Raw genomic sequence first — 144179 nt, forward strand, 5'->3', positions numbered from 1 at the left:
CCCAGGTTCAAGCTATTCTCCTGCCTCAGCTTCCTGAGTAGCTGGGATTACAGGCACGTACCACTAATTTTGTGATTTTTTAGTAGAGATGGGGTTTCCATGTTGTCCAAGTTGGTCTCAAACTCCTGACCTCAGGTGATAGACCTGCCTCAGCCTCCCAAAGTGCTGGGATCACAGGCATGAGCCACCGTGCCCAGCCCACATTTTCTTTATCCAATCTGTCATTGATGGGCATTTAGGTTGATTCCATGTCTTTGTTATTATGAACAGTGCTGCAATGAACTTATGTGTGTATATGTCTTTATGATACAGGAATTTATGTTTCTTTGGGTATATACCCAGTAATGGGATTCCTGAGTTGAATGATGGTTCTGTTTTTAGGTCTTTGAAAAATAGTCACCTGGGTTTCCACACTGGTGGAAACTAATTTACACTCCCACCAACAGTGTATACGCATTCCTTTTTCTCTGCAACCTCATCAGCACTTGTTACTTTTTGACATTTTAGTATTAGCCATTCCGACTGGTGTGAGATGGTATCTCATTGTGGTTTTGATTTGCATTTCTCTAATGATCAGTGATACAATATTCTTGTAAATGGTTGCTGAATCTTTATTCGACTACTCAGAATCTTTTTCTTTTTTTTTTTGAGACGGAGTCTCGCTCTGTCGCCCAGGCTGGAGTGCAGTGGCCAGATCTCAGCTCACTGCAAGCTCCGCCTCCCGGGTTCACACCATTCTCCTGCCTCAGCCTCCCGAGTAGCTGGGACCACAGGCGCCGCCACCTCGCCCGGCTAATTTTTTTGTGTTTTTAGTAGAGACGGGGTTTCGTCGTGTTAGCCAGGATGGTCTCGATCTCCTGACCTTGTGATCCGCCCGTCTCGGCCTCCCAAAGTGCTGGGATTACAGGCTTGAGCCACCGCGCCCGGCCTCAGAATCTTTATTTGATTCACGTTGATGGCACATGAGACTTAGATTATTTGCAATTTTATGATATTAACGCTAGTCTTATATTCATTTTTAAGAAATTTATTTTACCTCCACCTACTTCTAAACCATATTTTTGCATTTTGAGATGATCATTTGATTTTAAGATCTGCTATTCTTTAAAAGTGTAACATTGGTTTCTTTCCCAGGTACCCTAGAGATGTTGGGGAAGAAATTGGACCTGGTGCGTAGATGGAGAAATGAATTTCATCTAAGTGAAGAAATATGTCTGTTATGCAAGATACTCAGGTGCTGGATTTTGCATGTTTTCTCAAGTATATTTTTTTATCTGAATATGAAAAAAAACTCTCTTAGCCCACAAAAGAGGAAGTTTGAGTAAAACTTTGGTAGAAAAGTGTCTGAAAGGACAAGCTTCCTTTAGCAATACAACTCCAGAAGTTTCATTTCTCCCTCTTCCTCTTCTCTTTTCAAACTAGGAAACACTTAAAATACATGGACCCAGTTGAAAAGAGCTTCAATATTAGAGTGGGGGGTTGGGGGGTGGTAGAACTGATGAGCTGATGACAGGGAAAGAGCCAGTTCAGGAACTAGCCAAAATGACAATGGTGAAAATAATTCCTCTCCAAAAATATCCATTCCTGAATTGTATCTGTGCACTTATGTAGACTAAACTCACTCCCCTCAAGTTCCCTTAAAAATAACTGTTCTTGGCCGGGCGCGGTGGCTCAAGCCTGTAATCCCGGCACTTTGGGAGGCCGAGACGGGCGGATCACGAGGTCAGGAGATCGAGACCATGCTGGCTAACACGGTGAAACCCCGTCTCTACTAAAAAAAATACAAAAAACTAGCCGGGCGCGGTGGCGGGCGCCTGTAGTCCCAGCTACTTGGGAGGCTGAGGCCGGAGAATGGCGTGAACCTGGGAGGCGGAGCTTGCAGTGAGCTGAGATCCGGCCACTGCACTACAGCCTGGGTGACAGAGCGAGACTCCGTCTCAAAAAAAAAAAAAAAAAAAAAAAAAAATAACTGTTCTTGGCCAGGTGTAGTGGTTCATGCCTATAATCTCAGCACTTTGGGAGGCTGAGGTGCACAGATCTCTTGAGCCCAGGAGTTCAAGACAGCGTGGGCAACATAGTGAGACCTTGTCTCTACAAAAAATTTAAAAATTAGCCAGGCCTGGTGTTATATGTCTGTAGTCCCAGCTGCTTGGAAGGCTGAGATGGGAAGATTGCTTGAGCCTGAGAGGCTGAGGCTGCCGTGAGCTGTGATCAGGCCACTGCACTCCAGCCTGGGCAACAGAGCAAAACCCTGTCTCGAAAAAGAAAAAAAAAAAAAAGAAAGAAAAAAAGAAGAAAAATTGTTCTCAAAGTCTTTTTGACAAAGAAAATGATAGAAAAGTCAATGGTGGAGATGAATTTACACAAAATTATTTTCCACACCCACTTGTTCATTTTCTAAAAAGACTATTTTCAGAGATTTGAGACAAAAGGAAGTTTAGGTATCATTTAGTACAGACTTTTTTCTACATGAGGGAGTAGGTGGTGAATATGTTGTTTGGATTTCATTCTGATCTTTGTTTTGTTTTTGCTGTAAAGGCTTGGCTCCTCAATTCTTGGTTTATATAACCATTTTTTAATTTTGTTTTATTTCTTGTAGAGACAGAGTCTCACTATGTTGCCCAGGCTAGTCTTGAACTCTTGGGGGCTCAAGTGATCCTCCCAGCATGTTGGGATCCCAGGTGTGAGCCACTGCACCTGGCCTTTGTAACCATTTTTGAAAAGGGTTGTTTCCCTAGTAAATAGTAGCTGCCTAATTCATAATGACTGAACTGAGTTTTCTAACAGGAAAGTATTTTCCCTTTCAAGAGATGAGGTTTAAACCCCTCAGGACTACTTCAACTTAAGGAGTGAACTGTTCAACTTTCTCCACTTAATCGACTACATTTTTCTGTATCTTTACCCTTTCTTATTTCACTCCTTCTTATTTTATTATTATTATTATTATTATTATTATTTTTTTTTTTTTTTTTTTTTTTTTGAGACGGAGTCTCGCTCTGTCGCCCAGGCTGGAGTGCAGTGGCCGGATCTCAGCTCACTGCAAGCTCCGCCTCCCGGGTTCACGCCATTCTCCTGCCTCAGCCTCCCCAGTAGCTGGGACTACAGGCGCCCGCCACCTCGCCCGGCTAGTTTTTTGTATTTTTTAGTAGAGACGGGGTTTCACCGTGTTAGCCAGGATGGTCTCGATCTCCTGACATTGTGATCCGCCCGTCTCGGCCTCTCAAAGTGCTGGGATTACAGGCTTGAGCCACCGCGCCCGGCCGTCCTTCTTATTTTAAAGGAAGAAATAGCCTTGTTCCTTTGCAAAGGCAAACTTTTCATCTGTGTTTTCTTTTTTCCATTTGTTTCATAAAATCTTTTTGGAAAAGCAATCCATGCTGATTAAATACAAAGTAGAAAATAGTTAAGAAGTCAATATATAGCATTTCTTTATCTCATCAATAATTTTCTAGAAAATGTAAAAATAACATACAAATCGCATTGGCAATAAAATGCCTAAAGTATTAGTAATTAACCTTATCAAGAATGCAGAGAACCTTTATGGCAAGAAATCTAAAACTTCATTAAGAATCATAAGAAAACATGAATATGCTGAGTTTATGGATGGCATGATTTAACATTTGTAAAGATGTCATTTCTTCTTGGGTCAATTGGGTCAGTCAAGAAAACTCCAATAAGAAAAGCTAATAGGATTTTTTGGGGTACTCAACAGATGACTCTGGAATTTTCATGGAAGTATAATGTATAAAATAGCTTTAAAAATTGTTTAAAAAGACCAAAGGCAGTGGGAGGGATTGGACTCACTCTTTGTTAATACTGAAGTTTGTTACAAAGCCTTCATAATAAATAATGAGATACTGGTGCAAGAACAAAGTCCAATGCCTTAGAATAAACAGCATAGGACACGCATACAGCACATACCTTTGTCCACCTATCCAATATCCTTCATCGCATATGATCGACATAGCATCATATATCAATGAGGAAAAAATGGATTTTTAGCAGAAAGTAGTGGGAAAACTATATTATTATATAGAAAAAATAAAGTTAGATTCTTACCTCTTACTATATACAAAGGTGGACTCCAGAGGGATTAATGACTAATTGGGAAAGCAAAACTAAGAAGTTAATAGAAAAACTATTGGCAAATATTATGGTAATCTTGCAGTGCGAAAGGATTTTTTTTTCTTTCTTCTTTTTTAAAAGAGAAGACACAAGTTCTTCTCTGTTGCCCAGGCTGGAGTACAGTAGCGTGATCGTGGCTCACTGCAGCTTTGACCTCCTGGGCTCAAGCAATCCTCCCACCTCAGTGTCCTGATTGGCTAGAAATACAGGTACTTGCCACCACACCTAGGTAATATTTTTTTAAAATTTTGTACAGAGAGGGTATCGCTATGTTGCCCAGGCTGGTCTTGAACTTTTGAGCTCAAGTGGTCCTCCTAGCTTGACCTCTCAAAGTGCTGATAACATGGGTGAGCCACTGCACCCAGCCAAGATTTCTTAAACAAGATCCCCAAAGCAGAGGCCATGGGAAAAAGATGGATGATTTCTAACATTAATATATCAGTATTTAGGATTTCAGTTAAGTGAATTATTCAACAGACAAATTTGACAGAGGGATGATGGAGTAGAAGAAATTACTTTTAATGTTCAGAGAAGACATTATACAGATACCCATGCAGAAATAGAGAGAAAGAGAAAGGAAATGAAGAAAAGAAAAGAAGGAGGAAGAAGAGGAGGAGAAGAGGAAGAAAAATAGAAATATGGGCAAAAGTGTGAGAAGTCAATTTACTGAAGGGGAAACATAAACAGTTCACAAATATGTGAATAAATCATTAAACCCCCAAAATCATAAAAAAAGAGAGAGAACAACAACAAAGCAATGCATTACATCCATCAGCTGGGCAAAAATTATAAAGAGATATACTAATGCTAGCCAACACCTGGGTTATCAGAATTCTCATGTGCAGGGAGTTGGAGTCAAGCTGGCCAGTTTGCTCTGGAGAGAGATTTGATGGTATTTAGTGAAATCAAGTGTGTGGCTAGCCTATGATGTAAGAGTTCCCTTTCTGGATGCCTACTCTAATAAACTCTTTCTCAGGTCCATGCAAGGACATGTATGAGGTTATTTAATGAAACCTTTTTTGTGTTAGTAGAAGGTTGGAGGTAACTTAGGTATTCCTCATTAAGAGAATGGACGAATATAGGTAGGGTGTGGTGGCTCACACCTGTAATCCCAGCACTCTGGGAGACCGAGGTGGGCAGATTGCTTGAGGTCAGGAGTTTGAGACCAGCCTGACCATCATGGTGAAACCCCATCTCCGATAAAAATACAAAAATTAGCTGGGTACGGTGTCATGTACCTGAAATCCCAGCTACTCGGGGGGCTGAGGCAAGATAATCACTTAAACCTGGGAGGTAGAGGTTGCAGTGAGCCGACATTGCACCACTGCACTCCAGCCTGGGTGACAGAGCAAGACTCTATCTAAAAAAAAAAAAAAAAAAAAAGAATGGGTGAATAAAATAGGGGATATGTCCAAAGTGGTATTATATATTATGCAGCAATTAGGAGCTATAAGCTAAATATACATATGGTAACACAGTTAGATTTTACGATCAAAGAGTTGGGTGGAAAAGGAAGCAGAAGGATAGCAAAATATTTTGTAATTTGAAAACATAATATGCAAATCAACACTGTGCATGTTTCAAGGACGCTTACATATCTAATGACATTGATTTAATACTTTAGCAAAAATTTGGAGTATGTATTGCGATATCAGGGAAAATCTGAGGAGGCTTAACAGACCCACGGTGACGTTGTGCCTTAAGACGTATGATGAACTTAGTTCTACACCTGTGAAGAAAATACATGCATTAACTCACTCAAGGAAGATCTATTTATCTATTACTTAGCAACTGCTGGAGTGAAAAAAACACACCACCCAAATCCTACCACATAAAAATAACCATATTTGACATTTTGTACACCTGTGCTCTTTTCTCCACCTCCGTCTCCCATTTTGAATCCTAAAATAATTTTACTTTTCTGCTGAAACGCACCTGTTGACAGTTTCTGATCTTATCTTTTATTTACTTTTATTTTTTCACAGGTGCGCGCCACCATGCCCAGCTAATTATTGTATTTTTAGTAGAGATGGGGTTTCTCCACATTGGTCAGGCTAGTCTTGAACTCCTGACCCCATGATCTGCCTGCCTCGGCCTCCTAAAGTGCTGGGATTACAAGCGTGAGCCACCGCGCCCGGCCAACAATGGTCATTTCTTCCACCCATCCCTTAAAGCTATTTTCTCAAAGGTCATCAATGGTTTCTTAATTTTTAATCAAGTGGTCTTTTCTCTGTTGAGATCAATAAGTATTTATTGGATATATACCTTGATATATGATGGCAGGGTCTATGTTAAGTGCTGGGGCTATGAGATGATTCCAGTCCAGTTCCTGTGCTCCAGGAGATCACACTGTGGTGAGAAAATAGGTATGAAGGCCGGGCATGGTGGTTCACGCCTGTAATCCCAGCACTTTGGGAAGCCAAAGTGGGTGGATCACAAGGTCAGAAGCTCTAGACCAGCCTGGCCAATATAGCGAAACCCTGTCTCTACTAAATATGCAAAAATTAGCCAGGAGTGGTAGTGCACACCTGTAATCCCAGCTACTCGGGGAGAGTGAGGCAGAAGAATCATTTGAACCTGGGAGGTAGAGGTTGCAGTGAGCCGAGATTGCACCACTGCACTCCAGCCTGGGCAACAGAGCAAGACTCCATCTAAAAAAAAAAAAAAAGTGAAAATGGATAATCTTAATACGATGTTCTAATTATAGAGATAAAGTGTGCCCAGGAGCTCCCACTGGAGTCCCAGTAGGAACTTGCATTTAAGAAGATATGTTGGAGAAGATTCAGTCCAAGTTTTGAAGGGTGAACCAATTAAATAAGAGTAGGGAATTTTAGGCAAGTGGTTCTCAGGCCTAGCTATACATTTAAGCTTAAAAAATTACTAATGCCTAAGCCCCAGCCCAGACCAATGAAGTCATGTCTGGGGGTAGAATCTGCACCCCTCTTGTGATTTTAAGATGTAACCAGATCTGAGAACCACAGCTCTGGACTGAGAGAGGTATGGGAGCCAGGCAGAAGGGTGCAGAATGGTTGAAGATGTAGCTAATGTCAGAACCTTTTAATTTTTTTTTAAATAATGAGATGGGTCTTCGCTATGCTGCCTAGGCTGGCCTTGAACTCCTGAGCTCAAGCAATCTGCCTGCCTTGATCTCCCAAAGTTCTGGGATTACAGGCGTGGGCCACCACAGCCGGCCTAGTGTCAGTCTTTGATCCCAGACTGTCTCACTGCAAAGAATGTTCTTAACCACTTCTCATTACTGGTTCCACGTGACTGAGGTATCAGGATACGTAAGATTATGCTGTGGTTAAACAAACAATAATTTAGTGGTTTAGAATAACAAAGTTTGGGCCAGGCTCAGTGGCTCACGCCTGTAATCCCAGCACTATGGGAGGCCGAGGCTGGTGGATCATGAGATCATGAGATCGAGACTATCCTGGCCAACATGATGAAACCCCATCTCTACTAAAAATACAAAAATTAGCTGGGCGTGGTGGCGTGTACCTGTAGTCCCAGCTACAGGCTGAGGCAGGAGAATCACTTGAACCCGGGAAGCAGAGGTTGCAGTGAGCTGAAATAGCGCCACTGCACTTCAGCCTGGCAACAGAGCGAGACTCCATCTCAGGAAAAAAAAAAAAAGAATAACAAAGTTTGCTTTTTATTTTTACATGTTTCCATTGAGGATCATAGGGATGGAGGGTGGGGCTCTACTTAACATCATTCATAATCAAAGACCCAGGCTTGGGGTCTTTCACTATTTGAAGCCAGGCTAAGGAAACATGTACACCAATTCTTTTAGGCTTCCACCTGCAGTGGTCCATGACACTTTTGCTTACACGCACTTGGCAAATCCAGTCATGTGTCCATAATGAACATCATGGCGATGGGGCATGTTACTCTTTTATGTGCCTAGAAGATAACTAGAATATTTGTAAAAATAACTCTTACTAAGGCTATGTGAAATCCAGTTAAACTCAATTGCCAATGGCAGTCATTTATATTTGTCTGAGGTTCCACACTGTGGCACCTGGAAGAAGTGACTTCACTATATTTGCACCAACCAGGATATTTCCAGGGGAGTTTAATGCTGTGCTTTTTCATTCTTACATCCAATTCTTCCACTTTCAATTGCTTCCTTCCTTCCTTCCTTCCTTCCTTCCTTCCTTCCTTCCTTCCTCCCTCCCTCCCTCCCTCCCTTTCTTCCTCTCCCTCCCTCTTTCTCTTTCTTTCTCCTTTCTTTTTCTCTTTCTTTCTTTCTTTCTTTCTTTCTTTCTTTCTTTCTTTCTTTCTTTCTTTCTTTCTTTTTCTTTCTTTCTTTCTTTCTTTCTTTCTTTCTTTCTTTCTTTCTTTCCTTCTTTCTTCCTTCCTTCCTTCCTTCCTTCCTTTCTTCCTTTCTTCCTTCCTTCCTTCCTTCCTTCCTTCCTTCCTTCCTTCCTTCCTTCCTTCCTTCCTTCCTTCCTTCCTTCCTTCCTTCCTTCCTTCCTTCCTTCTTTCTTTCTTTCCTTTTTTCTTCTCACTCTCTGTTTCTTTTTCTTTTTTTGAATGGGTCTTGCTCTGTCACCCAGGCTGGATAGCAGTGGTGCAATCATAGCTTGCTGCAGCCTCAACCTCCGAGACTCAAGCGATCCTCCCACCTCAGCCTCCATAAGTTGCTGAGATTATGGGCATAAGCCACCATGTACGGTCCACTTTCTATTTCTTAACAAAGGTCTGACTTTCCCCAGAAATAAAAGTTGGATTTCCAAGATTTCAGTACTTTCTGTATTTCTTCAGATGGAAACTCTTTCCTCTTCCGAGAGCAAAACTAATGTAATAATGACTTTTTGACCCAATTGCAACAAGTATCCACCCAAGCTCCATTTCTCCTTTTCTATTTGTGGATCCTCCCTATGTCAGGTTGATTTATGAGGCCAATTGACTCATGCCAGCTTCTTCCCATCTTTTTTCCTTTGCTTATAAATTGAAAACTTTTTCCTATGTCTTTATGACCTCAAAGAACTTGCCCATAAGTAATCTCGTTTAATTCTCAAATAGACTCTACACTGAAGGCATTATTCAATCCCTTTTTACAAATAAAGAAAATAAATTTCAGAGGTGAAACAGGGTCTCATAAAGATTTCTGAAATATTTACCTCTTCTAACAGCTACCCTTACCTTCTTTCCACTTTGTATTATTTTCTCCTTTTAATGAGTCAAAATGTTCACTCATTCATTCACTCATCAGGTTTCCATTATCTATTAGAAGCCTGGCATTGAATCAGCCACAGGGTTGTAAGTACTTGGTCTCTGTGCTCTGCCATCCATTGCTCAGGCAATAGCCTTTTCTTCTGCTAATAGAACTCTAATTTTCTTCAGGGAACCAGCATGTTTCATCTCCTGATCTGAAGATCCCTGCCCCAGGCTGAAGGCATAGGCCTGATTGGTCTAAATCAGTCATACCAAGAACCCAAAAGCAAATGCAATAAAAACAAAGATAAATAGCTGGGACTTAATTAAACTAAAGAGCTTTTGCATGGCAAAAAGAACAGTCAGCAGCATAAACAGACAACCCACAGAGCGTGAGAAGATCTTCACAATCTATACATCTGACAAAGGACTAGATCCAGAAGGTACAATGAACTCAAACAAATCAGTAAGAAAAAAACAATCCCATCAAAAAAAGTGGGCTAAGGACATAAATAGACAATTCTCAAAAGAAGATACACAAATAAATGGCCAATAATCATATAAAAGATGCTCAGTGTCACTAATGATCAGGGAAATGCAAATCAAAACCACAATGTGATACCACCTTACTGCTGTGAGAATGGCCATAATAAAAAAATCAAAAAACAGTAGATGTTGACATGGATGTGGTCAACAGGGAACACTTCTACACTGCTGGCGGGAATGTAAACTACTACAGTCAGTATGGAAAATAGTGTGGAGATTCCTTAAAGAACTAAGAGTAGATCTACCATTTGATCCAGCAATCTTACTACTGGGTAGAATTTTACCCAGAGGAAAATAAGTCTTTACTTGAAAAGTACACTTGCACATGCATGTTTATAGCAACACAATTCGCAATTGCAAAATCGTGGAACCAACCCAAATGCCCGTCAATCAATGAGTGGATAAAGAAACTGTGTGTGTGTGTGTGTGTGTGTGTGTGTGTGTGTGTGTGTGTATATATATAAAATATGTATATATATACACACACACACCTCTCATCCAGTGACCTCTCATCCAGTGACCTCTCATCCATGTCACTGAAAATGCTGTTAATTCATTCCTTTTTATGGCTGCATAGTATTCCTTTTTTTTTTTTTTTTTGAGACGGAGTCTTGCTCTGTCGCCCAGGCTGGGGTGCAGTGGCCGGATCTCAGCTCACTGCAAGCTCCACCTCCCGGGTTTACGCCATTCTCCTGCCTCAGCCTCCTGAGTAGCTGGGACTACAGGCGCCCGCCACCTCGCCCGGCTAGTTTTTTGTATTTTTTAGTAGAGATGGGGTTTCACCGTGTTAGCCAGGATGGTCTCGATCTCCTGACCTCGTGATCCACCCGTCTCGGCCTCCCAAAGTGCTGGGATTACAGGCTTGAGCCACCGCGCCCGGCCAGCTGCATAGTATTCCATACACACACACACACACACACACACACACACACACACACACACACATATATACACACACTCTCACACATATATATGGTATGGTATATATACATATATGGTGTGTATATATAGACATATATCTATATATGTGTGTGTATATATATGGTGTATATTTGTGGTGTATATGTATATATATATAAAACTGCAAATGCTGTTAATTCATTCCTTTTTATGGCTGCATACAATAGATTTGAGGGTAAGCTGGTGGCTTAGTTCTGGATAAGTCAAGTCTGCTGAGAAGGGCTTCTCTTCCCAAATAAAAAGTCAAAGACTAACATTGTGAAAGCCTTTCTGTCTCCCCTTTGCCCTTCCCAAACACGAACTTGATGTCCAGAAGTACCTCAGCCCTCCTGTGACCAGGGTGTGACAAAGCAGCACGGAGGAACAGAAAGAGTCTGGGTGCTTGATGATATTTTTGATTCCCTGGGCTGTCTACATCCAGGCTTCTTTTTATGAGAGAAAAAACAAACCCCGTATATGTTTAGGCTTCTGTGAATTGGACTTTCTGTTCCTTCCAGCTGACTGGATTCCTAAGTGACTTAAAGGATTGTTTTGGCGACAGACTCATAAAAAATGTCTATCTGTATTAGATTTGTTAGTCATTGCCTACCAAACCCAGCCGCTTCTGAGCAACCATACTCCATCCACAGCCCAATTGCTGAAACTGCAAATGGAATGGTGGCATTCTGCACGGTGGGCTCTTTCTTCTCCAGGGTAAGGCTGATCTCAGGGTAGCCAGTCGCAGAGAGCAGCCAGTGGAAAACAATCTGAGGCCTACCTTGGAAAATGTGAACCAGAGTGGCTCAAGTTCTCCCTCAGGAATCCGACATTTAGAATTGAAAGAAAGAGTGAGTGAGCTCAGAGAGCTGGGTTGAGGGTTACTTAGAGGATTTGGGGCTAGGGTGTATAGTAAGGACCATGAGAAAGCTGACCTCATGAGAAAGCTAGTCAGGGGAGAGGTTCGGAGAGGGACAGAAGGAGATACCCCAGAAAAGAGCAGAGGAAGTAACACCTTGATGTTTCCTAATGACGCGCTGATTCCAGACTGCATGTGCCCTTGTCATGGGTAACCTCCTCCTTGGGGCAATTTGCGTGAACCTCTATTCTTGTCCTGAAATCAGCTCAAATATAGGCAAGAAAAGCTGTATTTCGAGTTAAGTTTTCAATGATTTCCAGTCCCTCTTTCAGCGTACATATAGTGACAATATAATACCTCCTTTGTGGGTTTGTTGCTGGGATTACATGTGAGTAAGACCTAGCACAGTGCTTAGCACATAGCCACAGCTTAGTGAATGTTCATTCCTTTTCTATTTCCCTAGCGCCTAGGTTGTGAGCTTATTGAAGGCAAGAATGGCTCATCTGATATGACAGTCTCAGGCGTTAGCACAGTGCCCGCACATAGCATGAACTCAATGGGTTGGCAAATGTTTTCTGTTAGGACTAGATAGCAAATATTGTTGGATTTGTGGACCATATGGTATCTGTTGCAATCGTTCAACTCTATTATTGTAGCGTGAAAGAAGCCATATGCTAAAAAATGGACGTGACCATGTTGCAATAAGTTTCTTAACAAAAATGGGTGTTGGGCTGTATATTTGGTCCATGGGCCATAGTTTGCTGACCCTTGCTACAGATGATGAACAAATGAATGAATAAAAATGAATGAATGGGATTTTATTTAACAATGCCATTCACCAGAAGCAACGTATTGGTACTATAAAGGACTCTTTATCCAGAAAACCTGGATTCTATTTTCAGCCTATTACATAATAGTCTTTTATCTTCTCCGGCGTCTTGCCTTTATTTGTAATGGGGCCTGATAATCCCTTCTTTGTTTAAAGATTTGGAACTGTCAGGTCTGTAAAGGTAAAATCTATGCTTATTTGTCTTTATTCTCAGGGCCTAACAGAATTCTCACAACTAAGCATAATAGGTTGACAAGCACTTGCTGAATGATTAAAAGGTTGAGGTGAGTCAGGTGTTGGTGAAGCACGTAGCTGGACCAGATAATAGTATAAACTCTTTTATTACTTATTCATTTATTTATTTTTTGAGACAGGGTCTTGCTCTGTTGCCTAGGCTGGAGTGCAGTGACATTATGTCGCCTCACTGCAACCTTTGCCTCCCGGGTTCAAGTGATTCTCATGCCTCAGCCTCCCAAGTAGCTTGGACTACAGGCACATGCCACCGCGCCTGGCTAATTGTTGTATTTTTTGTGGAAAGGAGGTTTCGCCATTTTCCCAGGCTTGCCTGAAGCTCATGAGCTCAAGCAATTCTCCTACCTTGGCCTCTCTAAGTGCTGGCATTACAGGTGAGAGCCATGGTACCCAGTCCTAAACTCTTAAAATAGGAAAAACTTTAAAATCATCCAGCCAAATTCTCACTTTGCAGAGGGTTTTTTTTTTTTTTTTTTTTTCCAGATTTAAGATTCCAAATGACTGCAAACCCAATGAAAATTGACTTAAACCCAAAAGGAAATGTATTGCCTCATTTAAGTGCCTTGTTTCAGGGATTCCACTCATGTCATAGACCTAGACTTGCTTTATTTCCCTGCTTGCCTTCTGCTTGATTGATTCTTTTATGAGGTAGGCTTTCCTCGTTGGTGGCAAGACTGTTGCCATTAGCTTCCAGCTCAGTTCCTCACAGCTCAGACCAGAGGAAAATAGAGAGGGTCCTTATCTCTTAAAAGTCACAATAAACATCTCAAGATTGTGTATCCTTGACTTCCTTTGAGTCAATTGCCTGTCCTTGGCCAATTTCACCCAAGAATGAAATCCACGCCACCTGAACCGCGTTGACTGAGAATGAGGGAAGTCTGGTTCTCCAGAGGCAAATCTCCAAATGCAGAGAATGAAGGTGGCAAAGACATGAAATACCCAGCACTGCTTTGGACTCTCTCAATAATATGCTTTAATAAAAACTGAGCGTCAAATATTAGGATGTTTGTGAATATTCTGAAGCTTGATCTTGGACTCTAACTTAGGAAGAGACAACCACGTTCAGTCTCTTTTTCCAGTGTTTGACTCCTCCAGAGACTAGATTACTTTTAACATTTACATTCCTAAAACAAAGGAATATGTGCATTTTTAAAAATGAATTTTATTTTAAAGTAGTTTTAGATTTACAGAAAAATCAAAGATAATACAACAGAGTTCTCATGTACCATACACCTGTTTCCCCTATTATTAACATCTTATATTAGTGTGATATATTTATTAAAATTAATGAACTGGCCCAGCGAGGTGGCTCATGCCTGTAATTCTAGCACTTTGAGAGGCCAAGATAGGTGGATCGCTTGAGGTCAGGAGTTCAAGACCAGCCTGGCCAATATGGTGAAACCCCGTCTCTACTAAAAATACAATTAGCTGGGCGTGGTGGTAGGTGCCTGTAATCCTAGCTACTCAGGAGGCTGAGGCAGAAGAATTGCTTAAACCCAGGAGGCAGAGGTTGCAGTGAGCCGAGATCATGTCACTGCACTCCAGCCTGGGCAACAGAGTGAGACTCTGTCTCAAAAAATAATGATAATGATCAAATCAAATCAAATAAATGAATCAAGATTGGTACACTGTTATTAACTAAAATCAATACTTTATTTATATTTTCTTGCTTCTTAGCTAATGGCCTTTATCTGTTCCAAGATCCCACCTGGGATACTACATTACGTTTATTATTTATTTATTTAATTTAACTTTTAAAAATAGAGACAGTGTCTCACTATGTTGGCCAAGCTGGTCTTGAACTCCTGAGCTCAAGTGATCCTCCCACCTCAGCCTCCCAAAGTGCTGGGATTACAGGTGTGAGCCACCTCACTTTGCCTGTTTTCTTCATGATTCAATGTCATGGGTTTTGAGGAGGAAGTCCACAGAGGTAAAGTGACCCTTATATTACATCATGTCAAGGGTACATATTATCAACTCAACTTATCGTTGATGTTGACCTTGATCGCCTGCCTGAGGTAGTATTTGTCAGTTTTCTCTACTGTAAAGCTACTCCTGCCCTGCCATTCCCCACTGTATTTTTTTTGAAAGAAGTCACTAGGTCAAACCCACACTGAAAGAGTGGGGAGTTAGGCTTTATCTCCTTGAGTAGGGAGTATCTACATAAATTATGTATAATGCTTCTGGGCAGAAGATTTGTCTATTCTCCCCTACTTATTTATGAATTCAATAATTTACTTCCATCAGTATGGACTCAGATACTTATATTATACTTTGGATTATAACCCAGTATTCTTTTATTTATTTTGTTGCTCAGTTTGTTCCAGCTTTGAGATGGAGCCAAAGCTTTTTGGAAACTCTTTTAATAATCTCCTTTGCCCTTTAAAATAATCCCATCAATGTGGGATTTTCTTTTATTTTTTAAAATTTTATTTATTTATTTATTTATTATTATTTTTAGCACTTTCTTGTTTTTACTTACTGACATTGCAGGATGCTCCAGGCTCATTCTGTATGTTTTTTGCCTCAGTATTAGAATCAGCCATTTCTCCAAGATGCCCTGGTTCTTTTCATGGGAGGATGGAATTAGGAATTAAGATGTGGGTGCTGGGTATGCTCAGTATAACCATTTTATTTTATTATATTATTTATTTATTTATTTGATTTTGAGATGGTCTCCCTCTGTTGCCCAGGCTGGAGTGCAGTGGTGTGATCTCAGCTCACTGCAACCTCTACCTCCCAGGTTCAAGAGGTCCTCCTGTCTCAGTTTCCCAAGTAGCTGGGACTACAGGCTCACACCACCACACCCAGCTAATTTTTGTATTTTTAATAGAGACAGGGTTTTGCCATGTTGGCCAGGCTGGTCTTGAACTCCTGGCCCCAAGTGATATGCCCACCTCGGCCTCCCAAAGTACTGGGATTACAGGTGTGAGCCACCACACCCGGCCTCAATATATGCGTTTTTAATAGTCAAGTTGTAAAAGGTTTATAACTAAAAAAATAGTGAATTTATTTCCCACTTCTTTGCATTAAACTCTTTTGAGCTTGTTCTTCTGTTTTTTTACCTTCATATGACTCATAGTGTGTTTATGCTGGTATTGTCTGACTGACCAATTTGAGACACTATTTGTTGACTCCCTGTCAAGATGAATAGACTTTAGCTTTCTTACACCCCAACCCCACTTCCTCTCTACTAATTTTTCCAGTGTAGTCAAATCAAAATTATGTGTTAAGTCGGGGCAATGCCTGTAATCCCAGCACTTTGGGAGGCTGAGGCAGGCAGACCACTTGAGGCCAGGAATTCAAGACCTGCCTGGCCAACATGGCGAAATCTCATCTCTACTAAAAATACAAAAATTAGCCCGGTGCTGTGGTGCGTGCCTGTAATCCCAGGTACTTGGGAGGCTGGGGCATGAATTGCTTGCACCCTGGAGGCAGAGGTTCGTCCCAAGTATTCCATGAAGTGAGCCAAGATTGCACCACTGCACTCCAGCCTGGGCGACAGAGCGAGACCCTGTGTCAAAAAAAATAAATAAATAAGAATAAAAATTGTGTATTAAGCCAGTAGCCAGATTTTACATTATTATCAGTATGTAACTGTTAATATCTTTCACACTTAGCAAGTGCACCATAATTACATTTCTTTTCTCGTACAAAATTTTATCTTTCCTGGTTGTAATAATTATCGCATTTTTTGTTTGTTTGTTTGTTATTTTGAGATGAAGTCTTGCTCTGTCGCCCAAGTTGGAGTGCAGTAGTGCGATCTTGGTTCACTGCAACCACCACCTTCTCGGTTCAAGGGATTCTCCCACCTCAGCCTCCCGAGTAGCTGGGATTACAGGCATGCGCCACTGCACTCAGCAACTTTTTGTATTTTTAGTAGAGATGGGGTTTCTCCACGTTGGCCAGGCTGGTCTGGAATGCCTGACCTCACGTGATCCATCTGCCTCGGCCTCCCAAAGTGCTGGGATTACAGGCGTGAGCCACCACGTCCGGCCTTCATTGTCTTTTTTTCTTAATTTCCCAAGTATCCATCAAAAATTCATCCCACGGCTGTGAGCAGTGGCTCATGCCTGTAATCCCGGCACTTTGGGAGACTGAGATGGGAGGATCACTTGAGACCAGGAGTTTGAGACCAGTCTGGGCAACGTGGCAAAACAAAAATTTAAACAAATTAGCTGGGTGTGGAGGCATACACCTGTGGTTCCAGCTACTTGGGAGGCTGGGGCAACAGGATTGCTTGAGCCCAGAGGTTGAGGCTTTACTAAGCCATGTTCATACCAGTGCACTCCAGTCTGGGCAACAGAGCAAGACCCTGTCTAAAAAAAAAAAAAAAAAATCATCCCAAGTATTCCATCATATCTGCCAAACACCTATCAAATTTATTTTCAAAATACCTAAGTACATGAGCTCATTCGTAACACTCACTACCACCACCCCAAGGCTTATTCCTCTGCTCTTCTGCCCCAGCCTGAGTTGGTTATTAAAGTAATTATTCTCCAAAGATGCTTCCCCTACCACCCCAATGAACCACATGTCCTCGTATTCACATCCTTGTATTGCTCCTTCCTCTTGAATTCTCTGGGATGGCTTTATAATTTGCCTTTTGACCAATAGAGTACGGTAAAAATGATACTGAATGTCACCTAAGGCTGGGTCATGAGAACCTTTGTGGATTATTCCTGAGCATGTTGGAATACTAATTTTTGAGAAAGCCAGATGCTATGTAAAACATCCAACTACTCTGAGACTGCCATACTATAAGGAAGCCCAAGTTCCCATGTAGAAAGGTCATGTGGAGAGAGAGAGTTGTCATTCCAGCCCCTACCTCTTCTAGCCATTCTATTAATTTGCTAGACATGTGAGTCTAGCTAAAAATGTCATTTTGGATGATCAGTCATGTGAGTGAGAAAGTTATCTTGGACAAATAGTCCAATCTAGTTTTGAGATAGCTGCAGCTCTAGCCACTGTCACCAAGTGAGAGCTACCCAGCTGAACACTGTCATCCCAGGGAATTATGAAAAGTATATTGTTCAGGCACTAGGTTTTGGGGTGGTTTGTGATGCAGTGAAACAGTTCCCCTCTAGGACTGTTCTGCAGTTTTCTTTGTGAAATTTTTCTTCCCTGGAGTTAGATGTGTTTTCTGGACCTCATTACTTTCTCTTTCCTGGTTATTTCTCCTGTTTTGCTACAGATTTCCCTTCCATAACTTCCTAGGAAAGGAAGTATGGTAAGTAAATTTTGAATCTGTGTCCAAAAAGGCCTTTATTATGCTCTTACATTTGAGAAATAGATTGTCTGGGGGTAGGATTCTAGGTTGAAAATAAATTTCTCCTCTGGATTTTTTTTTTTTTTTTTTTTCGGACACAGGGTCTCTGTCTGTTTCCCAGGCTGGAGTGCAGTGGCACAATCTCAGCTCACTATAACCTCCACCTCCCGGGCTCAGGCAATCCTCCCACCTCAGCCTCTGGAGTAGTTGGGACCACAGGTGCGCATTGCCACACCCGGCCAATTTTTTATATTTTTGGCAGATACAGATTTTCTTTTCTTTTTCTTTTTTTCTTTTTTTTCTTTTTTTTTTTTTCTTTTTTTTTTTTGAGACAGAGTCTGGCTCTGTCGCCCAGGCTGGAGTGCAGTGGCCGGATCTCAGCTCACTGCAAGCTCCGCCTCCCGGGTTCACGCCATTCTCCTGGCTCAGCCTCCCGAGTAGCTGGGACTACAGGCGCCCGCCACCTCGCCCGGCTAGTTTTTTTTTTTTTTGTATTTTAGTAGAGATGGGGTTTCACCGTGTTAGCCAGGATGGTCTCGATCTCCTGACCTCGTGATCTGCCCGTCTTGGCCTCCCAAAGTGCTGGGATTACAGGCTTGAGCCACCGCGCCCGGCCTTCTTTCTTTTTTTTTTTGGATGGAGTCTCATTCTGTCACCCAGGCTGGAGTGCAGTAGCGCGATCTCAGCTCACTGCAACATCTGCCTCCTGGGTTCAAGTGATTCTCCTGCCTCAGCCTCCCAAGTAGCTAGGATTACAGGCGTGTACCACCATACCCAGCTAATTTTTGTATTTTTAGTAGAGACTGGGTTTTGCCATGTTGCCTGGGCTTGTCTTGAACTCCTGACCCAAATGATCTGCCTGTCTTGGTCTCCCAAAGTGCTGGGATTACAGGTGTGAGCCGCCGTGCCCAGCTGATACAGGTTTTTACCATGTTGTCCAGGCTAACCTGGAGCTCCTGGACTCAAGTGATCCACTTACCTTGGCCTCTCAAAGTGCTGAGATTACAGATGTGAGCCACCACACTTGGCCTCCCCTCTGAATTTTGAAGGCATTCATGCATTATTTTCTAGCTTTATTGTTTGGAACACCAATGCCATTCTAATTCCGAATCCATTCAGTGCAATGTGTTGTTCTTTATCTCTAGAGTCTTTTCGTATCTTTTCTTTACGTCTGATGTTCTCATATTACATGATAATGTCTTGCTTTGTGGGGATATTTCTATTCATTGAGTTTAGCATTTGATTGACCCTCTCAATACTGAGAGTCATGTCCTTTAGTTGCGAGAGTCTTTCTTTTATTATTTCTTTAGAAATTTCCTCTCCTCTGTTTTCTTTTTTAATGTTCTGAAACAATTCTAGTGCTTTGATTTTGTAGATGATTATACTTTCTAACAAATTTTCTTAACTTTATTTTTCAAACCTTCCATAAAATTCAGGGGTAGGTATAATATTTTTAATTTCTGAGAGTTCTTTTCTATTCTCTAATTTTTCATTTTTATAATGTCTGTGTTCTTTTTCATGAATGTAAAATCTTTCTGAGAAAATATTAGCTCTTTAAATTTTTTTTGAAGTTCTCTTTAGTGCTCCCTGCTATTTTTGTCTCTTTTTTATGTTAAATGCTTTCCTCAAATGTCTGATGATCCCTGGTTATCTGTTCATATCTGAAAGTGACACTAAAAACTAATTAAAAGTTCTGCATGCAGGGCTGAAGCTTATGCACTGATGAACTTATTGAAGGAGGGTTGAGTGGTTTTGTTGGGGAACACTCAAAAATATAAATATCTGAAAATGTTTTATTGGGACCATTTAGTTTATCCAGAGATTAAATCCTCCAGTTTCCTGGGGATAGAATGGGGAAAGGATCCCTTGGTTCTGTGGGCATTCAGTGGGAAGATTCACTCTGAATCCCCCTTATTTTCATCCCTTCCCATGTTAGTCTGGCTTCTCTGGGTCTAGAACCTCACCTGATATTTAGATTTTTCACTGATACCTTCAGTAGAAGCAATGTTGAATGTTTGAGGTTTGTTGGCTGGTTACAATCAATTGAGGATTTTAAAAAATCTAGAATATTTGTGCATTCTTATATTTTCTCTCTGGTACTAAGTAGGAGCTAGCCACAGGTAGGCTTGGTCATATGGACACAGTACCCAAAGGGTCACAGGTTGAAGGACAATGTAGTGATTAACCATAATCTTTGGAATCAGGAAGTTCTGGGCTTCAGTGTCTTCCTAAAACTTAAAAAAAAATAAAATAAATTTTTTATTAAACATTTTAAAAATAAAATATTAAGATGAGGTTTCACTATGTTGATCAGGCTGGTCTCAAACTTCTGGCCTCAAGCAATCCTCCCATCTTGGCCTCCCTAAGTGCTAGGATTACAGATGTGCACCACTGTGCCTGTCCTCAATTTTCTTTCTCCATTATTAGGGCAAGGAGGCCAGGGGACAGGGTGAGGGAGAACCTAGAATGGGAATGGAGGTAACTTTCGGTCTAACTGTGCTTTGGCCCCACGAGGAATCTACATGTAACACTTGCCAGTGTGGAGAGTCAATTGCATTTTGTGACAGGCTGTACAGCAGTTGGGACATCTGTGGCACGTGCACAGGTTATACAGGCATATTTGCACCAGCACATGCACGGATGCTCGTGCACATATAGGAAATCCACTATACACGTGGACAAAGAAGCACAAGTATGTCCACGCCATCCCTCCACACACACACTAGTCACCAGGAGAAAAGGGCTCAGCACATTTCATCATGCATCGCCAACTGGGGGAAGCCATGTAGGACAGGAGAAAGGGAAGATTATGAGGCAAAAAGAGAAATGAAACTAAAGAGTCCCACCCTGTCAGCATTAACTGGGATATAAGAGGTTGGGCTTTGGATAGATAGACAGACTCCAGGGTCCGGTCAACCATCAAAATGTCCAAAGAACCTCTCATTCTCTGGCTGGTGTTGGAGTTTTCGTGGCTTTATCTGAGTAAGTGTTCTGAAACCTTCTATGTAGAAGTTATTGGAGGACTTGCTATTGTGTGATGGATTTCCATGCACTGGTTTGGGCCTCAGTAAAGCGGAAGCTCACTTCATTTCTGCATCCCTCCCCTCTCCCTACCAGGCTTCCTTCTGTGGAGGGTCTCTGTCCTGCCTTGTTATGCAGAGGTTTATATCCAGAGACTGGTCTGGGGGTTTTAGGCTGGGGTAATTTGGGCTTGTATTAGAAATGGCAACTGAAGAAGAGACACTAAAATAAGTGGTTAGATAAATTGGGGAAAAGAGATTTCCTCTATGGGTGTTATTCATATAATCAATAAGCCAGGAGAATTTGTTCTGGTGAGAGCTGTGATAATTCTTACCATTCCCTCTGTTTTTAGAAGTGTTTGTTTGCTTTCGTTTTGTTTTGCTGGAGTGAGGCTTTATGGTAAGGTTTCTTTTCTGCACGTTGTTTTTGGGTTTTGGATGATACAAATGTACACACTCAGTTTTGGCCAGTGAAGTTCTTTGCATCCTGGTGGTATAGGGCCACGTGTTCTGGCCTGCACTGCAGCTGCGTTTTGGGCACTAACTGTTGACACTGGGAATATGTCTAAATTGCTCTGGCTCTCCCATATTTGAAATGAGAGACCTGGCTTTTTAAATGACCAGTTGTCACAATCTATGCTTCTAGGACAAGATAGTATTGAACGGCCCTTGCAGTTTTACAAAAGTCCATGTTTTTCTTTTTTTAAATGGATACATAATAACTATACATGTTTATGGGCTACATGTGTGTTACTTTGATATATACATACAATGTACAATGATCAAATCAGGGTAATTGGGATATTCGTTTCTTGAAACACTTAAATTTCTTTGTGCTGAGAACATTTCAAATGTTCTCTTCCAGTTATTTTGAAATACACGAGAAATTATTAATAACGATAGGCACTCCACTATGCTATCAAACACTAGGACTTATTCCTTCTATTTAATTGTATTTTTTCCCTTTTTCCACATGTTCTAACTGTATTTTTGTACCCATTAACCTGCCTTTCTTCATACCCCTTCTCCCCTATCCTTTGTAGACTCCAGTGACTATCATTCTATTCTCCACTTCCATGAGATCAACTTTTTTAGCTCTCATGTATGAGTGGGAACATGCAATATTTATCTTTCTGTGCCTAGCTTATTTCACTTAATATTAATAAACTCTGTTTCCATTCATGTTGTTGCAAAAGACAGAATTTCATTCCTTTTTTGTGGCTGAATATTCTACTGTGTTTATATACCACATTTTCTTTCTTTCTTTTTTTTTTCTTTCTTTTTTTGAGTCTGAGTCTTGCTCTGTTGCCAGGCTGGAGTGCAGTGGCGCGATCTCAGCTTTATGTCAACCTCCACCTCCCAGGTTCAAGCATCTCCTGCCTCAGCCTCCCGAGTAGCTGAGACTACAGATGCCAGCCACCATGGCTGGCTAATTTTTGTATTTTTAGTAAAGACGGGGTTTCACCATATTGGTCAGGCTGGTCTTGAACTCCTGACCTCAGGCGATCACCCGCCTTGGCCTCCCAAAGTGCTGGGATTACAGGCATGAGTAACTGCACCCAGCCGTATACCACATTTTCTTTATCTACTGATGGACACTTAGGTCGATTCTTTATCTTGGCTATCGTGAATAGTGCTATAATAGACATGGGAGTGCAAATATCTCTTTAATTGATTCCCTTTCTTTGGGATATATCCCCAGTAGTGGGATTATTGGATCATATGGTAGTTCTATTTTTGGTATTTTAAGGAATCACCATACTGTTTCCCATAATGGCTGTAGTAATTTACAGTCCCACCAACAGTGTACGACAGTTCCTCTTTCTTTGTGTCCTCACCAGCAATGGTTACTTTTTGTCTTTTTGATAGTAGCCATTTTATGAAGTGTTATCTCATTGTGGTTTGGATTTGCATTTCCCCAGTGATTAGCGATGTGAAACACTTTTTCTTCTACGTTTTGACTCTTTGTATGTGCAGAAACCTTTCCAACATGGTGCATGAGAAAACACCCACATTTTAAGGAAAACAAACGTATTTCCTCATCTCTAAACACTTATTATACTATTGTCTCTGCCTTTTTTTCCTCCATAGTGCCATGCATCCTCAGGTCCCTACCTAAGTCAGGCTTTTCCTGGCTACCCTGTAGCTTCTGGACTAGTTTAGGTGTTTCTGCTGTGAGTTCTCATCCTCCTTGGAGTTCCCGCATCTGCAAACTTGTCACTGTATAGCAAATGCTCACTCACTTGCCTCTCTTCCCAGGTACTCTGCAGGCCCCATGAGCGGAGGCCAGGTCTGCTTTGTGGCTTGTTATATTCCAGCACCTAGTTACACGCCTGATACATTATAGACACTGAAGAAGCAATCTACAGGCCGGGTGTGGTGGCTCATGCCTATAATCCTGGCATTTTGGGAGGCTGAGGTGGGTGGATCACCTGAGGTCAGGAATTTGTGACTAGCCTGGCCAACATGGTGAAACCCTGTCTCTACTAAAAATACAAAAATTAACCGGGTGTGTTGACATGTGCCTGTAATCCCAGCTACTCGGGAGGCTGAGGCAGGAGAATCGCTTGAATTTGAGAGGCAGGGGTTGCAGTGAGCCAAGATCGCACCACTGCACTCCAGCCTGGGTGACAGAGTGAGACTCTATCTCAAAAAGAAAAAAAAAAAAAAAGGAAGAAAAAAACAATCTACAGAATGAAAGCAGTCCCTGTCACTTTCACTCTTTTATTTTGGGTTTGTTATGGGTTTGTTTGGATGTAAGAAAACTACCATTCGCCTTTTCATCAATTTTTTTTTTTTTTTTTTTTTACTGTCTTTGTCTTATCCTGGAAACTTGAGGTTTGGAGGGTTTTGTTAGGTTGAAAGTTGCAGGGGTCTATGTCTACATGTCCTGCTACTGGCAGGACACTGGTTGAGGGAGATTTTCTAATCCTGCTTGAAGGAGGCAGCACCTGGTGAGCTGTTTTTTTTTTTTAATTTTGTTTTTTCATATGTGCCTTTTCTTTTTTCTTTTGTTTTTCAAAATTTATTTATTTATTTATTTATTTTTTTGAGACAGAGTCTCACTCCAGTGCCCAAGTTGGAGTGCAGTGGTGCAATCTTGGCTCATGGCAACTTCTGCCTCCCAGGCTCAAGCAATTCTCCTGCCTCAGCCTCCTAAGTAGCTGGGATTACAGGCACCTGCCACCACACCCAGTTAATTTTTTGTATTTTTTTTAGTAGAGACAGGATTTCACCATATTTGGCCAGACTGGTCTTGAACTCCTGAACTCAAGTGATCCACCTGTATCAGCCTCCCAAAGTGCTGGGATTTCAGGTGTGAGCTACCACACTGGGCCTATATGTGCCTTTTCTAAGATAACCAACTTAAAACAGAGTGACTGCTCAGAATCACCAAGGATTGGAGCTGGATGTACTCTTAAAAGATGCCCTTCACTCTGTAGATGGTGATTTTGAGACAGACTGGGGAAGGGCCAGCGTTGTTTAAGCTCACCAGCTAAGGAAGGAACCAAGCTGGCATAAAGACCTAACCACCATTCCAGGTAGCTCCACAGAAGTGAAACTGATTTGATATCAACAATTGCTTTACTCAGGGATACTTTTATAACAGACAGGAACCATTTTTTTGTCTTATTTCTACATTCTAATGTCCTTGGTTACACATATTAATACTTTGTTAATTTCACATGGCATTTGATACTCCTCTTTATGTGGACTTCAGAACTATTTCTGAGGTGAGTATTATCCCCTTTGCCTTGCGATAATAATGAGGTCAGGATTATCGTGGCTTTCCTCCAACAACACAAAAGCAGTAACTGGCAGAATGGGGTTTACAATGTGAGCTTAATGGCTGTTTTTCCTGCCATACTCAGTGTCTGCTTCCTTTTCTTATGTGAATTTTTAATAAGATGAGTAACACAGAAATACTCCTGGTGAAAAAATTAAAATGTTATAAAGCCGAATGCCCTTTGGACTGCTATCCCCAATTCCAATCCCTTTTCTCTGATCCTGGGGGTAATTGACACACTGAGTTTGGTGTCTATCCCATCAGACACTTTTCTGTGCATTTACTTTCAAATGTCTGAGCCCACAAAAACAAAGAAATTGGTTTATTTATTTATTTTATAAGAAGGGTTTTATATTTTATGTCTTGTTTTGAAATTTGCCCTCTTCATCATTAAATAGCTTGGAGTCTTCATGCCAATTCATGTAGGTCTATCTCTAATGCTATTAATCTACATAGAATTCCATGGAATAAATATGCCCCAGTTTAGCCATTCCCCATATATACATTGTCCATTTCATTCACATATACATGGAGGCTGCAATAAACATTTGCAAATAAGCATCTTTGTCAACATGTGTTTTTCTAGGGTGGATAACAAACGTGAAATTGCTAAGGCATACTAGGACTCATGTATAGTGAATACTTAACAGAAACCATCAAATTTCCTCACAGTGTGGCTGTACCAATTTATACCCCCATTTCACTCTGGTTTGTCTCAGGAGGCTAAGTCCTTTCCTAAGTCCCTTCCCACAAGTGTCTTGGAACCCTGTTTACTCACACCTTGACCAATATTCAATATTATCAGTGTTCTAAGTTTTTGCCAGTCTAATGGGCAAAATTTATTGGCTGCTCCTATTTCCTTATCTATGAATTGTCTATTATGTCCTCTGCTAGTTTCTCTATTGGATCTTTTCTTTTTTCTTTCTTTCTTTTTCTCTTTTTTTCTTTTTTCTTTCTTTTTTTTTTTTTTTTTTTTGAGATGGAGTCTTGCCCTGTTCCCCAGGCTGGAGTGAAATGGCGTGATCTCGGCTCACTGCAACCTCTGCCTCCCGGGTCCAAACGATTCTCCTGCCTCAGCCTCCTGAGTAGCTGGGATTACAGGTGCCCACCACCACACCCAGCTAATTTTTGTATTTTTAGTAGAGACGGGGTTTCACTATGTTGGCTAGGTTGGTCTTGAACTCCTGACTTCATGATCTGCCCACCTCTGCCTCCCAAAGTGCTGGGATTACAGGCGTGAGCCACCGCGCCCAGCCACATCTTTTCTTATTATCAATTAGGATGCCTCCTTTTATACTAAGGTACTTGGGAAAATAAAATGTTGACTCTCCAGTGGAATACTTCTTATACATGTTTTATTAGTTTACCAAATATTTATAGGAACAAGATCATCTATTTTTTCTTTTTACTTTCTTGAATTTGAGGCAGTCTTGCTTTGTGGCCCAGGCTGGAGTCCAGTGATACGATCATAGCTCACTGCAGCCTCAAACTCGCGGGTTCAAGCCATCCTCCTGCCTCAGCCTCTTGAGTAGCTGGGACTGTAGGCATGTGTCACCACACTTGGCTAAGTTCATATTTTAGTAGTTATTAATTTTAGGTGCATGTGTTCTATGTTGTTAACACAGCTGAGGGTGATGACAATGAACTTCTTATTTTTCTCCTGGATTCATGGGAGGCAAAACGGACTTCCCACTGCATTGACTTTTTTATTTTTATTTTTTCATTTTTTTTTTTTAAGACAGAGTCTCGCTCTGTCACCTAGACTAGAGTGCAATGGTGCAATCTCACCTCACTGCAACCTCTGCCTCCTGAGTTCCAGCGATTCTCCTGCCTCAGCCTCCCGAGTAGCTGGGTTTACAGGCACCCACCATCATATCCAGCTAATTTTTATATTTTTGTAGATATGGGGTTTCACCATGTTGGCCAGGCCAGTCTTGAACTCCTGACCTCAGGTGATCTGCCAGACTCTGCCTCCTAAAGTGCTGGGATTACGGGCATGAGCCACTGTGCCCAGCCTCCCACTTCAGTTATAATCTGTGAAACATTTCCACTGTGCAAAGTGAAGAGACTAAATTCGGGGAAGGCTGCAGGCTGGTCTGAACTGGGAATGATCTTTTATCACAAGAAAAACCGGAGGTTGCAGAGAGCCGAGATTGCACCACTATGCTTCAGCCTAGGTGACAGAATGAGACTGTCTTAAAAAAAAAAAAAAAAAAGCCAGCTGTGAAAAAACCCAGAAGCACATGGTCTTGCTTACCATATGGGTGACTCTTAGGGCTCAGGGCCACCTTCTCCTAGAGAGAGGAATCCCTGGATGTTACTGCCAGCAGAGTCAGGGAGGAGCACAGCACTGCTGGCCGGCCGTGCCTTCTGTAACTTAGCCAACTAAGTCAGCAAAGTTCGTGAATGGAGAATCTCACAGGAAGGTGCCTCAGAGAAAACAATGAGCAGGGACCCAGGTACCCAAGGGGCAGCAGGGTGTGGTCTCAACAATCTGAGATCTACAGGCTGCCTGGCTTTCACTTCAATCGCATTTTAGGGGAAGGAAATGGTTTAGAATAATCTCTGATGCACAATTAAACCAACGGGCTTAACATTTTTTTTTTTTTTTTTTTTGAGACGGAGTCTCGCTCTGTCGCCCAGGCTGGAGTGCAGTGGCCGGATCTCAGCTAACTGCAAGCTCCGCCTCCCAGGTTCACGCCATTCTCCTGCCTCAGCCTCCCGAGCAGCTGGGACTACAGGCGCCCGCCACCTCGCCCAGCTAGTTTTTTTGTATTTTTTAGTAGAGACAGGGTTTCACCGTGTTAGCCAGGATGGTCTCGATCTCCTGACGTCGTGATCCGCCCACCTCGGCCTCCCAAAGTGCTGGGATTACAGGCTTGAGCCACCGCGCCCGGCCGGGCTTAACATTTTTAACAGTGAAAATGTTTTGCAGATTATCAGAGGTGAAAGTAATCTTAGAGGAGCTTGTCTAGTGGTTCTCAAACACTGGATGAGTAGTCAACTACATCAGAGTGGCCTGGAGAACTTGATTCAAGTACATATGCACCAGCCTTCGCCTCAGGGATTCAGGCTCAGGTTTGGGCAATAAACTATGTATTTTTTTAACAAGCTCCCTAGGTCATGCTAATGAGTAGCAGTGGTTAGGACACAATCATGCTTCATTTTAGAAAGGGAGAAACATTCCATCTCAAATAGCTGATGCAGTAAAACCCTCCAGAATTTTTTTTTATGGCACAGCTGCCATTTTAGATAATTCCTGTGGTTCCTTCTAGCTCTAAAATTAACAAAAAAATACATGATGCAAAGTGAAATAAGCAAGGCATAGAAAGACAAATGCAAGATCTCACTTATGTGCAGAATCTAAAAAAGTTAATCCCATAGATACAATAGAAAGGTGGTTACCAGAGGCTGGGGGGTGGGTGAGTGGGTGATAGGGAAAAGGAAGATATTGATTAAAAGGTACACAGTTTCAGTTAGACTGAAGGACTAAGTTTTAGTGATCTATTGCACTGCATGGTGACCACAGTAATTAATGTGTTGTATATTTCAAAACTGCTAATAGATTTTTAATGTTCTTGCCACAAAAATTTGTTAAGTTGGTAAGGTGATGGATATGTTAATTAGCTTGATTGAATCTTTCTACGATGTATATCTATATTAGAACATCACATTGTACCCTATAAATATACACAATTATTGGCTGGATGCTGTGGCTCACGCCTGTAATCCCAGCACTTTGAGAGGCCAAGGCGGGTGGATCACGAGGTCAGGAGATCGAGACCATCCTGACTAACACGGTGAAACCCCGTCTCTACTAAAAATCAAAAAATCAGCTGAGCGTGGTGGCGGGCACCTGTAGTCTCAGCTACTCGGGAGGCTGAGGCAGGAGAACAGTGTGAACCCGGGAGGCGGAGCTTGCAGTGAGCTGAGATTGTGCCACTGCACTCCAGCCTGGGTGACAGAGCGAGACTCTATCTCAAAAAAAAAAAAAAAAAAAAAAAAATATATATATATATAGAGAGAGAGAGACACACACACACACACACACGCACACACAATTATTATTTGTCCATTAAAAATAAATAAATAGTCCATGAACTCCACCTAACTTCATATTATCTAACAGCAAACAAATAGTCCAAAGCAAGTAATTTCCAATTCTAGTTATTTCCACTGAAAGGAGAGAAGGAAATGGAATACAGTTTTACAGCCTATCTTTTTCTCATAGCACTCTCTGGATTAGGAGACCCATTTGAAGCTTTTAAGTCTGATGTCCACAATATCTACTTGTGGAAAACAGCCCACCTGATTATATGAATAAGTGAAATTGAGTTACAAGGTCAGGATTTTTCATGTGAGAGTTTACTGGTTAGTGAATGGAACTCAAATTGGAGTATTTAAATTAGCAAAAAGGTCTTGCCGGCCGGGCGCGGTGGCTCAAGCCTGTAATCCCAGCACTTTGGGAGGCCGAGACGGGCGGATCACGAGGTCAGGAGATCGAGACCATCCTGGCTAACACAATGAAACCCCGTCTCCACTAAAAATACAAAAAAAATTAGCCGGGCGTGGTGGCGGCGCCTGTAGTCCCAGCTACTCGGGAGGCTGAGGCAGGAGAATGGCGGGAACCCGGGAGGCGGAGCTTGCAGTGAGCCGAGATCGCGCCACTGCACTCCAGCCTGGGCGACAGAGCGAGACTCCGCCTCAAAAAAAAAAAAAAAGGTCTTGCCATGGTTAGAGATTGAAGTGGTCACCTGGCACCACTTGGGGGATAGAATCATGTGGAGTTAGGAGCACAGGAGAACAGCAAGACACATCAAAACTTATGCTAAAGAACCACATAAGCCGGGCAACATGGGAAACCCTGTCTGTACAAAAAACACAAAAATTAGCCAGGAATGCTGCCATGCACCTGTGGTCCCAGCTACTCAGAAGGCTGAGGTGGGAGGATGGATTGAGTCTGGGAGGTCGAGGCTGTAGTAAGCCATGATTGCACCACTGAACTCCAGCCTGGGTGACGAAGCAAGATCCTGTATCACAAAAAAAAAAGAAAGAAAAAGAGAAAAAGAAAAGAAAAGAAACATAGACTATAGGTCTCTTCATCTTCCCGGAAGCATCTATTAGCACAAAAACTGTGTAGTATATTTGAGAGATTTCAGTACTGCACGACCTAATTTTCACATGTTTCCTTTGCAGCACCAGTCACTTCAGAGACTGTTGTGACAGAAGTTTTGGGTCACCGGGTGACTTTGCCCTGTCTGTACTCCTCCTGGTCTCAGAACAGCAACAGCATGTGCTGGGGGAAAGACAAGTGCCCCTACTCTGGTTGCAACGAGGCGCTCATCCGCACTGATGGAACGAGGGTGACCTCAAGAAAGTCAGCAAAATATAGACTTCCGGGGACTATCCAGAGAGGCAATGTCTCCTTGACCATCTTGAACCCCAGGGAAGGTGACAGCGGTGTGTACTGCTGCCGCATAGAGGTGCCTGGCTGGTTCAACGATGTAAAGATAAACGTGCGCCTGAATCTGCAGAGAGGTAAGCACATGAAGGGCCTCATGTCTGCGGAAGGAGAGATTCAGTGGTTAATGGATAATGGGATCAGTGGCTGGTGGTGAAGAGGCTGGAGTTGCTTTCACGGTGAGTGGGAAGATTGAATTTGAAATAAGGTGCCGTGGCATGAAGTAGGCAAGTAAGCACAAAAGCCGCCACAGAAATGAGTGGAAGGTGGAAAGGGAACTAGTGAATTACTGGGTCAATTTGAAGAGGCAGCTGCTACGTATCTAGGGCATTACCACCTTGCAGATATTTGGGTCCAGTGTTTTCAGATCTATCAATTTTTATGTGAACTCTGTTGAATTTTGCATGTTGCCAGATTTTAAAATAATAAAAAAACTGCATGAACTAAGTAAAATGTATTCAGGGGTCATCTTCAAGCAGTAAACCAACAGCGTGCCACTTTTGGCTGGGGGGGAAAGGGCGTGAGATTTGGACACAGAGCAGTTTTCAGGAGCTCTTTCTTCTGTTACAATCAGTTGCTTTGGATGAAATTTGGAATATGGTGTGACTTCAAAAATTTGAGCTGCATTGAGCCTATGGTTGAAAAATGCTAACAATAATTACCTTTAGTGCTTGTCCGGAATGGAGCTTCCCAAAGTGAGCTCTGTATTCCACCTGCATCAATGTCACCTGGAGGATCCTTGGGCTCTATTCCTAACTGGATGGGCACCTTGGAAGACAGGAGTCTAGACATCTATATTCTTTTTTTTTTTTTTTTTGAGACAGAGTTTTGCTCTTGTCACCCAGGATGGAGTGCAGTGGCACGATTTCAGCTCACTGCAAACTCTACTTCCTGGTTCAAGCGATTCTCCTGCCTCAGCCTCCTGAGTAGCTGGGATTACAGGCACCTGGCACCACACCCAGCTAATTTTGTATTTTTAGTAGAGATGAAGTTTCACCATGTTGGTCAGGCTGGTCTCGAACTCCTGACCTCAAGTGATCCACCTCCTCGGCCTCCCAAAGTGCTGGGATTACAAGCGTGAGCCACCATGCCCGGCCTATATTCTTAAGTTTTCAGGTGACTCTAATGCACTCTAAAATTTGAGACCAACTGATGTAGATGCTTCTAATTTAAGAACTTACATACATATTATTATGTCTTTCTCTTAAGGCAACATTGTGAGATAAAAGGTATTCCAATTTTGCAGAAGAGAGAAATGAGGTTTATTGAAGTTAGATGACTCCTACTCAAGTCTTCTCTTTTCAAGTTGGGTATAACCAGCTATTATTTTATAAAATACTTGACCTTAACATATTATGAGGTCATTTCCAAGTTCACTTGGAACAAATGGTGTCTTTCTGGTCCATTAGAGTCATGGAAATTTGGCATATTCTAGGGAGGATGAGATTTGTAGCATAAACGGTGGCTAATGAAGCTCAAATCAGATGTTTAGGGAGTGAGTGGTGTCAGTTTGAATGCATCTTTATTGCCTGAAAGAGACTATGTTCTCACTCTAGATTGCATACTTTGAGCTCACTTTTGATGAACTCGTTTACACATTCATGCAATGTTTTTGGAGCACCTACTATATGCAAGACACTGTGATAGTTATCGGATTTGTAGCATAGAACAAAAGAAATGTCAGATTTTCCCTCATGGTGCTTAAAGTTTAATGGGATAAATAGACTTTAAACAATAGCAATGAAATAAATGTGCAGTTATGAAATGCAATAAAGGCTGTGGAGGTAAACTATGAGAGCATGTAATAAAAAAGCCTAATAATTATTGGAGAATCTACATGGCCTCCTTGCAGAAGTAACCTTTTAGCTGAGACATGAGAGTGAAGTAGGAGTCAGCCTCGTGAAGAATAAGAATAGGAAGCAGCAGGTACAAAGGTTCGTGCAGCGGGAAAGTTGCTGATGCATTCAAAGAGCTAAAGAAACACCAGTTGGGTGGGAAGAAGTGATAGCAGGGGGTGGAGATATGAGATTGGAAAGAAAGGCAAGATGGGGTCAAATGGAGGCTTGCAGCTTGCAGGCCAAGGTGCAGGACTGGGTTCTTTACCTTAAGGGCAAGGAGGACCCAGTAAAAGATTTAGGCAGGGGATGGACATAATTACATTTGACTTTTTTTTTTTTTTGAGATGGATTGTTACTCTGTTGCCCAGGCTGGAGTGCAGTGGCACTATCTCAGCTCACTGCAACCTCTGCCTCCTGGGTTCAAGTGATTCTCCTGCCTCAGCCTCCTGAGTAGCTGGGATTACAGGTGCACGCCACCACGCCCAGCTAATTTTTGTATTTTCAGTAGAGACAGGATTTCACCATGTTGACTAGGCTGGTCTCAAACTCCTGACCTCAAGTGAGCTGCCTGCCTCGGACTCCCAAAGTGCTGGGATTACAGGTGTGAGCCACCACGCCTGGCCAACATTTTAAATTATTACTGTAGCCAATGTGTGAAGAACAGATTGGAAGGAACGGGTCAGGGTGGGGGCAGGAAACACAATTTTATTGGGGATTACAATGGTCCAGGCCAGTGGACCAGGTGAGGGCAACAGAAATGGATGGGTCCCAGATGTACTTGCATTATATTCTTTTTCCTCCATCTCCTCTTGGTGCCAGACATGTCTGTTGTTGGTTACAGCCTCGACAACCACACGCAGAACAAGAACAACGAGCCCCCCCACCACACCACACGTGACAACAACCAGAGCTGCACTTCCAACAACAGTCATGACCACACCAGATCTCACAACCGAAACACCACTTCAGACGACAACCACTGCCGTCTTCACAACAGCAAACACGTGCCCTTCACCAACCCCAAGCACCCTTCCAGAGGCAGCCACAGGTCTTCTGACTCCTGAGCCTTCTAAGGAAGGGCCCATCCTCACTGCAGGTACGCAGATGTATCTTGGGTTTCTTAGAACAGAGCTGTCTCACTGAATGAGGCAGCCCAGTGACTTGCTTTCTCTCAGTGTGTGTACATGCGTATATTAGTTTGCTAGGCCTATCAAACAAACACTGCAGACTGGGTGGCTTAAACAACAGAAATTTATTTTCCCACTGCTCTGGGTTCTACAAGTCCGGGGTCAAGGTGTCAGCAGGGTTGGTTTCTTCTAAGTCCTCTCTCCTTGGCTTGCAGGTGGCTGTCTTCCTTCTGTCTGTCCTTCTGTGTCCTAATCTCTTGTAAGAATACCAGTCGTATTGGTTTAGGGTCCATTTTTATGACCTCATTTTACCTTAACTATCTCTTTGAAGGCGCTATCTCACTATACATTTGCATCCGAGGTACTGAAGGTTAGCACTTCAACATATGAATTTTGAGGGGACACAATGTACTCCTTAACAGTAGGCGTGTGTGTGTGTGTGTGTGTGTGTGTGCATGTGTGTGCATGTGTGTGTGTGTGCACGCGCATGTGTGTGCATGTGTGTGTGTGTGTGCATGTGTGTGTGTGTGCATGTGTGTGCGTGTGTGTGTGTGTGTGTGTGTGTGTGTGTGTGTGTGCATGTGTGTGTGTGTGCATGTGTGCGTGTGTGTGTGTGTGTGTGCATGTGTGTAAGGAGGCGTTTTCACCAAACTGTTCCTTTTCTTTTTTCATGGTTTCTCTTTTCTTCTGCCTTTTCCTTTGTGTTTTTGAAAAGTCAGCATTTTGGGTTCTCCAGTTGACCTCTAAGGAGTCTTGCAAGAGACGTTTATTGAAGAACCAGGAAAGGTCACTCCTGGTCAGACTCCAGTTCCATTCTTTCAGGGGTTAAGTCGCTGCCTGAGCATTAGATATTGGTTGAGGAAAGACCTCCAGACGCTTTAAAATATCCCCTGATGGTGAGCTAGTTCTAGCCTTGTTTCTTTTTTTTTTTCCCCTGGAATTCTTGACCCTGCAACTTGTACCTCTCACTGAGTGACTTGCTCCATTGCTCAGGGGGGCTTGTCAGGGCTGTCACTGTGTGTCAGACTCTGATTCTTCAGTAAGAATTAGGAAAGCAATCATGAGATAGCTTGAAGGCTTTCTTAGACATTTCAGCTGCCTCAAGAAGTCTTGGATAATTCAAATAGCTTTACAAAATTGAATTGGCTAATTCTATTATACTCTGAATAGTCACCTAAAATCCATGAACCCTGAACCAATCAATTCTTGTATGTATTTTTTTATTCCTTTGGGCTTTAAAATAAATAACTACTGTAAAACACAACATTTGTAGTTTCTATTCCTTGATTCTAAAAATTACTTGCAATCCTTGAAGAAAACTTGAAATATATAAAGAAGCACCAAGACAGCCATAAAAATACCCTGGAACATGGTGATGCGAGCCTGTAATCCCAACTACTTGGGAGGTTGAGGCAGGAGGATCCTTTGAGCCCAAGAGGTCAATTCTAGCCCGGACAACATAGTGAGACTGTCTTTAAAAAATTAGATAAATTAGGAAAAAAAAAAAGTGGCCGGATGCAGGGGCTCATGCCTGTAACCCCAGCACTTTTGGAGACCAAGGCAGGTGGATCACTTAAGGTCAGGGGTTCAAACCATCCCAGTCAACATGGTGAAACCCCATCCCTTACTAAAAATACAAAATTAGCCAGGTGTGGTGGCGGGTACCTGTAATCCCAGCTACTCGGGAGGCTGAAGTAGGAGAATCGCTTGAATCTCAGAGGTGGAGACTGCAGTGAGCCAAGATTGTGCCACTGCACTCCAGCCTGGGTGACAGAGCAAGATTTTGTTTCAAAAAATTAATTAATTAATTAAAAAATTAAAAAAGATACTCTCAAATCCCACCACCCACCACAAACACAGTAACACTGGTATTTTTTAGCTGCCTTTTATCCAACCTTTTTCTCTTCCAGAATCAGAACCTGTCCTCCCCAGTGACTCCTGGAGTAGCGCCGAGTCTCCTGCAGACGCTGTCCTGCTGACATCCAGAGGTGTGCAGACACTCACCCTCTCTGTCCTCCCTCACCCCTTGGACTGAGGAGTAGGAAATTACTAAAAGTCTTACTGAATCAGATGACTGACAACTTCTTTGGGTCTTTTGTGCCATAAAATCCCCCTGCGGCAAATTGGCCTCAGGGCAGCCTTTGTAGTTTGTTCCTTCTTGTGGCTAAGACAGACAGACAGACAGAGAGAGAGAGAGAGAGAAAAGAAGGAGGAGGAGGAGGAAGAGGAGGAGGAGGAGGAAGAGGAGGAGGAGGAGGAGGAGGAGGAGGAGGAGGAAGAGGAGGAGGAGGAAGAGGAGGAGGAGGAAGAGGAGGAGGAGGAAGAGGAGGAAGAGGAGGAGGAGGAGAGGAGGAGGAGGAGGGAGGGAAAAGGAAGGCCCTTCTTGATTGGTGCAGTTCTCCGCAGTAGCTCATGGTACATCTCTAGGATGTTTGCTTTTAGACTCTAGGCTAAGTAGCACTTAGATGTCTCATTCTAATTTCCCACATCTCTAGGATGTTTGCTTTTCGACTCTAGGCTAAGTAGCACTTAGATGTCTCATTCTAATTTCATGCACACAAATCTTCTTTGTTGAGACTGCTGAGGGGTTTACTCATTCAACGCATTGGCTTTTTAGAGTGGAGGGAGAATCAGTCACTCTTTCATTATTTATCTTGTCATCTACCCATCAGAACTTCTTTAGGTAGTTACTGGGGCCTGGGACGGGGTATACCCTGAAATAAGACACGATTGGCATCCTTGGGGGTGCTAGAGAGGACCACTTGGGGTTGATTCCCCAGTTCTATTACTTTTTCCTGGGATCCCTGGCCTCAGTTTATTCCTAGGTTTGTTGTAGAGTTGTGTAACTTCATGCATGTAAGGACTTAGAACAGTGCCTGGCACGTTTGTAAGCACTCACATGGGAGGTGTTACCGTAATGGAGCTAATATTCTAGCAAAGGAAACCACACATCTGTAAGGTAAGTAAATCAGTGTTTGTCATAGTACAACACAGGGATATGATAGAGTGATTTATGTGGGCGCTCTTGCTTCAGTCTGCCTAAGTACAAATCCTGCATTTTTCCTGCTTGTGTGATTTTGGCTATCTACCTTATCTCTCTGGGTCTTAGTTTCCTCATTGGTAGAATGGGAATAACACCTATCCTGTGGCTCTTTCTAAGGATTAAATGACAGAATCCATGTAGGTCACTTAGGACAGTGTCTAGCACATCCTTTTTTTTTTTTTTTTCCAATGACAGAAGTCAGTATAGGGACAGTTGAGTACCAAAAGCAGGAAGACAAGCATTTACTTAAGTCTGTTTTCTGTTTTCCTTTGTTTTTCCAAAGAGTCCAAAGTTTGGGGTCTCCCACCAACATCCCACGTGTTGATGTGGAAAACGAGTGATTCAGTGTCTTCTCCTCAGCCTGGAGGTAAGGGGGCTGTGATTTTTTATTTTATTTTATTTTACTTCATTAATTTCTCTTTCTTTCTTTGTTTCCTTTTTTTTTTTCTTTTTTGTAGAGAGGAGGTCTCACCATGTTGCTCAGGCTGGTCTCAAACCTCTTGGCCTCAAGTGATCCTCCGGCCTTGGCCTCCCAAAGTGCTAGAGCCACCTGCCTGGCCTGGGGCTCTGTCTTATGAGTGGCTTGTCTTTGGATGTGGAAACAATCTGTCTGTCTGGTTGTCTTGGGATTCAACTATTCTGGCTCCTTTGTGGCCACGTACCACATCCTCCTGCCACCTGGGGTGAAAGCAAAACATGCTGCAAGCATCAGTTCTGGCCTCTCCTCTCCTCTGCTCATCTCCGAAGCCCGTCTGTTGAAATCTTCTTTCTTCCTTAGCAACTGCGGACCTGACACCAGGAATGATAGTAGGAAAACCACCTATTCATTTTTCAAATTTTTATTTTAAATTACACAAATATCACACTAATGCATTTTTGTTAGGGGTGCATAAAAACAGATAGAAATAAAATTCTCTTTCACTCCTTGTCCTCAATCCCAGACGCCTGCCATGAGATAATAACTGTTATTAGTTGAAGATGACCATTCTAGGTCTTTCTTCCATTTCCTTATGTGTCTACATAGATATAGAAATGTATAGTTCAGTTTTGTGCATGTTTTTAAACAGTGTTATCATACTATATGCAGCATTCTGCATTTTGTTTTATTCACTTATTGTTATAAGTCCACTTTCTTCTTTAATCTATGTAGGTATGTATCATTATGTCAAATTGCTGTGTAGTATTTCATATTATGAGTACTCACAGTATTTATTTTCTATTGAGGGGCATTTAGATTGTTTCAATGTTTCCTTTTTATAAACAGTGCGGCAGTGAACATCCTAGGACATGCGTGCCTCCCTAACCATTCATGCAAGTGTTTCTGTAGTTAGGATGGGGATCAAAAAGTAAAAATTACTGGTTAAAAGAAATGTGCACCTTTAAATCTAATAGCTTGTAGAAAAATGTTCTCAGAAAAGGCTGTGCTAATTTATTTTTCCACCCACAGAGTATCTGCTTTCCCATATCCTCCCTACACTTGATATGACCATTTGTGTAACTTTTTCAATCTTATGAGAAGAAAATGTCATCTTGTTCTTTTTTTTTTTTTTGAGACAGAGCCTCACTCTGTAGCCCAAGTTAGAGTGCAGTGGCACGATCTCCGCTCATTGCAACCTCCGCCTCCTGGGCTCAAGCGATTCTCGTGCCTCAGCCTCCCGAGTAGCTGGGACTACAGGTGCATGCCACCATGCCTGACTAATTTTTTGTATTTTAGTAGAGATGGGGTTTCACCACGTTGTCCTGGGTGGTCTTGAACTTCTAAGCTCAGGCGATCCACCTGCCTCGGCCTCCCAAAGTGCTGGGGTTACAGGCATGAGCCACCTTGCCCGGCCCATCTTGTTCATTTCTTATCCTGATTAATGGAGAGTTTGAGTTCCTTTCTATATTTCTATTAGCCAGGAAACAGGCATCCTTTAATTCTGTGAAGGAAACAATGTAACATCACTCTCAAAAGTTCAGAAGAGTTCAGGCATGGTGACTCACGCCTGTAATCCCATCTCTTTGGGAGGCTGAGGCAGGCGGATCATGAGGTCAGGAGATCGAGACCATTCTATCTAACAGGGTGAAACCCGTCTCCACTAAAAAAAAAAAAAAAAAAAAAAAAAAAGCCGGACGTGATGGCGGGCACCTGTAGTCCCAGCTACTCTACTCGGGAGGCTGAGGCAGGAGAATGGCGTGAACCTGGGAGGCGGAGCTTGCAGTGAGCTGAGATAGCGCCACTACACACCAGCCTGGGTGACAGAGTGACACTCTGTCTAAAAAAAAAGAAAAAGCTCAGAAGACAGAATTGGAGGAAATAGACAAGAGTGAATGGAAGGGGACAGGTTTTGAAGTAAGACTGTAACTCAGGATGAAATGCCAGGGGGACCTGACATTAAGACGCTTTGGCCTGCACTAACTCATACAGTGGGAAAACAGAAAATCTGGACTAGGAGTTGATAATTTAAGGGAAATGGGGTGCCAAAGATCCAAACCCTCTTTGTTTATGGGATGGGGTAAGGATAGGGGACTATTTTCTGACAAAGAAAGAGAAGGCAGTGACTAGAAAGGTGATGGAAAGTAGGGAGAGCATTCTAACACCATCATCCTTTATTCCATTTAAATCTTGAACTATTTTACATTGAATTACAAGGGAACAAGAGGTCGTGTGATTTTTACCTTCCATAAGCTTCTTGATAGTTTTCATTTCTCTCCTCCTTGACCAAATGCCAGAAGAGAGAACCCTTGCTGCTGGCCTGAAGAGGAGGTTGGTGTGAGAAGGCCAGTCAGTCTCCATGGAACATTTAGTCATTAGGGATGAAAAGCAGGGTTTATTGAGCACGTATTAGGTGCTAGGTCAGTGTCAAGTTGTCTTCCTGGGCCACTTCATTTAATCCCTCTTTAGCAAATGCTCATATTTTTGTTTTATCTAAATCTCCCAAGGCCACTCAGCTCTCAGGTGTCCGGTCCGGGATGTCTAGCTCTGATTCTACACTCTTTAGATATCATTTTATTTTATCTGGCTTTCTAATCTGAAATTAAAAGTCATATTCTTTTAACCACTATTCATTTATTTTAAATCACACAAACATTACACTCTTGCTTTTTTGTTAGGGGTATATAAAAACAGATAGAAATAAAATTCTTTCACTCCTTACTTCCTCTCTTCCCACTGTTCTTTTGGTAATGAAACATTCATAGTGATAATTGTGGTTAACATCCCCCGAGGACTTATCTATGCATTAGGTACTGTGATCAGCGTTTTTGCATTAATTTTCTTATTTGAATCTCACAACAACCTCCTAGGCAATTATAGATATTATCCTCATTTTATAGGTAAAGAAATGGAGGGTCAGATACTTTATTAGGGAAGCTAACACCTACCATTGTAGGTCTGCCATTGTTTTAACACCATACACGTTACATGTATTATCTCTTTTGATTGTCCACAAATTCCTAAGAAATGGGTACCAGTATCACCTCCATTTTAGAGCCCTTGAAGATTAAAAACTTGCCCAGTAAATGGCCGACCTGGATCTAACCCATGTCTTTTCAACTCTAAATCACTCTAGCACCATGCTGCTCTGCTTCCTCCTGGTCTCCCCTCTGGTGCCTCTTACAGAATAAGACTACATCTTCATGCACGTGAAAACCCTTTCAACCCACTTCAGAGGGCCTGCAGGCTTCTATGGGTTTTTCTTTCTCTGGCTAACAGTCCTCAATTCCCTCTCCATTTTTTCATGTAATTTTCGGATGGCAAAACTTCCGTGGTTGCGGGCTGATTTAAATCCTTAATGAGGGTCTTGTCAATCATTGTTCTCTAAAATTAGCATGACCCAGGGTAGCAATTTCTTGCCTCCACTTTAAGGCTGCCTAGAATGCAGCTCAGAGATGTAGAGTGACTTGTCTTAAGATCACACAGCTGAACAGCGGGAGAGCTGGGAGTCATACCCAGTTTTTAGAGATTTTAAACTGTGCCTATGGATTCCTGGATGGGGGATATCTGTAGATGAGCTTCTTGTGGGAAGGGCATGACCCTCCTGAAATTATATGCATAATTGTATGTATGTATGCACACATATTTTTTCTGGGGCAAAGTCCAGGACTTTCATTCAATTCTCTAAATACTCTACAAAGCCCTAAATGGCTAGGAACTATAATTCAGTAAAAAATACAAGCACAAACAGACAAAACAACAGTAACAACTCACGTGAAAATATGACATAGGTCCCACTCCCCGCAAATCTGTTAGAGTAATACAAACTCACACCTCGATACCTAGGAACTCTGATCATACTTTTTTGCCTATGGGATTAATTTTATTTCTTTTTTTTTTCTTTTTTTTTTTTTTTTGAGGCAGAGCCTCACCTCTGTCACCCAGGCTGGAGTGCAGTGGCCATCCACTACCACCTCTGGCTAATTTGTGTGTGTGTGTATTTTTAGTAGAGATGGGGTTTCACCATATTGACCAGACTATACATGAACTCCTGACCTTGTGATCCACCCACCTCGGCCTCCCAAAGTGCTGGGATTACAGGTGTGAGCCACTGCGCCCAGCTGGGATTCATTTTATTTCTTGCTTGGTAGCAGGAATGTGTGAAATGGCCCCCAGTTGCTCCCAAAAGGCCCCATCTCTACTGGGTAGGGACTCCGAAGCCAGGACATAAAAAGCCACACACCTATGCCATTTCCTAAATAAAATCAGATGGCCTGGGATTAAGTTCCCTACTGATTGTATCTCAGGCTTATGTTCACTGCCTCTATAACATCTCAAATTCCTATCCTTTCTTTTTTGTACTTTCTTCTCATAGCCTGTTGGGTAGCATTAGGTGGGAGTTGAAAGAGTTGAGTCAGGGAGCCCAAAGGCTCCTGATTATATCCTACCTCTGCCATTTTGTGAGATTTTTGTTTTTCTTGTAGAATCTCAGGTGAGTTATTTCTTCTATCCTTTTCTGAATCTCAGTTTCCTCAAAATGTAAAATGGGGATAACAGTAGTGCTTATTGTGTAGGGCTGTTAAGTGACAATATGCATGAGAAAAATGCCTAGTACATAATTATTGGCTTGTAAATAATAGTCATTAGGAGGGACTTCTATTTTTTTTCTTTTCTTTACATCTCTGCTGCTATTCCAGATCACAAACCTTCATTTTCAGGCAGTCCAGCAGGGTAACAAGAGGCCACCTCTGCCAGCTCCCAACTGACTGGCTGTTCCTGATAAGTACATAGATACTTTTTGGTTTTACGATTTTTTTTAACTACTAATCACACTAGGGAAACAGCTGAGGAGTAACAAAATCACAAACCCTGAGAAGTTACAAAAGCTTTTACAATCTCATAGTTGTAATTCTCAGTATTAGAACAGATCTGAGATTCTGAAAGCTTTTCACTGAGCTCTGTTTAGATGGTTCTGTAGAACTCTCAATTACTGGTTTTATTCCTGTGGGTGAACATCTTTAATTTTCAACTGCCTCTCAGTTGTTTTGTTCTCACATTGCTCAATCTATTGAGGCTCCAGTCTATAATTTAGGCTTGAGAATCAAGTTACAGCTGAAAAAGAGCTGCGGTCCAGTTTGCCATCCAAATGCTTCCAGGTTTGTGTTATTTATTTTACAGAGCAACTCCATGTACATACCTTCTAGCTCAATGCTCTCCTCCAATTTTTAGGTGGCTGGTCTGCAGATATCAACCAAAGAAGACCTACTTAGTGTGGCAAATTCTAACGTCCACTCTCTGGATGCCAGATATAGGGCTCAGAGATGTAGAATGATTTACCCAAGGTCACACAGCTAGACAGAGGGAGAACTGGGACTCACACTCACATTTCAGGGATTTTAAACTTGTGTCTACGAACTTCTGGGGGATGTGGGGGGTGGGGGGCGGGGCGGAAGTCTTGTCTGTGGAATACTAGGAAACTAAGAAGATGGGAAATTGAGACCTAGAGAAGGCCAAGGAATTGAGAGAAGCCTTGTAGTGAGTTAGGAAGAGAGCTAAGGCAAGAGGCCAGTGGTCCTGATCCCGTATAGAACTGGTCTTTGCTCCCAGACTGGCAGTTACTGTTTCTCAGCAGAGCTTTCTTGAAGGCAGGGTTCCTTACTTACTCCTAAAATATGAGGTTTCACTTTTTCTTGTGCCCCAAATGAATCATTGTATCTATAATCAGCAGGAAGTCAAAACTGTAGGGCAAATTCAAATTGAAAGCACCAAAAAACACATGAGGACTTTGCTGTCAATATTCAAATTGGGAAAAATGAAGATTGCTCTGACAATAACAACATTTTTCTTTCCTTGTGATACTTAACGGTAGTTATTTCTTGGTTCCGGGGACAAGAATATGGGGGAGTGGGTTAGGGATGAGTTGAGAAACAGTTTTTTTCTATTACTATATATTTTTATTTTGCAAAGCCAGTCAAAGCTTCGAGGTCCAAAACAAGCTGGCCTTTCCATGGAAGCATGTTCAGAGGGAAATGTGGTTGGACATGGAATTTTAAATCTGTACCGTGTAACTCTGGCATTTGGTTTGGATATATGACAATAGGTAATATATTTGCCTGCTACTTCATGTGGCATAGGGCATGTAAAAATGAGTAAGTCATGGCCTTCGTCTTTAAAGTGATCACACTTCAGTGGGATGGACAGGCTTGTGCATAACAAACCATCCTTTAGTGAGCTCTGCTTTGAGATAGAGGTAAGAAAAGGTTCACTGGGGCCCAAGATGGAAGAGGTGAAAATGAAAATGAGGGCCAGGGTCGGGGCTGATTTTACTCATTGACCTTTGAATTGGTTCTTTAAGGAGAAAATGCTATTAAGGAGGGAAGAGCCAACAGGATGGAAGAACAGCATGAGCAAAGACAGGCAAATGTAATACAAGCATGATGTCTTTGGTGATTATTTAACAGTCTGGTTTAATCCAAAAATAGGGATAGGAAGCTGGTAATGGTCTAGGTTCTTGAGGGACTTGTATGATCGACTAAAGAATTTATCTTTTATTTCAGAGTCATGAGGAATCGTTCACGTTTTTTGAGTAGGGAGTGACATTTTCAGTTGTTTTAGGAAAAATTGCTCTGGCAAGGATATGGAAGATGGATTAGATGGGAGCAAGGCTGGAGGCTCCGACAATACTTCAGGTGAAGCACGAGTGTCTAGATTAGAATGATAGCAGCAGTAACAATAGAGAGGGGACAGGGTAACAGCCATTTAGCAATTAGGAGTCAGAGGACTTGGTGGCCCGAGTGGAGAATGAAGGACGGCTAATTCTCTGCAGCTGGGAGAATGGGTCAATGTGTGGGTTAACTGGTAAAGGAGCTCCGTGAGGAAGAGTTAAGTTTGTGTGTGAGATCTTGAGTTTGAAATGCCTCTGAGAAGTGTCTAACAGGCAGTTGGAAGTGTGGGTCTGGGCTGACTCATGGATTCCTGGGTGGGTGTCTTTGCTAATTGGCACTTATATCTGATCAAAATAATTACTACAATGATTCACATTATAAGTGCTAAATAAAGACTTGCCAGTATACCAATACTTTCATGCATATTCTCTCAAAAGGGATAGTACAAGACTAAGGATATAATTTGGGAGGTCATTGTTCATAAATGGCACTTATTGAGTACTTATTATATGCCAAGGCTTGGCTCAATGTGTCCAGTGCATTGTCTCATTGTGAGCAATTGTCTGAATCTGCGAGGAAGATTCTATTATAAGGTCCACGATAAATGAGAAAAACTAAGGTTTGAAGAGGTTTAAAAATTGGCCAGAATTTGAATCCCAGGTCTCTTTGGTGCTTGAACCTGAGCTCTTACACATTTTATTATCTTGCCCCATTAGCAGAGGAGGGATAATGGAACTTCCTGTATAATCACCTAAAGATATTGTGTGAGATGAAGAGAGAAATGAAGAGGTGCAAAGGAAGACTCTCTCCCCACAAAGAAGCAGTACGCTGGGGGAGCTTGTGGTGGAGGAAGGAAAGCCAGCTAAGGAGCTACTCCTAAGTCAGCTAAGGAGCTAGGGAGATACCAAAAGTAGAATGGGATGCATAAGCGCACAAGGGCAGAGGAAGCTGGGCTGTCAAAGCCTAGGGAGGGTGTAGTTAAAGATTAGGAAATTCTAGGAGGAGGCATTTAGAGAGGTGACTGCGTACTGCAGCAGGGTCACCATGAAGTGGACAGAGAGTGTGAGCTCTGTGGGTGGACTTCATGAAATCCCGAAATGAGCAATTGCTAGAGGATGAATGTTTGATGTTCTTTCAAGAAATTTAGAGGGAAGGCAGGGTAGAGAAGGAAGGAGCTGTTGAATGAGCAAGGTGTATTCTGGCATGGCATAGGAGGATGCAGTCAAATGTGGCAGAGGTAGGTTGATCTAGACCTGGAGATAAGAGAGAAGAGGGTGAGGAGAGAATAAATGAAGGTGTGAGAACAATCAGATCTCATGTTGACCTCAAGGAGGTAGGAGAAGATTGGGGAACCAGGACCTTGAACTTGGAGGTCATCTAATCCATGAATACCAGACCTGATCATGCGTTGGAATCACAGGGAACTCAGTAAAAATATAGGTCTCCTTAGTGTACCCAAGACTTGCAGATGAGAACCTCTGGCAGTGGGGTCAAGAAATCGTATGTTTAACAAACCTCAGATGAGTCTTTTGAAGCCACAGCCCTGGTCCCAAGAAGGCAGTTAGGAATTACTAGTATAGTACACTCTCCTTATTTTACAAATAAGGAAATTGAGGCATAGAGACATTTAAAAAGTTTAAAGAGGAGTGAGCACTCATCCTTAGGTAGGAGTCTCTTCTGGCTCCCAAATTAGAGCTCATTGCCCTACGTTGCACTATTTTAATAAAGTAAAGATAAAATTGAGCCCTGTCAGAACCTGACACTTTTCTGAGCCTTTCGCTGATCAAGGGCATGGAAAAGTTGTAGGAGGAACTGCCATTCTCAGTGCAAGTTCAGCAGAAGGAACAGAGAAAGGCAGAGGAATGAAGCAAAGGACATTTGTACTCATCAATACCATTGTTAGGGAGAAATAAATTGGATGCACTTGATTTCAAAGTCAACATCTTTCATGAGGTATTAACAGATTTGTTTTATCCCTCATGCCCAGTGCTGTTCACAGGCTTGAATCAGTTGGTAACCCGGCTGGGGGATAAAGGAAAAGGACAAAAGTGGATTCTTATTATTTTTTCTCACAATAGCATTTTAGTCTACCAACTGTACAATTTTTTTATTAATAACACTGGAATTGAACCCATGTAATTCTAGCATCTAATAGCTCACCTTCAGAAATGTCAACCAAATAAGATCAAATAAAATTGCCAAGTTTTAAAAGAGGTATATCCATGTAAGAGAAACAAAGAGTGAAAAAGAAATAAGGGGTGAGCTGTTGAAACACAACACAAAGCCAGCCCCAAGATAGGTCCTCATTGACGGCTAAACTGAGCTGGGTGGACCCCCTCTGTAGGTCAAAACGTCTCTGGGACGCAGAGCCGGAGAGGGGTTTCTAGGCACTGGAGAGGTCTCTGGTTTCACAGCGGGTAGAATAAATGAGTAAACCTCAGTGAGTTCTGCAGTGTGGTCTCTCTGTTTTCTGCCCTGTAAACAAGTCAACAAATAAAGGTACAAATGCCCTTTGGCAAGATCTACCATCTGTAATTGGGGACTGTTGAACCCTGTGATACTCAACAGTACAATGGAGGGGAAAAGAAGTGGAACCTGGAATCAGATGTCATTGCACTACCATTCACTGGCTCTCATTATTACTAATGCAGCCTTGGGCAAGACATGGACCCCTCAGAGCTTTCATTCCTCCTCTTTCTTTCTTTCTTTCTTTTTTTTTTTTTGAGACAGAGTCTTGCTCTGTCGCCCAGGCTGGAGTGCAGTTGCATGATCTCGGCTCACTGCAAGCTCCGCCTCCTGGGTTCACGCCATTCTCCTGCCTCAGCCTCCTGAGTAGCTGGGACTACAGGCGCCTGCCACCACGCCCGGCTAGTTTTTTGTATTTTTGGTAGAGATGGGGTTTCACCGTGTTAGCCAGGATCTCCTGACCTCGTGAGCCGCCTCAGCCTCCCAAAGTGCTGGGATTACAGGCGTGAGCCACCGCGCCTGGCCTTTCCTCCTCTTTCAATAAGTCTGCCCAAGTTTGCTTAGCTCATAGACTCATATTAAAGCTCCAATAAGATAATGTATGTGAAAGTGCTTTGTGCACTTTCAGATGCTTACGTTGTACTCGCAATAATAATCATCGATAATAATGATTATTATAATCTCTTTTCCAAAAACTGTACTCATCCAGGTGGCGGAGGACTGGGGTTTCATTTCTTTTCTATTCTTTTTTTTTTTTTTTGAGATGGAGTCTCACTCTCTCACCCAGGCTGGAGGGCAATGGCGCCATCTCAGCTCACTGAAACCTCTGCCTCCTGTGTTCAAGTGATTCCCCTGCCTCAGCCTCCTGAGTAGCTGGGATTACAGGCACACACCATCATGCCCGGCTAATGTTTTTTTCTTTTTCTTTTTTTGTATATTTGTAGAGACAGGGTTTCGCCATGTGGCCAGGCTGGTTTTGAACTTTTGACCTCAGGTGATCTGACCACCTCGGCCTCCCAAAGTGCTGGGATTATAGGCGTGAACCACTGTTCCCATTGTATTCAGTCTCCAGCACTCATCTTGCCACGTTTTCCAAAGTCCGTAGAGCCCAGAGGATAAGAGCCTGGGCTCCGAAGGTAGATGATCCTGGCTCCGAGATTTGCTCTGTCCCTTGCTACTATGCAACTTGAGCAAGTTGCCTGACTTCTCTAGGCCACAAGTTTCCCACTGTGAGATGAGGACAATAATGGTAACTACTGCCGAGCATCTTCTGAGAATCAACTAAGAACACGAGAAGTACTTCACATTGCACTTGGCATGCAGTAAGTGCTCAGTATATAGTAGCCATTTATTATTATTGTTGTTGTTATCAATAATTCTGAGACTTTTAGGTCAAATGCAGATCTTCCTACCTCCCTCAATCAAGATTTATTTACTTTTGTTTTCGAGATAGGGTCTCGTTCTGCAGCTCAGGCTGGAGTGCAGTGGTGCGATCATGGCTCATTGCAGCCTTGATCTCTTGGGCTCAAGGGATCCTCCTGCCACAGCCTCCTGAGTAGCTGGAACTACAGGCATGTGCCACCACGCCCAGCTAATTTTTTTTATTTTGTAGAGGTGGTGTCTCCCTATGTTGCCCAGGCTGGTCTTGAACTCCTGCGTTCAAGCGATCTGGCCACCTAGGCCTCCCAAAGCGCTGGATTATGAGCATGAGCTACTGCGCTTGGCCTCAGTGAAGATTTATTGATCAGCTAGTGTGGGCAAAGCACAGTGCTAGACATTGCCCTCCAGAGGAGAGTCCAGTGATGAAGGATTAGGAATGAGGTCTTATCTGTGCTCTACTGAGACCCTCGGCTATTGTCACACGAGAACAGAAGACTAAGGAGGTGACTCTAGGCTCTCACAGGGTTGACAAGATTTTGTTGCTAGGGTGTCTCAAGAGCAGTGGAAGGTTGAGGCCAAGGTTCAGAACCAAGGTGCCTCTGGAACAATGGTGTTCTAGAATCTCTGGTTTTCTTCTATCTACCTAATCTGCGTGAAATGTGACAGTATCTCACCATTTCTTCCTCTTTCTGAAACACATTGGGTGCGAACACAACTTGCTCTCTGTTCTCTTTCATAATTACCAACATGGACCCCACCCAATTCTTCCCTTTGACCTAAGGAACGCCTGGATGTATGTAATGCTCTGTTGATTTATTCATTTAAGTGTATATATTTATTTAAGTGTATAAAAACATGTAGAGGCCTTCAGAATTTAAAGCAAGTATGCGAATTCAATAAATGTGTGCTTCCACTTTCAACAGGGGTTTTGAAATTCTAGATCTGTGTTAGTGCTGCTGAGAAAGGTCAGAAAATATGAATTCTGAGTAGAGGTCAGCAAAATAGGTAGTCCCTTCCTTTGTTATTTATGTAAAATCTTGTGCAAATGAACATTTCTCTCTAGATTTCAGCTTCCCTCTTGACAAATTAAAAAAAAAAAAGAAATTGGAAGAGACAATTTCAAATCCTTCCCAACTCTTAAACATTCAGATTGTGATTTTTGGATTCTTTTGCTGTCTTTTGGATATATTAAGACCATATCGCCCATGATCCACAGAGGGCAGCGTAAGCCCGAGGCTACCCATGAAAGAAAAGAAACTGTTCTCTGAAGGCTTGCACTTGTCACTTCTAAAATTCCAGGATTGCGTTAAAATTGTATCTTTGAGTTGACTTATTTCAGAACTAATTTTGTTTTAAACATAGGACAGATGAGTCCCAGCATCTATGAATTCAATGATGAGTCAACATATGTGATATCTGTTTTAAAATGCACCCACTGGGAAGACAGAGTGCTCTTCTTTTCAGTTGATTTCTGGCTTGAAGCTCACTCATTAGAGAATTTGTGTTTTCAAGTAGGATTATAATCTGCTTTTTTTCTTTTCTGTCAGACTCGTTGAAAACATTTTTTTTTTTTGAGTCATTCAGAGTTGGTTTCAAATATCCTTTAATTGTTTGTGTCACCTTGGGCAATCAATGTAACTTCTTTTAGCCTCAGTTTACCATCTGTAAAATGGGTTTATGAGCATTAAATGTGATAATTTGGCCGGGAGTGGTAGCTCACGCTTGTAATCTCAGCACGTTGGGAAAACGAGGTGGGAGGATCACTTGAGTCCAGGAGTTTGAGACCAGCCTGGACAACATAGCAAAACTCCATCTCTACCAAAAAAACCAAAACCAAAACCAAAAACAACAACAACAAAAAAACCACTAGCTAGGTGTGGTGGCATACACCTGTAGTCCCAGCTATTTGGGAAGCAGAGGTGAGGTGGGAGCATACCCTGAGCCTGGGAGGTTGAGGCTGCAGTGAGCCCTGATTGAACACTGCACTCAAGCCTAGGCAACAGAGCAAGACCCTGTCTCAAGTTTTTTAAAAAATGATGATTTATATGAAGTGCTTATAACTGTACATGACACATAGTAAGCACTCAATAAATGTATTCAAAGAGAAAGTCTCTGCTAATTTTAAAGCAAGTTTCTATGAATAGGATGGGAATGGGGATATTAAAAGTGGATTCTTAAAATATCTTCTTGTCTAAAAAGTGTAATGCCACTTCAGAACTGCACATAGCACAGTTCTAATTGAGTGACAGAGCAGGTTCTGGTGTACCACGGTAAGCACAGCCATGTTGAAAAGGAAGTCTATCATCACCCTAAGTTCTGAAGGCTCTTACAATTAAATTTAATTCCTTGAAACCATGGGGGTTGTTTTTGCACCAGTAGACCAGTAGGGATCTGCAAACTTTTTCTGTAAAGGGCCAGAAAGGGCCGGGCGCGGTGGCTCACACCTGTAATCCCAGCACTTTGGGAGGCCAAGGTGGGCGGATCACAGCTCCTCAAGGTCAGGGGTTCAAGACTAGCCTGGCCAACATGATGAAATCCTATCTCTACTAAAAATACAAAAATTAGCCAGGCCTGTAATCCCAGGTACTCGGGAGACTGAGGCAGAATAATCGCTTGAACCTGGAGTGCCACTGTAGTGCCAACAGATAAAGAGATTACCACTGTTACAGGTTGGACTATATCCTTTTACTTTTCAGATTTTTTTTTGGAGGGGGGAGGGGACAAGATCTCGCTCTGTTGCCCAAGCTGTAGTACAGTGGCCCAATCATAGCTCACTGCAGCCTAGAATGCCTGGCTAATCTGTTAAAACAATTTTTTGTAGAAAGAGCATCTTGCTATGTTTCCCAGGCTCGCCTCAAAGTTGTGGCCTCAAATGATCCTTCCACCTTGGCCTCCCAAAGTGCTAGAATTACAGGCATGATCCTTGCCCAGTCTTTTTAATTTTCCTCATAACAATAGATTATTGTTTTTCATAAAAACTTTCAATTTTTTCTTTTCAAAATCATTCTATGTTCTTTTAAACTCACTTTAAATTTCATTAAACAGTTTCATTCAAGAAATCTTTCCCACAAAGCTGCTATATACCATTCATATATTCGATAGAATACTGTGAAATGGCTGATATTTAAACCATTTTCTTTTCTTTCTTTTTTTTTTTTTTTTTTTTGAGACAGAGTCTCACTCAGTTGCCCAGGCTGGAGTGCAGTGGCACGATATTGGCTCACTGCAACCTTTGCCTCTCAGGCTCAAGCCATTCTCCTGCCTCAACCTCCGGAGTAGCTGGGATTACAGGCACCCGCCACCACACTCAACTAATTTTTGCATTTTTAGTAGAGACAGGGTTTCACCATGTTGGCCAGGCGGGTCGTGAACTGACCTCAGGTGATCCATCTTCCTCGGCCTCCCAAAGTGCTGGGATTACAGGTTTGAGCCACTGCAGCCGGCCCTTAAACGATTTTCTTTAAAGCTTGTTTTCAAATAATTTTAGGCTCACGAGAACTTGCAAAAATAGTACAGTGAGGTTCTCCTATATTCCTCCAGTGTCCCCCAGTGATCACATCTTACATAACGATAGCACATTGTCCAAACCAGGAAACTGACACTGGCACAATACAATTAACTAGTGTATTAATCCTAGCAGGCCTTTGTTGGGTTTTATATGTACTTACTGTTAAAAATTCTTTGGACATAAAAAAACAAGCAGTATATATCTATTGGGCAGTTTGCTTTCCATGTCAGTACTTTTAGATCTGGAGGGTGTCCCTTTTTAATAGCATCATTCTAACCGTTTTTTGGCTGTGGGTTACTGGGTTTCTAACACCTGTCTTCAAGGTTTCACATAGAAGGTCGCTTTGACGCTGCTTTGGGGAAATGACACACACCCCAAGAATTTGCTCTTGCCTCAAGCATCGTGGAGTTTCCAGTGATTAACACATGATACAAAGAAAATTTACCATTAAAAAATCACACTTGAGAAAATTTAGAAATTAGACAAAATTAAAATGGTACTGGGAAGAATAATTATAATTCTCTTGGTATTTCTACTTGAAAGCAGATGTATTCAGTCTTTATGTTTCTTTTTAGTTTTCTTTGGGGAATGAGTATACAAATATTTAAAAATACACAATTGTATTTCTGTATGTATTTTAAGTATTTGCATACTCATTTCCTATACTAAGTGTAGTTTTATATCCTTTTAAAAGAGTATTGTGTAATGATAATTTTTCTCAGTAAAATTCTTTGTAAAAAGATATCCAGAATTAGAAAGGTTAAAAAGGACATATGAGATCAGTTGGTGAAATATTAATATTTTCAGATGAATAAACTATGGCTCAGAGAAGGAAAGTATCTTAGCCAAGTTCACACAGCCAGAAAAGTTGAGATAAATACTTAGTGATGGCAGAGAGTCCCAGGATGCCACAGTGAAGACGGTTGAGGTGCAAGCACTTGGCAATACTCCAAGATCTAAAGTTAAATGTTACAGGAATTTCATTTTACCAAAGTGCCCATGCCTACCAAGAACACAAGAGACCAAAATACAAGCTAGAAAGCCAATATACTAACAGTTAGAATTCTAGCTGCCAAGAGACCTAACCTGTAATCCTCCTGAAAACACATTTTCATCCTGTAGAAAAATCTAATATTAACCAGAAGGTTTGGTGAATCCATGTACCTAGGAAAAGTGGAGTTAATGTTAAGATTGTTTTGTTATTGCTTAAATTTTAATTAATTTAAGATACATCATACACACACATGGAAAAAGTACAAAGCATACAAAAAATGTTAATGTGAAAAGTCAATCTTCCTTTCATCTCTTGTGCCTGTCCCAGAGCCACTGTTCTTTTGGAAGGTCTTAGGGACCACTGTCTCTGTGTTAGTTTCTTGTTGCTGCTGTAACAAATGACCTCACAGTTACTGGCTTAACGCACAAATTTATTATCTCACAGTTGTGAGGGTAGAAGCTCTAAAATCAAGGTGTTGGCAGGGCTATATTCATACTGGATTTGTTAGGGGATAATTTGTTTCTTTGCTTTTTCTAGCTCCTAGAGGCATTCCTTGGCTTGTGACCCCTTCCTTCATCTTGAAAGTCAGCAGCATAGCATCTTCAAATATCTCTGTGAGCTCTTCTTCCTTTATCACACATCCTCTGACTTCTCTAATGTTCTTGCCGCCTCCTCATAAGGACCCTTGTAATTACATTAGACCCACCAGATAATCCAGGATAATCTTCTCATTGCAAGATCCTTAACTTAATGACATTGCAAAATCTCTTTTGCCATGTAAGAGAACATATTCACAGTTTCTGAAAATTAGGATATGGACATATTTGGGTGTCATTATTTTGCTGACCACAGTCTCCAAACTACATTTGAGAGACGAATGACTCCTTCTTCTCTAGACCAGACTAATAATGTGTTCTGATGAAAAATAATGTATTCTTATTATTAAGATGCTTATTTATATTTGTTTACCAATTTGTTCTGTACACTATGAAATATATCCTTCTGGAAAATGTTTAAAAGATAAAGTATACATAAATGTAAATAGAAGATGTCATTTTCCCCACAGCCAGTGGATTGCCTACTACACTCATGGTAAGTACAAAGCCCTCTTTAGAGAATACTGTCCTAAACTATCCTTTTGCTACATTCAGTGCAAATCACTGTCCTGAACATTCCTTTCTTCTGTCAGTAGGACATGCTATTTACATGGTACAAGGCACTTGAGCTCCAGCATAATTAGGTTGTTAACAGTATAGGTATTTATGTCAGTCAGACAGTTCAAATACCAGCTCTACAGCTACCACCTGTCCAACCGCCATCACATTGCTCAACCCCATGGGCCTTGGTTTATTCACTGGCAATATGGCAGAATGTCTGCCTCATAGGGTTGCTTGTGAGGATTAAATATTCAGTGTGAGGCCGGGTGCAGTGGTTCACGCCTGTTATCCCAGCACTTTGGAGGCCCAGACGTGCGGATCATTTGAGGTCAGGAGTTTGAGACTGGTCTGGCCAACATAGCAAGACCCCATCTCTACTAAAAATACAAGAAATTGGCGGTGCACACCTGTAATCCCAGCTACTTGGGAGGCTGAGGCATGAGAATCGCTTGAACCTGGGAGGTGGAGGTTGCAGCGAGCCAAGATCGTGCCACTGCACTCCAGCCTGGGCGACTGAGCGAGACTCTGTCTCCACAATAAATAAATAAATAAATAAATAAAGTTCAATGGAATTTTAATAATAATATGATATTAGAGTTATACTCTTTGTCGTTTAATACTAGGATCTTTCATTGGATTTAGTCTTCTTACCTGTGCTCAGCACCCACTTCCTGACTTTTTTTTAGGTTAGTCACCCCGTTTAAGGTTGCTTTCAATCTTTGTGTGTTGATTCTTTTGAATTTATTTCCTGGGGCTTCTGTAACACCAAGTACCACAAACTTAAAACAACAGAACTTTTTATTCTCTCTCGGTTCTGGAGGGCAGAAGTCTGAAATCAAGAGGTTGGCACGGCCATGCTCTTCTTGGAGGCTCTAAAGGAGAACCGTTCCTTGCCTCTTCCTAGCTTCTGGTACTCCGGGGATTCCCTGGCTTATGACAGCATCACTCCAATCTCTCCCGTCTTCACATGACCTTCTCTGTGTGTGTCTCTCTGTGACCCCTTCTCTTGAGGACACCAATCATTGGATTTAGGGCCTACCCTAAATGTAGAATGATTTCCTCTCAAGAGCTTAACTAATTACATCTGCAAAGACACTATTTCTAAACAATGTCACAGTCTGAGTTCCTGGGTGGATGTGATTTGGTGGGGAGAGGGAGTAGTGATACTGTGCTACTCATTATACTTCCGTCTTGCAGAATTGCTTTACTACCAAGTTCTGGGAGGCTCCTGCCTTTGTCTCAGTGCACACGTGTCAGAGCTCAAGGACTTGAGAATCTAAGGGCTGGGGGAACACAGACAACCTGGAAATCAGTAGTGTTGCCGTTTCTAACCCCCATCCCCTCGCCACTGGCATGGCTACTTTTCACAAGGAAGAAAAAGCACCATCAACTTGTCCTCAGTGTTACCATTCTGTGTATGACACTGTAGCCCTTGGAGTGCTTCCCATTTGGGCTTTTAGCATCTTCAGAAGAAGAAGAAGAAGGAAAAAAGTGCTGTTTGGTATCATGCAGCAGCATTTGTGTTTGCAAAATGTCTCTCCCATTGGACGATTCCAATTTAAAATACAGATTAGCTCTGATAAAACTGACCCAGGCTGGCTTTTCCCTTTGATGGTTTCAATTTCAGGCTTATTCATCACAAATGATTGTAATACAACAGGATTTTGACAGAACAGGGGTAGGAGTTTTGAATTCTTACCTGCAATTTTCAGCTGTAGGGGATAATTGTAGAGAGAAAAACAACAATAACTTAGTTCTAGGATATGAAAACGGGCTGAATTTCTCCTTTGTTCCTAGGCATTTAACAAGTCACTTTCCTGATGAACAGATCAGCTCTCTGATACCAAATTCTGAGCCTTACAAAATCTCCCACATTTATCCTTTTGCCTTAAGTACAAAGGAAGCTCTGGGGAAACAAGATCAATTTCATTAATTATTAGCTTAGGTATTTATTATATCCAGGACCTCTCCCTGTGTGTTTTATTGAAGTTCTGTTTCTATTTTAAGATTTTATTGTACATATGACTTTACATCCCTCCTGGATGTTTTCCTCCTGGCCCCGGCTTCTGATACTGCTCTTACTTTCTGATCTCTCTGACCATTTCTTCTCTTTTTTTTTCTCCTCCACCTCCTCTGCCTACTTTTTAATGCTGATGTTTTCCAGGATCCCTGCTCTTCTGTTTGAACATGCAGCCCATGGATTTCTTTCTTTCTTTTTTCTTTTCTTTTTTTTTTTTTTTTTTTTGGAGTCTCTCTCTGTTGCCAGGCTGGAGTGCAGTGGGGCAGTCTCGGCTCACTGCAATCTCCCCCTCCTGGGTTCAAGTGATTCTCCTGCTTCAGCCTCCCGATTATCTGGGACTACAGGCACACGCCACCACGCCCAGCTACTTTTTGTATTTTTAGTAGAGACGGGGTTTCACCATATTGGCCAGGGTGATCTCGATCTCTTGACTTCTTGATCCCCTCACCTCAGCCTCCCAAAGTGCTGGGATTACAGGCGTAAGCCACTGTGCCCAGGCCGGATTTCTTATATACTCTGAGGAGGTCAACTGCTCCCTGGATATTGATGACTCCCAAATCAATATTTCCAGCTGCACCCTTTTCCTGAGTTTGATTTAGATTCAAATACATCAGAGGCTTGTTAGGTGACTTCTGCTTGCATGTGCCCCACAGTCACTCAGTGACTGTAAATGTGAACTCATCACCTTTCTCCCCTAGACTTACCCTTCTCTACTCCTGCCCCTGTTCCCAGTCTTAGTGGACAGCTCAGGCCATGGCCAGGTGTCTCAAGTAGGAACTGGTGAGGTAACAAAGACTTTTCTCTCTTTCTCACTCCCACATTCAACATCCATATCCTGTTGTTCTCCCTTCTAAGCATTTCTGAAATCTCTCTCTCTCTTCAGTTTTTTTTCTTTTTTTTTTTTTTGAGACGGAGTCTCTGCCGCCCGGGCTGGAGTGCAGTGGCCGGATCTCAGCTCACTGCAAGCTCCGCCTCCCGGGTTCACGCCATTCTCCTGCCTCAGCCTCCCGAGTAGCTGGGACTACAGGCGCCCGCCACCTCGCCCGGCTAGGTTTTTTTGTATTTTTTAGTAGAGACGGGGTTTCACTGTGTTAGCCAGGATGGTCTCGATCTCCTGACCTCGTGATCCGCCCGTCTCGGCCTCCCAAAGTGCAGGGATTACAGGCTTGAGCCACCGCGCCCGGCTTCTCTCTTCAGTTTTACTAGCTCAGAATTTCAGACCTGGAATTAGATGATAACTGTCATCTTGGCTGTTCCCTTATCCTCCTAACTGGACCATATCATGCTTAAACATTTCTGTGGTTTTCCATTGCCTACGGAATCCAATGGAGGCTCACCATCAGGAAACAAAGGCCCTCCCTGATTGACTCTTGCTCACCTGTCTCATGTCCTGCAGCTACCACCCCTCATTTCACCTCTTCATGGCCGCTTGCCGTCTGACGTGGGCGCCACGCTCTTTCTTGTTTCCACAGCTTTGCTGATGCTGTTCTGTCCACCTGAAACACCGTTGCCACCATTCTTTGCCTGGCTAATTCTTACACGACCTTAACTCAGAAGTGTTATTCAACAAACATTTATTGAGCACCAAGTATATGCCAGGTGGTATCAGAGTCCCATTGGTGAACAAGCAGACAGGGACTCTGTCCTCATGAACCTTTATTCTAATAAAACTTTCAATGAACTGCAATGTTGAGCTGAATGCCTCTCCCTCTACCTGCCCTTCCAGCAGCCTGTGTGTGCTCCATCACTACCTTTGGCCTGTTAGGCTGAAATCATCTTTCGGTCTCTCTTCTCTAATGGACTGTAAATTTCTTGAGGGTAGGGGCCTTGCCGCAGTCTCACAGTATTCTTAGCGCCTGGAACAGTGCTTAGCATTTGGTAGATTCTCAGTATTGTTCCCTTGTAACTCAACTATAGATTATGAAAACATGACTCCACCTCTCAGCATAAACTCCCATTCTCAAGGAAGTTTTCCTCGACCCTCCAGAACAAGTCTGGCAACCTCATGATATGTCCCTATAACAACTCATACTGTTTTCTTTCCCCCAGAATTTTGCACTTGTAACTAATTATGTTTTCAACTATTTACATTACATTTTTACATTAGGTTTTCTGCACTAAGTTGTAAATTCTGTGAGGTCCAAGGTATAGCTATCACACTGCATGGCCTATAGTAGGTGCTCAGTAAATATTTGTTATAGAAAACTGACACATTTTCTTGCTGGATAAAAATCTTGAGTGAATTGCTGAGGCCTACAGAAAAATTAGAGCCAATCGCCTGCTGGCCCAATGCCTGACTCTACCCATCTGTAAAATGGAGATGTTCCTGGGGGATAATGTTGTATAGCAGATAAACTTTACATTAAAACCATATCAAAACAAATATGCATAAATAGATTATACAAAAAACACGGGATTAAATAATTAAACATAGCAGCTGCAGTTCCAGATGGGCTCTTAATTACCTATTTCAGGATGTGATGCTTTATTCCCCCACCAGACATATAACCATTTTCTTCTCTTTTCCTTCCCAGCATCCGATACTGCAGTTCCTGAGCAAAACAAAACAACAAAAACAGGACAGGTAAACAATCTGTGAAGTATTTGAAGTATATCACTTAAATCGTAAAAATCCACAGCAGTGGCCAGGCACAGTGGCTCATGCCTATAATCCCAGCACTTTGGGAGGCCAAGGTAGGCGGATCACTCTCTGCCAGAAATTCGAGATTACCCTGGCCGGCATGGCAAAACCCCATCTCTATCAAAAATGCAAAAATTAGCCGGGCTTGGTGGCACATGCCTGTAGTCCCAGCCACACAGAAGGCTGAGGCATGAGAATTGTTTGAACCCAGGAGGCAGAGGTTGCAGTGAGCCGAGATGGCGCCATTGCACTCCAGCCTGGTGACAGAGGGAGACTCTGTCTCTTAAAACAAAACAATAAACAAACAAACAAACAAAAAATCCACAGAGTTTTGCAGAGGTGAACTAGGAAAAGCAGGATATTGATAACTAGAAAAATTCATTGCAACGATTATGAAACAGCCCAAGAATTTATAGACTTGTACTCTTGGCAGAAATAACCTTGATTGTTACTTCTGTATGTGCCAATGCTTTGAAAAGCAAAAACAAAAACCAAAAAACATGCAAGATCATTGTGTGTTCCTTCTGTGTGACCCAGAATTCATGACATACTGCAGAATCAACACCTGCCATCAATATTTCTCTTATTTTCTGAGGGTACTATTTTTATTATTACAAAAGTGATTCAAGCCATTTTAAGTGAAAGCTTTCAGGCAGTACAGAAGTCTGTAAAGGATAAATAAAGTTTCCCTATCCCCTCTTTCTTCTTCCCCATCTCTCTGTCAGACCCTGTCTGTTGTCCTGTCCTGGTTGCTGTGCCCACTGTCTCTGGGATTCTGTGTGTTAGAGAATGTAACAGGAAGAGAGGGAGAGAGCATAGCTTGGTCAATGGAGATGGCATAGCCCCAGCAAGATGCCTCAATGCCTGCCTACAGAGCAGCACCTCTCAATTTTTTTGATATCAGGGTCCCTTTATGCTCCTTTTTTTTTTTTTGAGACAAAGTCTCAGTCTTTTGCCCAAGCTAGAGTGCAGTGGTGCCATCTTGACTCAGTGCACCCTCTGCCTCCTGGGTTCAAGTGACTGTCCTGCCTCAGCCTCCTGAGTAGCTGGGATTACAGGCACATGCCACCATGCCCAGTTAATTTTTTGTATTTTTAATAGAGATGGGGTTTCAACACGTTGGCTGGTCTTGAGTTCCTAGCCTCAAGTGATCCACCCACCTTGGCCTCCCAAAGTGCCAGGATTACAGGTGTGAGCCAACACGCCTGGACTATACTCTTTTTTTTTTTTTTAACTTGGATTTTAATCATGTATGTGAATAGCAACATGAGTACAGGGAGTTCCAAGGCTTGTGCCTTATCTCTAAGTGAAAGGATTTCAGATTCATTTGCTTGTAGGATGGCATCACCCAAGATAACAGAGGCCTAGTATAGTTTTTCCTGAAGAAGAATGCCAGTTTAATATATTCGATACTGACTTTTCTGCCATTTTTCTGTAAAATTACTGATTGACCATATGAAGTTTCTGTTGCTTACCTATAACTGATTAAAATGCGTAGAGCATGGAATTTTCTACTTATTTTCGGATGAATTCCTCACATTTCCTGGCTTTAGAAAGTTCTCCTTCCAGGCCGGGTGCGGTGGCTCAAGCCTGTAATCCCAGCACTTTGGGAGGCCGAGACGGGCGGATCATAAGGTCAGGAGATCGAGACCATCCTGGCTAATACGGTGAAACCCCGTCTCTACTAAAAAATACAAAAAACTAGCCGGGCGAGGTAGTGGGCGCCTGTAGTCCCAGCTACTCGGGAGGCTGAGGCAGGAGAATGGCGTAAACCCGGGAGGCAGAGCTTGCAGTGAGCTGAGATCCGGCCACTGCACTCCAGCCTGGGTGACAGCGAGACTCCGTCTCAAAAAAAAAAAAAAAAAAAGAAAGTTCTCCTTCCAAAAATCTTCCCCAGCTATGTATCCTTGTAAACCCCGTTCATATAATCTCTCCTTTCTGACTTGTACAAACTCGATGGCTTGTTGTGGATAATGGATAGAGGCTGCTAATCCCATGAAACCAGATAGAAATACCTGCTTCTTTATTTTTGAACCTCTAGCCAAAAGAAGTCCGACAAGGCCAGCAAAACCAATCACACCTAGTCGTGGAAAAAATCCAGCAGGTGCATTTTGGAGATATTCATAGCTGTCTCACCCCCATTGAACCAAACTCTACATCTTGGGCTTCGTTTAGGAGTACCTTTCCTGACACCAACTTGTATATAGCTCATGATAATGTCAAAGCTGAGAGATGCTTTCCTAAGCTGGGTCCTTGACTCCTCCGCATGTTTAGGTTGGCCCTCGAGAATTTAGTAGAGTAAAAGCTCATAAACCTTCATGGGATTTTGGGGAGGGGAGTCCTTTCTTGGTGCCACATAGACTTTGAAGGTGAGTAGGCTCAGGCTGGCCAGCCCCATGGACCTCTAAATCACCTTGAACATGTTACTGGCAGTGAGGACTCTCACAGGGTCTTTTTATACTCTTGAAACTCAGTTTCTAGCCTGGGCAACATTAAAAAAAAAAATAGCCGGGTAAGGTATCAAGTACTTGTAATCCCAGCTACTTTGGGAGGCTGAGGTGGGAGGATCACTTGAGTCCAGGAGGCTGAGGCTACAGTGAGTCTTGTTTGTGCCACTGCACTATAGCCTAGGCAACAGAGAGAGGCCCTGTCTCTAAATAAATAAATAAATAAATAAATGCCTGGGTCTTGTGACACACTCCTGTAATCCCACATTGGGAAGCTGAGGCAGGAGGATTGTTTGAGCCCAGGAGTTCAAGACCAGCCTGGGCAAAATAGTGAGACTCTGTCTCTACAAAATATTTAAAAAATAAAAATAAAAAAATGCCAGGCATTGTGATGCATGCCTATAGTCCCAGCTACTCAGGAGGCTGAGGTGGGAGGATTGCTTGAACCCAGGAATTCAAGATTGCAGTGAGCTGTAATCATTGCCACTGCACTCTAGCCTGGGCAAGAGCGAGACTTTGTCTCTACAAAAGAAAAAAAATCAGTTTCTTAAAACTGAGACTTCATTTTGTTTTTTATTCTCTAGACTGCTCAGCAGAAAAAACTGAGACATTTCTACAATTAAAAAAAATGTTTTAGGCCAGGTGCAGTGGCTCACGCCTGTAATTCCAGCACTTTGGGAGGCTGAGTAGTCAGATTACTTGAGGTCAGGAGTTCGAGACCAGCCTAGCCAACATGGTGGAAACCCATCTCTACTAGAAACACAAAAATTATCCGGGCTTGGATGTGTGTGCCTGTAACCCCAGCTACGTGGGAGGTTGAGGCAGGAGAATTGCTTGAACTCGGGAGGCAGAGGTTGCAATGAGCTGAGATCGCACCACTGCACTCCAGCCTGGCTAACAGACTGAGATTCTGTCTCAAAAAAAAAAAAGAAAAAAGAAAAAAAAATTTAATCCCAGCACTTTGGAAGGCCATGGTAGGAGCTTGAGCCCAGCCTGGGCAATATAGCGAGATATCATCTCATTTTTAAAATTAAAAAAAAAAAGTTTAAACTTTTCCTTTAGATTCAGGGGTACATATGCAAGTTTGTCATACAGGTGTCCGTATTTTAAACATTTTAAAAAATCAATTTATTTAAAATAACAGCAAACCCGCTTTGTGCTAACATAGTATGTTTTATGTCAACTAACTCTATTTTGAAAAAACATGAGTGAGAAAAACGAATGAGAAAATTAGTGGGAAAAATGGCATTGTTTTACATTTTTTGCAAGTCTCATTAATATCTGGCTTAATAGGAGACAGAGGGTTTCTCATATCTGTTTCCACATTCTGTATAAGTGAGAGCAATGACGCCACACATCACATAGCCTCTGGGAAAGTACACTGTACATCTCATGACAGAATGATAGTGAAAATGGCAAAAAATGTCCCATGGAAATCATTTTGATCTCATGGGCTTCCCATCTAGACTTTGAGAACCACTGCTGTAGAAAATGTGAAATTAAGTTTCATTTTCTCTTTAATCCTGTTTTCTCTAGTAGCCTAAGTCAGCCATGAAAAGAGTGGCACAGGGCTAGGGAGAGCTCAAAGGATTTGAGCAGTGGCCAGGAAAGAGATTTGACTGTGGAAAACATAGCTCACAACAGTTATTTTTTATCCTCAGACCCCTAAGCCCCACAGTTCCTTATGTCTGATGTCTAACACTTTGGAAAATTTTGGGATATGGATCACGTGTTTTAGGTTTTCAGAGATTTTTGGCAAAAGGTGGTGAAATGTAGTGAAAATGGGCCGGGGGGCGCGGTGGCTCAAGCCTGTAATCCCAGCACTTTGGGAGGCCGAGGCGGGTGGATCACGAGGTCAGGAGATCGAGACTATCCTGGCTAACATGGTGAAACCCCGTCTCTACTAAAAATACAAAAAAAGGTGGCGGGCGCCTGTAGTCTCAGCTACTTGGGAGGCTATGGCGTGAACCCGGGAGGCGGAGCTTGCAGTGAGCCGAGATCACGCCACTGCACTCTAGCCTGGGAGACACAGCGAGACTCCGTCTCAAAAAAAAAAAAAAAAAAAAAAAAAAAAAAAAAAGAAATGTAGTGAAAATGTAGTGAAACTGCTGGTGGTTATAAGGTACTATTAGGCCAGGATGTCATCCTGTGAGAGTGATGTGTAGCAGTGACTGGGCCCATCTCCTTGCTTGTGTCCCATCAGATGGATGGAATGCCCATGCCCATGAAGAATGAAATGCCCATCTCCCAACTACTGATGATCCTCGCCCCCTCCTTGGGATTTGTGCTCTTGGCATTGCTCATGGCGTTTCTCCTGAGAGGTAAGGAGGGAGGGCCAGGTGATGGAGCACTTCAGAACCCTGGCGACTGCAGGAGGATCTGGAGTTGTCTCCACTTCCTTCCCCTTTATCCCTCCCCAAAGAGACTCAGTTCTGTCATTGTTCCCGTCCCGGTCAGGGATGTAACAGGTAAGCTCATTCTCCACAAGTTGCTAATGGCTCTGTGTATTAACCTCCTGGTAGAGTTCACATTTTGGAAAAGGGAAAAAAGCGGAAGAAGAGCACCGTCATTTATTGGACATTTTTGTGCCAGTCCTGATGGTATACTTTTGACGTGCCTAATTCATTTTATCCCTATTACTGCCTTAAGAGGAAAGTACTATTCTTTGTTCACTTTCTTCACTTCCTTTGTTCTTTGATTGAGAAAACCCTAGCTTGTCGCTTCTTTTGGCTAGGATTGTTGCAGGACAAAGACCATGAACAGTCCTCTTCTCCTTCTCCTTCTTCTTTTTTTTTTTTTTTTTTTTTTTTGAGACGGAGAGTCACTCTGTTGCCCAGGCTGGAGTGCAGTGGTGCAATCTCAGCTCACTGCAACCTCTGCCTCCTGGGTTCAAGTAATTCTCCTGCCTCAGCCTCCCGAGTAGCTGAGACTACAGGTTTGTGCCATCACGGGGGCTAATTTTAGTATTTTTAGTAGAGAGGGGGTTTCGCCATGTGGGCTAGGCTGGTCTCAAACTCCTGGCCTCAGGTGATCCACCCACTTTGGCCTGCCAAATCTCTGGGATTACAGGCACGAGCCACCACTCCTGGCCTGATTCTGATTTTCTTGCGTGTTCCCTGAAAGCAAGCTTTCTTAACCTAGAGGCCACAGATGGACTTCAAGGGTAATGTGAATCCTTTGAAATCACGTGCAAAAGTGTTTATGTGTTCATGCCTGCATTTTTCAGGGGACAAGGTCTATAGTTTTTATTAAATTCGCAAGCTGCTCCATGACCTTGCACCTCCATCCCACCCCCACCCTACCCCTAGAAGTTTTAGAACACTACAAAAACGAGCCATGAAACAGAGCTTATGGTTTTCATACAAATTATAGGCACATGGCACCTGGTACCGTTGTAAAATGCGGATAAATTGTTCTGTACTCATTAACAAAAGCTGTGTCAGGGCAGTATGGCAGGAGATGAGACTAGTAACCATCTCAGCTGATTTGAATAATAGTGAAACTTGTATATTTCAACACCTGCCCCAGGTGCAAAAAGAAATTTGAAATTTACTGGAATCCTGCTGTTAGTCTTCCTACAAAGGCATGGTTACAGTTTCGGAAAATTCTGAGTATGTCTCATAAAGAAGTATTTTAAAACCCAAGTGAGTACTTGAATTCTGGATAGACAGATGACTCAAAATGAAATAGCTTAACACCATTGCCCAGAATGTTGGAACAACTGTGTAATTGATGAGCACTGACTGTGGTCTAAAATAGCAAGTGTTTGACCTGGGAAAGGGAATGGCTTTTTCTGCCACAGCCAGCCACTGGTTCTCACCTTTGGCCTATGTCTGCTCTTTGGGAGGCAGTACTGGAATTCCCCCAGCATTTTGCGTATTCTATGCACTGCAGCCCCTCGGCTCACACTGTGGCCTTGTCTTTTCAGGGAAACTCATGGAAACCAATTGTTTGCAGAAACACACAAGGTAATTGATCTTGCATGAATGGGTGTTGTAATGATTGTACAAGCTGTTACAAATGATTAGCTACTACTCAGTGGTTTAATGACTTGAGCTTGTGCTCCGATTAAACATAGAGTTGGAAAAATGTGACATTAGAAGTGAAAAACTTGTGCAGATTTAGCTCACATTAACCTGTGTCTTGGTTAACACTGTGTCTGAACAAAATGCCAGTACCAAGGCAGGTGGGATTAATAGAAGTATAGCATGCAAAAGAAAGAAGGTGCTATGGCCCTCTACTCTGTTTGAAATTTTTTGTTCACCTATGGGTAAATTAGTTTAAGAGGCCATTGTTAAACTGGAGTTTATTGAGGAGAGTTGGCAATATGGAAAGTGAAAAAAGCATGTAGAATATTATTCTTGGGAGTTAGTTCCTCTGCCCCATTAGACCATGGGAGCAGCTTCTTTTGGGGCCTTTTTAAAAATGGTATTTGAAAATTCTCTAGTAAGGGATTTTAGCTATCTGCCCATATTCTTTAACTTTTGGAAAAGAAATGTAAAAACTTGATGTAAATTATTAATGAAGGCCTTGCCTTCATTAATTAATTGCATTAATACCACAATATGTATTAACAAGTAGGAAAATTGATGCCCAGCAAGGTGACCTTTCAAGGTCATACTTAGAGACACCTTTTGGTAAATAAATGTATTGAAATCATGATTTTATATTTTGCTAAGAATTTTTTTTATCTCCTTATTATAATGGGTTGGCAGAAACTCTTTTTCCCCTGCAGCCTCAGTTTTCCCATCTATAAAATGTGGAGCTTAGACTGAATGAACTGTGAGCCCTTTGAACTTTAAGGGGAACTGCATTGTAACTTAGCAGCATCTGTCTTTTGTTTTGTTTTCTAGTCTTGTGTTTCCCATTATCAGCCCCTCTTTTCTGTTTACAGGCTAGACTGCATTGGAGATAGTAAAAATGTCCTCAATGACATGCGGCATGGAAGGGAAGATGAAGATGGACTTTTTACCCTCTAACAATGCAGTAGCATGTTAGATTGAGGATGGCGGCATGACAATCAAGCGTCAAAATAAGTCTTAGGAGGTTTCTTTGTTTCATAAAAAGGATTCACTTATTCCACGTCTTGCTTTAGTTTCATGAATGAAAGGTACTTTAGAGACCACACCTTCTCTGTCCGTGCTCTAATCATCTCTGTAGAATCACTGCTAAGTGATCTTGCACACTACACTTGAACACTTTCAGTGAGGGTGAACTCCTTACCACACCCAAGGGAGTCCATTCAATCTCAGAGCGGTTCTGAGATTAAGAAATACTTAAAGCAAAATCTGTCTCCGGATGACATTAGCCTATAGGTCCTAGTTGAGCTCCTCGTGCCTATACAGAACATCTCTTCTTTATTAACTGCTGGATCAGTGTTGTGTGAACTAACAGGACAAAAAAATCTATAGGCTCCATCAGTCAATAAGACCGCCTTTTTTTTTTCTCTCTTAAAGGTAATGTCAAGAGAGTAGAAATCCAAAAGATGGTTACCTTTGGAGAAACATGTGCTTATTCCATTAACATTGCTATTGCTCTAAGCATGCTGGGAAGTACTGGAGAGCTGTTAACTCTTCAGGTGTTGGAAGGAAAATCTCATGTTTCTCCAAATTTCCTTGCTTCTGGGATACAATTTCTGGCTCTTTTATTACCCTAATTGCCTTCATCTCGTATGTATTTGTATCTCTCCTTTTATGCCTAGCTTTAAGAGTTCATTGTCTCGCTGCAGGTATGATATGAGCAGCACAGAGCCTATGGTTCATTAACATTGCAGGAAATGACACGGAATCACACCATAGCTGTGACTCACTTCTTTATTTTTTTTTTTCTTGAGACGGAGTCTCACTCTATTGCCTAGGCTGGAGTGCAATGGACAATCTCGGCTCACTGAAACCTCCGCCTCCCGCGTTCAAGCGGTTCTCCTGCCTCAGCCTCCTGAGTAGTTGGGCCTACAGGTGCGTGCCACCATGCCCAGCTAATTTTTGTATTTTTAGTAGAGATGGAGTTTCACTGTATTGGTCAGGTGGGTCTCCAGCTCCTGACCTCAGGTAACCTGCCCGCCTTGGCCTCCCAAATTGCTGGGATTACAGGCTTGAGCCACTGCACTTGGCCAACATTGACTCACTTGTAAAACTCCTAAATTTTCTATAATTTTATTTTCACATTTGAGTGTCTTTAAAGATGACCATAGTGTCACATGCTAATTCTTGCCTGGGGAATTTAATTTTGGAAACAGAAAAGAGTCCGTGGGAGTAAAATGTGGTGAATGACAGGGATATTCACCCGGGGCAGTGCTTGGATGCGAAAGCAAGGCAATCCAAATAAGTTTCTCTAAATATAATTCATGGAAATATGCTCCTCAGTAACAACAGGTTTATTTTAAAACTTTAATAACTACTAACACGAGGAGCCCTGGGAGAGAGATTAAAGCAAACAGTTGTTGAATGAATGAATAAAAAACATGTGTGCCTCAGTGAGAGGGGCTTCTGGCTGGGTAGAAGTGTGGAAAGTAAACCAGATCTGAAAGACATTTCTGTGAAGGACTTCCCAGCATGTTTAGAGCAATAGCAACATTAATGGAATAAGTACGTGGTTCTCTGAAGGTAGCCATCTTTTGGATTTCAACTCTCTTGACATTACATTTTTTTTTTCTTTTTTTTGAGACGGAGTCTCGCTCTGTCGCCCAGGCTGGAGTGCAGTGGCCGGATCTCAGCTCACTGCAAGCTCCGCCTCCCGGGTTCACGCCATTCTCCTGCCTCAGCCTCCCAAGTAGCTGGGACTACACCTCGCCCAGCTAGTTTTGTGTATTTTTTTAGTAGAGACGGGGTTTCACCGGGTTAGCCAGGATGGTCTAGATCTTCTGACCTCGTGATCCGCCCATCTCGGCCTCCCAAAGTGCTGGGATTACAGGCTTGAGCCACCGCGCGCGGCTGACATTACATTTAAGAGAGAAAAAAGTCAGTCTTTTTACTTGACTGGTGAAGCCTATAGATGTTTTTGTCCTATTAGTTCACACAACACTGATCCAGCAGTTAGTAAAAATCCCCCTCACCTGGGCACTTGGAAAAACTGGCCCAGGGCAGCCTGACTTCTGACTTGTTCAGTTACAGTTGGGCAGAATGATTGGCCCCAATGATGAAAACAATGAGCAACAGATTGACAGCTGTTTCTTTTCTTTTTTTTTTTTTTTTTTTTTTTTTGGATGGAGTTTTGCTCTTCTTGCCCAGGCTAGAGTGCAATGGCACGATCTTGGCTCACTGCAACCTCTGCCTGGTGGGTTCAAACGATGCTCCTGCCTCAACCTCCCAAGCAGCTGGGATTACAGGTGCCCACCACCACACCTGGCTGATTTTTTGTATTTTTAGTAGAGATGGGGTTTCGCCATGTTGGCCAGGCTGGTCTCAAACTCCTGACCTTAGGTGATCTGCCTGCCTCGGCTTCCCAAAGTGCTGGGATTACAGGTATGAACCTCCATGGCTGGCCTTTTTTTTTGTTTTGTTTTTGTTTAGGTCAACGTGGCTTTGATGTTAGCTTAAGGTACTTGAAATGACTTTGTCTAGTGTGCTAAACTCAAACATTTATTTAAAAATGTGGGGGAAGTGGGTCTAGAGTCAGGTTCAGGGCCTGAATTTCCCCATCTGGAAAATAGAGTGGGTCTAGATGGCTTTGTGTATATAGTCAGGTTATAGTATCTTATGAGTTAATGATACACCCAACCCTAACTTAGCTCATGCTCCCTATCCACCTTCCAAAACCACCACCATTATCAATGTCACTACCAACTTGGGTCTAACTAGAAAAAGAAGACAGCAGATACTTCCTCAACACAACATTTAAACTCAATGAATATTATTTTTCTGTTTTGCAAAGGGCTATTTTCAATCGATTCCCAAATATAATTCTGAAACTCCTTGTAAGGACTAAGAAACATTGACATGAACAAATCATAGTATTTTAGAGCTGGTAATGGCCTCTAGGAGCCTCTGTCCTAGTAGTTCTCGATGTTAGCTGAACAATCAACTGGGGAGATTTTTCAATGCCAATTCCTGAGTCCTACCCTTTAAGAGATTCTTTTTGTAATTGGTCCAGAGTATGACTTGGGCATCTGAATTTTTGAAAAATGTCCCAAAGTGGTTCTAATGTGGAACCAAGGTCTAAAAACACTGGTCTAGCCTGGTGGCTCTCAAACTATGCACTTCAGACCAGCAGCCTCAGCATCACTGGTACTTGATAGAAACGCAAATTCATGTCCTTCACCCCACACCTCCAGGATCAGAAACGGGGGGTAGAGCTCAGCAAACTGTGTTTTCACAAAGCATCCAGATGATTCTGATGTGCATTAGAGTTTGAGAGGTGTTGCACTGTAGTAATTTCTAACAGATGGATTGAGAGTTCCAGAAAAGAATCTCTCTTTACCAGGGCTGTGTGGTGGTGGGCTTGGCCAGACAGAGGGTCAGGAGCTTCCAGCACTGGGGGCAAAGGTCCTGCTGCTTCACCTCCTTTAAGCTGACATCACTTTCTGCCTGCATTCCTGCAGTATCTTCCTAATTATAATCTCCGACTGTACTCATTTTCCTCTCTGTTCTCCATGCTTTGGCAGAGATACCCTCTTTCAATACAGGTATGGGATTCCTGTCTCCTGACTTCTAGCCCTTTTCATCCTTGGCCTCTAGACCTACCTAGAAGCAGTACACTTAGCTCTGCCTGGGGCAGGGGTGGCAAACTCTGATGACTTCAGAGGCCAGGCAGCTGATACAGTTGAGGGAGTCAATGGGAGATGACGTGGCCCATGATAAATTGGAGTGTGTGTATGTCTACTTAAGGGCATTAACATTTAAAATTAGTTAAAATAATTTCCTGGGCAAGCGAAGCATGGCTGTGGGCTAAAACAAGGTAGCCAGTTTGAGATTGGGGGTAAGGGTGGATTTTAGTAAAACATGAATTAAAATAAATATGTAATTCTTATACTGAGACTCCTTGATCAGAGAAGGCTGTGGACGTAGTTGTTCCTCTCATGCCCTCTTTGTGTAATCAGGATGAATTGTTAGCATCTATAAATAACTTTTTGGTATCTATTGTATGTGGGGCCCAGGAGAGAGAACTGCTTCTTTTAAGGAGCTTCACATCTGAAGGAGACAAAACACACATGGGAATTGCAATAGAATAGGCCGGGTGCGGTGGCTCACACCTGTAATCCCAGCACTTTGGGAGGCCGAGGTGGCACATCACTTGAGGCCAGGAGTTTGAGACCAGCCTGGCCAACATGGTGAAACCCTGTCTCTACCCAAAATACAAAAATTAGCTAACCCTGGTGGCGGGTGCCTGTAATTCGAGCTACTCGGGAGGCTGAGGCTGGAGAATCGGTTGAACCTGGGAGGAGGAGGTTGCAGGGAGCCGAGATCGCGCCATTGCACTCCAGCCTGAGAAATGGATTAAGACTCTGTCTGTCTCAAAAACAAACAACAACAACAAAAGGTAATGCAATAGAATGGCATCAATGTTGTTTTTCCATTTCCATGAGGAAGGAATTTGATGCAGTATGTGGTTCTTACAGCTAATGATTATATGGTGGATCCACGATCAAACCTCACAATTTAAAGCGGGGGTTTCCAATCTGTTGGCTTCCCTGGGTCACACTGGAAGAAAAAGAATTATCTTGGGCCACACATAAAATACACTAACACTAATTATAACTAATGAGCTAAAAAAATCGCAAAAAAGTCTCATAATGTTTAAGAAAGTTTACCAATTTGTGTCGGGCCGCATTCAAAGCCATCCTGGGCTGCATGCAAGCTCAATTTAAAGCAACGGAATTCCTTACCATGGCTTTTCTAGGCTAAATAAAAGAGACACTATCAATTTGTAATGAGCACCTACTATATTCTAACTCTGTTAACTGTTTCAACGCAATTATCTCATTGACTCCTGACAGCAGCTCAACAAAGCAAGTATATTATTTTGGCTTTGGAGCTAAGAAAACAGAATCAGACGCAGGTGAAGGAACTTGCTCAAGGTCACGTCGTCCAATCTCCTGTAGCAGAGCAGGGTTTTGAACCAGGCTTGAAGGACTCCACACTCTAACCACTACCCTGTACTTCACGGTGAGGGCTCCAATTCCAGACTGCATGCATATGGCTCTGTAACACTGACCTGCATTGGACTCAAATGGATTTCAGTGTCCTCAGATCCACAGCAACCTGAGTATATCAATGGCTTTCCAATTCCAACCCCATTATAGCTCAATCTTCCCTTGTCCCCATATTATTTACTCAGAATCTGATTTGCATTTGCAGAGGAAGCTATAAAGGGAGAACCTGGGAGGAACCTTAATGAAGCCAGGTGGGACACATTTAAATGGGAATGTGTTGAACTAACTCATGAAGAGCCAAAGCCAGCTGTCAGCAGGCTTAATGAAAGGTTAACAGGAATTCAGCAATGGGTGGCTGGGGAGACTCTTTGTCTCTCTAAAGAAAACACGAAGTTGAGAAGTGGGCTGCCTGAGTGGAGGTGAGAACAGAAGGAGGAAGCCACTCAAAACCAAAAGACTGGGTCTGGAAATAGAGCTTCATTTAGATTTGTAAATATGTTACAGCCTTAAAAAAAAAAAAAAGCACCGCGAGTTCTCAGCTCTGTGAGCATCAAAGAACAGTGAAGGGAAGTGTTCCCGAACAAGATGAATGCTAATGCTATCCAGAGGGAGTTTGGGGAGCACTGGAAATGGCTGCTCACAAAACAGAAGGTGGATTTGCTGCTTGTGCTGAGAAGGTGCTGTTGTGCAGTTATATGCATTATCCGTATTGTACGTGAAATAATGGGGTGGGAGCACAGGAAAGACCTGCACACATCTGTCAGTTTCACTCCCATTTTCAGCCAAGGAAACTGAGGCTCAGAAAGGGGGCATGAGTTGCCCAGTCCCCACAATAAACCAGTGCTAGAGCAAAGCACTAACTTGTGTTTTCTAAACTTGTCTCTGTGGCTAAGATTCTGGGGTTTTCACAGAATCTGCCCTGTTATTGCCCGTCTGGAGTCATGTAATTAAGTTCTTGTTGGTATGGCCATGCATTTCAGCGTTTCTTTTCCGTGAGCCATCTCTCTTAGCACACCCCTGGCTTTATAGTGGGCTGCTGCCCCCAGGAAGAGGAATCCGAATGCAAAAAGCACACAGCTTGGCTGCTCTGTTGCTATCCTAGCAGCACCATAACTATGGTGACCAACTTGTCTCAGTTTGCTCTGGGCTTTTCTGGTTTTAAAACTCAAAGTCCCACATGCCAGGAACCCTCAGTCCTGGGCAAACTAGTGTAATCACCCAATAGGTTCCTCTTGTGCCCTTTGCACAGACAAAACCAGTTCACTGAGACCACGGCATTGCAGTAGAGAAAGAGTTTAATGGACATGACGCCAGCCATATGGAAAATAGAGTTATTATTCAAATCAATCTCCCCAAAGACTTGAAGGTTAGGGTTTTTTATGGACAGCTTGGAGAGCAGGAGGCTAGGGAAAGGGTGCTGCTGATGAGCTGGGGATGAAATCATAGGGGTGTGGGAAAATTTCTTTGTGTGCTGAGTCCACCTCTGGGTGGGGCCACAGGACCAGGTGAATCATGAGTCACAAGTCTGGGTGGGATCAGTCTGAAAAAATATTTCAAAAAATCCAATCTTAGGTTCTACAATAGTGATATTACCTATATGAGCAACTGAGGAAGTCACAAATCTTGTGATCTCTGGCCATGTAACTCCTGAGCAGTAAGGGACTATAGAAACTATGGGGTCAAAATATGTCAACTATACAAAATGGGGTCAACTCTGTCAGATTCTCTCGCCGTTAGAATTTTGCAAAGATGGCTTCATTGGGATGGTTGGTCAACCTAAGTCCATAAACTAGAGATCAAAAACAACCATCCTCTCGGTTCTCTCACAGCCCCTGCTCTTGACTTTATTGCAGTGATCACTTTTCCTGTGACTTCGCAGTTGGACGCAAATGGAATTTAGTTTGTTCAGATCCGTTGTTAGAGTAGACTACTACTAGATCTACATTATATATCTGGACCCTTGCTATTCAAAGTGTGGGATTCAGGCCAGCAGTTCTGTCATCACTTGGGAACATGTTAGAAATGCAGAATCTCAGGCCCCACCCTAGACCCTCCGAATCAAAATTCACCTTGTAAAATCTAGGATCTCTAGGTCACTCATGTGCACATTAAAGTTTGAGAAGTCCTGGTCTAAAGCATTGATTTTCAAATTCAGCTGTACAGTGGAATCGCATGGGGAAACTTAAAAAATACTTATGCCTGATCCATAGATCAAAACATCACCTTGTACCCCATAAATACACACAATTATTGTCAACTAAAAATAAATTTAGGCAAAGTGCGATGGCCCACGCCTGTAATCCCAGCACTTTGGGAGGCTGAGGCAGGCAGATCACCTGAGGTCAGGAGTTCAAGACCAGCCTGGCCAACATGGTGAAACCCCGTCTCTACTAAACATACAAAGATTAGCTGCGCATGGTGGTAGGCATCTGGAATCCCAGGTACTTGGGAGGATGTGGAGGTTGCAGTGAGCCGGGATCACGCCATTGCACTGCAGCCTAGGTGACAAGAGTGAAACTCCATCTCAAAAAATAAAATAATAAAATAAATAAATAAATAATTTTTTTAAAATACTGATGCCTGGCTTCCATCTGAGGTCCTGATTTGATTCACAATGAGGAAACATGGGTATCAGTTTTTAAAGCACTTCAGGTGATTTGAATATACAGCAAACTTCAGCCCTAAAGAGGCGGTAGCTTTGCACCAGAAAGTAATGTTTCTAATTGATCAGAACAAAGCTTGGCCTAAGTTTATGTGGTTCTACTACCGCCACGTGATTTTGCATACAGAAATCATCAATATTGCTCAAGAAGATCTGAGGCATAAAGATAATGACCAGTTACTATGGAAGAGGCCCATTAAAGTAATTACAAACCAAGATATAATATTTAGTCTATGGAAAGTGATAATAAGAAAAGACAAAAGATAATCAGAAGGAATGTCCTAGGGTCAGGGTGGCACTATGAATCTCTTCAGAAGACATCGGAAAGATGGCTTGACACCAAGATTGTAAGAGAAATGTGGGAGATTGGTTAAGTGGTAATCTTTGTTGCACAATAAGGAACTTGGTAAAAAGGCAACTATGTTTTCTTTTGTACGTAGATATAATGGGAGATCTTCTGTAGGGAACAAGCAGTCATTCATTGTCTCAGTAAGACTGTATTCTTTTACAAGTAAGAGAATACAAAAAATAATGATTTAATTACCAAAGACTTTGAATCATCTCTCGTAACTGGAGTTGGGACTTAGGACTGTTGTAGGGTTGGTTCAGCAGCTTCATGAAAATGAGGTATTAGTCAGGTCTCTGTGTCTTCATTGGTGCTTCCCTCATGGTTGCAGGATGGCTGCCACAGCTCTGATATGCCCTCCCACAAAAGCATCCCAAGTAGAAAGAAAGAGCCCTGGTAACATAGCAAGATCCCATCTCTACAAAAAAATTAAAAAATAAAATTAGCTTTGGGTGGTGGCATGTGTCTGCTCACTTAGCTACTCAGGAGGCCAAGGCAGAAGGATTCCTTGAGCCCAGGATTTCAAGGCTGCATTGAGCTGATTGCACCACTGCACTCCAGCCTGGGAAATAGAGCAAGATCCTGTGAAGAAGAAAAAAAATAAGCCAAGTAGGAAGAAAGGAAGTAGGTGAAGTAGGTGGCAAATGGGACTTTTCCTCTAATATGATGCTTTATCAAAAAGGGACATCTTTCACAGACATTACTAGAAGACTTTCCTATGTTTGATTGTCCAAACTGGGTCACATACCCAGACTTTGGCAAAGGGGAATGCAATTGCTAAGATGATTGATACTAATCAATCATTATTCATTCTCTAGGCTATGCATATTGACTAGCATCTGTTAGCATGGGTGAAACTGGAAATGGCTGTGGGGTGGATAGTCTTGATTTCTGCTGTAGTTACTCATCCACCAGAAGGTTACTGGTTGTCTCCTATGTGCCAAAAGGCCCAGTGGGGAGCTGGGGCATTGTGAGGGACAAGAGGGTCCCAGTCCCTGATCCTAGGCAGCTTACAGTCTACAAAGCCATTTCTATCTTTATTGTCTATTTCATGATTCCAAATATTTGGATCGTATCTTATGTGTCTGAGAAACAAAAAGAGTGAAGGGATAATATGCTTAGAAATTCTGTGTATATATAGATATGTTCTTGAACTTGTGGACCTGTACCTTTGCTGTAAGGGTCACCAGTCAATGGAGGAAGGGGCTGAAACATTGAGACCTAGGTGGTGAAGGCAAATTAGAGCGAGAATTCTTAGCTATGGCAGAACTTTCTTAGCTTTGCAGAAGATAGCTGGCTTTATCACAGATGTGAGAGTAATAGAAATAAATCTCACCTTATATTTCTATGCTGCTTCATAGTTTTCTAGGCATTTTCAAACATTGGTGCTCTGTGTCATAGGGACAGTGTATCCCCATTTCATAGAGGAGCAAAATGGAGGCACAGAGAAGCAAAGTGACTGTGCTCCCACCGTGGTTAGTGAGACAGGATTAGAGTCAAGTGTCCTGATTCCTCCTCAAATCAACGAATCCATGCCATCTTCATGGGATGCTCACCATGTGCCCCTGGCTTTGTGCTTGGAATTCGTAACAGGGCCAATCATCATCACTAATATTATTAGAGCACGTGCAGTAAGCCAGACACTGCCCTAAGCACTTTAAATACGCTTTTAAATTTAATCATGACAATCACCCTTTGAGGTAGTTGTCAGTTTTATCTGTTTGAGAGATGAGAAACGGAAGCTCAGTCAGATAAAGAGGTTAGTCGGCTGGGATTCTAACTAAGAAGAACCTCCACGGTCCAGGGCCTTAACCCATGCGCCCTGGCCCTTCCAGGTATATAAAAGCACTTTTTTGATCTCTTAATGATTACATACATGTGGAAGGTGGAAAGAACTATTCAGCTGTGACTTTTAGGTTGTCCCCATTTTCCCTCTAATCACCGTAGTAAGATGATGCTGGAGCGGCTACGTTGCCTGGGGTATATACCCTGGGGTTGCTTGCAGAGAACCAGGAAAATTTACAACACAGAGACACACTGGGAGTTTAGGAGCAGAGGTTTAATAGGTAGAGGAGAAGAGAAAGAGAAACAGCTTCCTCTATACAGGAAGGGGTCTCCTAGTGGAAAAGACTCGCTGGTGGTGAATGTGCGGAAGTTTATAGTCCGGTTTGAGGAGGCGGTGTCTGTTTTACATAGGGCTCATAGATTGGTTTGATGAGGTATGACGTTTACATGGCGCACGAGGAAGGCTGGTTGCCCCACCCTAATCTTCTTATGCAAATGGACTTTCCATTTGATTGTGACCATCTTGTCTGCTTCTTACTGTACATGTGGCTGGCAGAGAAGGGACGATGGAGCCGCCATCTTGAACATGTCTAGTCCCTGGTTCTGCCGGCATTCACCCGTGCAAGCTCCCAGCTTGCAGGCTGCTCTTTGGTAGAAAATGATTTGGGACTGCTCTTCATTAAAAAGAAAAGCCTCACTGAGGAGTTCCATACCCTTGCTATCTGCCTGAGTGATTTCTTCTTAACACCTGTATCAACGTGTTCTCCATCCCTAGCCTCTCTTAATGCCACCAATATGGAGATGGGTGGGGAGTGAAGAGCATGGAGCTAGAAAGTTCTTTGGATCTGGGTCTTACATTGTTTGTTTCTTTTGAGACAGGGTCTCACTCTGTCACCCAGGCTGGAGTGCAGTGGCGTGATCCTCCCAGGCTCAAGTGATCCTCCCACCTCAGCCTCCTGAGTAGCTGGGACTACAGGCACAAGCCACCATGCCTGGCTAATTTTTGTGTTTCTTTTTTTTTTTTTCTTTGGTAAAGATAGAGTTTTGCCATGTTGCCCAGGCTGGTCTCGAACTTCTGGCCTCAAGTGATTCTCTGGCCTCAGCCTCCCAAAGAGCTGGGATTACAGGCATGAGCCAACCACACCTGGCTGGGTCTCACCTTCTTGAAGAGACTCAAATTTAGACCCAGATCTCCGAATGAGGTCATATATTAAAGCACAGAGATTAAATGATCAGGTTCAAACATAATTATACTAGAAATTTTGCCACCTGTCATTTTTTAAAGAATACACGAAAAGACTTAAAAAAGAGAGAGAAAGAAAGAAAAAAGGAAGTGGCCTGGGTTCCACTCTCCTTTAGAGAAGCCTGGTCTCACCATCCTCCTCCCTTGCCTTGCCCTTGTTCCACCTCTTATATCCATTCTCCACCTTGTTTATCCTGTTCCCTCTGTTCTAGTTCTTTCTTTCCCCTTCTCTCCTCCCTCTGAGATGAGGTTGGTGTCTTATCTCCCTTCAGCAGCTCCACCAACACAGTGCTATCATTTTTTCCCTCCAGATTCAGAACGTCTCTGCATCATTTTAATCTGTTCCCATGAGCTTTGATTTTCAATCTCCCAAACTGAATCTCAGACCCTTCTTCCCTGAGATGAAAAAAAGGCCTGAACGACATTACAAATGCTGACAATACCTTTTGCTCAGGGATCAAGATGATTAGAAAAGACAGCACAGGCTTGCTTCACCATAATGTCCTGGGTATCCCGGGGTAAATAAAGTTTCTTAATTAGCCAAGGCCTTATCATCAGCGGATGATGCTGTGACCTCCACCACCCTTTGTTACCTATTGTTGAAAAACGTTGCCACCTGTCGGCAAATGGAAAGGGCACAGGTCTGGGAGTCACATTGGCCTAGAACATGAAGCTGCTATAGCCCAGCTGGGTGGCCCAGGACAAGTTGCTCAGTTTCTCTCAGTCTCAGTTTTGTAATCTATAAATTGAGAAAACTAATGGTAGCCTCCTCATAGCATTAAATGTGTTAATGTCAGTAAAACAGTCAGCACAGCACTTGGCACAGACAGGTGCCCCATGATTAGCAGGTGCTGCTGCTGCTGCTCTTCACTCTCTGGGCCCAGCAAGTTTAGAGTTATAAGTGTGTGTTTATGGATATTTGCTGGCAGGACCTGCACAGTTTCCCAGTGAGGATGCATTTGGTATACTTGCAAAACCAGAATGTCAAACCTGGGGGTTCCTGCTCTGTTTCAAAAGCTGAGTGTGTGTCTCCTGGCCTGCAGTTCTCATCCTTTAAAGAGCATAAGAATGATCCAGGGACATGCTAAAATGCACATATCTGGGCCCGACCCTCAGAGATGCTGATTCTGTGATGCTGGACGGGGCCCTGTAATTCCACCTTGCCCACTGGGATTCTGAAGCAGGTGGACAAAGGATCATGCTCTGAGAGTGTGGTTCAGAGGCTCACATTCAAACAGGGCTGATATCAGCCATCTCAATTCCTAGCCACTTTGGTCTTGCCATGCTTTTCTGAACTCTCACTCAGCTTTATTTATCTTTGTCTTTCGACCCTGTGCATAGGTCTTATTTTATTCTCTTTCTCAGTCCACTGCAGTTAACCCCAGGACAGTGCCCATTTTTTCTCTAGTTCTAGTACCCTCAGCCATTGCTCCTGTTTCACAGCTGAGTTTCTTGAACACTCCTACCTGACTGAGGCTGTCATGGCCTCTCTGTTTCCATTGCTTGGCAGTATCTGGCCTGCACTCTTTTTTTTTCTTTTACTTTGTCTGTGTGTGTGTGTGTGTGTGTGTGTATGTGAGATGGGGTCTCACTGTGTCACCCAGGCTGGATTGCAGTGGTGCAATTTTGGCTCACTGCAGCCAGCCTCTGCCTCCAGGGTTCAGGTGATTCTCCTGCCTCAGCCTCTTGAGTAGCTGGGATTACAGGCACCCTCCACCACACCTGGCTAATTTTTGTATTTTTAGTAGAGACAGCAGTTTCATCCTGTTGGCCAGTCAGGTCTTGAACTCCTCGCCTCATGCAATCCACCTGCCTCGGCCTCCCAGAGTGCTGGGATTACAGGCATGAGCCACTGCGCCCGGCCTCACTGTTTTCAAATATTTTTTGAATGAATGAAGGTAGATCTATTTCTCTTCCCATGTGTTCGTCTGTTTTACAACACCTCTGACAAATAGGTAGCCAGGTTTTCTTGAATCCCTCCAGGGACTAGAAACTCACTGTCTCCTGTTTAATTTTTATGTGGCTCTAACTGGTAAAAAAAACATATTTTCATAAGTAAGGAAAAATATGCCTCTCCGTGGCTTCTGCCTCATGATCCCTCTTCCCATCTAGAATAAAATAGAAGGCTTTTGTTCTCTCTTTCACATGACAGCCCTTCAGACCCTTGAAGACAATGGTCATGCTTCTCTCTGCCTCCACGTACTCTTCTGGTTCCTAACAACACTTTTACTTTCGTCTTAGTCTTTGTCTGAATGTGCTCTGCTTTATCACTGTTCCCTCTTAAGATGGGGTTACTAATAAGAAAATGAATAAACCAATTTCAAAAGGGGCCTACAATTTGAATAGAAATTTCTCCGGCCAGATAATATGAATGGCTGTTAAGGACATGAGATGCTCAACATCAATAGTCACTTGGGAAAATACAAACCAAAACCACAATGAGATACCACTTCACACCCACTAGGATGGCTGTAATAATTTAAAAAAAGACAATAACAAGTGCTAAGAAGGATGTGGAGAAATTGGAACCTTCATGCGTTGTTGATGAGCATGTAAAATGGTGCTGCCGCTTTGGATAATAGTTGGCAGTTTCACTAAATGTTAGACGTAGTTACTATATGATACAGCAAAGACTTGTAGATAAATGCTCATAATAGTATTACTTATAATAGCCCCAAAGTAGAAACAACCCAAATACTTATAAACTGATAAACAAAATGTGGAACGTACAATGGAATTCTATTTGGCAATGAAAATATACGGGCCAGGTGCGGTGGCTGACACCTGTAATCCCAGCACTTTGGGAGGCCGAGGTAGGCAGATGACCTGAGGTCAGGAGTTTGACACCAGCCTGACCAACATGGTGAAACCCCCGTCTCTACTAAAAATACAAAAATTAGCTGGGCGTGGTGGAAGGTACCTGTAATCCCAGCTACTTGGGAGGCTGAGGCAGGAGAATTGCTGGAACCCAGGCAGCAGAGGTTGCAGTGAGCCAAGATTGCACCACTGCACTATAGCTTGGGTGACCGAGTGAGACTCTGTCTCAAAAAAAAAAAAAAAAAAAAAAACCACACAAAAAAACAGAAGTACTGATTCATGCAACATGGATAAACCTCAAAAACATTATGATAAAGAAGCCAGATACAAAAGACTGCATATTGTATGATTTCACTTACGTAAAATTTCTAGAATAGGTGAATCTGTAGAGACGTAGAGATTAGTGCTTATGGCCAGGCGAGACGACTCACTCCTGTAATCCCAGTAGTTAGGGAGGCTGAGGGAAGAGGATCGTTTGAGCCCAAGAGATCAAGGCTGCAGTGAGCTATGATCATGCCCACTGCACTCCGTCCTAGGCGACAGAGTGAAACCCTATCTCAAAAAAAAAAAAAAAAAAAGAAAAGAAAAAATGTTCGGTTACGTGTGGCTGAGGATGCAAAAATGAGGAGTGACCCTAACGGGTGCTAGATTTCTTTTAGGGGCGATGAAAATCTTCTAAAATTAAATTATAGCTATAGTAGCATACCTCTGTAAATATGTTAAAAACCATTGAATTGTACACTTAAGACAGGTGAATTTATGGTATTTAATTTATATTTTAATAAGGCTCTTAAAAGTGATGTTGCTTGTTTTAATTTTTTTTTTTTCAATTGAGATGGGGCATTGCTATGTTGCCCAGGCTGGTCTCAAATTCCTGGACTCAAGTGATCCCCCTACCTCGGTATCCCACAGTGCTGGGATTATAGGCATGAATCATCAAGCCTGGCCAAGTGTTGCTTGAAATGAATGCAGGGACCTGGCCACCATAGAAGAGAATAGAGCCATCACATTATTCTACAATGCAACCTAAGACCACATCATTTTTAAAACATCAGTATCTCACCTAGTTACTTCATACTGAATTTGTGGTGAGTAAAGTTTCCCTGGCAGCTGGGCATGGTGGTTCACACCTGTAATCTCAGCACTTTAGGAGGCCGAGGCAGGAGAATAGCTTGAGCCCCAGGGTTTAAGACCAACTTGGGCAACTTAGCGAGACCTCGTCTCTACTGAAGGAAAAAAAAAAAATTAGCAGGGCACGATGGTGAACATTGGTAGTCTCAGCTGTTTGGGAAGCTAAGGTGGGAGGGTCACTTGAGTCCAGGAAGCAGAGGTTGCAGTGAGCCAAGGTCATGCCACTGCACTCCAGACCTTGTCTCCAAAAAAAAAAAAAAAAAAAGAAAAAGAAAAAGAAAGTTTCTCTGGCCTATGTTGTTATAAGTATGAACACTACCTAAGTGTTCAGGGTGATTCTCCTGCCTCAGCCTCCCGAGTAGCTGGGATTCTGGCATGGTCTGGAGGAAGAAGACTTTTGTGGATGATGTGTATGTGAGAGAGAGAGAGAGAGAGAAAGAGAGAGAGAGAGAGAGTGTGTGTGTGTGTGTGTGTGTGTGTGTTATAGGCAGAAAGGGAAAATGAAAAGGCAAAGGTGATGCTCCAGCCAAATAGGAGACACCTTTATTTATTTATTATTATTTTTTTGAGACAGAGCCTTGCTTTGTTGCCCAGGCTAGAGTGCAGTGGTGTGATCTCAGCAGCCTCCACCTTCTGGTTTCAAGTGATTCTCCTGCCTCAGCCTCCTGAATACTTGGGACTACAGGTATGCACCACCACGTCTGGCTAATTTTTCTTTTGTATTTTTAGTAGAGACAGGGTTTTGCCATGTTGGCCAGGCTGGTCTTGAACTCCTGACCTCAAGTGATCTGCCTGCCTCGGCCTCCCAAAGTGCTGGGATTACAGGCCTGAGCCACCGTGCCTAGCCAGGAGACAGCTTTCAATTGCAAAACTCCTTACTGTGACAAAAGAAAAATTTTAAATCATTTTTGTATTAGTTATTTTATTATATAAAAGTTGTACATACAATTTAAATATTTTATCTCTTTCCCTTCCTCCTGCCATCTGCAGTCTCCTTCTCTGGGAAAACCACCATTGCCTGTTTTGGGCATGTGTTTGTGTGTTCTTCCTAAATGCTTTATTCATGAACAAGCAACATATATATACTAATATATTCTATTATACAGAAAGGATTATACCCTACAGATTGCTTGACATCTTATTCTTTTCTACTTTGTAATAGAGCTTGGATATCGTTTTCTATCAGCACATAAAAATATACTTCATTCTTTTTTTATTGTTGAAGAATGTGCCATTATATAGATTATTATGATGTAACTAGGTTCCTGTTGGTAAGTAGTTACAAGAAGACCAGTACTCTGCTGTTATAGACTACACTGCAATAACAGTCTCACATGTTCATCTTTGTGCAATAAGAGCAAAACTGGATGGTAAATTGAAATAAGTGCAATTGCTGGCTCGAACGGTACTTTAAGGTCTTGGTAGTTCGTTCATTGAAAATATCTTTGAAGCTTCCAAAGTACTATCCTGATTTATACTTCTATTAATTTTATTATGAAATGCCTGTTTTCCTCATAAACAACACACAATTAGATGTGCTTTTCAGTTTGACAATCTTTACCTTTTAATGGAACAATTTATTTATATTTAAGTGAATTACTGATAAAATTTAGGTTTAAATCTACGATGTTATTTTGTGTTATTTGTGCTACTTTGGATTGATTTTTTAAAAAATTTCCCATTATTTTTCTCCATTAGGTTGAAAATTATACACTGTATTTCTATTTGTTAGTGTTTGCTCTACAACTGATAACATACATCTTTATCTTATCAAAGTCTAATGTCAATCAACACCATTAACTTCCTGGACCATTGAGGACCTTAAAATATTTTCTTTTCACTTAATCCTCTCTTGATATATGCTATTGTCTTGCATTTTAAGTATACGTAAATTTATTAATTCAACATGATATTATTGTTGTGGTTTTATATAGTCAACATTTACTTTGTTTTTACCACTTTCTGTGATCTTTATTCCTTTCTGAATATCTGACTTTCCATCTGATATTCTTTTTCTTTTTCTTCTCCCTAAAATAAAGTCTTTAGTATTTCTTTTTTTTTGAGACAGCATCTTGCGCTGTCATCTAGGCTGGAGTGCAGTGGCATGATCTTGGTTCACTTTAACTGCTGCCTCCCAGACTCAAGCAATCCTCCCACCTCAGCCTCCTGAGTAGCTGGGACTACAAGCGTGCACCTGTTCACCACCATGCCCAGCTGATTTTTAATTTTTTTGTAGAAATGGGGTCTCCCTATATTGCCCAGGCTGGTCTTGAACTCCTAGGCTCAAGTCATCCTCCCACCTTGGCTTCCCAAAGTACTAGGAGTGCAGGTATGAGCCATTGCACCCATGCTAGCATTTTCTTTATGCAAATTAATTTGTAGTCATCTCTGATAGTTTTGTTTATCTTAAAATGTCTTTATTTGACTTTCATTCTAGAAAGAATATTTTCCCTGGGTTTAGAATCCTAGTTTGGCAGTTAATTTCTTTCAGACTTTTGATGATAACGCAGTACTCTTCTGGTTTGATTATCTCTGGAGAGAAGACAACGTCAGTCTAACACTTGCTCTCTTGAAGTTAATTCATCTTTTTATTTTGGACTGTTTAAACACTTTTTCCTGTCATTGATTTTCTGCAATTTTATATGTATTTGATTGCTTTTAAAGTCTGCTCCATCATTTTTATAGTTCCCAGCTCCCTGTCAACATTTTTAAATTTTTCATAGAATTTGCCATTTTAACCATTTTAGTGCATGATGCAATGGCACTAATTATATTCATAATATTGCACAACCGTCATCACTACCTATGTTCAAAACATTTTTATCACCCCAAACAGAAACTCTGTAAGCATTAAACAATAACTCTCCATTCCTCTCTTTCTTTCAGGTCCTGGCAACCATCCTTCTACTTTCTGTCTCTATGGATTTGCCTATTCTAGCTATTTTATGTAAGTGGAGTCATGCAATGTTTGTCCTTTTGTATATGACTTATTTCACACAACAAAATGATTTCAAGGTTCATCTCTATTTTAGCATGTATAAGAATTTTATCCCTTTTTAATAACATTCCTGAATAATATTCCATTGTGTATATGTACCACATTTTGTTTATTCGTCCCTCTGTCGATAGATACTTTGGTTGTTTTCACCCTTTGGCTATTGTGAATAATAGTGCAATACACTGGCATACAAGTATCTGTTTGAGTCTGTGTTTTGAATTTTTTTGGATATATACATAAGAATGGAACCATGGGGTCATATGGCAATTCTATGCTTAGCTTTTTGAGGAACCACCATACTGTTTTCCATAGTGGCTGCACCATTTTACTGTCTCACCGGCAATGTATGAATGTTCCAATTTTTCTACATACTTGCCAACACTTGGTATTTTTCCTTTTTTTTTTTTTTTTTTTTTTTTTTTTTTTTACAGACACTGTTGCTCTGTTGCCCAGGCTGGAGTGCAGTGGCATGATCTCAGCTCATTGCAACATCTGCCTCCCAAGTTCAAGCAATTCTTCTACCTCAGCACCCCGAGTAGCTGGGATTACAGACGTCTGCCACCACGCCTGGCTAGTTTTTATATCTTTGGAAGAGATGAGGTTTCACCATGTTGGCCAGGCTGGTCTTGAACTCCTGGCTTCAAATGATCCACCTGCCTTGGCCTCCCAAAGTGCTGGGATTACGGGTGTGATCCATCGCACCCAGGACAGTATTTTCCTTTAAAAAAAAAAATCATAGTCCTTCTAATAGGTGTGAAGTGGTATCTCATGGCTTTGATTTGCATTTGTCAAATGAGTAATGATGTTCACCATCTTTTTGTACCCTTATTGGCCATTCGTATATCTTCTTTGGAGAAGGATCTATTCACATCCCTTTTCCATTTTATTTTGTGTATTTATTTTTTCCTGCCTCCCTCCAACTGCTTGCCCAATTTTAAAATCAGGTTGTTTATCTGTTTGCTGTTGAGTTGCAGGAGTTCTCCATGTATTCTAAATCTTAATCTCCTATCAGATACATTATTTGCAAATAAGTTTTCCCATTCTGTAGGTTATCTTTTCACTTTCTTGATAATGTCCTTCAATGCACAAAGGACATTATCAAGAAATGTTAATTGTCATTGCTCATGCCCTCATTATCCTATCAAAGAATTCACTGCCAAATCCAAGGTCATGAAGATTTACCCAATGTTTCCTTTTAAGAGTGCTTTGGTTTAGTCTTAAATTTAGATCCTTGATTCATTTTGAGGTTTTAAAAATATGTTGACCAGGCATGGTGGCTCATGCCTGTAATCCCAGCACTTTGGGAGGCCAAGGTGGGCAGATCACCTGAGGTCAGGAGTTCAAGACCAGCCTTGCCAACATGGTGGAACCCGGTCTCTATTAAAAATACAAAAATTAGCCAGGCATGCCTGTAATCCCAGCTACTCCGGAGGCTGAGGCAGGAGAATTGCTTGAACCCGAGAGGCAGAGGTTGCAGTGAGCCAAGATTGCACCACTGAACTCCAGCCTGGGTGACAGAGCGAGATTTGTCTCAAAAAATTTTTTAAAAAATTACACACACACACACACACACACACACACACACACACACACAAGTAGGAGTCCAACTGCCTTCGTTTGCAGGTAGAAATCCACATGTTCCAGCACCATTTGTAACCTGGTTCTAGGTCATCTAAGTAATTCATGAAACTTAAAGCCTTGAACTTGGATTAAGATGTGGGGCAATAAGATGCCTGACAGAAGCAAATGCAAGTTTTTCGAAGAACACATTATTCCAAGCCTCAAATTATTCCTGTAAAAAAAATTTCCCTCCACTAAATGGACTTGGACCCCAAAGTTAGCTTTATTTATTTGAAGATACTAAGGATACTTGTCTGGTAATTTCACCATTTGAGGTCATTGTCTTTGCCGACTCTTACTCGTGTGTCTTAATTTCTTGTGTGCCTGGTCTTTGATTGTATGGAGCTTATTGCAATGGAAATCTTTTTGTAGGAATAATTTGAGGCTGATAATAATGTGATCTTCTGCAGAAACTTACATTTGCTTCTATCAGGCACCTTTTTGTGTCACACCTTAATTCAAGTTCAAGGCTTTAAGTTCAATTAATTACTTAGATGACCTGGAACCAGGTTACAAGCCCATCTGAGAATAGAGTTACTACTGGTTCACCCTCACTCTAAGGGTGTGGACTTTTTGTCTTAGCTTATAATGAGTAGTGGTTTATCAAGGTCCCTAACTTTGGTGAGTCCTCTGCCTGGACACTTTTCTCTAGCTACATGAGGCAGCCAGAACCTCAGCTCAATTTTGCTGATATTCATTCCAGATTGGAGAATGATTCCAAGACAAAAGCAACTTTGAGCTCACGTGGATTAGCACATTCTTCAGTTTGAATTTTATTCATTTTGAATTTATTAACTTTTTGATATTTAAAAAATATTTTCATATATTTTGTTCATCTTTTGTGTGTCTAATGTAGGATGGTTGGTCCAAATTACCAAATCAGCATTACCAGAACTGATTCTCCTTGATAATGTTTATTTCCCCAATAGCCTTGCCAATGCTTATCATTATCACATTTATTATTATTATATTATTATTTTCTTCAAGATGAAGATAAAAATAATACAAACTAACATTATATTTCATTTCCACATAAAGACTCTGATGTCAGGCTAGACACAGCAGCTCATGCCTGTAATCCCAACACTTTGGGAGGCTGAGGAGGGTGGATTGCTTGAGCCCAGGAGTTGACAACCGGCCTGGGCAACATGGTGAAGCCTCATCTCTACAGAATATACAAAAATTAGCTGGGTGCAGTGGCATGTGCCTGTAGGAGGCTGAGGTGGGAGGATCTCTTGAGCCCAGGAGGCAGAGGTGGCAGTAAATTGAGATTGTGCCACTGCAGTTCAGCCTGGGTGACAGAGTGAGACCCTGTTTCCAAATAAAATTAAATAAATAAAAATTTAAAAAATAATTTAAAAAATCAACTCTGGTGTCTACCCAATAGGATGCATTGATTTATTTTCAGTCCAAAAAGTCTACCGCCTTGTATGCAATATATTTAACTGGGAGGACAGTAGACTGAGTTAGATCTGATGTCTGTCTACAAAGAGTTGAAGGACTGTCATCAGGAAGAGGAAGTAGCCTTGTTCAATGTGATTCCAGAAGATAAATTTAGGACTGGGAATTGAAATACCAGAAAATAATTTCTATTTCACTAAAATACATTACTAGAATAATTTACAGTGATGAATGTTGTTGTGAAGAGGAGGATTTTGATAATAACGTAGGATTCACTTGTTCAATTTTTCCATTTGGCTTTTCTTTTGAGACAGAGTCTGGCTCTGTCACCCAGGCTGGAGTGCAGTGGCGTAATCGTGGCTTGCTGTAACCTCCATCTCCTGGGTTCAAGTAATTCTCCTGCCTCAACCTCCAGAGTAGCTGGGATGACAGGCATGCACCACCAAGCCCGGCTAATTTTTGTATTTTTAGTGGAGATGGGGTTTTACCGTGTTGGCCAGGCTGGTCTTGAACTCCTGACCTCAAGTGATCCACCCGCCTCAGCCTCCCAAAGTGCTGGGATAACAAGACTGAGCCCCATGCTTGTTCATTTGGATTTCTTTGATATCTCCTTTCTGACCTTTTATTATTCGTAGTTCCCTTGAAACTGACTTATCCCCATCCATCTGACAGCTGAGCCTGGCAAGTCAGAGCATTGTATAATGCACCATAACCCTGACAATAGTGACTGGGTACTGTAAGACCCAAGTTAGGCCGATTAGGACCAAAAGATACAATCCTAAGACTTTTGTTTGAGTTATTTATGATGCTGATCTTTTCCTGCTGACCCTGAAGAAGAGAATGGGAAGCTACAGCTGCCGTTTTGCTATCACGCAGAGAAAGCCTATTTGAGAAGTGGAGCTCACATATGGGAATGCAAACCAGACCCTGGTGATGTTGGCTGAGTCTTGATCATGCCAAGACTGAAATTATGATCCTAGAAGATTCATGGTCTGTGATATGAGGAAATACATTTCCATTTTGGTTAATCCAGTTTGGACTGGGTTTTCTGCCATTTGAAGTGACAAGAGTTTTAACTAAAATGGGTAGTGAACACTGCATTCACAGTAGTTTCCACACAGAGGAGATGACCAGCCTTCACAGTAGGGATGGAAGGGATGCCCAGATTATGTGAAAGGTTGGCTTTGAAGACTTCCAACTCTAAATTCTTGGCTCCTCCAAAACTTGATTTTGCTTGTGTTCTGCCCAGTGGACTTGGTAACTTCAAAGAGACTCTAAGAACACTGGATTGGCCATCACTTAGGGCCAAGCGATATAGGCTCTTGTTGCCCAGACTGGAGTGCAATGGAGCAATCTCGGCTCACTGCAAACTCTGCTTCCTGGGTTCAAGCGATTCTCCTGCCTCAGCTTCCCGAGTAGCTGGGATTATAGGCATGTACCACCATGCCTGGCTAATTTAATATTTTTAATAGAGACGGGTTTTCTCCATGTTGGTCAGGCTGGTCTCAAACTCCTAACTTCAGGCTATCCACCTGCCTCAGCTTCCCAAAGTGTTGGGATTATAGGCATGAGCCACCTTGCCCGACCGATGTAGTGGTTAATACACGTCCAAGTCTGGGATGCATATTAAATGAAGGAATCTATAATGTTTAATTCTGGAATAAATGATTTTTTAGAGAGCTGGATTATTCACTTTGTACTAAATTATCTTTTTTTTTTTTTTAGCCAAAACAAGGCTTCTTGATGGGATTTGCATTATAACCTTGGCTGAGTAATGAGTTTATTTGCTGGGATGAATAATTAATTAGACCTTTTTATCTTCGGTCCAGGAGATGAAGGAAAACTGTTTAATTTTAAAGATGTCATATCCAGGCCAGGCACAGTGGCTCACACCTGTAAACCCAGCACTTTGGGAGGCTGAGGCAGGTGGATCACTTGCGGCCAGGAGTTTGAGACCAGTCTGGCCATCATAGCAAAAACCTTGTCTTTACTAAACATATAAAAATTAACCAGGCATGGTGGCACATGTCTGTAATCCCAGCTACTCATGAGGCTGAAGCATGAGAATCGCTTGAACCCGGGAGGCGGAGGTTGCAGTGAGCTGAGATCATGCTGCTGCATTCTAGCCTGGGCGATAGCATGTCTCAAAAAAAAAAAAAAAAAGAAAGATGTTCACATTCAGACATACATGCACAAAAAAAGTTTTGAGTACTATACTTTATCATTTAATCATCCCATTAATATTTATGGAAATCAGATCTGAGTTATATCACAGTGTTGGGTCATTTTTAGGCCAATATAAGTAACATTACCCATCTGTGGATTTAAATATTTTCTCTCCTTTTGTTGTTATAATTATATATGTTTTAGGTCCAGATGTTTAATTTATTTTGAAAAATGAGAAAATTTCAAATCAACTGGAATAGTAAGTGCTTAACAATGATGACTTACATTTGTGTGATGTGCTTAATTTTGCAAAACGTTTTCACCTTAATTTCCTCGATGTATAATAGTTAATTATTACTTAGTGCGTAGCAAGTACTTTGCTAAGAACATTATATGGATATTATTTAATTCTCACAAAACCCTGCAAACTAGCTACTGATATTATCCCCATTTTATAGATGAAGGAGCTGAAGTGTTGCGAGGGTAACTGGCCTTCCCAGAGCCACACAGAGACTCACAGAGCCGAGTTTAAACACAGGTGCTCTGGCCTGGAGTCTAAGCTTTGAACCCATATCCTAAACAAATCCTATGGTTAGTGAAAATTTAACATGTCCATTTGCATGGGAATGCAGAATTCTACCAGTAATTTTATGTATTGCATTTTTACTTCTGTTTATTAGAGGAGGGAAATAAGATAAAGAGATTTAAAATGACATGACAAGGGGTCACATTGCTTTATATTAGGTTACAATTCCTGTCATCACCAAGAAAAATCAAAGTACTAACTATCTCCAGATTAGACAGTGCTTTCATTGAGAAAGGAAGCCTTTCCTTTGACTCCCTTCACAATACTTTACACAGTTATAATGGAAATACAATTTAAACGCTAAGTGCAAGTATAAAAAAATTAAAGTATTTCATTTCCTCTAAATCGGACCTTAAACCTACAGAAGGGCTGTAAGAAAAGTAGCCTTCAGTGATTTTTGAAGGCTTCCCTCCCCTTTCCAGGGGTCACATCCAAGTTTTGGAGATGTAAGTTGTGGCCAGAAAATGGTGGAAAGACTCTTTCGTTTTCAATCCATCATGGCCTCTTCATTACCATGCCGGAGGTGGGGTAGGTGGGGTCTCTTGGAGAGAAATGTTTCAGTTGCTTTTTTTTGCCAAGCTTGGGTGGAATCTCCAATGACTACAGTCCGGCCTCCCTAGTTTCCCCTGAGAGCCATTCTCCTATCCAACATCATTCACATCTCTTAATTACCACACTTGCAAAGGTTTCCAGTACCCTGTGGATCACCCTCATCTCCTTCCATTCTTGGGGCATCGGTTCTTTCTTCTCTTGCTTCAAAGGCATTGCTGTCTCTCCTTGCCATCCCTCAAGTTTGCCAAGGTGTAGAAGATCCTGGGAAACCAAAGTCAAGTATGCTAGTGTTGGGAGCACAGCATAGCTCTTGATTTTGCAACACCTCCCCTGAGGTATGGGAGCACAAAGGTCTCAGTAATTGGTCTAGGTGGCATGGTATGATGAACAGGAAGAACAAAACATTAACTAGTATCTCTGTAAATCATCCTGCCACATAATAGTTTCAGTTCCTTTTCAAAGAAGAGAATGAGCAAAACACTCATGATTGAGTTCTGCTCTTTTCTATCCCTGAAATACTGATTTCAAGTCCAGCTGCTACTCTTTAAAAGTGATGTGAATCTACTAAAGAGAGTTTAAACAATGATGGAAGAACTGGGATGCTTAACAGGAGAACAATAATTGGAGAACAATAACTGGATGGCTCCTCTGAAGAAGAGGGGTGTGCTGAGGCTTTGTGAGGAAGAACCAGTCCCAGTGAGTAGACGGGACCAGAGGGAAGATTTGTGGTTCATAAACTAAACAAGGGGAGCAAGGGGAATAGTACTGGTTGCCTCTATGGGGTGGTCAAATGGATACTGAAAGATAATGTGTCAGGGTAATGTAAAGGGGATAATTAAATAAAATTTGGGGTACTTGATCTTTAAGGAGAACTTTTTAACCCTAGGATTCTATGTAAAGAATAATCAGCTGTGTTATAGCCCCTGTGGGTTGTGGAAAACTAAGATGATTAACAATGCGACAAATACCAAACAATATAAACTACTCATCTTCACAAATGTGTATTTGTGTGTGTGATCTTTCTTTTTGGGAGTCTGTTCTCCTGATAAAAGCTTAGACTTCCAGGCATTCATGTCTAACACGACTCACTGAAGAAAAGAGTCCAGGAAACAGACCAGTTGGCCTCAAAGTAAAAGGGAGGTCCTCTGGCAGAGTAAAGGGTGCTAAACACAACCAAGAAAGCCAAAAAGATCAAAGGAGGGCTCCAGCAAGAAAGGGCTTGTCTAATTCAAGGGTCAATGAAAAGGAGAGGTTGAGGATGTTTTTATCTGGAATCTAGAGACCTCACAGCAGAGACAGTTCTTCTCATGAGTAGACTGGAGACTGTCACTGCCTAGGGGGTGCTTAGAAGATGGCCTAGTTATGAAATCTTCACGTTGCATGTTGGGGAAATGAGTTCTCTGGAAAGGGCAAAGAACTTGCCTGCTTTATAGCAATGAAAACAGACATTAAAAAGAAAAGAACTTGCCTGCCATCAGATGGAGACAGCGAGGAAGGTAGGAATAGAGCCTTTGTTGCAGCTCCCCTCCCTTTGACCTGGAGTAAACTGGGGATGCCATGCTTCTCTGCAGAAGTATATTTCCAAAGCATCTGCATCATGCCATGATTTGAGAAAGTAAGTTTTGAACATTTTACATGGCTAGATTGAAAAGGGCGGGACTCTTCATTCTTGCTTATTTGTGTTCAACACGGCAAGCATTTATCATTAGTGCTACTCAACATTAGGGCTACCCAAATTCATTATGCATATGAATCCCTTGAAGTCTGGTTAAAATGCAGATTCTGGTCCTTCAGGGCTTAGATAGGACCCATGATTCTGCTTTTCTAATAAGTTCTCAGATGCTATTACAGCACTGAAATGGCTTACTAATCCCTACTGCCGTCAGGACCCAGGCTCAGCTTTTAGCCCTTATCAGCCACTCCCGGGACTTGGTGCATGCCTTCTGCCTCTCAATGACCTGCACCTGATGGACTCATCAGGGCCTCTGGGATGCAGGGCCTCCCAGATCCCTCGTGAACTCATCATAGGCAGAATGAGGCTGGAGCAGCTATTTATAGCCCTATTTCCACTCTGCACAGGGAGAGTTGCCCAGGTCAGAGTTTGCTAACAAGTCCCTGTTTGTGTGAAAGTTCCACAGAGGCTCCAGGTAAGGTAATTTGGCAGCAAGCATCATTGCCAATGATTCCTTTTTTTTTTTTTTTTTTTTTTTTTAGATGGACAGAGTTTCACTCAATTGCTCAGGCTGGAGTGCTATGGCATGATCTGAGCTTACTGCAACCTCCACCTCCTGGGTTCAAGTGATTCTCCTATCTTAGCCTTCTGAGTAGCTGGGATTGCAGGTGTCTGCCACCATGCCTGGCTAATGTTTTTAAATGTTTTTAGTAGAGATGGGTTTTCACCGTGTTGGTCAGGCTGGTCTTAAATTACTGACCTCAAGTGATCTGCCAGCCTCGGCCTTTCAAAGTGCTTGGGATTACAGGTGTGAGCCACTGCGCCTGGCCAAACATTGCAAATGATTCCTACTGCATTTAATTCTAAACTCTCCTAGGCACTGGGGCTCAACAGTATTTGTTGAATGGAATTAGGCTAAATTCTGAGATTGAGGTTTTTGGGGGCTTCCATTGCTCTATAAAATCAAATTGAGTACATGAGACATTTCCACCGTGAATGCTTGCCTTGCCTCTCGGCATCCTCCATGCTGCCAGGAAAACCTATTTTGGAACTTAGAGAAATTCATTCTGAGAATTTCATTATGATTGTGGCATTTATAACTCATTATTTAACTTCTGTGGATGGTGGAAGCACAATGTTGAACAGCCCTACTGGAATAAAATCACATAGTTAATAATCTCTTTGTGTGCAATTGGAAAAAAAAATGGTATCCTGGTAATAGAACATTAGCAGAAAACTAGTTTTTTATCAGTTTTCGTATGATAGAAGTGGTGACTGAGATAATTTTATTGTAAGTTTCTTTCCCCCTAAGTCATATGGGACTGAGGCAAACCTATGGGCACTGCATTCTGAAATTGATCTCTTATTTAAAAACAGTGTTTAGAGCTTTTTGATACAAATATGAGCAGCTAGAGTCCCTTTCCTGGCTCAAATGGTAGAATGTAGTGTACACAGTTTTGCCATGTTGTCTTCATTTAACAGTGAGTATGGAGATGGTTCCGTATCGGCATACGTTTGCGTCATTTATTTTAATTTTATTTTTTGAGACCGAGTCTCACTCTGTCGCCCAGGCTGGAGTGCAGTTGCGTGATCTCGACTTACTGCAAGTTCCGCCTCTTGGGTTCATGCCATTCTCCTGCCTCAGCCTCCCAAGTAGCTGGGACTACAGGCACCCGCCACCACACCCAGCTAATTTTTTTGTATTTTTGGTAGAGATGGGATTTCACCATGTTAGCCAGGATGGTCTCGATCTCCTGACCTCGTGATCTGCCTGCCTTGGCCTCCCAAAGTGCTGGGATTACAGGCGTGAGCCATCGTGCCTGGCCTGTGCCGTTTATTTTTAAGTGAATAGTGCTTGACTGTATGGAGAATCCAGAGTTTATGAACTGCTCACATACTGATGGGCATTCAGGATGCTTCCCAGTGTTTTTAACCTGTAGTTTTCAAAAATAGAATGGGAGAAAGGGAAGGAAGTGTGTGGTTCCTGAAGCTAGGTGAAATGCGTCTCTCAAAGCTAGTCAGCTCTCAGCTGTGGGGTCTCGTCTTGAGTTTTTGAGACATTGTTGCTGAGAGGAAGAGATTTCTCCCAAATTGAGGGCCATGAAGAGAGGGAGGACTAAGAAGACTCTCATTTTAGTAGGGGAATGAACAGTCGGTGTTAAAGTGTGCAGAGATGTGCTGAGAGGGGAGCAGAATAATGAACATATTCTTAGGGGCCGGGGAGAGGCTGCCCCTTGCTTCAGCAGCAGCGTTTATAAGCTGACAATTCCCTCACCGAGGGAGAGAGGCCACAGGTGATTGGATTAACCTAACTGCTGGCCAGGCACTGTTGCTGAGGGACCTGAGGATAAGGGGGAAGATTTTACTAAATGAATGAAGCTGAGGCTCATGTGAAGCCATTTCTCAGCTTGGCTGACTGAGCAGAGCGACTCCTCGCAGCCATTTGTTCTTTTCTGTTTGTGTTTCTGCAGCAGGTTGCCCAGGTTTGCTTGTGCATATGAATTTGCTCAGTGTCCCTACATCATATCTACTTAAAAGCGTCTGAAGCCTGGCATGAACTTGGTGAATTTTACCTGGTTCTCTGAGTATTTCCAACAGCCTGCTAGCCATTTCCACCCTCACACCTCACTGGCACTTGGAAGTCAGCACGTTCCAAAGACAGTATCCAATTGTCTAGCGTCTCCTTCCAGGGCTTTCTCATATCCATCTTCCCACATCCCCACTGTCTTGTCAGCTTCTGCTGACCCTTTATCTGCTCATTATCTGCTCTCTGTGTGGCCACAGTGGCCCTCATTATCTGCTCTCTGGCCACAGTGGTCCCCTAGCTGGCCTTTTTGCCTATGGTCAGTTCATCAATAATGAATGCTTCCAGAGAACTTTCTAAACACAACTCAAATTAAGGCCTTCTCTGTCTCCAAAACCTCTAATGGCTCACCCAGCCCAGAGGATACACTGCCACTCCTTAGCTGAGCATTGAATGGGCTCTGTGAGCTGTCACCCACCCAACCCCAATCCATCTCATCTGTACTGTCTTTCCAGGCTTAGCTCTTGCTTTTTCCCAGAGGGGCCTCTACTCTACCAAAATGGTCAGAATAGTGGCTCAAATCTGAATCTTCTTCACTTTTTAGTTTGTTTCACTCCTTTTCATCCTTAAAAAAAAAAAAAAAAACCACACAACTATTTAAAAAACTCCATATCCTTAATAAACCACAATAGGGATTGCCAATTTCTGGATTTTCTTTTTTTTTCCATCAACTTTTAAGTTCAGGGGCACATGTGCGGGATGTGCAGATTTTTACTTAGGTAAATGTGTGCCATGGTGATTAGCTGATTAGCTGCACAGATGATCCCATCACTTAGGTATTAAGTCCAGCATCCATTCGCTATTCTCCCTCACTCCAACCTCCAACCTCCAACAGGCCCCACTGTGTGTTGTTCCCCCACTGTGTCCATGTGGTCTCATCATTCAGCTCCCACTTATGAGAACATGTGGTGTTTGATTTTCTGTCCTGTGTTAGTTTGCTGAGGATAATGGCTTCCAGCTCCATCCATGTCCCTACAAAGGACATGATCTCATTCCTTTTTACAGCTGGAGACCATTTGTAGAATTTCAGGGGATCATTCCCGTCTGATACCTGTATTCAGTCTCGGTCGGTTACCAGGTGTTTTGCTTGTAAAGGGAGTTTAAGCTATTCTTATTAGGGTAAGCTTTGTTTTAAGATTTGTCAGTTGGATCTGTGCTGAGGTGGTCTCATCTCCTGGAAATCCCCAGGCCAGGTTGCTTCATGCTGCTAAGTAACATGTAATGTCAGCCCTGACAGAGGTTTGGGTGAGTCCTAAGGCTATAATAAATTTTCATTAAATTTTTTAAAAATTTATTTTTTTGAGACAGAGCCTGGCTGTTGCCCAGGCTATAGTACAGGGGTACAATCTCAGCTCACTGCCACCTCTGTCTTCCAGGTTTAAGTCATTCTCCTGCCTCAGCTTCCCAAGTAGCTGGTGTGTCCAGAATTGGTGGGTTCTTGATCTCACTGACTTCAAGAATGAAGCCGTAGACCCTTGTGGTGAGTGTCACAGTTCTTAAAGATGGGGTGTCCAGAGTTTGTTCCTTCAGATGTTCGGATGTGTCTGGAGCTTCTTCATTCTGGTGGGTTCGTGGTCTCGCTATCAGGAGTGAAGCTGCAGACCTTCGAGGTCAGTGTTACAGCTGGTACAGGCAGCGTGGACCCAAAAAGTAAGCAGCAGCAAGATTTACTGCAAAGAACAAAACACAAGGCTTCCACAGTGTGGAAGGCACCCGAATTACCACTGCTGGCTCGGGCAGCCTACTTTTATTCCCTTATCTGGCCCCACCCACATCCTGCTGATTGGTCCATTTTATGGAGAGCTGATTGGTCTATTTTACAGAGAGCTGATTAGTCCATTTTGACAGAGTGCTGATTGGTGCCTTTACAATCTTTAAGCTAGAGGCAGAGTCACAGAGTGCTAGTTAGCTAGATACAGAGTTAGCTAGATACAGAGTACCAATTGGTGTATTTACAAACCCTGAGCTAGACACAGAGTGCTGATTGGTACATTTACAATCCTTGAGCTAGACAGAGTCACAGAGTGCTAGTCCTCCAAGTCTCAACTAGGTTAGCTAGATACAGAGTGCTGATTGGTGCACATAGGATCCTTTGGCTAGATATAAAAGTTCTCCAAGTCCCCATCCAGTTCAGGAGCCCAGCTGGCTTCACCCAGTGGATCCTGCACCAGGGCTGTAGGTGGAGCTGCTGGCCAGTTCAGAGGCGCACCTACACTCCTCAGCCCTTGGACTGTCCATGAGACCAGGTGCCACGGAGCAAAGGGCGGTGCCTGTCGGGGAGGCTAAGGCTGCACAGGAGCCCACTGCAGGGTGGAAGCTCAGACATGGCGGGCTGCAGGTCTCGAGCCCTGCCCCGCGAGGAGGCAGCTAAGGCCTGGCAAGAATTTGAGTGCAGCCCCCGTGGGCTGGCACTGCTGGGGGACCTGGCACAACCTCCACAGCTGCTGGCCCAGGTGCTAAGCCCCTCACTTCCCTGGGCCCGCGACGCCGGCTGGCCGCTCCGTGTGCAGGGCCCGCCGAGCCCACGCCTGTGCCAGCTGGAACTCACACTGGCCCGCGAGCGCAGCCCTGGTTCCTGCCCGCGCCTCTCCCTCCACACCTCCCCCCAAGCAGAGGGACTCGACTCCGGCCTCAGCCAACCCAGAGAGGGGCTCCCATGGTGCCGTGGTGGGCTGAAGAGCGCCTCAAGCGCTGCCAGAGTGGACGCTGAGGCCGGAGGCCGAGGAGGTGCTGAGAGTGAGGGCTGCTAGCACATTGTCGCCTCTTACTGGGACTACAGGTGTGTGCCACCATGCCCAGTGAAGTTTTGTATTTTTAGTAGAGAGGGTTTCACCATGTTGGCCAGGCTGGTCTTGAACTCCTGACCTCAGGGGATCTGCCTGCCTCAACCTCCCAAAGGGCTGGGATTACAGGCCACGGCACCTGGCTTAATATTATTTTTTTTAATTGTTTTTGCTCAGTCACCCTTGGTGGAGTGCAGTGGTACCATTGTAGGTCACTGCAACCTTGAACTCCTGGGCTCAAGCAATTCTGCCTCAGCCTCCAGAGTAGCTGGGACTACAGGCACACACCATTGCACCCAACAATTTTTTTTTTTTTTTTTTTAACATTTTTGTAGAGACAGGGTCTCGCTATGTTGCCCAGGCTGGTCTTGAACTCCTAGACTCCGGTGGTCCTCCTGCCTTGGCTTCCCAAAGTGCTGAGATTATAGGCATGTGCCACTGCACCTGACCTTAATCTTACAATATTGATGTTTCTTATAATATACCTTGGTATTTATTTAAACAATGGTCCCCCATGTATATTAAAAATAATAAAAAGGTTTGGTAGCACAAGGCATGCTTTGCCCTGGGCTGGTTTACACACTGAAAATTGGAGTCAAGGGAATAAAACAGGATTTTATTTTGCTTGAGGATTTTGATTACTTGAGGTCAGATGATTTGGCATTTTCCTTTATTAATTAGTCAAAAAACACTGGAGCTCAGCTTATTGAAGTTTATTGACTTAAGCTTTGAAAACCCTTCTGTCCACATTCTGGCAAGCTTTTCAAAATAAGATGTACTGCTCCTTTACCATCTGCAGTTTGCTACAAGATAACAACCTTTTCTCTGATTATTTTCTGATTACTACCTCTTGGGAGATGGAGGCAGGCTTTGGGAGGAAAAGAATGAAATAGTGGCATGGGCTGAGAGATGATGCTATGTTCAAGCGAACTATATATACACACACACAGATACATACCAACAGAGTCTTTACAAGTACTTCATTGTGAAAGACATTCATCCTTAGAGGGGAAATAATTGAGTTGAAGATCAGTCTTATTGATTTTTTTTTATCCGATGCAGTTATTTGATTTGCTTTCAAGTTTTGTTGTTGGTGGTTTTTGTTTGTTACTGTTGTTGTTTTTAACCACCAGAAAGTTGTACTTTGCCAGTGTGCTTCAGAGGAGAGAACTGAAAGGTGGATTGGGAGTGTAGGGTAGGGTGCTATGCATTTTTCTATTGCATAACTCTACCAACAATAATGCCAGATTTATAACTCAATCATTGCTAGGCATTTCTCTTTGGGTTTTACATTTTCCCATTGGGATAACTGATATTTATATGCAAAGTAATTTAACATAGTTATGACTAGCTTTAAGGCATGCCAGATAATTGCATTTTTTAGGGTCTTATTTTTTCCCCTCTCTCACGAAATATTTATTTATTTATTTTTACTCTCCTTGCTAACAGTAAATTTCTGTGTGCCTTTTCCTTGTTTGCAACAAGTATTTGGTGAAGAATGAATTTGGATAAACACTTTGGGTAGCGCTCAGCTTTACAAAAGGAGGAGAGATTAAGAGGGCATTCTGCTTAGCTGCCAGCATTTTTACAGGACTCAGACAAGCTTCTCTGGTTCCCCTGGAAGATTATTCTCAAAAATAGAAACGGGGCTTTTGGAACTTGAAACCCACAATTGATCCTCTTGGTGTGTGGTGGTGGAAGTGGGGAGGAAAGACGTAGTTTTGTTTGAAGTGACCCATATGATATGAAGAAATATTTTTAAACATTATGTTCCTGGACAACAAAAGTGTAATTGGGTATTTTAGAGAAATTAAATGTTAATTGACTCCTAATGAGTTCCTAATAGCACAACTAAAAATGAGGGAAAAAACCCCACCTTGCCATTACCACATATTTTCTCTGGGGTATGCACATTTTTTCCCCATTTTTCCCTGATGGTTTTTAGCTATAAATTAGCATCTCCATGCAATTGTACTTACTGCTTTAAATGCTTTTGGCTAAGCAGTACTCAAACTTTTCACATCATATTAAACTTTTAAATCAGTCTGTTTTTCCTGTCTCCAATATTCTTATGCAGAAAAACCACTCCCTGGATTATGAGTCTTGCTATTAAAATGCAACTCCAGGCCTGCTGGTCTACCAAAACTCCGAAAAAGTGACGGGGCATCACTTGATTATTGATCATGTGGGCTTGTCTGAAGCACATCTCGGAGGAGGCAAATGCATTAAAAGAGGTTCATGAATTGCTCTGAAAATACCATGAGAACACAGAGTCCTGAAGGCTCTGTCCTTTTTCAAAAAACCTTTGCACAGTTTTGATGGATTAGGTGTGCGCGAGCGTGAGGTGGAGTCAGAGCCAGATTATGTGCGGACAGATTTTTCTGTCCTTGTTGCCAGTGACTTAAACGTAGCAGGACAGTGTAATACAGATACCACTAACTGTAATATAGCATCTTTCTTTTCATATCTCCTCTAGAATTTAGTAACAGGATGGGATTTGGGGAGCTGTAACAGATAGGAGCTCAGCATATTTAGTCATGATACTTTATTACTGGTAAAAACTCGCCTTACTCTTAGTAGGGGAGTCACCCAGTAGGAGCAATGCAGGAAAAAACATTGACCCAGAAGGGCTCCAAATGTCAGAAATGCTATGATTTTATGGGCAACATAGCTTTCTGAGTTGCTGAATATCTTTGATCTCTGCCTTCTGGGTATATTGCTATCAACTCCTGTCTGCTCCTTTAGAGCCAATGGATAAGAATTAGAATGCTGCTTTTGGATTGTGGTAGGCTATCCTTTGTCCATGAACAAATGCAAGCATGATGAGGCTACTTAAGGTAACGAAGACCCTCATGAGTACGAAAAAAGTTGCTTGCTACAGTGTAACAATATATTAAGTGCAGTTAAATTATAATAGGAAGGTAATGGTTGGTATTAATAAGTTGGTTCTAAGCTTTATAGCAGCATCAAGCTGTAGAATTGAAACCCACAGATATTAGAGATGGGATAAGGTAGTATAAAGATCACTGGACTGGATGTCCAAATATGCAGCTTCAGATCCAGCCTTGACCCTTTTGTTTGTGTGATCTTGGGGAAGGCATGTCACATCTCTGGATGTTATTTAACCCATTTATAAAAAGAGAGCATGATTAGGAGGTGGTACTGGCCCCCCGCCATGGTTATTGGCAATGCACGGGGGTATGTTTTGACTGAATGTCACAGTGAGGTTGGACTATGCTCTGGGCATTTATTGAGGAAAGTAAATGTCTTGCAATGCAGGACACATTGAGGCACAAAGAATTATTATCTCATTTAAAATGCTAATAGTGTCCCAGCTGAGAAACACTGTGATGATCTTGCCCTGCACTGTAGCTGTGATAGGTTTGTGAGAAATTGGGCTAAGGATAGGAAACAAGAAACCATTGCCAGATAACTTCTGGGTTTTGTTTGTTTTTAGAAGAGATGGAGTCTTGCTTTGTGGCCCAGGCTGGAGTGCAGTGGCGTGGGCACAGCTCACTGCAGCCTCGACCTCTTGAGATCGGGCAATCTTCCCATCTCTGCCTCCCAAGTAGCTGGGACCAGAGGCACGCACCACCATGCTTGGCTAAATTTTAAATTTTTTCATAGAGATGAGGTCTTGCCATGTCACCCAGGCTGGTCTTGAATTCCTGGGCTCAAGAGATCCTCTGCCTTGGCCTCCCAAACTGCTGGGATTACAGGCATGAGCCACCATGCCTGGCCCCGTTGCCAGAGAATTTTTTGATCAGTTTCTATTTATTTTTAACAAGGTGCGTTCATAGAAAAGAGGAAAAGAACACTTTCAACCAGCTTTGGAATTCCTTTTGGTCATGCTGGCCTCTAAGACATTTGTAAACCTTTTCATATTTCCTTGTCACATTTTTCAAGAAGCCCCTGAGGTCTTTCATGGGACACACATAACCATAGTAAAAAACCAAGTGTTCTCATTCCCCGTCACCGGTCCCTGTCTGGTGTGTGGAGCTTGAAGTGTAGGAGGGAATGAGAAGCGCGATGTAAATAACAGACTCCTGCTTCTGTGTGTGGTGCAGAGATTAACTTTTCCAGAACAAAATCAAATAATACTCTATGAAAACAGTCACCTTGGCCCCAAAATGATGGGCTAAAAATGTTCCTTTTCGGGGAAGAATTGAACCATAACCTAAGCACAAGGAATCGGAGAATACGGAAGTTTGCTCAGGAAGGCCAATTTTCTTTTATACATAGGGAAGTTGAGGAGGACTTATCTGAGATCACACAGCAAGGTACAGGCCAAGACAACATCACAGCTATTAGAGGGCACAGTATCTTGGTTTTGTACCAGACCCTTTCCAGGTTTCTTTTCCCAGGCAGAAGCTGGTTATGGGAAAAGCCCTAACAGACCAGGCAAAGTGTGAAGGACCTACGTGTCCATCAACCAGTCAGTTTCCAGTGTGCCAGTGATCTGAATTTCCCTAGGGTAGGGGAAGAACAACCCCACAGGCTGTTGTTTGTAATAGATCCCCTGAAACAAAAGGCCGATGAACAAGAGAAAAACAGAAGTTTAGTAACATGTATATTTCATATATACGTGGGAGACACCCAGAGAATAAGTTGTTCTCGAAGTGGTGGCTTTGAATTCTAGTTTGTACAGGATCTTCAACAAAGAGCAGTACATTTTTAGAGAAGTGGTGAGATGAAGGAAAAGAACTTTGAGTCTTTAGGGGCAGCACCTTATAAAGGCAGATAAAGGCTCCTTAGTAAAGCTTGTACCATCTGCAGGCTGAAAAGGAACCAAAGTTGGTGATTAACTTTGTTCTCCCTGGTGTAAGGGGCAGGTGAAGGGGACACCTTTTTTCTTTGTAAATTGATGTTCTACCTTTAAACAGGCAGAGGGAGGTCAGAGGACTCTCCTGCACCTGCTTCCTCTTCATTGTCATTAACTCAACAGCCCTTCATATTTTGGGGCAGCCTATTTTGGGCTCCCACACGGGCGCCAAGCTAAGAGTTGTGGAGATACCAAATGGCCCTGACTTGGTCATCTTTTGGTAGAGATAATTGCCTATTTGATGAAGGCTGTTATAGGGGATAGGACTCCTTCTGTTGTAAATGGCAGAAACTCAATCAGCAAAACATTAAGAATTTATTGGCTTCTGCAATTAGGAAGGATGAGAGGTACTGTGGATTGCAGGGGTCAGGGAAGCCATCGGGACTCCCAGCCGTCAGCCTGCTTCCTTCTCCCCTATCTCCCTGCTCCCTGAAGGCAGACTGTGTGTTGGTCTGCATGAGCACATTTGGTGGAATCATTGGCTACCCCAAACTCATAGCCTTCTAGTACCATCACAGCAGGGACAAAAGGCAGTCTTTCTTACCTGTTCCTGCAGGACCCACCCTCCCACCATCCACCTCTGGAGAAGATTGTTAGGGTCCTAGTCCATCTCTGAACTACTGTAGCCTTGGAGCTGGGGTTCTCTCTTTGTGTAGGCTTGAGTGGTGCCTTGGAGGTTAGGAGAAAAGGTGGAGAAGATTGTTCTCATAACTGTAGGGGAAAATGTTTTGGTTATCCAAACCCATAAATATGCTCAGTATAATTATACCCAAAGTATTTGACATAGGAGATACTTGTGGCTGGAGTTCAAAACCCAGAGTAAGGTGTAAGTAAGGGAAAACTTTACAGAGAGACTAGAACTCCAGGCAGACTTGCAGTTTTGGGAAGAATGGTTGAGGCACTGGAAAAGTAGAATTTTCTAAAGATGGGTTTTATGAGATGGAGAGTTTTGGAGGATGGAGACCTAGCCTTACATAGCATTTATAGTTATGGGGATCTGGTTGTCTCCTTGGCATACAGTAGGTGCTCAATAGTTCTTGTTGGACAAATGCTGATTAGCTACCATCATACAGCATTTTGACGACTGCTACAGACTTTTAGCTCAGGAGTTGGCTTTTTATTTATTTATTTATTTTTCAAAAGGCCAAATACTAAATATTTCTTGGGTTTTGTAGGCCATATAGTCTCTGTTGGAGCAACTGAACTCAGGTGCTGGTGTGTGGGAGTAGCCAGAGAGAATACATAAACAAATGAGTGTGCAGTGTTGCAACAGGACTTTACTTACAAAAACAGGCGGTGCAGCGGATTTGGCTTGCAGGCTACAGTTTGCTGATCTCTGTTCTCACTCATCTCCTGGCTTTCATCCTTACCAACCTCCAAGCCCATTTCATACACAGCAGCTAGAGCAATCTTTTTCAATATGTACTCAGAGCATGTCACTTCCTTGCACTAAGACATTTAGTGGCTGCCATATTTATTTTTGGTAAAAATGCTAACTCCTTAATGTATGTCCAAGTCTCTGAGTGGCCTGGCCCCTGTCTACCTCCTGAACCTCATCTGGAGCTCCTTTTCCTCCTTGGTGACATGCACTAGACACTGGATGTCTTCTGCCCTTGGGACTTTGACAGCCTGTCCTGCTTCACGCCATTGCACACACTGTCACCTCAGCCGGGAACATTGCTTCTTCTCTTGTTTCTTATCCTTCCGTTCTCAGCTAAATAGAACTTCCTCAAAAACCCGTAGTCTGTACATAGACCCATAGATCTGTAATTCCCCCATCGAAATTGGGCAATGCTCCTCTTGCCACTGTATTCTATCTATACCATTTGTTTTTGTTCGTCTTCCCAGAACACTTATCACTATGTGTAGTTATTCATCCATTTGTTAGATTACTTCTTTGTGTTCCTTCCACTAGACTAGAAGCTCAGGGGAAGGCAGGGACGATGTCTGTTTGGATCACTCTTAGGTACTTAAGGACCAGGTGTGATGTGGTCCTGGTATACTGCAAAAGCACAAGGTATACTGTGGAGCTCTATAAATGTCTGAATGACAACAGAAATGCAGAAGTAGGATTAACAGTTTTGTTTCTTACCTTAATCTTGCCTGACTTCAGATTCAAAATATGAGCTGTTTATATGACAAAATCAGGGTCCATTCAGGCTGTTCAGGACTTCTCATGATCATTCTAGCTGATCATCTCTCCCAGCAATTTGGATTTTTTTTTTTTTTTTTTTTTTTTTTTTTTTTTTTTTTTTTTTTTTTTGAGACAGAGTCTGGCTCTGTCACCTGGATTGGAGTGCAGTGGTGCAATCTCAGCTCACTACAAGCTCCGCCTCCTGGGTTCGAGCAATTCTCCTGCCTCAGCCTCCCAAGTAGCTGGGACTACAGGCGCCCGCCATCATGCCAGGCTAATTTTTCTATTTTTAGTAGAGACGGGGTTTCACCTTGTTAGGCAGGATGGTCTCGATCTCTTGACCTCATGATCCGCCCACCTCCGTCTCCCAAAGTGCTGGGTTTACAGGTGTGAGCCACCATGGCTAACTGCAATTTGGATGCTTTTTTCCAAAATTATGACATGTGAGTTGTAGGAGTTAAAAAAATAAAAACAAAATAATAAAATTATGATATATTTCAAAATGTATAGAAAAAGAGCTGTGTGCCTACCACTCAGATGCTATTTCTGTGTTTGTTTCAGATAACTTCTATATTGTAAACATTTTAGTTTTTAAAACGTTATACATTTATGCATTTTTCAGTAAAAAGCCATTTTATGTTGTCCTTGGGCTTTGTTTCCTGAAGTGGCAATTATTTCTGGGAAGATTGCAGTTGAGAAAGTCTCTTTTCAGCTCTCCTATCCTGGGCCAGTGCATGTCTTCTTCCATTCTTAGTATAATGCTTCATTATTCATCTTCTTCCCACCTCTCCCCAAAATATGAAGCTAACAAAGCACAGTCACCTAATTTTGGATAGTTTTCAATGTTATTGTAAGGGAGAGGCTAGTAGCTAAAAACCTAAGCTAAGGAAATAAACTGAAATCAAATATAAAATTTAACCGAGTTTTCTTACACAAGTCAAGGTAGAGAAAACATTGCTGTCTTTCATAGACTCATAAAAGCAAACAGTGATTCTTCAGGAGACAAACTTTCCTTCTTTAATATGAATGCTAACATTGATTTGTCTTTCTCCCATGGTTTTCATTTTTTTTACGTTATTTATTTATTTTTCGGGATGGAGTCTTCTGTTGCCCAGGCTGAAGTACAATGGTGTGATCTTGGCTCACTGCAACCTCCGCCTCCTGGGTTCAAGCAATTCTCCTGCCTCAGCCTCCCTAGTGGCTGGGATTACAGGCTCCCACCACCACAGCCGGCTACTTTTTGTATTTTTAGTAGAGATGGGGTTTCACTATGTGGGCCAGGCTGGTCTCAAACGCCCGACCTCAGGTGATCTGCCTGCCTCAGCCTCCCAAAGTGCTGGGATTGCAGGCATGAGCCACCATGCCTGGCCCCATGCTTATTTATCATTTTCTCTGTAGTTTCCACCAGCAGACCCCTTCCCCCCAGGTGATTTATATCTTTTATGGTTTTTGATGCTGAGCTTCCTGGTGTGTGTCAGGATAAAGCACTCACATCGGCCCCTGCTCCTTCATTAGCTCTGGGTGTGTGAAGGCAAAAAGACCGGGATCCACAGGAGGGTTACCGTGAAGCTCCAGATGTAGCTGTAGGATGTGATTTTCAGATATTAAATCCTTGAAACTCACAAAGCTGGCTTGAACCACAAGAGGTCAATATTTAATATTCTTTTCATTTTAACAGATGGCAGAGTAAACCACAGAGCAGCTGTGACTCTCATGACCGGGAGCGGCCAAAAGAGATTTTTTAATAGCCCTAGATTGTCTCGGTCCTGAGGTTTCTGCCTGTGAATGAGGCCCCTTAGACAAACCCTCTACTGTGTGTGGGGGAGAAGGCCCTTTCATTTGAGGAAATCTTAGCAGAGGATTTCGGTATAACACAGTGGCGTGTAGCTGGGTTTAAATCTCACAGGTATATGTTATGAGCTGCATGACTCTGGGCAAGTTACTTAACCTCTCTGTGCTTTATTTTCTTGCCTGCACAATAGAATTATTATTAGGTTGGTATAAAAGTAATTGCGATTTTTACCATTAAAAGTAATATTGCATCACCTCGTTCAATTGTTATAAGAATAACATGAGAGAACACATGTAAAATGGTTCAGACAGCATCTGGCATATTGTAAGTCCTTGATAAGTGTTAGTTTAACTTGAAACCCATACCAAAGTAAAGCGCTGTGTTGGGAGTCCTGTCTGCTGTCCGCCAACTAATTGTGTCCCTGAAATATTTTCATGGAACCCCTAAGACTTTGTAGAGCACAATGTGACAATACTAGATTTACTAGTTTTCCTCTGGGCTTTTCAGATCTCTTGGTCTACTGGGGCCTAGCATGCTTGTCCTTCCACATTGAATTTTAAGATGAATAAAGCAGCTGCCCCATCGTTCTCGGGAGTCACCAGTGGTGGCTCCAGAACAGAACCAAGCCTTCCTAACAGCCCTGGAAGGTCACCACCCCAGGGCTGTTAGGAAGCATCCCTTCCTTCCTGGGGTGGAATAAGGTGGACAAGCCAAGGGTTCTGGCCCATCCACTGTTGTTCAGCTCCTAAAGAGAGAGCTTCTTGTCTCCTAGAGCATCCCCTTTGAGTCTCTTGAGGTTCACTAGAGGTGGGGACCCACAGCTGGCTCTTCTCTGGCTTGCAGCCCTGGTACTAGGAGAGAACTTCACATCCTGGAAGGCAATGAGACTACTTGTTTGCAAAATCATCATTATGATATCAGATGCCCGAGATTTTCTTCCAGGTGTCCTTGAAGGCTGTTTTAAGAACTCATCCACCACCTCTTACCGCCCCCACCTGGTTTTTTTCTCCTCACTCTTCATGCAAGCCCGATAATCTTCGCTGCATATCCTGTGGCAAGTTGACAGCACCATCTAACTTCTGGCTTCTCTCTCCTGGTTTTCTGTCTGTTTTTGAAAATCGGGCTTCAATCACAGGTGGCCTCGGAGGGGCCTATCCATCATGCCCGCACCACTGGCCCTACAATTCTCCATGGCACTGGGCTGTTTCATTTCCATCCAATTGGCCAAGTTCATCTTTGTCTTCTCAAACTTTTTTCCTGCCACACTGCTGCTCCTTCCTTAATTGTCTAACCTTAAGTTACCTTGGGGTGTTGATATCCCAAATGTACCCTGTAAGGAAGCCAAGGTGTCCATGTATTTGTGAAATCTGATTTGCATGAGTGGGCACAATGGGAATGCCAGACCGTCTGTGTTTCCTGGGAAATTGTTTTAAACTGGTTTGACAGATTAAGCTATTTCCAATGAATCAACCTACCTGCCCACTCCAACACCAGTCTGATGGTTGAGAGTAGGTCCTAAGAGTTCTGAAATTTAATCATCTTTCTTTCTTATATGGTTTGTGGAGAAGAAAACATTTGGGGAAATATTTGCCAGCTCTTTTTGGGACCTGAATCTATATATCAAATGATATATTTTTTTTTTCTGGCACAATAAAGGGTAAAGAACATAGGTCTGGGTTGATGTATGGGGTAATTGTCTAAAAATCAAGGTAAAGTCCCCAGCTTTACCCCATATTCAACAAGTGACTTTATCCAAGTCACTTTCCTTCTCTAGGCTTAGTTTCATCATTCAGCAAACGGTACTTACAGGGGTATTTTAAGGACAGATGCGATGGTGTACTTAGCTTAGTACCTTGCCTTCAGCAGGCAGTCAACAAATGTGAGTTTCTCAGCAGGTTCCACATCTCTTCAAAGAGAGATTGAATATGATGCTCATTAAGTAGGACATCTAGTTTCATTTGGAGGTAAATTTATTTTTTAATTTTGAGAAAAAATCCAAAATGTATAAAGAATAATCACTTTTTCCCCATCAAGTAGAATTAACATTATTGTCTTGAGAGTTGACACCCCAATATCCATTCTACCTAGAATGATTTGTCTAAGGCAATTACACGGACCTCAATTCCCTTACTAGTATTTGGAGAATAAGTGTATTTGGTTTAGGAATTGAGTGTGAGTGACCCAGTTGTGGAGACCAGCTTGGTTGGGGAGACCCTAACCCAGAGGTGCTAGAGGAATTAAAGACACACACACAGAAATATAGAGGTGTGAGGTGGGAAATTGGGGGTTCTCACAGCCTTCAGAGCTGAGAGCCCCGAACTGATTTACCCATGTATTTATTAACAGTAAGCCAGTCATTAGCATTGTTTCTATAGATATTCGATTAAAAGTATCCCTTATGGGAAACAGGATTAACTAAAAGTATCCCTTATGGGAAACAAAGGGATGGGCCAAAATAAAGGAATATGTTGGGCTAGTTAACTGCAGCAGGAGCATGTCCTTAAGGCACAGATCACTTATGCTATTGTTTGTGGCTTAAGAATGCCTTTAAGCGGTTTTCTGTCCTGGGCTGGCCGGGTGTTCCTTGCCCTCATTCCAGTAAACCCACAACCTTCCAGTGTGGGCATTATGGCCATCGTGTACATGTCACAGTGCTGCAGAGATTTTGTTTATGGCCCGTTTTGGGACCAGTTTATGGCCAGATTTTAGGTGGCTTGTTCCCAACACCCAGTCCTGTCTTGGGACTTTCAGAAACGTTTCCTAACCCCCGAGAAAGAAACATAAGAAGGCATTTACCCTTTCTGCCTATGTGATACCTAGAACTGTGGCAGCCACCTCATGGCTATGATGGGCTTCAGCATGGGCTCAAAGTCACCAGACTGAGGATGGCAGAACAGAGGGATAGGACAAACCTCTTTCCTTGATGTCTCTGCCAAGCCGTGACGTTAATCGACCCTGAAAATAGCTCTACTTTTAGATTTCCTATTAAATTATTGTTTAAGCCATTTGGGCCACAGTTTTCCTATTGTTTGCAGCCAAAAGCATCTACTTGATACAATAATTACTAACTGCAGGGGCCTTTGAAAACAGTATGCTGAGAATAGATAGGGCTCAAGGACAGTATCTCCAACTGAACTTTTAATGAACTCCCGTAGGCGCCAAGAAGGCGGGTAGATAAGAAAGAATATAGAAACAAGGTACTGAGTAGAAGGTTACATGTGGGAAAAGAAAGTTTGTTTTGCATTGCATTCTTTCTGCTGATGTGAGGTTTATGGAGTATAAATAAAGTGAGGCGGAGGCTCTGAGTGCGGCCGCCATGTTCTCTGTGTGTCTTTGTCTTTGTGTGTGTTCTTTCATTCTCCACCACCCCCGGTGCGGCCCCCAACAACTAACATTTACTCTGTCTGTCCCCACACCAAATTACATATTTTGTTAATTATCATTGCTTAATAGAAAGTCCTGATACCTGGTAGGGCAATCCCTGTATTTTACTCTTCTTTTAAAGAAATGCCATGATTATTCTTAGTTCTTTGCTCCTTTATACAAATTTAAGAGATTCATCTTCTCTTTACACATACAAACGAACATATACCCTTTTAAAAGTTAACAATAACTACTAGAACATTAACAACAGCCCTGACAGGACAATTTGGAGAAGAACTGATATCTTTATAATACAACATGATATGTCATGTTCATGGTATATACTTGTTATTTAGGTCTTGACTGTTTTATAAAAATTCTTTTTATTAATGTTTTATAGTTTGTAAATACTTTATCTGTTGCTATTATAAAGGGAATTCATACAGTATTACCTTTTCTAACAGTGGCTCACGTATAGGAGCACAGTTGATGTTAGTAGGTTGACTTATACCTTAAAACCATTTGAATTCTTATTTGTTTTGATCATTTCTGCTTAGATATTTTTCATTTGATATATAAACAATGAGTTATTTGGAAAATTTACAGGAAAGTTGCAAAATTAAAATAGTACACAGTATACTTACATAGTGTTATATAAAAGAATTTGACTGGATTTGTCCCTGGTTTCTGGGAGGTAACCTCTAAATCCTTAGATTGTCCTGAGTGATGGGAGTGTCTTAGTTACTCATGGTAGGTCCCTGGGACCTGCCTGAGTTCAGGCTTAAGCAGACAAATCAGGGTGGGGCTGGCTATGCCAGAAAAACCAATCATATGATGAGACGGTTGAGATTTAAGTCAGGTGATATCAGCCTGATCTTAGGAATAGGAGACAGACTGGAGATTGAGTTAAATGGTATGGCCAATGATTCAATCAATTATGCCTATGTAATGAAACCCCTGTAAGAAGTCTGGACATTGAGGCTCAGGAGAACCTCTCTGATTGGTAATTGATTGGTAATTATACATGGATGTACCAGGAGGGTGATGTGTCCTGAGGACATAGAAACTTCTAATTTGGTGCCTTCCCAGACCTGATTCTATGCTTTTTTATTTTTTATTTTTTATTTTTTTCATTTGGCTGGTCCCAAAACCTGTAATTGAAAGTACAGTCATCCCTTGGTATTCTTGGGGGATTGGTTCCAGGACCCCAGCAGATACTAAAAACCAACACATGTTCAAGTCTCTTATATGAAATGGAATAGTATTTGCATGTAACATATGTACATTTTCCTGTATAGTTTAAATCATCTCTAGGTTACTTACAATGCCAATTACGATGTAAATACTAGTTATACTGCATTTTGAAATTTGTATTATTACGTAGCAATTTCCTGAGTTCTGGAGTTGTTCCTGCGAGTTATCAAACCTGAAGGCGTAGTGGGAGCTCCTGAGTTAATATCTCATTGGTCAGAATTGTAGCCAGCCTGGAAACCCCAGAGCTTGTGGCTGGTCTCTGAAGTGAGGGCAGTCTTGGAGAGGACTGTGTCCTTAGACTGTGAAATCTGGCTCAACTCTGGATAGTTAGTACCAGAATTGCATTGTAATACCCTTTACTCTGATTCATCTGATTAACATCTAACCCTGCATGCTTTATCATTTGTTGTACCCCTCTTTCTCTCTTTTTTTTTTTTTTTTTTTTTTACCTCTCCCTAAATACTTCAGTGGTATTTGTGAAGAATACAGATATTCTCTTACAGAACCACAGTACAGTTATCAACATCAGTAAATTTAACATTGATTTTGTACTTTACAATTCATAGTCCAATTTTATCACTTGACCCAAAATCTTTTATTTCATTTCTTTAGTACAGGATCCAGTCTAAGGTCAGGTATTGCATTCAGTTGTCCTGCTTCCTTAGCCTCCTTGAACCAGCAACCCTTCTACCACTTTTTAATTTCTTTTATAACATGAGCATTAAAAAAATGCAAACTTCTCTGCTTTTATTTTTTCTTAAAACCTTTTATTTTGAAATAATTTTAGATTTACATAGCAGGCCGGGTACAGTGACTCACACCTATAATCCCAGCACTTTGGGAGGCTGAGACAGGAGGATCACCTGAGGTCAGGAATTGAAGATTAGCCTGGCCAACGTAACAAAACCCGTCTCTACTAAAAATACAAAAATTACCTAGGCATGGTGGTGCATGTCTGTAATCTGTTACTTAGGAGGTTGAGACAGGAGAATTGCTTGAACCCGAGAAGCACAGATTGCAGGGAGACAAGATGGCGTCACTGCACTCCAGCCTGGGCAACATAATGAGACTATCTCTCAATAAGTAAATGTTAGATTTACATAGTAGTTATAAGAACAGTACAGAGAATTGCTATATATTCTTTACCCAGTGTCCTCTAATATTAGTATCTTATATAACTATAGGATATTTGTCAAAACTAAGAATTAACGTTAGTACGGTACTATTAACTACAGACTGTTCAGATTTACCTTTTTCTACAGATGTCTATTTTTTGTTTTAATATACAATCTAGAATATCATATTGTATTTAGATCTTTCTCCCTGAAGCCCCAAACCCCACTTTTAAGACAATGTTTCAAAGATCAGATGATTGTAGATGTGTTGTGTTACTTCTGAGGCCTCTGTTCTGTTTCATTGGTCTGTATATCTGTTTTGGAACCAGTAGTGTAGCTTTGTAGTAGAATTTGAAGTCAGGTAGTGCGATGCCTCCAGCTTGGTTCTTTTTGCTTAGGATTGTCTTGGCTATGCGGGCTCTTTTTTGGTTCCATATGAAATTTAAAGTAGTTTTTCCTAAATCTGTGAAGAAAGTCGGTGGTAGCTTAATGGGGATAACATTGAATCTATAAATTACTTTGAGCAGTATGGTTATTTTCACAATATTGATTCTTCCTATCCGTGAGTGTGGAATGTTGTTCCATTTGTTTGTGTCATCTCTTACTTCCTTGAGCAGTCGTTTGTAGTTCAACCGTCTGATCTTTGACAAACCTGACAAAAACAAGAAACGGGGAATTCCCTTTTTAATAAATGGTGTTGGGAAAACTGGCTAGCCATACACAGAAAACTGAAACTGGACCCCTTCCTTACACCTTATATGAAAATTAACTCAAGCTGGATTACAGACTTAAATGTAAGACCTAAAACCATAGAAACCCTAGAAGAAAACCTAGGTAATACCATTCAGGACACAGACATGGGCAAAGACTTCATGACTAAAACACCAAAAGCAATGGCAACAAAAGCCAAAATTGACAAATGGTATCTAATTAAACTAAAGAGTTTCTGCACGGCAAAAGAAACCATCATCAGAGTGAACAGGCAACCTACAGAATGGGAGAACATTTTTGCAATCTATCCATCTGACAAAGTGCTAATATCCAGAGTCTACAAATAACTTAAACAAACTTACAAGAAAAAAGCAACCCCATCAAAAAGCGGGCAAAGGATGTGAATGGACACTTCTTAAAAGAAGACATTGATGCAGCCAACAAACATGAAAACAAACTCATCATGCCAGTTAGAATAGCAATCATTAAAAAGTCAGGAAAGAGATCCTGGAGAGGATGTGGAGAAATGGGAATGCTTTTACACTGTTGGTGGGAGTGTAAATTAGTTCAACCATTGTGGAAGTCAGTGTGGCGATTCCTCAAGGATCTAGAACCAGAAATACCATTTGACCTAGCAATCCCATTACTAGGTATACACCAAAAGGATTATAAATCATTCTACTGTAAAGACACATGTACAAATACGTTTATTGCAGCAGTGTTCACAATAGCAAAGACTTGGAACCAACCCAAATGCCCATCAATGGTAGACTGGATAAAGAAAAAAGTGGCACATATACACCATGGAATACTATGCAGCCATAAAAAAAGATGAGTTCATGTCCTTTGCAGGGACATGGATGAAGCTGGAAACCATCATTCTCAGCAAACTAACACAGGAACAGAAAACCAAACACTGCATGTTCTCACTCATAAGTGGGATTTGAACAATGAGAACACATGGACACAGGGAGGGGAACATCACACACCAGGGCCTGTTGGTGTGTGGGGGTTAGGGGAGGGATAGCATTAGGAGAAATACCTAATGTAGATGATGAGTGGATGGGTGCAGCAAACTGCCATGGCACGTGTATACCTATGTAACTAACGTGCACGTTCTGCACCTGTATCCCAGAACTTAAAGTATAGTTTTTTAAAAAAGTTTTTAATTAAAAAGAAAACAATGTTTCTCAGCATAGGTTTGCCTGATGGTTCCTTGCAATTATGTTTAGGTTACACATTTGTGGCCAGGACACTGCATATGTGGTATGTCCCTCTGAGGGCATCACATCTGGAGGTATAGATGTCCCTGTCTCCCTCTTTAATGATATTAATTTTGAATACCTGGTTAAGGTGCTGTCTGATTTATATATTATTTATCTACTGTTATTTATTAGTTTTCTCCCTTGCAACTCATCATAAAGACCATACAATTATCCTGGTCCTCATTAAAATTTTCCTATAGATTTAACATTCACTGACACTTCTTGCCTGATCTGACCTTTACTAGGATGGTTCCAAAATGCTAATTTCTGAGCTTTGGTATGCCTTCCATATTCACCAGTCAACCTTAGCATTCTATTATCATTATGCTACTTTATTTACTTATCTACTTTTTTATAGGAATGAAGTCATGATTCCCTTAATTTTCTCCCAGTGGTTTGTAGTTCATCACTGTCCTTTATTACTTTGGTGTCCAAAGCTGGCTCCTGTGTCCTTGTAATACGTCCTTATCATTTATTGAACACTTCTTTGCTTTCTGATATATCCCAAAATATTCCAAGCTTATCTCGTCCCCTAACCTGACCTAAATCCTGAAATCATGGAGTCAGTCATTTCTCTGAGAAGCTCAGATTTCTTTCAGTGGAGAATCCTTAGAACTCAGACTAAGTTTTGAGTGTTGGTGTGCCCATTGCTAGTGGGATGTCTTTCAGTTTTGGTCCTTTCAGTGGACAGAGTGGACCTTTTATTTTTTGTCCTGCTCTTCCAGCTGGAATTTTCAATATGATACAGAATAGAAGCAGTGATAAGTCTTCTGACTTTAAAGCAAGGGTCTCTATCCTTTCCTTACTAAGCATAATATTTGATGTATGTATTTGATCAAATTAAGAAATTTCCATTCCTAATTTACTGATTTTTTTTTATCATAAGTAAATGTTAATTTTTTATCAAAGTTTTTTCTGTATATGTTAAGATCATTCCCCCCGTTATTCTGTTAAACAATTCTTGCATTCATATAGGCATGTTTGATTAATTCATAAAATGACTTTGCCTAATAGTTTATTTGGAAGTTTTGCATATCTTATTTTATCCTGCAATCTCTTTTTCTGGGAATTTTTGTTTCTGTCTTTCAGTGCTACATGCTGAATCATTACTTCAGATCTATCTTTTAATCCACAAGTTTTCTCATTAGGGATGATTAGTCTATGTGTCCCACCCATTGATAATATATAGCAATTGTAGCAGAATTCATACGCAGAAAAATATGTATGTAAACTGTACTATAATTTATATTATAAATATATATAATATATAATTTTCATTTCTAAGGGTTGGTTCATTTTAAAATAGTTTTGAGTCCATCTCTTATCTATAAAATTGTTTTATACACTCTCATTTAAAATTCTCAGTCTAGTAATTCTAATTTCTCAAGTTTTTGCAGACAAAAAAGTATAAATGTGTTACTGTTTTGTCCTGCTGACTCTCACTCATGGTGATTCATTTCCTTGTATGTCTGGTAATCTTTGGTTGTGAGAGTCTGTGAGGTTGATGTTAAATTGGAGATGGTTTCCTCCCTAGAGGGCTTGCAATTATTTTGCTTCTACTGTGAATCAAGGAGTGCTACCAAATAGGACCATATTAGTTCATTTCAGGGTCCCTGGCTTATTTTGCCTAACTCAGATTTAGCTTCCACTCCCAGGTTGCTGTTGGCTTCAGGTCTTGTCTTAAAATTGAAACATGGATTTGTGTGCAATCACACTGCTCCTATGTGCTTACTGCTCATGGCTTTAAGTTCAATATGTGTGTTAGCTTCCCTTTGTGAGTTACTCTTGCATCCTGTGAGTTCAATGCAATTACAAGTATATTTTACATAGGATCTAGTTGTTTTGAAGGAATGGGTCTTTCAGAATCTATCAATAATGCTCCTGGAAACAGAAGATTATTCTTTATTCTTTTTTGTGACCTTTTTTAAGAAACAAAAATTCCTCTCATTTAAGTCTGCAATAAACAGGGATAAAAGACGGACGATCAGGTTAATTTTAATAATCATTCCCATTTGGAATGGGGAGAAATGAAGACACACAGTGGTCACTGGTCTGGAGCAATTCTGACCACATTTTGAAGGTTTCCTAGCTTGTTATTGGAGCATACTCCACAGGCTTCCATTCTGCTCCCTGGAAACATTTCTAACGTAAATTTTTCTTCCTTGTCCCTGCTCTGCTTTATAGGAAATTCTTTTCTTTGCATTATTCTATTTGGCCACGAAGGTGGGCATAGGGATTTTACACCTTACTTAGAAACTGGCTTAGCTCTTTTCTTGACCATCATTGGTCAAGAAAACTACACTGGAGCCCCACTGTAGTTTTAGATCTTGAACAGTCATTTTCATTCCAGGTTCTCGACAACACAATACTCTTAAAAACTTTGCAGTCACATTAGCCATTGGATTCCACTAGTTCCACATGCCAGTAGCCACTCCCATCTTTTAGTAATGGCCTTCATGGGAACATTATCAAGCACTGAAGCAGAGACTTAAGAGGGAGGGCTCTGGAACTGGAGTGATTTGTGCCGGTATCTCATCTTTGCCCCTTATGACTCTGCTCTGTTATCCTGGAGATTAACTTCTTGAAGTTATACTTTCTTAATCTGTATGATGAGGATAATAATGAGAGTGCCTTACTTTTTTGTGGCTTATACTGAGGATTTACTGAGAAAATGCGCATGCAACTGGCGGTGGGTAAGTACTCGGAAATGGGAGCCATCATTGTCCGGGAGTGCTTAGATTATCGTGGCAGATAAGCAGCTCTTTTGCTGTCATTCCCCACACATGTAAGCTTGCATTCATGCTCTGTCCCTGGCCTGCAGGCCCCTTGCCTATGGAAGTTCTGTTCATTCTTCAAAGCCTGGATCAGTTACCACCTCTGCTATTACACTTTCCCTCATCTCTCAGGCAGATTTCATTTTTTCTCCCTCTGTCTCAATAGCAGCTGTTTACACATCTGTTTATTACTTCTCTAACTCCACCTTTTATTGGAGCAGGTTATGTATCTTAGTGTTTTGCCCAAAAGATGGGAGACATGACCTTATTTGTCAGTATTTCCTTTCCTGCCTCCACCTGTAACAGTAGGCTCTCTCTTAATACCTGCATTGAATTGAATTCATATAATAGACTTCACAGAGGCTAGGTAGTGCTTCCCTTGGGATTGTGTTCAACTGTTTATTTCAGAAACTTTTCCAGACTTATCAAACTGCTTAACCAAATGGGGTTGTATTAGACTGTTCTTACATTGGTATAAAGACATCCCTGAGACTGGGTAATTTACAAAGAAAAGAGGTTTAATTGGCTCACAGTTCTGCAGCCTGTACAGGAAGCACAGCAGCTTCTGCTTCTGGGGAGGCCTCAAGAAGCTTCCAATCATGGCAGAGGGCAAAGGGGGAGCAGGCATCTCACATGGCAGGAGCAGAAGCAAGAGAGTGAAGGAGGAGGTACCACACACTTTTATACAACCAGATCATGCAAGAATTCACTCACAGTCGCAACAACAGGACCAAGGTGGGGGGATGGTATCAAATGATTCCTGAGAAAAGTCCCCCATGATCCAATTGCCTCCCACCAGGCCCCACCTCCAACATTGGGCATTACAATTGAACATGAGATTGGAGTAGGGACACAGATCCAAACCATATCAGGGCGTTTATTCTTCTCACATAAGAAGTCAGGAGGTGAGGGCTAGTGCAATTGTTTAAGGATGTCTTCAAGAACATAGGCTCGTTCTCTATTTCTGTTTTCTCATGCTTAGTGTGAGGCTTTCAAGGTTAGGGTTACAAAATGACAGCTGCATCTCTGAGCATCACATCTGCATTCCAGTCAAGAAGGCGAGTGAGAGCAAAGGGCAAAAGATAAAAGCTCCAGTGTCCAGCTGCTTTAAAGGAGGTGCAGGAAGCACCATCAGTGACTTCTCATCTCATCGGCCAGAATGGGTCACATGACTCCTTTCAGCTGTAGGGGAGGATGGGAAATAAGTAATAGGAACATTATTATACCAAACAAAATCAGGGTTCTGTTTGAAAGTAAAAATGGGAAATGATACTGGATAGCAACAGGCAGAGATGTGTATTTGTTTATGCTGTTGGGTGGCTGAAGAAAATGAACTCGGGGCAGCTTAAGAAAGACACTGAGCTCACAGCATGGATAAAGCCTCAGAAAGGCAGATATCAGGGAACACCAGGAACTTCGACAGCAGAAATCCATGCGCTTTCTTTCTAGGGTATGCTATTTATGGGACTCAGTAATGAAGCAGGCTCCCACTAACTTTGTTATAAACTTCAGATTCCTGAGATGGAAAATGCAATTGGCAAGCTAAAGCTGCTTGTTTGCCTCGGCCGAGCCAGCTTCATTTGGGTGGCAGGATCATGAGGCACAGAGAGTGCCCTTGGGCTCTGGCCTTACCTGGGTGTTAGAGTTTGTTTCCAAAGAAAAGTGAATTCTTGAGGGCTGGGCAGTTATCATTACTGGCTTGGGCATACACAAATTTAACACAAGGGATAGAATGCAGTTTTGCCAGTGTTGGGATCAGAAAACAATACCCCAAAATGAAGGCCTCAGAAACAGCTTCAAAAGTAAAGATTTCTCCTTGATCTTCTCCTGCCCTTATGTCTCTGTCCTATTCTTTTTCACGGTTAGCCATGAAAACTAGAATCCCTCTTCCCCAGGGCATATCATAGACCAGAATTCCTTTCCTCAAAGTCAGCCATAGAACATAAAAATATTCTATGCAAAAACTGGTCATTAAAATTATCTGGCCTACTTTGTTTGACTGTATGTCATAAGATCCCCATTCCAGAGACGATCTTGCCCCACACTCAGAAGAAAGGAATACTGCACAGAGAGGCCAAGAAGAATCTAGAACAGGACTCGCTAGGTTTCCCCACTACGTTTATTAGCATTAGATCTTACCCCTTTTTGTCCAATTATATTTTTACATGATGTTTATATTTTGTGGAACCTAAGCATACACATAGACAATTTCCTCTGTGTCTTTGGATCTTCATTCTGAAGCCTCTCAAGTATACACATTAAATAAATGTGAATGTCTTTTCACCTATTAATCTGCCTTTTGTGAGTTGATTTTTCTTTTCTTCTTTTTTTTTCTTTTTTGAGACGGGGTCTCACTCTGTCCCCCCAGCTGGAGTGCAGTGGTGTGATCATGGCTCACTACAGCCTTGACATCCTGGGCTGAAGTGATCCCCCTGCCTCAGCCTACTGAGTAGCTGAGATTACAGGTGTGTGCCACCACATCTGGCTAATTTTTTTAAAGATAGAGATAGGGTCTTGCTATGTTGCCCAGGCTGATCTCAAACTCCTAGATTCAAGTAATCCTCCTGCCTTAGCTTCCCAAAGTTCTGGGATTACAGGTATGAGCCACTGTGCTCAGCTAGTGAGTTGATTTTTCAATGAGCCTTTAGGGGGCCAAGGGTCTTGGCTCTTACACCAGGTTCTAGGGCTGCAAATTTCAGAACTCATCTGGGAATTTACTCCTTTTTAATCAGTTGGCAGTGTGTAGGAAGGATGTTCCCATGTCTGGCTATAGATAACTAGTTTATCTGGCACACAATGCTTTCAAACAAGCTGAGGATTTATTTAATTTTTGAACCGGGTAGAATTTAGTTAAAGCCAATAACAGTAGGTTTCACGTATGGCCAGAAGGTAAGAATTTCAGCCTGGTAGGCTTTGCACTTTGGGAGATAAAATGTTCTAAATGTTGACCAATTCCACTCATCTTTTCGGATTGTCCGTGGGAAAGAGAGACAGAGCTGAACATTCTTCTGCTGTAACAACCTTTTCCCTTCAAGAACTTAAAGGTGAATATACTTTTCTTTTGTAAAATTCCATTATTTCCTTTATTACAGGTCTGTTCATTTTTATACCTGGTTGTTTGGGAAGCAGAAAGTAGGAAATGTCTTACCATTTGTTTTCTTGCTACCTTTGTCCTTTTAGCATCATCGAACGGTATATAGCATCATGATTAAGAGTGTGAGCTTCGGAGTCTGACAGATCTAGGTTTGAGTGCTCATTTTGCTACTCATTGGCAATATAATCATGGGCTAATAAAACCAGTGAACTTGGGCCACAGTAGGTATGACAGATACTTTTCAGGGTTAGTCCTAGCCAGTCTATTTTTCTTGTGTGTGTAGGTATATCCATATAATATCTCCAATGCCTCTGTCTTGCTTTTATTACTTAACATTATATCTTAGAAGTCATTTCTTATCAGCTCATATAAATCAGCCTGAATCTTTTTAATGGCTACACAGTATTACAATAGTATGACTGTGCCGTCCTTTAGTTAACTCATTCTTCATCAACGAATGTTTAAGTTGTTTCTAAATTTTTATCATTAAAAATTATACTGCAGCCTTAGATAATCCTCTTTACACATGTATGAAAACGTATCGGGATAAATTGCTTGAAATGTAATTGCTAAGTTAAAGGGCATGTGAATATTTAATCGATATGGATGTAGCCACATTATCCTTCATAAATATACCAGTCAATTTACATTTCTACCAAGAATTGCATAGGGAAGCCTGTTTCCTATACCCTCACCAACACCTTGTTTTCAAATTATTTAGTATTTGTTAATAGGATAAAATGTTATTGCTACTTTTAAGTTACATATCCTTAATTTTAAATGTGCATCTGCACATACATTTAAAAGCCATTTGCATTTTTTTTCTGGCTAAATATCTATTCAGGCGGGCACAGTGGCTCATGCCTATAATCCCAGCACTTTGGGAGGCTGAGGTAAAACAAACAAAAAAAAAACAAAAAAACAAAAAAAAAAACCCCTTGAGACCAAGAGTTCAAACCAACCTGAGGTAAGGAGAAACCCTGTCTTTACAAGAAATGAGCTGGGTGTGGTGGCTTATTTAGTCCTAGCTACTTGGGAGGCTGAGGTAGGAGGATCACCTGACCCCAAGAGTTTGAGGCTGCAGTGAACTATGATCGCGCCACTGCATGCCAGCCCTGGAGGTCAGAGTAAGACCTTGTCTCAATAAACAATAAAACCTGTAAGTATCTATCCACTTGCCGGGGAGTGAGATAGAACTTGTCCCCTGAAACTAACTTGCCAGAACTTTTTATGAATTGAGGAATCTACCTGTTGTATTATGTTGCATTTTTTCTACCATAATTGTCTTTTTACTGTTTTATGGCTTTGAAGTTTTTCTGTGGTCACAGTTATTAATCTTTTCCTTTGAGGCTTTTGGTTTATGTATCTTGCTTTAGCTATTCCCACTCCAAATATATATATTTTTTTAGTTGTAATATTTTCTTTGACTTTTACAGTTTTTTTTAACCTTCTGATCTACTGAAATTTATTTTGGTGTAAATAGGGATGATACCTATTTATTTCCTCCCCCAGTGTCTGGCCAGTTATTTCACCATCATTTGCTGGACAACTGACATTTTTCTACTGCTTTTAAATGTTACCTCGGTAAGAAATTATTTGTGTATATGAGCCTCTCTTGACCTCTGTTTTACGGATCTGTCTTTTCCTGCAAAGTCAGTTAGAAAATTGCGTGTACTGGTTAATCCTAACGCTGAATGTACATTCTAAATTTTGTTGATCGTTTAAGCCAAATAAAAGGCGTGAGGGCCACTTGATAATTTTTTTGCCAGTTGTGGTCCTTATGTGTCACATCAGGGAGTAATGTGCTTATGTAAGAGATTTAATGTGTGACCTGGAAGATGAAGTGGGGTTGGGTAGAATGGGAACAAAGAACATTTTACTTCCAAATAACCAGTAACCATTTTCTAAAAATAAACTGCCTTGGAGCTTTGATGAAAAATGAAGGGGTGCATAGGCAGTGAAGGGATTTACGATGACGGGTGAAGTGTTAGAGACTCGGGGCAGTTCTTCATCATTCACAGTGTGCTTTGCTCACACTGATCAAGGCCGACTTTCACTGTCTGTGTGACTCTATCTTCTGTTTTTAGAGACTGCTTTGTTAGCATTGTCATGCCTCAGGGCCTTTGCACACACAGTTCATCTCTGCCTATAATTCTCTTTTCTAGAATAGCTGTTTCTTCATATCCTTCAGGCTTCTGCCCAAATATTTCCTATCAGAGAGCCCTTCCCTGACCACCCTTCCTAAAATGTACTTTCAGCTCATGTTCCTTTTTTCAAAGAGCACATTACTTTCTAACATAGACTTACTCTGACCTTCCCCGTGAGCTCCACGAGCTAAGCACCTGGAATATGGCCTGACATAGAGACATTTGTTGTATTTTTCTATTTTTTCAGCCAGTGTTTTGCTCTGTCACCCAGACTGGAGAGCAGTGGCATGATCTCGGCTCACTGCAACCTCTGCCGCCTGGGTTCAAACGATCCTCCCACCCAGCCCCCCAAGTAGCTGGGACCACAGGTGTATGCCACTATGCCTGGCTAATTTTGGTATATTTTGTAGAGACAGGGTTTCGCTGTGTTTTGCAGGCTGATCTCAAGCTCCTGAGCTCAAGCAATCTGCCTGCTTCTGCCTCCCAAAGTGCTGACATTGTAGGTGTGAGCCACCATGCCCAGCCTGAACTACTTGTGAAATGAACAAATATACATTGCCATCTTCTTCTCTTCACTGCTTACTAGTGTGCAACTAAGAAGTTGCTGAAATGAAATGAGGCTTGAAATTGCTCCATTTGGAACCAAAATACTAGATTATCGTTTTGTTTTGTTTTCCTTTGTTCTGGGAAAGTCTGACCCAGACATTGAGTACTAGAGAAGGTTAGCTCTGCTCAGATGGGTGTTTGTAGCTGAGGGATGTTATTTCCAGGATGGAGGGGATGCTGGACTAGAAAGCTCAGAGGGCTATGACCCCTACCAGGAGCCGTAAGACAGCTCTGTTTTATGAGTATGTGTCCAAAATGATGCATACAGACACGGATATGTTTTCCTTAGTATACAAGGGACTTCTTTACAAAATCCTAAATCTATTTTTCCGAACCTTCAGCTCTCCATGATTTCTCCATTGGTACGATATAGGAAGACGTGAGATAAAGAATAATACTTTGAATAGCCCTTTAATGACCCAGAATCTTTGCTATCATTGAAATTTCTATGTAGGAAGAATTGGGGGTAAAATTTTACTGTAAGTGGTAGTTAGGAGACTCTCTTAAGGCTGAAGGTTCAGAAAAATAGAGACTTAGGATTTTGCTCCATTTGATTTTATATTTTTTTGTAGGGATGGGGTTTTGCCACATTGCCCAGGATGGTTTCAAACTCCTGGGCTGAAGTGATCCTCTTATCTCGGCTTACCAAAGTGATGGGATTACAGGCATGAGCCACTACGTCTGGCCACTGATTTCTTACTTGACATTTTTTTCTCCCATTTATCACTCTTTTTCTTATTGAGTGAGAAACTAGTGGTTTGCCTATTTTGTTGCTATTTTTAGTAAACCAGCATTTTGATTTCTTGGTTCTAATCTTTTTTCTGTTTTCAACTTTATTCATTTATACTTCTGTTTTGATTTTTTTTCCCTTTCTTCTGCTTTCTTTGTTGTACTTTTGTTGATATTACTTAATTTACTGACTTTTATTCTTTACTTTTTATTCATATATTTTGTTGATTAGTATTTATTGACCCTTATTCTTTACTTTTTATTTGTATAATTTTTATTTATACTTTTATTATTTGTACTTTTTATTCATATAATTTTATTTATACTTTTATCTATACTCTATACTTTATATATATAATCTGCATAAATAATACAAGTATAAATAAAATTTGTTTCTTAGTATAAATGTTTTGTTGATTTTTACCTTATTGACCTTTATTTTTTACTTTTTATTGGTATAAATATTTAAGGATATAAATGTTCTGCTAATTTTTGCCTTTTTGTTTTTGTAGAGACAGGGTTTCACAATGTTGCCCAGGCTGGTCTCAAACTCCTGGCCTCAAGTGATCTTCCTGCCTCAGCATCCCTAAATGCTGGGATTATAGTTGTGTGAGCTACTGCACCTGACCTGTTCTGCTGATTTTAGAGCTTCATTTATATTTCATAAATTCCAAAATTTTAGCAACTCTGCAATTTTAGTTTATATTTTTCTTTTTACCTAAGCATTTTTCAATAGGAGTTTTTACAATTTCTAGCGAGAACATTTTCTACTTTTTGTTACAAATGTCTTATTTGATCTCACTGTGCTTACCATATGCATTTTTCTATCCTGTGGGATGCACTGATTTGTGTTTGCGTGATTCAATATATTGTATTTTTTTTTTGACTGTTCTATGTAGCTGAAGAAAAGGTACACTTTCTTTTATCAGTATATAAAGCTTACCTTATATTCATCAGATCTATGAATGACTTTGTTTGGAACTTCTACAAGTTCACTGAGCTTTCTGTCCTCTTGATTTTCCTTTGAGAACTGTGTGATAAAATCTATTATTAGTGTGTTTATTAATCTACTTATTATTGAATCTTTTGTAGTTTCTGCTCTGTGAGACTGATGGCTATGTTACTTGGGTTCCAGATAGTCATAACTTCTATCTTAATTGTGGATTGTGTCCTGTTACGTAAGAAAGGCCTTCCTTCTTTTGACCCTAGTGTTAGCTTAGGTTGTTTGCTATCAGAATCACAGCTATACTTTCTTAGTGTTTACATTTACCTGGCATACCTTCACCCATCTTTTTACTTTGAGCCTTTTTGAATCACTTAAGCATGCCTCTTGAATACAACATAGAGACGAGTTTACTTTTTTAAGGACTGATGTTTGGTCTCAAATAGCTCATATTATTTATGTTACATTTACAGTGTTTATTTTTGTATGTGGTCTATTTTCTCAATTAAAAAAATTTGGAAGGTATATATTTTCATGCTACTAGTAATCTTCATACTAATGCCTTTTGTCAACCACCTATTCCCTATGAGACAATCATTATTTACTTCTCTTTTGTTTCTTCCTCGTTTCGTTTTGAAGTTGATATTTCTTCCTTGACAGAACTCTAACCTTTTCTCCTTTGTTTTAGTCTCAGACCTATATGAAACATGTATTTCATATGTAGATAAAAAGACCATTAGTTCTTTGGCCAAAGTTTGCACAATGATCTTTTCATTGATAGAGCTTGTCTTTTACGTGCATACTAATCCCTCGAGGATCTTGTTAATACGAAGATTTCAATTCAGAAGGCCTGAGGTAGGACCTGAGATTTTGCATTTTGTTTTTATTTTGTTTGTTTTGAGACAGTCTCTCACTCTGCTGCCCAGGCTGGAATGCAGTAGTTTTATCTCAGCCCACTGCAACCTCTGCCTCCTGGGTTCAAGCAATTCTTCTGCCTCAGCCTACTGAGCAGCTGGTACTACAGGCGTGCACCACCACACTCAGCTAATTTTTGTATTTTCAGTAGAGGTAGGTTTTGCCATGTTTGCCAGGCTGATCTCAAACTCCTGACCTCAAGTGATCCACCTGTCTCACCCTCCCAAAATGCTGGGATTACAGGCGTGAGCCACCACACCCGGCTGAGATTTTGCATTTTGAACAATCTCTCGGATTTTGCTGCTGCTGCTGCGGCTACAGAGTAAATTCTGAGTAGCCATGTTCTTGGAGATTGCTCAGGAAGAGTTTATGAATATAGTATTCCCCAGTTCTTGCATGTTTAAAATTGTTTTTCCATAGTCTTGATAGTTAAAGTGTAGTTCAACTGGCTACACAATTATGGGTTCCCATTTATTGTCTTGAGTGTCTTGAAAATGTTGTGCATTGTTTCTTGCTCCATACACTGCTGTTGAGATTTTAGTGCCAACTGATGGTGACTGGAGGAGAGTCGGGGGAATTCTTTGTCTTCATGGCATTATTATTTTACTAACATGTATCACACAGCTTATTATTCTTTGGCAATTTTTCCATATGCAGAATGGGCCTTTTTACTTTGTAGATTCAAGTCTGGTCTAACACCTGGAAAATTTGGGGGGAGAGGAGACTTACAGCTTTGAATTCTATTCCTTATTTAAAAGTGATCATTGTTCTTTCTCTTCAGGGACTCTTAATTGTAGTTTCGTTGAGTCTGTGCTTCTCTTCTATGCCTATCCCTTTCTCTGATTCATTTTATCTCTATTTCATTTTTTTTAACTTAACCATGAAGTCACCTTTCCCAGCATACACACACACACACACACACTCTCTCTCTCTCTTTCACACACACACACACTGTCACACATACACACTCTCTCTCTCACACACTCATGCATTGGCTTCCAAATCTACCACCTGTGGTCCTAAGCAATTTCAGACCCCTTCATTTCTACTTCCAGGACCCAGTGCTGTGATACGCAAGATCTAAGGCTTATTTTAGGAACTTTGCCACTCAAGGTGGTAGCTTTTCTACAGAGGCAGTTCTATCTGTGTTTCCCCAGTGTTAGTATCCTGCTGTCCCATCTGCTTTCCACTCAGTCTGTGCATGAGTCTGCCCTGACATGGGCTCTGAAAAGGCACTACTACTGGTTTCAGAATGTTTATTTCTCCTCATGCACATAACTTGGAAGTTTGAATTACTGTCTCTTTTCCTAGTTGAAAAAAATGGGGTTTTATTTGTGCTGTATTTATTGGAATGGTTTTTGCAGAATAGGAAGAAAGATTCTGGTTTCTGTAGTTGCCATCATTTTTATGGAATCCAGACATCAAGATTTCGTTTCAATAAAGCTTCTACTGCTAAGATACACAAAATAAGCTTGTAATTACTTATCTATTTTAACAGCCTATGGTTGAGGGACCACTGAAGTATCCAAATCCAAATGGGTTATGGTTTCAATACCCCTAGTAACAGAACTCACTCCTATTAGAACCCACTTCAAAATTTGATGTTTTCTTAGCAGTAATGTTCTCACTCATACTTAAAATATTCTCCCTGAAGCCTTTTTTGCTTTTTTTTTTTTTCCCCTGAGACGGAGTTTTGCTCTGTCATCCAGGCTGGAGTGCAGTGGTGTGATCCATCTTGACTCGCTGCAACCTCTGCCTCCTGGGTTCAAGTGATTCTCCTGCCTCAGCCTCCTGAGGAGCTGGGATTACAGGCACCCACCACCATGACTGGCTAATTTTTTGTATTTTTAGTAGAGATGGGATTTCACCATGTTTGCCAGGCTGGTCTCGAACTCCTGACCTCAAGTCCTCAAATGAGCCACCCGCCTTGGTGTCCTAAAGTGCTAGGATTATAGACGTGAGCCACTGCACCTGGCTTTTTTTTTTTTTTTTTTTTTAAATAGTGCCTAAATTCTGACCTTTGAGATTACATAAAATAAGTGAAAAATCTTTTTTCCATCTAATGAATTTAAAAATATTTGGTGGTTAAAAATCATGAACAAAAATGGTCTTTTTCAGAATTAAATTATTCTAATTACTTCAGTCTTCTTATTGCTTCTAGATACAGAAATGCAGTTTAATACAGAATCACATTATAGGAATGAGCGTTTGTGCTTATTTTATTAGTTGCACTTATTTTTGTTTTTTATTTTTTATTTTTTTGAGACAGAGTCTCGCTCTGTTGCCCAGGCTGGAGTGCAGTGGCCGGATCTCAGCTCACTGCAAGCTGCGCCTCCCGGGTTCATGCCATTCTCCTGCCTCACCCTCCCAAGTAGCTGGGACTACAGACGCCCGCCACCTCGCCCGGCTAGTTTTTTGTATTTTTTAGTAGAGACGGGGTTTCACCGGCTTAGCCAGGATGGTCTCGATCTCCTGACCTCGTGATCCGCCCGTCTCGGCCTCCCAAAGTGCTGGGATTACAGGCTTGAGCCACTGCGCCCGGCCAGTTGCACTAGTTTTTAACTGAAAGAGCTGTCTACATGACAGCTTTCTTAATTAAAAAACGTCTGTTTTATTTATTGAACAAAATTTAAACAAATATTTTATAAAACTGAAGTTTGGCTTTTAGGATTCTCATTGTTTATGTGTATGCTATAATTCCAAGTGAGTTCTGGAAAACTTAGAACTTGACAAGTTTAGAATCTGAATACAGTTGTGCCTCTTTATTTTTAAAAATGCCCCAGTTTGAATGTTTGTTTCACTGGAAGGCCCCAACTAAGAAGGTACTAGGTGATATGAAAACAGCACAATAATAATGACTTATAATAAAAAGGCCAATAAACATGTTAGGTTTTTATACTTATTGCAGAGATCAAGGGAGACATAGAGCTGAAATTTGTTCTAGCTTCCTGCAGCTTTTTTAAAATTTTATTTTAGCTTTTTATGGGTTTCTCAGTCACTTGTCTGCTGTAGGAGGCTTTTATTTGCTGAGAAGGGCTGTTAACTAGTTTCAAAGTTGGGGAGATAGTTACCATTACACACAGGGTTCTATGTTATACTGGGCTAAACTGGTCCTGTCTTTAGTTAGCAAAACTAGTGGAGGAAGAACAAAGCCAAGATAGCAAAGGGAAACATCCGTGGGACAAGCCCTGCAAAAGGGTAGAATAGCAAACTAAGTGAGGGGAAGAATGTTTTTGTAACAAATGAAAGACTTGACTTTCCTGCATCATTTCCTGAATTCCAGATTAAAGCCTAATTACAACCTAATTTGCTCAACTCTATCTGTACAGGGCCAGTTTGTTTCCCATGAGCAAAATTTCTAAACCTTTGTGCTTCAGGGTCAAGGCCAAAATGATACCCCACTGTTCCTGTTCTTTTTCTCTCCTTACATACAAGAGAGAAAAGAGGCCATTTCGTTACTTCCTGCTCTCTAATCAGTATTTCTACAGGATAATCATAGAATGAATATCCATTTGCTTTAAGGTCGTTAGTACCTTTTCCACAGTCTAGGCTAGTCAGTCTTCAAAACCACCTTGTGAGCCCCAGGAGGAACTTTACCCACTCAGTTCAGTTTCTTTGCAGCCTCATCTCATCAAAGATTTGAATTTCACCTTTAATAAACTTGCCTCATGTAGTATATAGTAAAAGGAGACGAGAGAAGAGACTCTATCAAACTGGCATGACAGGATTCATTTGAAAGATGGTTTCCTGTACAAATCACCTTCTAACTATGTCTGATAATAATAATAGTTCTTTTTTTTTTTTTTTTTTTTTTTTTTTTTTTTGAGACGGAGTCTCGCTCTGTCACCCAGGCTGGAGTGCTGTGGCCGGATCTCAGCTCACTGCAAGCTCCGCCTCCCGGGTTCCCGCCATTCTCCTGCCTCAGCCTCCCGAGTAGCCGGGACTACAGGCGCCCGCCACCTCGCCCGGCTAGTGTTTTTTTGTATTTTTTAGTAGAGACGGGGTTTCACCGTGTTAGCCAGGATGGTCTCGATCTCCTGACCTCGTGATCTGCCCGTCTCGGCCTCCCAAAGTGCTGGGATTACAGGCTTGAGCCACCGCGCCTGGCATAATAATAGTTCTTATAAATTTCTTAATCTTTTAATTCTTATTTAAAATTTATCTCCTTTTCATCAACCCATAAAACCTATACTGTTTCTTTTTAAAAAATCAATTCTTTTTTCTCTATCAAACTGTATTTTAGACATGAAGGCAATATAAGTGATCTATTTTTCTTTTCCCTCCTATAGGCAATAATAGCTCCAATTTTAAAATTAAAAAAAAATCTTTTCCCTTTAGTAATTTTATTTTCCCATCACCTAAAACAAGTTTTTCTATTTTGTTTGTAACTTCAAGTCATGCGCTGAATATTATCACCTTGTATTTTAAAATGTGTAAGTGGACAAAATATATTTCATTTGTATCTCAGTGGAAGTAACCTAGAGGTAACATATGAACAGTTAATTAAATTAAGGAAATCAGCAAAACAAAATGAAAGCATTCAGTCCCGCCATAGTGGTGGTTCACACCTGTAATCCCAGCACTTTGGGAGGCCAAGGTGGGTGGATCACTTGAGCACAGGAGTTCAAGACTAGCCTGGGCAACATGGTGAAACCCCATCTTTACAAAAAAAAAAAAAAAAAAAAAAAAAGCCAGGCATTGCGTTGTATGCCTGTAGTCCCAGCTACTCAGGAGGCTGAGGTGGGAGGATTGTCTGAACACAGAAGGTTAGGCTGCAGTGAGCCATGATTATACCACTGCACTCCAGCACTTCAGCCTGGGTGACAGAATGAAACCCAGCATTCACTACAAAAAAAAAAAAAAAAGGAGAACAAGTCATGAATTTTGTTTCTATTTACATATTTGTTGTCAAGGCTTATTACAGTCCTGAATAATTTAAATTTGAAAGCATTTGGAAACACTACCTCAATGCATAAAAGGTAAAGCCAATAAAATTTATACAGACAGCACTGGTGAAATGTTGACATATTTGAAGGCAAAAAATTAGTAATTTTATTTTATTTTTATTTTATTTTATTTGGAGACCGTCTTGCTCTGTTGCCCAGCCTGTAGTGCAGTGCCGCAACCTCAGCTTACTGCAATATCCACCTCCTGGGTTCAGGGATTCTTGTGCCTCAGCCTCCCAAGTAGCTGGGATTACATGTATGCACTGCCGTAGCAGCTAATTTTTGTACTTTTCCAGAGATGGGGTTTTACCATGTTGTCCAGGCTGGTCTCGAACTCCTGACCTCAAATCATCCACCCACCTTGACCTCCCAAAGTGCTAGGATTACAGGTGTGAGCCACTGCACCCAGCCCAACTTAGTACTTTAGTCTGTTTGGTAATGAAAACATTTTTAACCCCTGAGAGGGACATCTTTAGTATTTTAACAGTAATAGTAAGCTGTTATTTTCTACAGTGTTTGACATTTGTACTGATGGTACAAGGGCAATGATGAATAAAACTGCTGGTGCTTTAGAACAAATTAAAGAAATGGCACTAAGCTTTATTAGTAATAATAAATTTACACATAGACAATAATGTACATGTATATATCTATTATATACACATAGTATATATATAATTGATGCTCATTATTTCCAGTAGTTACATTCTATATAAAGTCACCACAGACCCTGAATTAGAGAGTACCAAACCATTGCTCCCAGAAGAAAATACAGGATTAGCTTTTTGTAAGCCTCTGGTCACAATATTTTATCAACCAGTTAACATATGACCTGTTTCTGGTTTTTGTTTGTTTCTGTTTGAAGCTACTTTATTTAATCATGCTGTTTATTCATTAATTTTTTTTTTTTTTTTTTTTTTTTTTGAGACGGAGTCTCACTCTGTCACCCAGGCTGGAGTGCAGTGGCACTATCTCAGCTCACTGCAAGCTCCATCTCCCAGGTTCATGCCATTCTCCTGCCTCAGCCTCCCAATTAGCTGGGACTACAGGCACCCGCCACCACGCCCGGCTAATTTTTTGTATTGTTTAGTAAAGACAGGGCCAGGATGGTCTCAATCTCCTGATCTTGTGATCCACTTGCCTCGGCCTCTCAAAGTGCTGGGATTACAGGCGTGAGCCACTGTGCCCAACTATTCATTAATATTGAACTATATAAATCTTTCACTTCTTTGGTTAAATTGATTCTAAGATAGTTTATATTCTTTGTGGTTATTGTAAATGGGGTTGCTTTCTTGATTTCTTTTCAGATTGTTCACTGTTGGTGTATATAAATGCTACTGATTTTTATATGTTAGTTTTGTATCCTACAACTTAACTGAATTCATTTATCAGTTTTAAGTTTTTTTTTTTTTTTTGGTAGAGTCTTTAGGTTTTTCTAAATATAAGGCCACGTCATCTGCAAAAAAGCTAATTTGATTTCTGCCTTTCCAATTTGAATGCCCTTTATTTCCTTCCTTTTCCTAACTGCATTGGCCAGGACTTTTAACACTATATTGAATAAAAAGTGGTGAAAATGGGCATCCTTGTCTTGTTCCAAATCTTATAGGAAAGGCTTTCATTTTTTCCCCATTCAGTATGATGTTAGCTGTGGATTTGTCAAAATGGCTTTTGTTATTTTTAGATACATTCCTTCTATCCCCAGTATTTTTTAATCATAAAGGGATGCTGAATTTTATCACACGATTTCAGCATCATTAAAATAATCCTGTGGTTTTTATTCTTGATTCTGTTAATGAAATGTATCACCCTGATTCATCTGTGTATGTTGAACCATCCTTGCATTCCTGGGATAAATCCCTCATGATTATGGTAAGTAACCTTTTTAATGTGTTGTTGAATTCAATTTGCTTATATTTGTTGAGAATTTTTGCATATATGTTCATCAGTGATATTGGCCAGTAGTTTTTGTTGTTGTTGTATCCTTGTCTGGTTTGCTGTCAGAGTAATGCTGACCTCAAAAAAAGTTTGGAAATATTCGCTCCTCTTTAATTTTTTGAAGAGTTGAGTAGAACTGGTATTGGTTCATCTTTAAATGTTTGGTTGAATTCATTAATGAAGCCATTCAGTCAGGAGAATTTGTTTAATGAGAAATGTTTTATTATAGCTTCAATCTCATTACTTGTTTATTTGTTGAGGTTTTCTATTTTTTCATGATTTAATCTTGGTCATATGTGCCCAAGAATGTATAGATTTGTTTTAGATTATTCCAATTTTCTGGCATATAGTTGTTCATAATAGTCACTAATGGTTCTTTGTGTTTCTGTGGTCTCAGTTATTATCTCTCCTTTTTTGTTTCTAATTTTATTTATTTTGGTCTTCCATTTTTCTTAATCTAGTTGAAGGTTTGTCAATTTTTGTTTGTCCTTTCAAAAAACCATCTTTTCATTTTAAAGTGGATCTGTATTTTTTGTCTTGATTTTATGTATTTCTGCTCTAATCTTTACTATTTCTGTCTAATTTTGGGTTTGGTTTGTTCTTGTTTTCTAGTTCCTACAGTCATATTGTTAGGTTGTATTTTAAAAGTCTTCCTACTTTTTTGAGGTAGGTGATTATTGCTATAAGCTTTCCTCTTAGCATCATTTTTGCTGTATCTATAGATGTTGATGTGTTGAATTTCCATTTTTATTTATTTCAAGAATTTTAAAATTTCTTTGGTAACCTTTAATTGATCTGTGGGTTGTTTAGAAGCGTGTTTTAAATTTCAATGTTTGTGTAGTTTCCAAGATTCCTCTTATTATTGATTTCTAATTTTATTCTTTGTGGTCAGAAAAGATAGTTAATATGATTTCTACTTTTTTGAAATTTTTGATACTTGTTTTGTGGCCTAAGATATCATCTATTCTAGTGAATGTTCCATATGCTGATGAAAATAATGTGTATTCTGTAGCAGTTGGGTGATATTTTGTAAATGTCAGTTAGACCTGTTTGGTCTAGTATATAGATCAAGTTCAATGTTTCATTGTGAATTTCTGTCTGAATGATCTGTCAGTTACTGAGAGGTGGGTATTGAAATCCCTTACCACTATTGTACTGCAGTCTATGTCTGCCTTTAGATCTATTAATGTTTTCTTTATATACTTGGAAGCTCTGGTGTTAGGTGCTTAAATATTTATAATTATTGTATCTTCTTGCTGAATTGACCCCTTTATCATTATATTATGACCTTCTGTTGTCTCTCTTTACAGTCTTTGACTTGTCATGCATTGTGTATGAGCATAGCTACTCCTATTCTTTTTTGGTTTCCGCAGGCACAGAATACCTTTTTCCATTCTTTTACTTTCAGTCTATGTGTTTCTTTATAGTTGAGGTGGGTTTCTTGTAGGCAACATGTAGTTGGGTTTTGTTTCATTATCCATTCAGTTACTCCATGTCTTTTAATTGGAGAATTGAGTTCATTTACATTCAGTGTTATTATTAAGGACTTACTACAAGCAAACTTTCTGTTGCTTGTTTTCTGGTTGTTTTGTAACTCCTTTCTTCCTTTCTTACTGTCTTTGTGGTTAAGTGATTTTCTCTGTAGAATGTTTTAATTTGTTACTTTTTATTTTTAGTGTATCTTTCATAGTTCTTTTACACTGTGGACACCATGAGGCTTACAAAAAAAAAATCTTTATAGATGTAACAAGTTGTTGTAAAGAGATGAAACCTTAGGGAGCACAAAAACAGAATAGAAACAAACTTTATCCCCCCGCCACATTTTGACTTTGTTGTCTCAATTAACATATTTTTATATTGCCTAACTTGACAATTACTGTAGCTATTAAAGTTTTTGATTTGTCTTTTAGGCTTTATACTAGAGTTATAAGTGGGTTTTGTACCACATGTACAAGTATTAGGGCATTCTGGATTTGTCTGTGTACTTACAGTGGGTTTTATACCTCAAATGTTTTCTTTTTGTATGTTGGTGGTGGTGGTGGTGGTGGTTTCTCTTACTGAAGAATTCCTGATGGAGCACAGTGGCTCACACCTGTAATCCCAGCACTTTGGGAGGCTGAGGCAGGCAGATCACTTGAGGTCAAGAGTTTGAGAGCAGCCTGGCCAACATGGTGAAACCTTGTCTCTACTGAAATACAAAAATTAGTCAGGCGTAGTGGTGTGTGTCTGTAATCTCAGCTACTTGGGAGTCTGAGGCAGGAGAATCGCTTGAACCTGGAAAGTGGAGGCTGCAGTGAGCTGAGATCATGCCACTGCACTCCAGCCTGGGTGACGGACTGAGACTCTGTCTCAAAAGAAAAAAAAAGAAAAAAAGAAAAAATAGGAATTCCCTTTAGCATTTTTTATAGGATGGGTTTGGTGTTGAATTCTCTCTGCTTTCGTTTGTCTGAGAAAGACTTTATCCCTCCTGTTTGAATGATAGCTTTGCTGGATACAGTAGTCTTTGATGGCAGTTGTTTTCTTTCAGCACTTTGAAAATGTCATCCTACTCCCTTCTAGCCATGTGGTTTCTGTTGAGAAGTTTGTTGCCAGATGAACTGGAGCTTCTTTACATGTCATTTGCTACTTTTCTCTTGTTGCTTTTAGGAGTCTCTCTTTGTCCTTGACTTGAGATTTTGATTATTATATCTTTTAAGGTACTCTTATTTGGGTTGAATCTGTTTGGTGTTCTCTAACCTTCCTGTACCTGGGTATTTTTCTTTCTCATGTTTTGGGAAGTTTTCTGTTATTATTTCTTTGAATAAGTTTTCTACCCCTTGCTTTTGCTCAGTTTCCACTTGAACATCCATAATTCTTCCTTTTTGTCTTTTTATGCAATTTTTTTCTATATTTTTGTTCCTTTCATTCTTTTTTCCTTTTTATCTTGACTCCATATTTTCTGGTTTGGTGTTTTGTTGTTGTTGTTGTTTGTTTGTTTGTATTGTTGTTTTGTTTTGCTTTTGGTGGAGACAGAGTCTGTAGAGATTGGGTTTTGCCATGTTGCCCAGGCTGGCCTCGAACTCTTGAGCTCAGGCAGTCCACTCACCTCAGCCTCCCAAAGTGCTGTGATTTCAGCTGTATTTTCTTTTTATTTCATTTTATTTTATTTTATTTTATTTTATTTTATTTTATTTTATTTTATTTTTGAGACAGGGTCTCACTCCGTTACCCAGGCTGGAGTATAGTGGCTTGATCTGGGCTTATTGCCACCTCTTTCTCCCAGGCTCAAGTGGTCCTCCCAGCTCAGCCTCCTGAGTGACTGGGACTACAGGCACCAGCCACACGTGTATAATTTGTGTGTGTGTGTGTGTGTGTGCGCGCATGCACACATATGTGTGTATGTATGTATTTGTAGAGATAGAGTTTTGCCATGTTGCCCAGGTTGGTCTCATGCTCCTGGACTCAAGTAATCCACCAGCCTCAGCCTCCCAAAGTGCTGGGATTACAGGTATGAGCCATTGTGCCTGGCCCTAACTCTATACTTTCAAATAACCTGTCCTTGAGCTCACTGGTTCTGTGCTCTGGCTCAATCCATTCTGCTATTGAGAGCCTCTAATAAATTGTTCAGCTCAGCAAATATATTTTTCAGTTACAAGATTTCTGTCTGATTTTTCTTTAAATTCCAATCTCTTTGTTAAATTTCTCTGATAAACTTCTAAGTTGCTTTTATGTGTTATCTTGGAGATACTGAATTTCCTTTATTTTTATTTTTATATTTTTTTTATTTTTTATTTTTTTGAGATGAAGTCTCGCTCTGTCACCCAGGCTGGAGTGCAGTGGCGTGATCTCGGCTCACTGCAAGCTCTGCCTCCTGGGTTCACGCCATTCTCCTGCCTCAGCTTCCCAAGCAGCTGAGACTACAGGCACCCACCACCACACGCAGCTAATTGTTTGTATTTTTAGTAGAGATGGGGTTTCACTGTGTTAGCCAGGATGGTCTCCATCTTCTGACCTCGTGATCTGTCTGCCTTGGCCTCCCAAAGTGGTGGGATTACAGGCGTGAGTCACTGCGCCCAGCCCGCATTTCCTTTAAATTGTCATTTTGAATTATTGGTCAGAGATCCCACATCACCATCCTATTAGGGTCAGTCACAGGTTCCTTGCTTTGTTCATTTAGGGAGGTAATAGTTCCCTATTTGCTGTTGTGGATATATATCTATGCTTTTGCATTAAATGATTATTCCACTCTTCTCTGTCTGGCTTGTTTTGGTTATTATTGGATATGTTTGCTTAGAGGTTCTTTGAATTTACCTGCTGAATTTTTCTTTCCCCGACTTGTTGCTGCTTTCTTTTTAATACTAGATTTATGCCTTGAGCCTAGGTTTGCCTTGGCTCCAGTTAATGATCAGAGCACTGCCCATCCCAAATGGGAGGTGCCAAAAGGGATATCCCAGCAGAGTGGGAAGGCTGGCTAGGGGTTCATGCCCAGGGGACCTGTGGAATATTCCTCCTACAATGTACTGCTGCTGAATAGCTACCCTGATTTGGCATCTCTTTTGGCTGAATTTCAAATGGAGTTTCTAGGGCTGGGGGTGTAATAGTCCTACTCCCTTCCTTTATCTATGGCTGTCCTTGGGTATATTTTTCCTTTCAGGCATTCACGATGCTTCCCATGGGTTGAAGCAGGGATAGGTCTCCTGTCAGGAAACTTAAGATGTTGGGGGAAGCTGGTGGTTCACCTCAATCTCACTTTTTTTTTTTTTTTTTACTGTAGAAATCATGAGTCAGGGGGATATTTTCTGTGCATTTTGTTGTGGACAGATTGGAGCATGGGATGTTGAGCATATAAAAGTCCAATTCTCAGACTGTCTTCTTTTTTTTTTTTTTTTTTTTTTCCACCTCTTTGTGGCCCTAGGAGCTGTCTCATCTTCATATTTGAGTTTTTGAATATTATCAGTGATATTTTGTGAGAGTGTTTTAGTTTCACTTTAGGCTTGTCCTCCCTGTTTCACCGTGAGAATCTTGGGTTTAGTTAGGCATCTTGTATAGGTTGTAGCGTGATGAATATATGCTATGCTTGGTGTGAGATACACTGGTCACAGGATCAGCAGTGATGTGAAAATACGATAGAAGTTCAACCCTGCCCTGTGCCCAATATAAAAACTCTGCCCTGGCACCCGGGGAAATCTGAACTTACATGTAGGACTACGTACTCTAGAGTTTTACTGTTGGACTTCACAATGCAAGTGATTTATTTCTACCTGCTCTTCTATGTGCAACTGTTCCCCATAATTTGTTGAGCAAATTGAGGTAAGCTTACAAGGAAGAAACATATTATTGCTTATTGAAAGCTTATACTATATCAGGCTGTTTTAAATGCTTGCTTATATCTGGGGTGTGCAATATTTTTCTGTAAAGAGCCAGATGGTCAATATTTTAGAATTTTCATGACATACATGCTCTTGTAACTACTTAACTCTAATTGTAACAGGAAAGCAGCCATAAATAATATTTAAACAAATACTGTAATTGTGTTCCAATAAAACTTTGTTCAGAAAAACAGGCAGCACGCTACTCAGACTGGGCTGTAGTTTTCCAACACCTGGCATGTACTCTCTTACTTAATTTTCGCAACAACCTGACAATACTGTCTCTTGAGTGGAAAGGTAGCAAAAAAGGTATAATTTCTTTCTTCCCTTCCCTTCCCTTGACTTCCCTTCCTTTTCCTTTTTCCTTTTCTTTTTCGACAGGGTTTTGCTCTGTCACCCAAGCTGCAGTGCAATGGCCATTCATACCTCTCTGTAACTTCAAAATCCTGTGCTCAAGCAATCCTCCCACCTCCATCTCTGCCTTCTGAGTATCTGGGACTATCAGCATGCCCCACCATACTTGGCTAATTTTTTTATTTTCTGTGGAGATGGGGTCTCACTATGTTGCCAGGGCTGCTCTCAAACTCCTGGCCTCAAGTTATCCTCCTGCCTTAGCCACTCAAAGTCTTGGGATTACAAGCATGAGCCACTGTGCCTGACCAGGTATACTTTCATATCTGTCATATATTTGAAAAATATAATAAAAACAACAATGCTAGCCGAGAACAGTGGCTCCTGTAATTCCAGCACTTTAGGAGGTGGGCAGATCACTTGAGGCCAGGAATTCAAGACTAGCCTTGACAATATGGTGAGACCCTCATCTCTACCAAAAAAACAAAAATTATCTAGGTGTGGCAGCTTATGCCTGTAATTTCAGCTACTCAGGAGGCTGAGGTATGAGAATCACTTGAACCCAGGAGGTGGAGGTTGCAGTGAGCGGCGATCACGCTACTGCACTGGGCGACAGAGTGAGACCCTATCTCAAAATAACAATGCTATGCTTTTATCATACATAATCAAATTAAATGCTTAAATAATCTTGCAAGGTAGGGGGACATTATCTTCCCTTTTCCAATGAGACCATTAAAGCTTCAGGGATTTGCTTAATGTCATACAGCTAATAAATAGTGGGCTCTAAATTAGAATTTGGGTCAAATTTGTCTAGTCCTGTGTCTTCTTCATGAACATTGAGGGAGAGGCAATAGAGCATACAGCTTTTAAAAAAGACCAAACCTTTATAGAGTTGGGTTTCTCACCTACCAGAGGTAATGACCAGATCTAGGTATATGCATAGGAGTGAGTGGCTGAGAGTCTTAGGCAGCTTGGGCTTCCATAACAAAATACCATTGATTGGGTAGATTAAACAATGGCCATATATTTCCTCACAATTTTGGAGGATACAAGTCCAAGATCAAGGTGCCAGCATCATCAGTTTATGGTGGAATCGCTTTGCCTGCCTTCTTACTGTGTCTTCACATGGCATAGAGAAGGCAAACTTTTTAGAGTCTCTTTTTATAAGGGTACTAATCCCATCAAAAATACCCTTGTGACTTCATCTAAACCTAATTATCTCTCTAAGTCCCATCTCCAAATACTAACACTTTGGGGTTAGGGCTTCAGCATATAAATTGTTTTTGGAGGGAAGTCTGAAAAGTCTTCCTCTGAACCCTTATATAAAATGGGTGTAGGATGTCTAAGGGGGTATTGATCCCCATCTACTTGTTCCTTCTTAACTTTTGCTGGGGAAAGGACAAGCCTCATTCTGAGTGTGTATGCTCATCTTGATCTTGCTGATTGACATGTTGACTTCTGGTGAAGCTTGATGTGATTCCAAGAGCAGAGGCTCCTTCTCAGTCTTGATGATGGGGATAGAAGATGTAGGATACATGTGCTCTTTTTTTTTCTTTTTTGAGACGGAGTCTCTCTCTGTCGCCCAGGCTGGAGTGCAGTGGCACGATCTTGGCTCACTGCAAGCTCCGCCTCCCGGGTTCACGCCATTCTCCTGCCTCAGCCTCCTGAGTAGCTGGGACTACAGGCGCCCACCACCACGCCTGGCTAATTTTTTGTATTTTTTAGTAGAGACGGGGTTTCACCGTATTAGCCGGGATGGTCTCAATCTCTTGACCTCCTGATCCACCCCCCTCGGCCTCCCACGGTGCTGGGATTACAGGCTTGAGCCACTGCACCCGACGGATACGTGTGCTCTTTATCCCAGTAACCAAGGTTCTTTCTTCCTGTTTTTCAGTCACCTATTCACACAGTCTTACCCCAGACTGTATCATTACACATGGCTGCACCCCTTCCAAAATTCTATTTCTTGTAACCTAGTCTCTGACCACCACCTCCATCTTTCTCCTCTCTACCTCTGACTCTTAACTCAAACAGTCTTTTAAGTCCACCTGCACTTTTAATATGGTTTGGCTCTGTGTCCCCACCCGAATCTCATCTCTAATTGTAATCCCCAAGTGTCAAGGGAGGGACCTGGTGGGAGGTGATTGGATCATGGAGATGGTTTCCCCCATGCTGTTCTTGTGATAGTGAGTTCTCACAAGATCTGATGGTTTAAAAGTGTTTGGCATTTTCCCCCTCACTTGCTCGCTGTCTCTCCTGCCACAGTGTAAGACGTGCCTTACTTCCCCTTTGCCTTCTGCCATGATTGTAAGTTTCCTGAGGCCTCCTTGGCCATGCAGAACTGTGAGTCAATTAAATGTTCTTTGTTAATAAATTATCCAGTCTTAGGTAATTCTTCATAAGTGTGTGAAAATGGACTAATACAACTTCCAACTTATTAATCCTACAAGTTTTTTTTTTTTTTTTTTTTTTTTGGGCTATACCTCACTACCATAATGATCTCACTTTTTTTAATTCTAAGGCCAGTCATTATAATCATTGCCTTTTGTACACCCTTGAGTTGCTTTCACTTCCTCTTGCTTGCATCTGTGTAGCTGAACGTGGCTGGAATAAAACATATAATTGGTCTGATGTGGTCTCACTTTAAATTCATGACCATAATTTTCAAGGTAACTCTTGATGCTGCCAGGCAGGCATGCTATACATTCTTAGTCCATCTACTTTCCCATTTTATACATAACCAATTTATATCTGATTTTCTTCTTTAAAAACTCTAATACCTCCTTCCATATCCTCACTCTAAATGATCTTGTATCTATTCCACTGCAAAAACTGATGGACAGAATTCACAGATTTCTCCATCACATCTACTCATTTGCCGGCTTTGACATCTAAGTTCTCTGCCTTCCCAGCTGTGACCAAGAATGAACTGTCCAGACTCCTATCTGGCATCCTCCTTCCATTTCCATATTAGATCCAATCACCTCTTGCCTACTCAAGGACATTGCTGCAATTCTTCCCTCTCACCTACATCATTAAATTTTATCTCTCTAATGGGTAATTCCTATTAGCAATGAAACAGGCTATTATTTCTCACATCTTTAAAAAAAAGTTTTCTTGACCCTCTCTCCCCCTTTTTCTTAGCAGCTATATTCTGTTATATTCTGTTTTTGTTCCTTTTTACATCAAAATTCTTTGGAAGAATCGTTGACACTTGATGTCTCCAATTTGTCTCCTTCATTCATTCGTGACCTTGTTCCAAACACGCTTTGCTTTCAACATTCTTCTGCAACTGTGACCAATGATTGATGACCTCCCTTGCTAATATTTTCAACCTGTAAGCAGCATTTGACACAATTGATCACTACCTCCTTCCTGAAACCCTTCTTTTGGTATCTGAAATAACATTCTTTCTCCCCTTCTACCTCAAGGGCTCTTATGTCTTTCTCATTTACTGTTTTTTCCTCATTTCTACAACTTCTAGATGTTGCTCCACCCAAGATCTCTTTCCTGGACACCTCTTTTTGTCTGTCTGCATCCATTCCCCAGGTTCTCCTCCAAGGCTGTAGACATAGTCCACATATTGGTCACTCCAAATTTATATTCCCATGTCAGTCTTTGACCCTGAGCTGCGTATTGGTCTATAGAGCTGTCAACTTGTCCTTTCCATTTGATGTCTAACAGATGTTTCAATTTAAATATGTCCAGAACTGAACTGTTCCCTCACATCCAACCTGCTTTTTTTACTTAAAATCTTTTTTTCCTATTTGATTTCTTTCCTAGTGAATGAGTGTTAAGCAGTTTTACTTGCACAGATTTTGGATATCATTGGGCGCCATGGAGGGTATGGAGAAGCTAATCTCATGATCTCTGCCCTGAGCATTTAAAATTCAGTAAAGAAGATGTGTTGTAAGCCAATAGCACTCTTCTAGCAGCCATTCTCCCTTTAGGAATCCCAAGTTTAACCTGGGCTCATGAATGCCTAGTGTCAGGTTGACAACAGCAGTGCAATAAGATGAGAAGAACATTGTTCCCACGCACCACAGAACTGCCACGTCAGCCCTGACTGCTTATGCTCAAACTGCTATGTGAGAGTGAAATAAACTATCTTGTTTAAGCTTCTGTTGTATTTTATAGCAGACCTATTGGCATCCTGCGTAGGGAGATAAGAGCTTAAGCAAGTGAACCACAGAATTTCCCCAAAAGTGAATGATAGGAGGCTGGTCATGGGGAGTATGGAATTCTGGGGCCAGCGGGGATAACTTGAATGAGTGAGGTGGGCTGTTATAAGACACATGGAACCTGTGGGGACCAGGTAAATTGCAGAGCTGTGACCTTCCTGAAGACATGAGCATACAGACTGTATTTCAGCTCAAAGAGAGTCTGCTATTAGAATTTGGCCAAGCCACTTGGTGAACTCTGATAAGCTGAGTAGTTTTAAAATGTTTAGTTGTTGTCAGCAGCATGAAACCCTCTTTTTCTAATTCGTGCAGAACTAGGATATGTACAGACCTAAAGGCAGATCTGCTCTGGGTGAATGGAGGCCATATTCTCGCGGTTTCCCTCTGAGCCTATGTGTGGGCTCTGCAGTGAAACAGTTTTAAATTTATTTATCTATTCTAAGCCCCTTATTTAGCAGATGGTAAAATTTAAACTGAGAGAGGTTTACTGTTAAACCAAAAGTATGTCATTTCACCTCTCTGGGCCTTAGTTTCCTCCTGTTTAAAACAAGTATGAATTAATCTCTAAAATCTCTTCTAGTGAGTAATAAAGGAAGCATGTACAGAAGAAAAGTCATGACTGTTGGTCAACTGATGCTTGCTATCAGGTCTGCCAGGCATATTTCTAACAATGACTGGGTAAGATATTTCAGAACACTGAGTTTGTTATGTACCTGAATTCACATATTCTGGCAACATAAATGGCAGATGATTTTACATATCCCCATTTCATTCAGTTTACTTAACTCTCCAGTGAAGTAGCCAGACGAGACATTCCTCTCCCCCTTTAACAGATGAAGAAAACTGATAGTAACTGCTTTTCCCAAGGTCACACAATCAGCAAATGTCCGAGGAAAGACTAAAATCCAGGTCTAGTGCTCTTTATGGCAACTCTTCCTGAATTAGCAAACCTAAAAATGTGAATGAATTTACTCTATGGTTTATAAACATTTATGGATTTCAGGATGTTTTATCCCCTACTATTATTAGCAAATATACACTGTGCCTGGGTGTACCCAAAGGTGAGCAAGTATTAGAAGGTGATATGGTTGTTCTGCCTAGGAATCAGATATTTGGCTTCAGGGCTGGACATGATGGCTCACGCCTGTGATCTGAGCACTTTGGGAAACTAAGGCGGGAAGACTGCTTGAGCCTGGGAGTCCGAGACCAGCCTGGGCAACATACTGAGACCCTGTCTCTCCAAATAAATAAATAAATAAATAAATAAAATAAAAATAAAAAACGTTGGCTTCAGATAATAGCTTCAGGAGGCACTAGTTAGATGTTACTATGAGCAAACAGAGAAAACAATTATTGTTTAAGGAGAGTTTGGTGGAAGGTAATTAAGTCCTGATACATATCTGCTATTCACACTGATTCTTGTAGCATCCACTTTTCTCAGTTGTCTTCATAACTCTGATCTATTGAGGATGACCGGAAAAATTAATCTGCAGCCATTTCATCTGTCTGCTTTTAAAAAGAAAGGCCATTGAACCTTAAACTATATTAAGCGTTAAATTTTTATGGTCAAATTGAGATTCTGCACAAATATAGTTAATTAAATTTGTAGATGATCTACTGTCTGGGTTTATATGGGAGCCCTTGATTGAAAATGAGCTATAAAACACGTGTTGAGTGAAAACACCCAGCCTCCACCTGCCAGACAGCCGTTTCTGGAGCAAATGGTTTTCACGTCCTGTTGCATAGCATGAGTGTGTGTTAGCCACTATGTGAGTCAAGCATGGAATATGCTGGCTCCTTTTCTTCCATCTGACCTCTAAATGTTGCCGCCCTCCAAAACGAGGTTAAGTCTTTTCTTTTGCCACTCTCCCCCACCTCTGATTGTTCGAATGATATCTAATAGAGACTTCAAATTAACATATTTGAAACAAAACGTTTAGTGTTCTAATCCTATAAAGCTATAGCTCTTCAGTCTTCCCTATCTTAGGAAATGAGATTACCCACCATGATATTCGTGCCAAAAACCTAGCAGTCACTTAATTCTCCTTTTCCCACCTACTCCCAGTCAAGCAAGTCTTATCCAGGTCACCTTCTATAGTATTTTCTCCATCAAGTCTTTTCTCTCCATTGCACTGGGGCTATCCTAAGGCAGATAAATCACCTTCCTACATAGGATAAAAAGTATTCCTTTGGGGTGAATGAATGGTTACAAGGCTACCCTCTCAGCCTGAATCAGCCCCTTGCCAAGCTAGGTAACAGGGCTTGGCAAGATGATGAAGGTTAGATTTCAACGTATCCCATGTTAGGGACAGGTGTAGCACAGACTGAGCAGTGACCTGCTTGTCCAAGTCATCACTCCCTCTCAACTGCTCTGCGCCCTCTAGTCTTTTCCCAGTACATCTCCCTGTCTCCAATCTTGTTCCTCTGCAAATCCTTTCTGCACACCATAGCACAATGGATCTTTTCAAAGTGTAGGTCGGACCATTTTGCTTTCCTGATTAAAATTCTTCCTTGCTTCTCTATTGTACGTGGCATAAAACCCAGAATTCTCACTGTGCTTACAAGGCCCTTCATGATCTAGCCCCTGCTCCTATGTCTTCCCACCATAACTCTGCCCTGAACACTCTGACCTCATTCCCAGTCTTGAGCATGCAAGTTTGTCCCTGCTAGGGGCCTTTACACATCTTTAGATGGCTGGCTCCTTCTCGTCCTCCAAGTCTCAGTTTAAATGTCACCCTCTGACAGAGGCCTTTCATGACCCACTTTTGTAAAATGTATACACCAATGCCCCACCACCATTATTCTCCTTGTTGCATCATTACCCAGTTTTCTTTTTCTCCATATCATGTAACACAACCTGAAATTAACCTGTTTATTATCTGCCTCTTCCAGAATATAAGCCCCATGGGATGCAAAGAAGTTCCTCGTTGTTGTACCTCAGCCCCTCTTAGGGCACTTGGCACACAGTAGGCACTCAGCACACAGTAGGCACTCAATAAATACTGACTGAATGCGAGAGGATGGAGTCGGAGCACTGAGTAAAGGAACAGTGGAGAGGATAATGGTATTCAGCAAGCATATGTGGGAAAGTTGTTTAAAAATATATACTCATAAAGAAAACTTGAAAGTATTTCTGTCTTTGTTTTTCCCTCATTCTTGGCCTGTGGTCTCTCCTTTTTGAGTTGAGAAAGTTGAATGGGGTTTGTTTGTGTGTGTCTGAGTTGTTAGTTTCCAGGGGACTTAGACCGTTAAAGGGCATTGAACATCTCTCCCAAGCAGAGGGCAAGACCTTGTTACTGAGAGAACTTTCTGTGCGAGGACTCAGCCTGGCGCCAAGGTTGAGCCTCCTGCTGTCATTTGCTTTCCGGGCACA

The 144179-nt window shown here is 41.6% G+C and overlaps 1 protein-coding gene, 1 long non-coding RNA gene and 1 pseudogene across 2 annotated transcripts; 1 reads left to right on the plus strand and 2 right to left on the minus strand.

Annotated features, from left to right (window-relative positions):
• Nucleotides 1–5765: 5765 nt before the first annotated feature.
• LOC126956763 (uncharacterized) lies at nucleotides 5766–19033 on the minus strand. The gene is made up of 3 exons (XR_007726465.1): nucleotides 18959–19033; nucleotides 6391–6474; nucleotides 5766–5854 (listed from the first exon to the last, which is right to left on the minus strand). It is a non-coding gene; the product is annotated as an uncharacterized LOC126956763 (long non-coding RNA).
• A 1779-nt stretch (nucleotides 19034–20812) lies between these two features.
• Nucleotides 20813–65025, plus strand: TIMD4 (T cell immunoglobulin and mucin domain containing 4). Its single transcript, XM_050793942.1, has 9 exons — nucleotides 20813–20961; nucleotides 29983–30324; nucleotides 32927–33181; nucleotides 35123–35200; nucleotides 36539–36622; nucleotides 57395–57444; nucleotides 62152–62269; nucleotides 63877–63916; nucleotides 64843–65025. The coding sequence occupies exons 1-9, from the start codon at nucleotides 20904–20906 to the stop codon at nucleotides 64925–64927; spliced, it is 1110 nt and encodes a 369-aa protein (XP_050649899.1). The 5' UTR covers nucleotides 20813–20903; the 3' UTR covers nucleotides 64928–65025.
• On the minus strand, nucleotides 59013–59923 carry LOC126956754 (MICOS complex subunit MIC26-like; annotated as a pseudogene).
• Nucleotides 65026–144179: the final 79154 nt, after the last annotated feature.

This window comes from Macaca thibetana, chromosome 6 (genome assembly GCF_024542745.1).
Source record: "Macaca thibetana thibetana isolate TM-01 chromosome 6, ASM2454274v1, whole genome shotgun sequence".
Classification (NCBI taxonomy): domain Eukaryota; kingdom Metazoa; phylum Chordata; class Mammalia; order Primates; family Cercopithecidae; genus Macaca; species Macaca thibetana.

Coding starts and splice junctions, on each gene's coding strand:
- TIMD4 (XM_050793942.1), top strand. CDS start 20,904: ATGTCCAAAGAACCTCTCATTCTCTGGCTGGTGTTGGAGTTTTCGTGG. Junction 20,962..29,982: donor GTTTTCGTGGCTTTATCTGA/GTAAGTGTTCTG, acceptor TTTCCTTTGCAG/CACCAGTCACTTCAGAGACT. Junction 57,445..62,151: donor AAACAACAAAAACAGGACAG/GTAAACAATCTG, acceptor GTGTCCCATCAG/ATGGATGGAATGCCCATGCC.